We start from the raw sequence: 144,179 nt of genomic DNA, 5'->3' as shown, positions 1-144,179 counted from the left end.
TTTAAAATACAAAGTGATAAAAATAAAACAACAACATTTAAAATACAAAGTGATAAAATGATAAAAATAACACAACAACATTTAAAATACAAAGTGATAAAATGATAAAAATAACAACAACATTTAAAATACAAATTGATAAAATAACACAACAACATTTAAAATACAAAGTGATAAAAATAACACAACAACATTTAAAATAACACAACAAATTTAAAATACAAAGTGATAAAATAACACAACAACATTTAAAATACAAAGTGATAAAAATAAAACAACAACATTTAAAATACAAAGTGATAAAATGATAACACAACAACATTTAAAATACAAAGTGATAAAATGAAAAATAACACAACAACATTTAAAATACAAAGTGATAAAATGATAAAATAACACAACAACATTTAAAATACAAAGTGATAAAATAACACAACAACATTTAAAATACACAAAAATTTAAAATACAAAGTGATAAAAATAACACAACAACATTTAAAATACAAAGTGATAAAATAAAAAATAACACAACAACATTTAAAATACAAATGATAAAATGATAAAAATAACACAACAACATTTAAAATACAAAGTGATAAAAATGATAAAAACACAACAACATTTAAAATACAAAGTGATAAAAAAATAACACAACAACATTTAAAATACAAAGTGATAAAATAACACAACAACATTTAAAATACAAAGTGATAAAATAACACAACAACATTTAAAATACAAAGTGATAAAAATAACACAACAACATTTAAAATACAAAGTGATAAAAAAATAACACAACAACATTTAAAATTTAAAATAACACAACAACATTTAAAATACAAAGTGATAAAAATAACACAACAACATTTAAAATACAAAGTGATAAAAAATAACACAACAACATTTAAAATACAAAGTGATAAAAATAACACAACAACATTTAAAATACAAAGTGATAAAATGATAAAAATAACACAACAACATTTAAAATACAAAGTGATAAAAATAACACAACAACATTTAAAATACAAAGTGATAAAATAACACAACAACATTTAAAATACAAAGTGATAAAATAACACAACAACATTTAAAATACAAAGTGATAAAAATAACACAACAACATTTAAAATACAAAGTGATAAAATAACACAACAACATTTAAAATACAAAGTGATAAAAATATAACAACAACATTTAAAATTTGATAAAATGATAAAATAACACAACAACATTTAAAATACAAAATGATAAAAATAACACAACAACATTTAAAATACAAAGTGATAAAAATAACACAACAACATTTAAAATACAAAGTGATAAAAAAATAACACAACAACATTTAAAATACAAAATGATAAAATAACACAACAACATTTAAAATACAAAGTGATAAAAATATAACAACAACATTTAAAATACAAAGTGATAAAAAATAAAACAACAAATTTAAAATACAACAAATTTGATAAAATGATAAAATAACACAACAACATTTAAAATACAAAGTGATAAAAAATAACACAACAACATTTAAAATACAAAGTGATAAAAAATAACACAACAACATTTAAAATACAAAGTGATAAAATAACACAACAACATTTAAAATACAAAATTGATAAAATAACACAACAACATTTAAAATACAAAGTGATAAAAAAATAACACAACAACATTTAAAATAAAGTGATAAAAAAACAACAACATTTAAAATACAAATTTGATAAAATGATAAAATAACAACATTTAAAATACAACATTTAAAATACAAAGTGATAAAATGATAAAAAATAACACAACAACATTTAAAATACAAAGTGATAAAGTGATAAAATAAACAACAACATTTAAAATACAAAGTGATAAAAATAACACAACAACATTTAAAATACAAAGTGATAAAAATAACACAACAACATTTAAAATACAAAGTGATAAAATGATAAAAATACAACAACATTTAAAATACAATTTAAAATAAAATGATAAAAATAACACAACAACATTTAAAATACAAAGTGATAAAAAAAATAACACAACAACATTTAAAATACAAAGTGATAAAAATAACACAACAACATTTAAAATACAAAGTGATAAAATAACACAACAACATTTAAAATACAAAGTGATAAAATAACACAACAACATTTAAAATACAAAGTGATAAAAATAACACAACAACATTTAAAATACAAAGTGATAAAATGAAAAATAACACAACAACATTTAAAATACAAAGTGATAAAAAATAACACAACAACATTTAAAATACAAAGTGATAAAAATAACACAACAACATTTAAAATACAAAGTGATAAAAATAACACAACAACATTTAAAATACAAAGTGATAAAATAACACAACAACATTTAAAATACAAAGTGATAAAATGATAAAAATAACACAACAACATTTAAAATACAAAGTGATAAAATTGATAAAATAACACAACAACATTTAAAATACAAAGTGATAAAAAAATAAACAACAACATTTAAAATACAAAGTGATAAAATAAAACAACAACATTTAAAATACAAAAGTGATAAAAATAACACAACAACATTTAAAATACAAAGTGATAAAAATAACACAACAACATTTAAAATACAAAGTGATAAAAATAACACAACAACATTTAAAATACAAAGTGATAAAAATAACACAACAACATTTAAAATACAAAGTGATAAAATAACACAACAACATTTAAAATACAAAGTGATAAAAATAACACAACAACATTTAAAATACAAAAGTGATAAAAATAACACAACAACATTTAAAATACAAAGTGATAAAAAAATAACACAACAACATTTAAAATACAAAGTGATAAAAATAACACAACAACATTTAAAATACAAAGTGATAAAATGATAAAAAATAACAACATTTAAAATACATGATAAAATAACACAACAACATTTAAAATACAAAATGATAAAATAACACAACAACATTTAAAATACAAAGTGATAAAAATAACACAACAACATTTAAAATACAAAGTGATAAAATGAAAAAAATAACACAACAACATTTAAAATACAAAGTGATAAAAATAACACAACAACATTTAAAATACAAAGTGATAAAAAATAACACAACAACATTTAAAATACAAAGTGATAAAAATAACACAACAACATTTAAAATACAAAGTGATAAAAATAACACAACAACATTTAAAATACAAAGTGATAAAAATAACACAACAACATTTAAAATACAAAGTGATAAAAATAACACAACAACATTTAAAATACAAAGTGATAAAAATAACACAACAACATTTAAAATACAAAGTGATAAAAAATAACAACATTTAAAAACAACATTTAAAATACAAATTTGATAAAATGATAAAAAAAATAAACAACAACATTTAAAATACAAAGTGATAAAAATAAAACAACAACATTTAAAATACATTTAAAATAACACAAAACATTAAAATAACACAACAAATTTAAAATACAAAGTGATAAAATAACACAACAACATTTAAAATATAAAATGATAAAATAACACAACAACATTTAAAATACAAAGTGATAAAAATAAAATAACACAACAACATTTAAAATACAAAATTGATAAAATAACACAACAACATTTAAAATACAAAATGATAAAAATAACACAACAACATTTAAAATACAAAGTGATAAAAAATAACACAACAACATTTAAAATACAAAGTGATAAAATGATAAAAATAACACAACAACATTTAAAATACAAAGTGATAAAATAACACAACAAATTTAAAATGATGAAAAATAACACAACAACATTTAAAATACAAAGTGATAAAAATAACACAACAACATTTAAAATACAAAGTGATAAAATGATAAAAATAACACAACAACATTTAAAATACAAAGTGATAAAAATAACACAACAACATTTAAAATACAAAGTGATAAAAATAACACAACAACATTTAAAATACAAAGTGATAAAAATAACACAACAACATTTAAAATACAAAGTGATAAAAATAACACAACATTTAAAATAAAATGATAAAATAACACAACAACATTTAAAATACAAAGTGATAAAAATAACACAACAACATTTAAAATACAAATTGATAAAAAAATAACACAACAACATTTAAAATACAAAGTGATAAAATAACACAACAACATTTAAAATACAAAGTGATAAAATAACACAACAACATTTAAAATACAAAGTGATAAAATAACACAACAACATTTAAAATACAAATTGATAAAATAACACAACAACATTTAAAATACAAAGTGATAAAATAACACAACAACATTTAAAATACAAAGTGATAAAAAAATAACACAACAACATTTAAAATACAAATTTGTGATAAAAATAACACAACAACATTTAAAATACAAAGTGATAAAAAATAACACAACAACATTTAAAATACAAAGTGATAAAATAAAATAACACAACAACATTTAAAAACATTTAAAAAAATACAACAAATTTGATACAAAGTGATAAAAAAAATAACACAACAACATTTAAAATACAAAGTGATAAAAATAACACAACAACATTTAAAATACAAAAGTGATAAAAATAACACAACAACATTTAAAATACAAAGTGATAAAAATAACACAACAACATTTAAAATACAAAGATGATGATAAAATAACACAACAACATTTAAAATACAAAGTGATAAAATGATAAAAATAACACAACAACATTTAAAATACAAAAGTGATAAAATAACACAACAACATTTAAAATACAAAGTGATAAAAATAACACAACAACATTTAAAATACAAAGTGATAAAAATAACACAACAACATTTAAAATACAAAATAAAATGATAAAATAACACAACAACATTTAAAATACAAAGTGATAAAAATAACACAACAACATTTAAAATACAAAGTGATGATAAAAATAACACAACAACATTTAAAATACAAAGTGATAAAAAATAACACAACAACATTTAAAATACAAAGTGATAAAATGATAAAATAACACAACAACATTTAAAATACAAAGTGATAAAAAATAAAAACAACATTTAAAACATTTAAAATACAAAATAAAATGATAAAAATAACACAACAACATTTAAAATACAAAATTGATAAAAATAACACAACAACATTTAAAATACAAAGTGATAAAATGATAAAATAACACAACAACATTTAAAATACAAAGTGATAAAAATAACACAACAACATTTAAAATACAAAAGTGATAAAATGATAAAAATAACACAACAACATTTAAAATACAAAGTGATAAAAAATAACACAACAACATTTAAAATACAAAGATAAAATAACACAAAACATTTGATAAAATAACACAACAACATTTAAAATACAAAGTGATGAAAAAAATAACACAACAACATTTAAAATACAAAGTGATAAAATGAAAAATAACACAACAACATTTAAAATACAAAGTGATAAAAAATAACACAACAACATTTAAAATACAATGATAAAAATAACACAACAACATTTAAAATACAAAGTGATAAAAATAAAATAAACAACATTTAAAATACAAAGTGATAAAATAACACAACAACATTTAAAATACAAAGTGATAAAAATAACACAACAACATTTAAAATACAAAGTGATAAAATAACACAACAACAACATTTAAAATACAACATTTAAAATACAAATGATAAAATAACACAACAACATTTAAAATACAAAAGTGATAAAAATAATAACAACAACATTTAAAATACAAAGTGATAAAAATAACACAACAACATTTAAAATACAAAGTGATAAAATAACACAACAACATTTAAAATACAAAAAGTGATAAAATAACACAACAACATTTAAAATACAAAGTGATGATAAAATAACACAACAACATTTAAAATACAAAGTGATAAAATGATAAAATAACACAACAACATTTAAAATACAAGTGATTTAAAACAACAACATTTAAAATACAAAGTGATAAAATAACACAACAACATTTAAAATACAAAGTGATAAAAAATAACACAACAACATTTAAAATACAAATTGATAAAATAACACAACAACATTTAAAATACAAAGTGATAAGTGATAAAAATAACACAACAACATTTAAAATACAAAGTGATAAAATAACAACATTTAAAATACAAAGTGATAAAATAAAACAACAACATTTAAAAAAGTGATAAAAATAACACAACAACATTTAAAATACAAAGTGATAAAAAAAATAACACAACAACATTTAAAATACAAAGTGATAAAAATAAAATAACACAACAACATTTAAAATACAAAGTGATTTAAAATACAAATTGATGATAAAAATAACAACAACATTTAAAATACAAAGTGATAAAAAAATAACACAACAACATTTAAAATGATGATAAAAATAACACAACAACATTTAAAATACAAATTTAAAATAAAAGTGATAAAAATAACACAACAACATTTAAAATACAAAGTGATAAAAATAAAACAACAACATTTAAAATACAAAGTGATAAAATGATAAAAACACAACAACATTTAAAATACAAAGTGATAAAATGAAAAAAAACAACAACATTTAAAATACAAAGTGATAAAAATAACACAACAACATTTAAAATACAAAGTGATAAAAATAACACAACAACATTTAAAATACAAAGTGATAAAATAACACAACAACATTTAAAATACAAAGTGATAAAATAACACAACAACATTTAAAATACAAAGTGATAAAATGATAAAATAACAACAACAACATTTAAAATACAAAGTGATAAAAAAAATAACACAACAACATTTAAAATATAAAAGTGATAAAATAACACAACAACATTTAAAATACAAAGTGATAAAATAACACAACAACATTTAAAATAGTGAAAGTGATAAAATAAACAACAACATTTAAAATACAAATTGATAAAATGATAAAATAACACAACAACATTTAAAATACAAATGATAAAAATAACACAACAACATTTAAAATACAAAAAAAATGATAAAATAACACAACAACATTTAAAATACAAAGTGATAAAAATAACACAACAACATTTAAAATACAAAGTGATAAAATAAACAACAACATTTAAAATAAAAATGATAAAATAACACAACAACATTTAAAATACAAAGTGATAAAAATAACACAACAACATTTAAAATACAAAGTGATAAAAAATAACACAACAACATTTAAAATACAAAGTGATAAAAATAACACAACAACATTTAAAATACAAAGTGATAAAAATAACACAACAACATTTAAAATACAAAGTGATAAAATGATAAAATAACACAACAACATTTAAAATACAAAGTGATAAAAATAACACAACAACATTTAAAATACAAAGTGATAAAATAACACAACAACATTTAAAATACAAAGTGATAAAAAAATAACACAACAACATTTAAAATACAAAGTGATAAAATGAAAATAACACAACAACATTTAAAATACAAAGTGATGAAAAAATAACACAACAACATTTAAAATACAAAGTGATAAAAATAACACAACAACATTTAAAATACAAAGTGATAAAATAACACAACAACATTTAAAATACAAAGTGATAAAAATAACACAACAACATTTAAAATACAAAATTGATAAAATGATAAAATAACACAACAACATTTAAAATACAAAGTGATGATAAAATAACACAACAACATTTAAAATACAAAGTGATAAAATAACACAACAACATTTAAAATACAAAGTGATAAAATAAACAACAACATTTAAAAATTGATAAAACAACAAAATTGATAAAATAACACAACAACATTTAAAATACAAAGTGATAAAATAACACAACAACATTTAAAATACAAAGTGATAAAAATAACACAACAACATTTAAAATACAAAGTGATAAAATAACACAACAACATTTAAAATACAAAAAGTGATAAAAATAACACAACAACATTTAAAAATAAAGTGATAAAATGATAAAAATAACACAACAACATTTAAAATACAAAAGTGATAAAATGATAAAATAACACAACAACATTTAAAATACAAAGTGATAAAAATAATAACAACAACATTTAAAATACAAAGTGATAAAAATAACACAACAACATTTAAAATACAAAGTGATAAAAAATAACACAACAACATTTAAAATACAAAGTGATAAAAATAACACAACAACATTTAAAATACAAAGTGATAAAATGATAAAATAACACAACAACATTAAAATACAAAAATACAAATGATAAAATGATAAAAATAACACAACAACATTTAAAATACAAAGTGATAAAAATAACATAACAACATTTAACAACATTTAAAATAAAACAAAGTGATAAAAAATAACACAACAACATTTAAAATACAAAGTGATAAAATGATAAAATAACAACATTTAAAATACAAATGATAAAATAAAACAACAACATTTAAAATACAAAGTGATAAAATAACACAACAACATTTAAAATACAAAGTGATAAAATAACACAACAACATTTAAAATACAAAGTGATAAAATAACACAACAACATTTAAAATACAAATTGATAAAATAACACAACAACATTTAAAATAAAATGATAAAAAATAACACAACAACATTTAAAATACAAAGTGACAAAAAATAACACAACAACATTTAAAATACAAAGTGATAAAAATAACACAACAACATTTAAAATACAAAGTGATAAAAATAACACAACAACATTTAAAATACAAAGTGATAAAAATAACACAACAACATTTAAAATACAAAGTGATAAAAAACACAACAACATTTAACATTTAAAATACAACAACATTTAAAATACAAAGTGATAAAAATAACACAACAACATTTAAAATACAAATTGATAAAAATATCACAACAACATTTAAAATACAAAGTGATAAAAATAACACAACAACATTTAAAATACAAAAGTGATAAAAATAACACAACAACATTTAAAATATTTAAAATAACACAACAACATTTAAAATACAAAGTGATAAAATGATAAAACAACAACATTTAAAATACAAAGTGATAAAAATAACACAACAACATTTAAAATACAAAGTGATAAAATAACACAACAACATTTAAAATACAGTGATAAAAATAACACAACAACATTTAAAATACAAAGTGATAAAATAACACAACAACATTTAAAATACAAAGTGATAAAATAACACAACAACATTTAAAATACAAATTGATAAAAATAACACAACAACATTTAAAATACAAAGTGATAAAAAAATAACACAACAACATTTAAAATACAAAGTGATAAAAATAACACAACAACATTTAAAATACAAAGTGATAAAAAGATAAAAATAACACAACAACATTTAAAATACAAAGTGATAAAAAATAACACAACAACATTTAAAATACAAAGTGATAAAAAAAAATAACACAACAACATTTAAAATACAAAATAAAATGATAAAAATAAACAACAACATTTAAAATACAAAATGATAAAAATAAACAACAACATTTAAAATACAAAGTGATAAAAAAAATAACACAACAACATTTAAAATACAAAGTGATAAAATGAAAAATAACACAACAACATTTAAAATACAAAGTGATAAAATAACACAACAACATTTAAAATACAAAGTGATAAAATGATAAAATAACACAACAACATTTAAAATACAAAGTGATAAAATGATAAAAATAACACAACAACATTTAAAATACAAAGTGATAAAAATAACACAACAACATTTAAAATACAAAGTGATAAAAAATAACACAACAACATTTAAAATACAAAGTGATAAAAATAAAATAACACAACAACATTTAAAATACAAAGTGATAAAATGATAAAATAACACAACAACATTTAAAATACAAAGTGATAAAATGATAAAAAAAAACAACAACATTTAAAATACAAATTTGATAAAATGATAAAATAACACAACAACATTTAAAATACAAAGTGAGTGATGATAAAATAACACAACAACATTTAAAATACAAAGTGATAAAATGATATAAATAACACAACAACATTTAAAATACAAAGTGATAAAATGATAAAAATAACACAACAACATTTAAAATACAAAGTGATAAAAATAACACAACAACATTTAAAATACAAAGTGATAAAAATAACACAACAACATTTAAAATACAAAGTGATAAAAATAACACAACAACATTTAAAATACAAAGTGATAAAGTGATAAAAATAACACAACAACATTTAAAATACAAAGTGATAAAATAACACAACAACATTTAAAATACAAAGTGATAAAAAATAACACAACAACATTTAAAATAAAGTGATACACAACAACATTTAAAAAGTGATAAAAACACAACAACATTTAAAATACAAAGTGATAAAAATAACACAACAACATTTAAAATACAAAGTGATAAAAAAATAACACAACAACATTTAAAATACAAAAATGATAAAAATAACACAACAACATTTAAAATACAAAGTGATAAAATGAAAAATAACACAACAACATTTAAAATACAAAGTGATAAAAAAATAACACAACAACATTTAAAATACAAAGTGATAAAAAAATAACACAACAACATTTAAAATACAAAGTGATAAAATGAAAAATAACACAACAACATTTAAAATACAAAAGTGATAAAATAACACAACAACATTTAAAATACAAAGTGATAAAAATAACACAACAACATTTAAAATACAAAGTGATAAAATAACACAACAACATTTAAAATACAAAGTGATAAAATGATAAAAAATAACACAACAACATTTAAAATACAAAGTGATAAAATGATAAAATAACACAACAACATTTAAAATACAAAGTGATAAAAAATAAAATAACAACATTTAAAATTAAAATAACACAACAACATTTAAAATGATAAAGTGATAAAATAACACAACAACATTTAAAATACAAAAGTGATAAAAATAACACAACAACATTTAAAATACAAAGTGATAAAAAATAACACAACAACATTTAAAATACAAAGTGATAAAATAACACAACAACATTTAAAATACAAAGTGATAAAAAATAACACAACAACATTTAAAATACAAAGTGATAAAAATAACACAACAACATTTAAAATACAAAGTGATAAAAATAAAACAACAACATTTAAAATACAAAGTGATAAAAAATAAAATAACAACAACATTTAAAATACAAAGTGATAAAATGATAAAAATAACACAACAACATTTAAAATACAAAGTGATAAAAAAATAACACAACAACATTTAAAATACAAAGTGATAAAATGATAAAATAACACAACAACATTTAAAATACAAAGTGATAAAAAATAACACAACAACATTTAAAATACAAAGTGATAAAATGATAAAATAACAACATTTAAAATACAAAGTGATAAAATGATAAAAACACAACAACATTTAAAATACAAAGTGATAAAATGATAAAAATAACACAACAACATTTAAAATACAAAGTGATAAAATGAAAAATAACACAACAACATTTAAAATACAAAGTGATAAAATATAACACAACAACATTTAAAATAAAATTGATAAAATGATAAAATAACACAACAACATTTAAAATACAAAGTGATAAAAAAATAACACAACAACATTTAAAATACAAAGTGATAAAATAACACAACAACATTTAAAATACAAAGTGATAAAATGATAAAATAACACAACAACATTTAAAATACAAAGTGATAAAAAATAACACAACAACATTTAAAATACAAAGTGATAAAGTGATAAAATAAACAACAACATTTAAAATACAAAGTGATAAAAATAACACAACAACATTTAAAATACAAAGTGATAAAAATAACACAACAACATTTAAAATACAAAGTGATAAAAATAACACAACAACATTTAAAATACAAAGTGATAAAAAATAACACAACAACATTTAAAATACAAAGTGATAAAATGATAAAATAACAACAACATTTAAAATACAAAGTGATGATAAAAATAACACAACAACATTTAAAATACAAAGTGATAAAATGATAAAATAACACAACAACATTTAAAATACAAAGTGATAAAATGATAAAAATAACACAACAACATTTAAAATACAAAGTGTGATAAAAGTGATAAAAATAACACAACAACATTTAAAATACAAAGTGATAAAATGATAAAAAAAAAACAACATTTAAAATACAACATACAAACATTGATAAAATAACACAACAACATTTAAAATGATAAAATGAAAAATAACACAACAACATTTAAAATACAAAGTGATTAAAATAACACAACAACATTTAAAATACAAAGTGATAAAAATAACACAACAACATTTAAAATACAAAGTGATAAAAATAAAAAAACAACAACATTTAAAATACAAAGTGATAAAAAAATAAAACAACAACATTTAAAATACAAAGTGATAAAATGATAAAAATAACAACATTTAAAATACAAAATGATAAAAATAACACAACAACATTTAAAATACAAAGTGATAAAAATAACACAACAACATTTAAAATACAAAGTGATAAAATAAAAATAACATTTAAAAACAACATTTAAAATACAAACAACATTTAAAATACAAAGTGATAAAATAACACAACAACATTTAAAATACAAAGTGATAAAAATAACACAACAACATTTAAAATACAAAGTGATAAAATGATAAAAATAACACAACAACATTTAAAATACAAAGTGATAAAATGATAAAAATAACACAACAACATTTAAAATACAAAGTGATAAAAATAACACAACAACATTTAAAATACAAAGTGATAAAATGAAAAAAACAACAACATTTAAAATACAAAGTGATAAAATGATAAAATAACACAACAACATTTAAAATACAAATTGATAAAAAAATAATAACAACAACATTTAAAATACAAAGTGATGATAAAAATAACACAACAACATTTAAAATACAAAGTGATAAAATGATAAAATAACACAACAACATTTAAAATACAAAGTGATAAAAAAATAACACAACAACATTTAAAATACAAAGTGATAAAAAATAAAAAACAACATTTAAAATACAAAGTGATAAAATGATAAAATAACACAACAACATTTAAAATACAAAGTGATAAAATAACACAACAACATTTAAAATACAAAGTGAGTGATAAAATAACACAACAACATTTAAAATACAAAGTGATAAAATGATAAAATAAACAACAACATTTAAAATACAAAGTGATAAAATGATAAAATAACACAACAACATTTAAAATACAAAGTGATAAAATGATAAAATAACAACATTTAAAATACAAAGTGATAAAATGATAAAATAACACAACAACATTTAAAATACAAAGTGTGATAAAAATAACACAACAACATTTAAAACACAAAGTGATAAAAATAAAACAACAACATTTAAAATACAAAGTGATAAAAATAAAACAACAACATTTAAAACACAAAGTGATAAAAATAAAAATAACATTTAACAACATTTAAAATACAACATTTAAAATGATGAAAAATAACACAACAACATTTAAAATACAAAGTGATAAAATAACACAACAACATTTAAAATACAAAGTGATAAAAATAACACAACAACATTTAAAATACAAAGTGATAAAATGATAAAATAACACAACAACATTTAAAATACAAAGTGATAAAAAATAACACAACAACATTTAAAATACAAAGTGATAAAAATAACACAACAACATTTAAAATACAAAGTGATAAAAATAACACAACAACATTTAAAATACAAAGTGATAAAAATAACACAACAACATTTAAAATACAAAGTGATAAAAAAATAACACAACAACATTTAAAATACAAAGTGATAAAAAATAACACAACAACATTTAAAATAAATGACAAAATGATAAAATAACACAACAACATTTAAAATACAAAGTGATAAAAATAACACAACAACATTTAAAATACAAAGTGATAAAATAACACAACAACATTTAAAATACAAAGTGATAAAAAATAACACAACAACATTTAAAATACAAAGTGATAAAAAAAATAAAACAACAACATTTAAAATACAAAGTGATAAAATGATAAAAATAACACAACAACATTTAAAATACAAAAGATAAAATGATAAAATAAACAACAACATTTAAAATACAAAGTGATAAAAAATAACACAACAACATTTAAAATACAAAGTGATAAAATGAAAAATAACACAACAACATTTAAAATAGTGATAAAGTGATAAAATAACACAACAACATTTAAAATACAAAGTGATAAAATGATAAAAATAACACAACAACATTTAAAATACAAAGTGATAAAAATAACACAACAACATTTAAAATACAAAGTGATAAAAATAACACAACAACATTTAAAATACAAAGTGATAAAAATAACACAACAACATTTAAAATACAAAGTGATAAAATAACACAACAACATTTAAAATACAAAGTGATAAAATAACACAACAACATTTAAAACACAAAGTGATAAAAATAAAACAACAACATTTAAAATACAAAGTGATAAAATGATAAAATAACACAACAACATTTAAAATACAAAGTGATAAAATGATAAAAATAACACAACAACATTTAAAATACAAAGTGATAAAATGATAAAAATAACACAACAACATTTAAAATACAAAGTGATAAAATGATAAAATAACACAACAACATTTAAAATACAAAGTGATAAAAATAAAACAACAACATTTAAAATACAAAGTGATAAAAAAATAAAACAACAACATTTAAAATACAAAGTGATAAAATGATAAAACAACAACATTTAAAATACAAAGTGATAAAATGATAAAATAACAACATTTAAAATACAAAAGTGATAAAATGATAAAATAACATAACAACAACATTTAAAATACAAAGTGATAAAAATAACACAACAACATTTAAAATACAAAGTGATGAAAATAACACAACAACAGTTAAAATACAAAGTGATAAAAATAACACAACAACATTTAAAACACAAATTGATAAAATGAAAAAATAACACAACAACATTTAAAATACAAAGTGATAAAAATAACACAACAACATTTAAAATACAAAGTGATAAAAATAAAACAACAACAACATTGATAAAATACAAATTTGATAAAAATAATAAACAACAACATTTAAAATACAAAGTGATAAAATGATAAAAATAACACAACATTTAAAATACAAAGTGATAAAATGATAAAAATAACACAACAACATTTAAAATACAAAGTGATAAAATGATAAAAATAACACAACAACATTTAAAATACAAAGTGATAAAATGATAAAAATAACACAACAACATTTAAAATACAAAGTGATAAAAAAAAATAACACAACAACATTTAAAATACAAAGTGATAAAAATAAAACAACAACATTTAAAATACAAAGTGATAAAAATAAAACAACAACATTTAAAATACAAAGTGATAAAATGATAAAAATAACACAACAACATTTAAAATACAAAGTGATAAAATGATAAAACAACAACATTTAAAATACAAAGTGATAAAAAAATAACACAACAACATTTAAAATACAAAGTGATAAAATGATAAAATAAACAACAACATTTAAAATACAAAGTGATAAAAAATAAAACACAACAACATTTAAAATACAAAGTGATAAAAAATAACACAACAACATTTAAAATAACAAAGTGATAAAATAAAGTGATAAAAATAACACAACAACATTTAAAATACAAAAGTGATAAAAATAACACAACAACATTTAAAATACAAAGTGATAAAAATAACACAACAACATTTAAAATACAAAGTGATAAAAATAACACAACAACATTTAAAATACAAAGTGATAAAATAACACAACAACATTTAAAACAACAAATTGATAAAAATAAAACAACAACATTTAAAATACAAAGTGATAAAATGATAAAACAACAACATTTAAAATACAAAGTGATAAAATGATAAAATAACAACATTTAAAATACAAAGTGATAAAATGAAAAATAACACAACAACATTTAAAATACAAAGTGATAAAATGATAAAAATAACACAACAACATTTAAAATACAAAGTGATAAAATGATAAAATAACACAACAACATTTAAAATACAAAAGTGATAAAAATGAAAAATAACACAACAACATTTAAAATACAAAGTGATAAAATGATAAAAATAACAACAACATTTAAAATACAAAGTGATAAAATGATAAAAAAATAACACAACAACATTTAAAATATAAAAGTGATAAAATAACACAACAACATTTAAAATACAAAATGATAAAAATAAACAACAACATTTAAAATACAAAGTGATAAAATAACACAACAACATTTAAAATACAAAGTGATAAAATAACACAACAACATTTAAAATACAAAGTGATAAAAATAACATAACAACATTTAAAATACAAATTTAAAATACAAAAGTGATAAAATAACAACATTTAAAATACAAAGTGATAAAAATAACAACATTTAAAATACAAAGTGATAAAATAACATAACAACATTTAAAATACAAAGTGATAAAAAAATAAAATAACAACATTTAAAAATACAAATTTGATAAAAATAACACAACAACATTTAAAATACAAAGTGATAAAAAAAATAACACAACAACATTTAAAATACAAAGTGATAAAATGATAAAATAACACAACAACATTTAAAATACAAAGTGATAAAATAACACAACAACATTTAAAATACAAAGTGATAAATTGATAAAATAACACAACAACATTTAAAAAAGTGATAAAATGATAAAAATAACACAACAACATTTAAAATACACAAAGTGATAAAAATAACACAACAACATTTAAAATACAAAGTGATAAAAATAACACAACATTTAAAATACAAAGTGATAAAAATAACACAACATTTAAAATACAAAGTGATAAAATGATAAAAATAACACAACAACATTTAAAATACAAAGTGATAAAAATAACACAACAACATTTAAAATACAAAGTGATAAAAATAACACAACAACATTTAAAATACAAAGTGATAAAAATAACACAACAACATTTAAAATACAAAAGTGATAAAAATAACACAACAACATTTAAAATATAAAGTGATAAAAATAACAACATTTAAAATACAAAGTGATAAAATGATAAAAATAACACAACAACATTTTAAATACAAAGTGATAAAATGATAAAAATAACATTTAAAATACAAAGTGATAAAATGATAAAAAGAACAACATTTAAAATACAAAGTGATAAAAAAAATAACACAACAACATTTAAAATACAAAGTGATAAAAATAACACAACAACATTTAAAATACAAAGTGATGATAAAATAACACAACAACATTTAAAATACAAAGTGATAAAATAACACAACAACATTTAAAATACAAAGTGATAAAAATAACACAACAACATTTAAAATACAAAGTGATAAAAATAACACAACAACATTTAAAATACAAAGTGATAAAAAAAATAACACAACAACATTTAAAATACAAAGTGATAAAATAACACAACAACATTTAAAATACAAAGTGATAAAAATAACACAACAACATTTAAAATACAAAGTGATAAAAATAACACAACAACATTTAAAATACAAAGTGATAAAATGATAAAATAACACAACAACATTTAAAATACAAAGTGATAAAATGATAAAAAATAACACAACAACATTTAAAATACAAAGTGATAAAATGATAAAATAACACAACAACATTTAAAATATAAAGTGATAAAAATAACACAACAACATTTAAAATACAAAGTGATAAAATGATAAAAAAAATAACAACATTTAAAATACAAAGTGATAAAATGATAAAAATAACACAACAACATTTAAAATACAAAGTGATAAAAATAACACAACAACATTTAAAATACAAAGTGATAAAAATAACACAACAACATTTAAAATACAAAGTGATAAAATAAACAACAACATTTAAAATACAAAGTGATAAAATAACACAACAACATTTAAAATACAAAGTGATAAAATGATAAAATAACACAACAACATTTAAAATACAAAGTGATAAAAATAACACAACAACATTTAAAATACAAAGTGATAAAAATAACACAACAACATTTAAAATATAAAATTGATAAAAATAAAAATAACAACATTTAAAATACAAAGTGATAAAATGATAAAAAATAACACAACAACATTTAAAATACAAAGTGATAAAATAACACAACAACATTTAAAATAAAATGATAAAAATAAACAACAACATTTAAAATACAAAGTGATAAAATGATAAAAAACAACACAACAACATTTAAAATACAAAATTGATAAAAAATAACACAACAACATTTAAAATACAAAGTGATAAAAAAATAACACAACAACATTTAAAATACAAAGTGATAAAATAACACAACAACATTTAAAATACAAAGTGATAAAAATAACACAACAACATTTAAAATACAAAGTGATAAAAATAACACAACAACATTTAAAATACAAAGTGATAAAATAACACAACAACATTTAAAATACAAAGTGATAAAATGATAAAATAACACAACAACATTTAAAATACAAAGTGATACAAAGTGAAAAATAACACAACAACATTTAAAATACAAAGTGATAAAAATAACACAACAACATTTAAAATACAAAGATAAAATGATAAAAATAACACAACAACATTTAAAATACAAAGTGATAAAATGATAAAAATAAACAACAACATTTAAAATACAAAGTGATAAAATGATAAAATAACACAACAACATTTAAAATACAAAGTGATAAAATGATAAAAATAACACAACAACATTTAAAATACAAAGTGATAAAATGATAAAATAACACAACAACATTTAAAATACAAAGTGATAAAATGATAAAATAACACAACAACATTTAAAATACAAAGTGATAAAATGATAAAAATAACACAACAACATTTAAAATACAAAGTGATAAAATGATAAAAAAACACAACATTTAAAATACAAAGTGATAAAATGATAAAAATAACACAACAACATTTAAAATACAAAGTGATAAAATGATAAAAATAACACAACAACATTTAAAATACAAAGTGATAAAATGATAAAAATAACACAACAACATTTAAAATACAAAGTGATAAAATGATAAAAATAACACAACAACATTTAAAATACAAAGTGATAAAATGATAAAATAACAACATTTAAAATACAAAGTGATAAAATGATAAAATAACACAACAACATTTAAAATACAAAGTGATAAAATGATAAAAAAAAATAACAACATTTAAAATACAAAGTGATAAAATGATAAAAATAACAACATTTAAAATACAAAGTGATAAAATGATAAAAATAACAACATTTAAAATACAAAGTGATAAAATGATAAAAATAACAACATTTAAAATACAAAGTGATAAAAATAACACAACAACATTTAAAATACAAAGTGATAAAAATAACACAACAACATTTAAAATACAAAGTGATAAAATGATAAAAATAACACAACAACATTTAAAATACAAAGTGATAAAATGATAAAAATAACACAACAACATTTAAAATACAAAGTGATAAAATGATAAAAATAACACAACAACATTTAAAATACAAAGTGATAAAATGATAAAAATAACACAACAACATTTAAAATACAAAGTGATAAAATGATAAAAATAACACAACAACATTTAAAATACAAAGTGATAAAATGATAAAAATAACACAACAACATTTAAAATACAAAGTGATAAAATGATAAAAATAACACAACAACATTTAAAATACAAAGTGATAAAATGATAAAAATAACACAACAACATTTAAAATACAAAGTGATAAAATGAAAAATAAACAACAACATTTAAAATACAAAGTGATAAAATGATAAAAAATAACAACATTTAAAATACAAAGTGATAAAATGATAAAAAACAACATTTAAAATACAAAGTGATAAAATGATAAAAATAACAACATTTAAAATACAAAGTGATAAAATGATAAAATAACAACATTTAAAATACAAAGTGATAAAAATAACACAACAACATTTAAAATACAAAGTGATAAAAATAACACAACAACATTTAAAATACAAAGTGATAAAAATAACACAACAACATTTAAAATACAAAGTGATAAAAATAACACAACAACATTTAAAATACAAAGTGATAAAATGATAAAAATAACAACAACATTTAAAATACAAAGTGATAAAATGATAAAAATAACACAACAACATTTAAAATACAAAGTGATAAAATGATAAAAATAACACAACAACATTTAAAATACAAAGTGATAAAATGATAAAAATAACACAACAACATTTAAAATACAAAGTGATAAAATGATAAAAAAAAAACAACAACATTTAAAATACAAAGTGATAAAATGATAAAAATAACACAACAACATTTAAAATACAAAGTGATGATGATAAAATGAAAAATAACACAACAACATTTAAAATACAAAGTGATAAAATGATAAAAATAACACAACAACATTTAAAATACAAAGTGATAAAAATAAAAAATAACAACAACATTTAAAATACAAAGTGATAAAATGATAAAAACAACAACAACATTTAAAATACAAAAGTGAAAAAAAAAATAACAACATTTAAAATACAAAGTGATAAAATGATAAAATAACAACATTTAAAATACAAAGTGATAAAATGATAAAAATAACAACATTTAAAATACAAAGTGATAAAATGATAAAATAACAACATTTAAAATACAAAGTGATAAAAATAAAATAACAACATTTAAAATACAAAGTGATAAAAATAACAACAACATTTAAAATACAAAGTGATAAAATGATAAAAAAAATAACAACATTTAAAATACAAAGTGATAAAATGATAAAAAAATAACAACATTTAAAATACAAAGTGATAAAATGATAAAATAACAACATTTAAAATACAAAGTGATAAAATGATAAAAAAAATAACAACATTTAAAATACAAAAGTGATAAAATAACACAACAACATTTAAAATACAAAGTGATAAAATAACACAACAACATTTAAAATACAAAGTGATAAAAAATAACACAAAAACATTTAAAATACAAAGTGATAAAAAAATAACACAACAACATTTAAAATACAAAGTGATAAAAATAACACAACAACATTTAAAATACAAAGTGATAAAAATAACACAACAACATTTAAAATACAAAGTGATAAAATGATAAAATTAACACAACATTTAAAATACAAAGTGATAAAATGATAAAAATAACAACATTTAAAATACAAAGTGATAAAATGATAAAAATAACAACATTTAAAATACAAAGTGATAAAATGATAAAAAATAACAACATTTAAAATACAAAGTGATAAAAAAACAACAACATTTAAAATACAAAGTGATAAAATAAAAATAAAATAACAACATTTAAAATACAAAGTGATAAAATGATAAAAAAATAACAACATTTAAAATACAAAGTGATAAAATAACACAACAACATTTAAAATACAAAGTGATAAAAAAATAACACAACAACATTTAAAATACAAAGTGATAAAATAACACAAAAACATTTAAAATACAAAGTGATAAAATAAAAATAACACAAAACATTTAAAATACAAAGTGATAAAAATAACACAAAAACATTTAAAATACAAAGTGATAAAATAACACAACAACATTTAAAATACAAAAAGTGATGATAAAATAACACAACAACATTTAAAATACAAAGTGATAAAATGATAAAAATAACACAACATTTAAAATACAAAGTGATAAAATGATAAAAATAACACAACAACATTTAAAATACAAAGTGATAAAATGATAAAAATAACACAACAACATTTAAAATATATAAAATGATAAAAAATAACATTTAAAATACAAAGTGATAAAATGATAAAAATAACACAACAACATTTAAAATATAAAAGTGATAAAAAATAAAAATAACATTTAAAATACAAAGTGATAAAATGATAAAAAATAACAACATTTAAAATACAAAGTGATAAAATGATAAAAAAAATAACAACATTTAAAATACAAAGTGATAAAATGATAAAAATAACAACATTTAAAATACAAAGTGATAAAATAATAAAAATAACAACATTTAAAATACAAAGTGATAAAAATAACACAACAACATTTAAAATACAAAGTGATAAAATGATAAAAATAACACAACATTTAAAATACAAAGTGATAAAAATAACACAACAACATTTAAAATACAAAGTGATAAAAATAACACAACAACATTTAAAATACAAAGTGATAAAAATAACACAACAACATTTAAAATACAAAGTGATAAAAATAACACAACAACATTTAAAATACAGTGATAAAAATAACACAACAACATTTAAAATACAAAGTGATAAAATGATAAAAATAACAACATGTAAAATTCAAAGTGATAAAATGATAAAAATAACACAACAACATTTAAAATACAAAGTGATAAAATGATAAAAATAACACAACAACATTTAAAATACAAAGTGATAAAATGATAAAAATAACACAACAACATTTAAAATACAAAGTGATAAAATGATAAAAATAACACAACAACATTTAAAATACAAAGTGATAAAAATAACACAACAACATTTAAAATACAAAGTGATAAAATGATAAAAATAACAACATTTAAAATACAAAGTGATAAAAATAAAAATAACATTTAAAATACAAAGTGATAAAATGATAAAAATAACATTTAAAATACAAAGTGATAAAATGATAAAAATAACATTTAAAATACAAAGTGATAAAATGATAAAAAAATAACATTTAAAATACAAAGTGATAAAATGATAAAAATAACAACATTTAAAATACAAAGTGATAAAATGATAAAAATAACAACATTTAAAATACAAAGTGATAAAAAAATAACACAACAACATTTAAAATACAAAGTGATAAAAATAACACAACAACATTTAAAATACAAAGTGATAAAAATAACACAACAACATTTAAAATACAAAGTGATAAAAATAACACAACAACATTTAAAATAGAAAGTGATAAAAATAACACAACAACATTTAAAATACAAAGTGATAAAAATAACACAACAACATTTAAAATACAAAGTGATAAAAATAACACAACAACATTTAAAATACAAAGTGATAAAATGATAAAAATAACACAACAACATTTAAAATACAAAGTGATAAAATGATAAAAATAACAACATTTAAAATACAAAGTGATAAAATGATAAAAATAACAACATTTAAAATACAAAGTGATAAAATGATAAAAATAACAACATTTAAAATACAAAGTGATAAAATGATAAAATAAACAACAACATTTAAAATACAAAGTGATAAAATGATAAAAATAACAACATTTAAAATACAAAGTGATAAAAATAACACAACAACATTTAAAATACAAAGTGATAAAATGATAAAAATAACACAACAACATTTAAAATACAAAGTGATAAAATGATAAAAATAACACAACAACATTTAAAATACAAAGTGATAAAATGATAAAAATAACAACATTTAAAATACAAAGTGATAAAATGATAAAATAACAACATTTAAAATACAAAGTGATAAAAATAACAACATTTAAAATACAAAGTGATAAAAATAACAACATTTAAAATACAAAGTGATAAAAATAACAACATTTAAAATACAAAGTGATAAAAATAACAACATTTAAAATACAAAGTGATAAAAATCACACAACAACATTTAAAATATAAAGTGACAAAAATAACACAACAACATTTAAAATAAAAGTGATAAAAATAACACAACAACATTTAAAATACAAAGTGATAAAATTATAAAAATAACAACATTTAAAATACAAAGTGATAAAATGATAAAAATAACACAACAACATTTTAAATACAAAGTGATAAAAATAACACAACATTTAAAATACAAAGTGATAAAAATAACACAACAACATTTAAAATACAAAGTGATAAAAATAACACAACATTTAAAATACAAAGTGATAAAAATAACACAACATTTAAAATACAAAGTGATAAAATGATAAAAATAACACAACAACATTTAAAATACAAAGTGATAAAAATAACACAACAACATTTAAAATACAAAGTGATAAAAAATAACACAACAACATTTAAAATATAAAGTGATAAAAAAATAACAACATTTAAAATACAAAGTGATAAAATGATAAAAATAACATTTAAAATACAAAGTGATAAAATGATAAAAATAACAACATTTAAAATACAAAGTGATAAAAATAACACAACAACATTTAAAATACAAAGTGATAAAAATAACACAACAACATTTAAAATACAAAGTGATAAAAATAACAAAACAACATTTAAAATACAAAGTGATAAAAATAACACAACAACATTTAAAATACAAAGTGATAAAAATAACACAACAACATTTAAAATACAAAGTGATAAAATGATAAAAATAACAACAACATTTAAAATACAAAGTGATAAAATGATAAAAATAACACAACAACATTTAAAATACAAAGTGATAAAGTGATAAAAATAACACAACAACATTTAAAATACAAAGTGATAAAATGATAAAAATAACACAACAACATTTAAAATATAAAGTGATAAAAAAAATAACAACATTTAAAATACAAAGTGATAAAATGATAAAAATAACAACATTTAAAATACAAAGTGATAAAATGATAAAAATAACAACATTTAAAATACAAAGTGATAAAATGATAAAAATAACAACATTTAAAATACAAAGTGATAAAATGTAAAAAATAACAACATTTAAAATTCAAAGTGATAAAAATAAAAACATTTAAAATACAAAGTGATAAAATGAAAAAAATAACAACATTTAAAATACAAAGTGATAAAATGATAAAAATAACAACATTTAAAATACAAAGTGATAAAAATAACACAACAACATTTAAAATACAAAGTGATAAAAATAACACAACAACATTCAAAATACAAAGTGATAAAAATAACACAAAAACATTTAAAATACAAAGTGATAAAAATAACACAAAAACATTTAAAATACAAAGTGATAAAAATAACACAACAACATTTAAAATACAAAGTGATAAAAATAACACAACAACATTTAAAATACAAAGTGATAAAATGATAAAAATAACACAACATTTAAAATACAAAGTGATAAAATGATAAAAATAACACAACAACATTTAAAATACAAAGTGATAAAATGATAAAAATAACACAACAACATTTAAAATATAAAGTGATAAAAATAACATTTAAAATACAAAGTGATAAAATGATAAAAATAACACAACAACATTTAAAATATAAAGTGATAAAAATAACATTTAAAATACAAAGTGATGAAATGATAAAAATAACAACATTTAAAATACAAAGTGATAAAATGATAAAAATAACAACATTTAAAATACAAAGTGATAAAATGATAAAAATAACAACATTTAAAATACAAAGTGATAAAAATAACACAACAACATTTAAAATACAAAGTGATAAAAATAACACAACAACATTTAAAATACAAAGTGATAAAAATAACACAACATTTAAAACACAAAGTGATTAAATTATAAAAATAACAACAACATTTAAAATACAAAACGATAATACTTAAAACATGCATTTATTAGGATCATGACAAAGATAAAAGCAATAAAAAAATTATAAATTTAAATAAAGGTTCATTTTCAAATAAACGAATTATGTTCCTTCTATTATTTTCTGTTTCGTATTCACTGTTCTTGTCTTCCTTCTGCGTTGGTAGTTCCTTTTCGTTTGTTGTGATGTTGAAATCTCTTCCAAGAAATGACAGTGTTGTTTTTGTCATCGAACTACCACGTTCTGTAAAGAAAAACATGCATCGAATTAATGAAAGAGAAAGTATATGTGAAAGCTATTATAAAATATATCTTCAACTGCATCATCACTAAAAAGTTAGTTTTGTACTGTTGAAATCATCTAAACTTTTCCACTTGAATGATTTAATCATATTCAGAAAAGCATCTAAACTATATTGCGTACAAATCAGCTAAATTAACTGCTGCACGAGCTACTAATAATTGTTGGTGAAAATAAATGAGTTAAAGGTTTATTATAATGGAGAAGACAAGAAAACGTTTAACGATAGGATATCTGAAGATTATTAAATTTTCTTTATTTTTGCACAGATCATTGGCCAACTTTACATCAATACTGATATATTTCTCACAATCATTTCTATTGAAGTTCCACGTTAGTTCCCCGGCTTTTCATTTCAGAACAGTTCAAAACAAGAATATGTATTGGTTCTTGTATCATAATTTATTCAACATCTACAGTAGGAAGGTATCTTATCATCCTTAGAAAAATGTTTACCTGATAAACCAACTTTGTTATAAACCATGATAATGCGGTCTTGGTTACGAATTACCTAATTTAGTACGAATGAAGTTGAGTTATTCAACACATCGATATATAATTAAAACGCTGAAACAATGATCAGTGTAATGTATTTGAAAACTTGTAAGTTAATATTTTTCAATTCAATGACAAAAATAGTGAAAGTTCATGCTATCACCAACGAAACAGTAACATTGACGTGTTATATAAATTACTTTGGTGAAATATATATAGGTAAACTTAATGATAGTATCACCAAACTTTATGATCAGACCAAACTAAAATCATGTGAGAGTTAAAGAATATTATCATTATTGATTTTGATTGTCAGGTTGGCTAAAACACTGCTGGTTCCTAATAGATTTAATATAGGAAGAATTGTTTTTTTTACCTGTGTTGGTCAGTTTCCACATCGAGACCCGCTGTTGGGAATTATGCATCAACGTATAAGCAGTTGAAGTTTTATTTTCATTTAAATCTTGTATTTTTCCTTTTGTTGAATTGTTTTTTTGAAATATAATGTTCTGGGTGTCTGTTTTAATAACAACAAACAGACACACCAGAAGAACTCCGAAAAAGATGTTAGTTTTGGAACAAACGTTTTTCAACATGTCAAGTGTTTCTCTTTAGCTTTCGAACTATTTCAAATTGAACTCATTCTGCACAAATCCGTTACTAACGGATAATGAGAGTATTGTTGTGGGGTAGACAATATTTATTGCAATAATATGCTATGATAGTACTTTCATATCTAAACAATATCAGTAAACTGATTTTACCAATTTCAAATAAGCGAACAGCAGTAACTTTGAATTTATTTAACTTTAGAAAATAAAACGACCTATATATTAGAGATGTAACTATATATATATATATATATAAGTACACACATATGAAGGTATTTTAAGATTTAACAAACCTTTCGCATTTACTGCTTCATTAGGGTTAATATACACAACTGTATGATATTAGAATATTCATTACCTGTAATGTTCCATCTCTCGAGTCTGTGGTAACGTGCGTCTAACAATGTATAAATTACAGTTGTTGTTCTCATTTTAGAGTAAAATTTATGCGAACTTATATGGCGATACTAACATCTGATATATTGTTACGTATTATAATTTGAAATAATGGAAAATTTTAATTTAGGATTTAATTAAATGTTAATATGTATGAAATTTATGATACTTATTACTCGTAATTTCCGAATGATGGATTCGAATCCCTTTCTCAAAAAAACTTGTTCTCCCTTTCAGCCGTCGGGTCGTTATAAAGTGACGGTTTATCTTACTATTCGTTGATAAAAGAGTAGCCCAAGAGTTGACGGTGGGTGGTGATGACTATCTGCCTTTCTTTTTGTCTTACATTGCTAAATTACGGACGGCTAGTGCGAATAGCCCTCTTGTAGCTTTGCACAAAATTAAAAACAAAGAACCAACCTATCCATTTAATGAAACTAGCTGGATGGAAGTTATGTAAATTCATGATTAATAAAAAGTTATCTTAGGACATGAAAGTTATTTATATTTATAAGTTACATATATATTCTTTTAAAACCGAAAACGCCCATAGAAAAGGCAAAACACAAAATATGAAACTGTAAATTTACAATATCTTTTCATGGAAACAAGAATCTTCATGTTGAATTTGGTGAAGATCCATCAACAGAGGCGAAGTTGTGGTAAACAAACACTCGTATATCCACACCCTACGAAGTTTGTTTTTGTATTTCGCATAAAGCTACTCGAGGGCTATCTGTGCTAGCCGTCCCTAATTTAGCAGTGTAAGACTAGAGGGAAGGCAGCTAGTCATCACCACCCACCGCCAACTCTTGGGATACTCTTTTACCAAAGAATAAGGGGATTGATCGTCACATTATAACGCCTCTACAGCTGAAAGGGCGAGCATGTTTGGTGGGACGGGGATGCGAACCGCGACCCTCAGATTACGAGTCGCACGCCTTAACATACTTGGCCATGCCGGGCCGTCCCTGCGAAATATTTACATGGATATACAACAGACAATACTGTTGTATTTTCAAGACGGCCAGTGTAAGTATTAAAACTTTAATTAAAATAAAACGTTAACACACATACAGCCGTCTTGACAACACATTTTTACTTCAAGTGAGTGTCTCGTTATTATGAAACACAGTACTATTACATTTCTATAGATGTTACTAGTTCCGCATTTGAAGTGTTTAAGACGTTATATCTGCTTCTTGAGAATGGAGAAAAATAAAGCCCGCCGCGACAAGAAACGTGACTCACTACATTTTTTCAATATTGTGGTGTATTTGTATATTTCGTAATGAATAGCACAGCAGCACATATTTTAATTTTAAGAGTGTTCTTAAAACGTTCAACCATAAACACTTTATTTTATGTGTTGTAAAGAAGTTGATTTCTTGTTCCTAGAGATGACGTTAGAACACATAATTAGAAAGGTTATGTTCCAACGTCACTAAGAAGTTTACAGTATGTTCGACCTTGTTTTAAATTTTCTTGAAAGATTTTACTAGTGTCCTCCTTTCTTATTTTTGAACAGAATAATTCATGCATATAAAAAAACACATCGATACACATCAGCAAATATTCAATTGATTGTTATAGTGTAATTAGATATGGTTGGTTCATGTAAAACTGGTTCAACGCTATAATTACTGTCAATAATTAACATCATTTCCTGTAAATATCTATCATTACATACCATGTAGATTAATAACTAATTAATGCTTTTTAAATTAATGGCTTCACGAATATCATGCACTGTTTGGAATTGACGTCCATTTCTATAAACTTCCCTTGCTATCCACCCCCAAACATTTTCAATGGGGTTCAGTTCGGGCGAACACGCTGGATGGCCCAAAAGAATCACGTTATTCGCTATGAGAAAGTTATTTGTCCTGCGGGCATTGTGGATAGCAGCATTGACCTGCTGAAAGATTTAGTTATTTCCACACAAACGAGGGCCTTCAGTCAATAAGGATTCTCTCTCCAACATGCCAATGTAGCCAGCTGCATTTTGACGCCCCTGTATAACCTGAAGCTCCGTTGTTCCATGGAAGGAGAAATCACCCCAGATCATGATGGAACCTCCTCCACTGTGTCGTGTGGAAAATGTCTCCGGAGGGATATCCTTATCGTGCCAGTAACGTTAGAAGCCATCTGAACCATACAGGTTAATTTGTTCTCATCAAAGAACAAATCTTTTCTACGTCCCATGTTTGGTGCTTCTCAACAAAGTTTAACCAAGCTGTTTCGTGGTGTGGAAAGAAGCGTGGCCTTTGAAGACTTTTACGGTTTTGAAAGCCTTTTTCTTGTAGATGCCATATTGTTGTTTTTGAGCTGCATTTTGCGTCCGTAAGGGCCTTAATCTGGTTCGACGATCGGCTGGTGTCTTGTCAGACAACCCGTCGAATCCTCCTGCTCAACGCCAGCGAAATTTTCTTGAGCCGAACACTTGAAATTCTCGTTCCGTATCCTTCAGGTATTTTAAGAAATTTACAACAGCAGTTTTACTCCGCCCAATCTCACCAGCGAAGGCACGTTGAGAGAAACCTTGCTTTTGCAGCTCAACAATTCTGCCACGTTCAAACTCTGTACACGTTTTAGCCTTTGCCATGTTTTTTCCCAATGTTACAAAGAAAAGTATTTTTAATCTCAAAATTAATATCACTTCGCTCAGGTAATAGTTAAAAAAGAATCGACAATTTCCCAAACGAATATTAATAAAAAAATTTCATTAAAAGATCAGATTTTTCGTGTGCAAAAGCTTCGTGAGCATAATGTTTTTATCAAAGTGGATAAATTCTTCCAGTATACAGTACACGTTTTAAAAGTCAACATTAAATGTAAGTATTAGTTTCGTTTTACGTTTACTTACTGATAAAGAATCTTTTAGTATAAATTACAATCATTAGTAAGTGATGTTATTTGTTAGAACAGGTACGATCTTTCGATCATTGGTATTATCAATAGACAAAGTTTTTACAGTAAAAAACGTTTTAGTGTTTTTATCAACATTGAAAATCTAACAACTTATTTAAATTATAGAATTGATTTCTAGTTACTTATTCATATAAATATTAATCCGCGTGAAATTTCAAAAATATTTCGGAATAGTTAAGCAAAACCAATAGAAAGATAAATCAATATACAAATTACGGAATATTTTTTGTAAAATACTTACATAAACTAAGGAATATATGAAGAAGAACGATCAAAAATATATAGAGATATGTTTGGGTGCTTTCTAACAGTGGGATTATTTGATTTTATTAATAAAGCTTCTCCGATATTTTCTCTGTTAGTGTCAGGATCATGTTTTAGTACTGCGATATTCTGTTCAGAAAAACTGTGTTTATTTTTAGTCATATTCTCATGGACTTGGGAAGGTGTTTTTTGTTAGTTGTTGTTCTTTTAACCTGAGCTTCAAGTTACATCTTGTTTAACTTATATAAAAGGGTGAGCAACTGTTATAATGTATTTTTGTAATGTTTTATGTTTTCTTAACATGTGTTTACTTTCTATCAGGTCATCTCTTAAGTAATGTCCGATTTTAGGTTCACAGAAATGGAAAGGATTTCAAATGCTTTTAATGCTACTTAATCAATAACGTATGTTCCATTATTATTAATTCCTGCCAACAATTTACAAGCTTCTAAATATCACTTCTTTAAAATTCTTGGAGTTTGGAGGAGAAGAATGTAGAGAGGGTAGTTTTGACATCTTCATGTTATCCAAGCTTCTTTCCATTAAGATAGTTCTGCAAGCTTTGAAATAGATGATAATTAGATGGGGAAAGGTCTGAAGAATAAGGAGGATGTGGAAGTTTTTCCTAGTCTAGCTCTTCAATCTTTGCAGATGTGATCCTTGCTGTGTGGTACCGTGCATTATCCAGGTGTAACACAACATCTTTAGGATTAATCAAAGCAGGCCTCTTTTCTTTGACAGTATAAGTCTGATGTAAACGTTACATTGAGTGGCAGTCACTCAAAGTTGATCACACCAACAATGTCCTACCAAGCGCTTAACAAGACTTTCTTAGGATAGAAGTTCATTTTGGGCTATGCTTTAGCCAGTTTATCTGCACTGAGCCATTGTCTACGGCTCTAAACATTTTTATAATACATCCATTTTTCATCTCCAGTCACTAACCTGTCCAAAAAAGGTGAGTTACGTTCACGAGAGTGCAGAGAAGTACAAAAGTTTCTTCTTGTTTTGAGGTTGGCTTTTGTCGAATCATGAGGTACCCATTTTCCAAGTTTTGATACCTTTCCAAGTTGTTGCAGATAACGGTGATGTATTAAATGGATTGAATTAAGCCTCTCTACTAGTTCTTCAACTGTTATAGCACAATCTTCATCAAGTGCAGCCAGAAGCAAGACATCATAACATTCAACAGGACGACATGCACGTGGCGCATCACTTAAGCTGAAGTCACCTGATCTGAACTTCTTAAACCACCTTTGAATGTTTCATGTAGTTTTTACTGCACTATTGCCTTTTTTAAACTCATAAGGATTTATTTGATTAATGATTTGAGAAAGTGAAGTTGGGTTAGTTTCCTTTATTTCTCTGAACATTTTTATACATGCTGTATATTTTAATCATTAAAGCCTTCTACAAAGACAGAAATGATGATGCACTTTCTGTATTACATTTTCGGACATTACTTATGGGATGACCTGATATTTCAGGGGTGAAAATCAATCTAATGACTAAATAAAACAGTAAGACGTGTATAAAAATGTTCAGACAAATAAAAGAAACTAACCCAACTCCACTTTCTCAGATCATTAATCAAATAAATCCTTATAAAGATAGATATGTCTGAGGAGCACATTAGGTGTTATATTAAGGTTGTGTATGTATATATGCTAGTATTTTCAAAATTTCTGATAGTACATTAATATTTTCTGGGTGCAAGTAATTGTTTTTTAATGTTTAACTTTGTTTGTTAAGCGCCTTTTGTCTGTGTTTTTTTTTAAATGTATCACAGTTTCAATAACTACTTTAGTTAACATTAGTAAAATATTCAGTTTAGTGCATAGTTTTTCAAATTATGCACCTCGGAGCTTTTGGCTCCGCCATTGTTATCTATGGCTCCGCGAGGAAATCTTAAAATGTTAATAAGTGGGTTACCTTTCAGACGTATTTGCCTATCTAAATGAAGTGAATGCTACAATTTAAGGTACCAGGGTAACGTACTTCAGAGCTCAGAGTAAAATGAAAGCGCTTCAATCTAAGCTGAAACTTTGGGGTGAATATATACTTATTGAAGAACTTGATTGCTTTGAAATTCTCAGTGATTTTTTACTTATGAATGAAATTTGATTAAGTGAAGATGCAAACGTTTCAGTCTTGCAGCACATATCTGATTTGTGTACAACTACTGGGGAATACTTCTCTCCTCATTTAGAAAAAATTACTGTGGTTTCAAAATCCCTTTGTTGACTCTGCAAATACCAACGATTGCTCTTTGAAAGAGAAAGAACAGCTTATAGAAATTTCAATTGATTACACCCAAAAAACAAATTTTCAGCAGAAAGAAATTACATAAATTTGGATTCAAATGGCCATGAAGTACCCTGAAATTAGTAACAGAGCTTTGAAAATGTTCATATGTTTTCCAACAACATATCTTTGTGAGCAAACACTTTCACTGTATACAGTTACAAAGACCAGATTTAGAAACAGGCTAAATATTGAAGATGATTTGCGCTTACTGGTAACAACCGTAACTCCAAATATTGAACTACTTTGTGAACAAAAGCAAGCCCATCCGAGCCACTAATAAATAAATAAACACACTGTACTTTTACTGATATAAATTTTGGAAGCAGAATTTTTTAAACAAGTAGAAGTAAAAAATGTTTCTTTAAATATTGATATTTTAAATAAAGTTATATTCTGAAAGTTTGAAGTAAACTTTATCTGGTGCTAGTGACCGAGTGTTTCTATGTTTAGTGTATTTTTTCTATTAAGGCTCCAGAATGTTTTTTCTTTCTGATGTGAAGTTCCGCAGGTATAAAAAGTTTGGGAACTCATGGTTTAATGTATAATTTCTTAATCGATGTTTTATGTTCTGCACATAGTATATTCTAAATTTTTAAAGACTTTTAGAGTGTCTAGTTTCTTGTGTATTACATGATTAGAAAATCAGTTTATATAATTTCTGCTGTAAGTGTTTATTTATGAATTTAAGTGGTGAAACCTTGGGGTGTGAGGGGCGAGTCGTATGGTGCAAACGTTTGAAAAATTAATCGTATCGTTGTTTTTGTTTTTCTCTGTGAAACGTTTGTCTTTCTGTAGATTGTTTATATGGTAGATAAATTGTATTTATTCATATTGACAAGTAAAATCACAGAGAACTTCACCTGTATATGTAAACAAAATTGCAGGTTTCTATTTGGAAGTAACTTATTCATGCTATTCTATGTGATACAAAAAAAGAACAGTCGAAGTACAGAACAATCAATGTATTTCCCATGGCTAGTCTGTGTAACTGAATTATGTACGAATTTTTTAATTGCAAATAAATAAATTTGGCTAGTCGTAACAGTTCGATTTGGTGTTCTTGTTTTATGTAGATTCTCTTTTTGGAATCTTGTGAAATCCTTTCTTCGGGTACGTTGTATTACTTTGTGACAAGGGGTTTGAAGAAATAGGTTGAAAACCAAATCTAAACATAATGATGTTACTATATAAACTACATGAGTGTTGTAGAAGATGTGGTATTTTTTAATTGGGTACTTATTTTCGAAAAATAACTTGCTAAAATGCAGTTCACGTGTTTATTAAAGTTGCATTTTGGAAAGTTATATTGGTACATAATTGGGGGTAAGGTTTTGGTGTTTTCACTTGGTTTGTATGCAAAAAAAAATAATTATAGTTTAAATGTAATAGTTTTTCTCTTTTAATTATATTTTGAGTAAATTTCTGGTTATTGTATTGTATATTGCGTTAATGTTAGTGTTTGACTTGATAAACTTAAACGTATCATTCAATATACTTACCATTAAGGAATAATACAGTTTGGTTGATAAAATAACGATTGAATTTTCTTTATCTGCTCTTTCAATTACAGTATTTTCTTTGTTCCTAAAAAGTTGTAGGCCTTTTCTTTCTTCTAATGCCAAATTTTATTTTATAGGTTTCCTTTTGTTTAGTATTTTTGAAGACTATTTTACTAAATTAATCTACGAAATTTATTAATCGACGTGTCTTTGGTAGGGAAGAGAAATTGCTCATGATTCTTGTTTTTTGGAATGTTAAATATTTCTGACACAGATGAATTAGACGTGGATTCATTTTATGGTCTTTCACTTAGGAATAGTTTTTGTTGATCGAATTTGCGATTTTATTCAATTATTACGTTTCTGCAGAGGTCTTCAAGGCTGTTCTCTGAATCTAATACTGGGATGGTAAAAGGAGTTATTGCGTAGTTTACACATTTGTTTAGGGCGGAAGTGTGAGGTCCACTGAGTTGAAAGTTCACAAACTGGTACTTTAGTTTCTGGATTTTTTAAATTTTTTACTTGCAGGCGAAGATTTTTCATCTCTCTGTCTAGCCTTTATAGTTGGTGCTTTTTTGTATTGACGGAAGTTGTAATATTCAGAGGAAGTTAAACTTGTAAGTTTGCTGCGGAGATTCAATTCATTTATAGTTTGTTTTTAAACGTTTTATCTGGGGTTTTTCTTTGATATATTTTATTTTATTTTTGGTTGGACTGAAGGTTTCACTTTCAGGAAAGTTGGTGTCAGTGTTTCTCATTTGCAAGTTTTTTAGAAATATTATACTTAACATCATATTCTTTTTTAAATTTCATCAATTTTTTTGTAATAAAGTAATTTTTCTCTCCTATCTCGCCAAAACAGTTATTCTTTCGGTGAGGCTTAGGTCGGTTAATGGCTTTTTAAGATACGTTATAGGGAAATTAAGCTAAAATTTTGATTTTAAAATATCAACAATATAAATATATGCTCAGAACTCTCTTTGATGAAATAAATGATTCTTTTTAATTTTATTTCAATATACCATAATATATCAACCGTTAGGCCTTCCACGACTATTAGGTTTCTATTTAATTCCTTTTCATAACTTCTCGTTCGCTATGTCTTTGTCTGCGTACTTTTCCCACTTATTCCTCACTATTTATATTTATTACTTAATCGTCTGTGCGCTATATTCTAGACATCAATAAATTTCACGCGACAATCGATAATCTCAACATCAGTGAATTGCAAACACAACATAGACTATTATAGAGTTACGTAATTAAACTTGTTATAACATTTACTTTAAATTAATTACTTGTAAATGTCATGTTACGAACAACACTAAACAATGATAAAATTTTTACTCTCGAAATAATTTAACAACATATACACTTAACAGCCTTTTATATCATAATAATGATAATGCCATATTTTCTGAGCTTCCTGTAACAAAACTAACATGATTATTCATGCCAAACGAATTCCCAAATCCTTCCAGTTATTCTCGAAAACAGACTAATAAACGAACACGCTGCTAACAGGGCATGTCTTCAAAATTATCATCTTATCTTTAGACAACATGAAATTTAATTCTTTTACAAAAAATAAAAAAATCCACTAGGGTGTTCCAAATGGAACCCGACTTTGGAATCGTGTAGATTGTCATTTATATTCACACAATTATGCTAAAAAGCCATAATTTGCCCCTCTATGATGATTATAAGTGAGTGAAGTATTTCATAAAATATTACTATTAATTTTATTGATTGTACTTGTACTGTCTATACCATTTTTATCTTTTGTTATAAGCAAGCTAACTTATATTTTTAACTTTAAAATAAATGTGCAACCTAAAAATATAAAAGTGGGCTATCCAAACCTAGATATTCAAAGAGAAAAGAAATGTTCCTCCTATACCACCCTATAGTCTAGTTACTACAAAATAGATTGCTGACTCTAGGTTTTATCATTAAGAAGTATTTGTGGATCAGTTGTCATGTTCAAAAACTGAAGTACAAGTTAATCTAAGAGAAAATTGCCTGTCCACAAGAACGCAATTCAAATGACCTGATCTGTCAAAGCAAAGACGGTAGATGTGAATCAGCCATAGGTAATTCAAAGTTTTGTCTTGTAGAGGAGATAATAGTTTTGTGGGAGTTGGCAAGGTTTAAAATAGGTTTTATTCTGTCTGGAAAAGCAATCAGAAACAAAATGAAAACTACTTAAAAAAATATAAGGATCTTAAAAGAAGTAAGACACTCCAATAGAAACACTATACATTTTCTGAGAAAACACTTACAATTTTTGATAAAGTAGACAAATAATTCACATTGGAACCAAACATATAGTTCAAATAATAAAAAATGACAGCTGCGGATCCAGTAAAGATAAGGAAGAAGACATTCTTTCTTTACAATATTGTAGAGAGGGAAAAAGTAGTGACTTTGGAATGTGACAAACATTTGACGAGAAGATCTAAAAGAGTAAAAAGGGAATAAAAATCTTGGAGGAAAAGGTGAAATAGTGGAATCACGAGAAAACAGCAAATCTAATTTTTCAAAATGAAAAAGAAAAGCAGGAGACCAGTTTAAGTAAACAACTCCAGACAAAAGATGATGATGCTTATGCCCCGCATGAAGAAAATAAAAGTACTGGTGAAAGTGACAGTTCCAATGAAGAATATCATTCTTCAAAAAAACAAACAAGGAAAAATCTAGTAATAATTGGAATCCAGTGGAGTGGATATTAATAATGCCAGTCTTTCTCGGTCAAATGTTCGAAGAAAGAAATGGGGAATAATAGAATCTGAAGTACAGGCATCAGAGAAGATATGTAAAGTCAAATTCAGGGCGATAATATTGACCTTCACATCGCCACAAATATAGTGAGGAAATTGGAAGAGGAGAGAATTATTATATTTGGTGTTGAGAGGCTTGCAGTTAGTGCTACTACTTCATTTTTAAATCCAATTCATTTATTTCTAGGAACAATCCAAATACCTTCTTCAAAAGGTCATGAGTAAGCAGTTAGCCTTTACAGTCTTCTTGAATATTATGATATCACAGGTCAGGTCATGATAGTTTTTTGCGACACTGCTTTATCTGACACACGTCAGGACAATTGAGCGATTGCTAACTTTATAAGAATTTTGGAAAACCTTTACTGTGAGTTACACATTTCCCATGTGATGGAGGCTTTGACAGGGCAAAAGACTAAAAGCCCTAGGAAGAAAATGTAACATCCTTTAAAGCAAATTTGGCCTGAAACAAACCATGATGTAAATAAGGTGAAAAATCTTATCAAGTTCTTTTGGCACTTGATTCAAAAGAGTGAAAATGAAATTTATAGAAGAACCTGAAGAAATGTGGAGGGGAAAAGAAATGGTAGAAACATGTAATACATCGTCAGAATTGATAAGAGAAAAAACAACAACTTCGAAATGGGTTAAAACCTGAAACAGCACTAGGCTTTCCTGAGTCTGCGTATAACGAGCCAATAAACGAAGTTATTTCAAATCCGTGCTTATAATAACGACAGGGAAAGGTGAATTGTACATGTATATACTTAATTTTCAACGGTAGCCATGGGGGACGATCCCTGTATACGTGTATTGGCTACACTTCTTTGCATTTTTTGTTACAGATGAACATGTCCCCACATTTTTTATTGGCTGATTGTTTGGAATTAAGCGCGAAAATACACAATGGGCTAGTTGTGCTCTGCCTATCATGAGTATTGAAATATGGTTTCTAGCCGTGTGATCCGCAGACATACTGCTGTGCCACAGGTGGGTCCCCACATTTGTGAAACCAAAGTTACGTCGCTGTATATACGTATAGGTTCATTTTTCTCCATTAGGTAAGATTAAAACTGTGCAAAGAAGTGGGATAGAGAATAGCGTGTCTGGGCAGTGAGTCCGGGTGTTTCAAGTTCGAATTCCATATTTCCACTGATGTTTAAGACATGTATCAAAACCAACAGATATGCAACTTTTAGTTCCTCTAGTTGCCATTATATACACCCTTGTGGAAATTAATTGAAACAAGACGGAAAATTACAATTTTTTCAAGTTTTTGCGTTTTATTTCTGAGAATACAAAAATTACTCACAAATTAATACATGATAATGACCACCTTTATTTTTCAGAAGATCATTAATACTCTTTGGCATCGAGTCCACGAGTTGACTGCAATCTTTACTAATTTTTGGATCGCGGAAACACACCTCAATTAGCTTATCTTTTGTAGTACAGTCTTTTCCCTGAAGTCTTTCTTTACAAATCGCCCAAAGATTTTCAACAGGATTTAAGTCCAGAGAGTTTTCAGGCCAGTCCAGCAGCTTTTTTCGCGTTGTAGTCATAAAATCATTTACAAGTTTCGATGTGTGGCACGGAGCCAGATCTTGCTGAGAAATGCCAGATCCATCTGGAAATCTCTTTTTCCAATTCTGGAATGACTCTTCTCTGCAAAACTTCGATGTACTGTGGTCCTCGCATCATACCTTTTACGATATGTAAGCCTTCGACGCCATAGTAGCTGATAAAGCCCCAAAATATCTTCTACAAGGGATGTTTTACGAACTGATTGATGTGCGATTCTCGAAGTTTCTCACCTGGAGATCTGTAAACATGCAGATTTCTTTGACCCTGTACGAAGAAATGAGTCTCGTCACTGAATAACACCTTCCTCTATTGTTCTTGCATCCAGTTCTTGTATTTCAGACCCCATTGATACTGTTTTTTCTTCATTGAGTTGGTAACAACTTGTTTTTTGACTAGTCTCCTTGCTCTTCTAACGCAATTTCGAATGACGTAATATTCCTCAAAATTTCGTGGTATTTCCCAAAAATAGATCGACCGTACTGCGAAACACAGCTAATGACGCCGTCTGTGTTAAACATGACTATTAAAGGAAATTAGCGGGTCCAGCGAGCCTACACCGGGCGCCATGCTGGAAATATTGTAAAGTGACCATTTGTTTTAATTAATTTGCACAAGAGTGTAAACTATTAAATCACTATGTAACACGATCTTCTGTCTTCCACCATCGATAGATTTGGGATCGTAATATGTACTGTTCAAAGATTTTAACAATTTGAAGGTATTAGATCATACACGGAGTTATTACTTTGGATTGAATACGAGAATTCAAAGTTCGCGACCCATTGCCGTAAAAATAGGGTGTGGGTGCTTTATTAAAGTAATGATGAAATCTAACTATTCAGGTGGTGTTGGAAAGTTGCCTTCCTGTTACTTTATCAGCTCAACGTTAGGGACAGCTGTGTTTAGTTTCGAACAAAATTATAACATGGAGTAGCATGCACGTGTTGCTTGTCCTGCGCTCAGCATTTGAAGTAACACAACAGTTTTGCTATCACATAGCGCTATTACTGGTCTGGTGTTTCGCGTTTAGAGTAACGTAGAACATTTTTAGTGTCTCACAGGGCTTAGAGTAAGTTATACATTTTGATGATGCAACACAGATATTATAGCTCTAACCTTTTCAATAGTTAAAATGATCTTCAGGTATTTTTTGTTAAATTTTGAGACTGATTGTCCACTCTAAGGGCCAGCGATGTGCCCCAGCTGTGAACAATGCTTGTTCACAGTATAGTCAAGCCTATAAAAGGTACTTAACTTCTGCATATGACCAATACACTAATTTTCTTGTCACGAGGAATGTGTACTGTACACTGTGAAATAAGAAGTGATTTTACTTTCTAAATAACAAGAAGTTAGCACGTGGCTCATTTCATTTTGGGTTCAAATTCTAAACAGTTCAACCCAGAAGCGCCCCTGTATATAACTGAACCTGTCTAGCTCCTCTATTGTTGTCAAAAGAACTGAAGATCCAGCCTTTCATGTAAAGGAAACATCTTTTCGTTGTTGTTCAGCTGTGAATAAGTCCTTTCTTGTTGTTTTTTATTTCATAGTGAAACAAGTTTGTGTCAGTCTCTAATGTTTAGTCAAGTATATTTTAACTAAACTCTGCTTAGTAGCCTAGGGATTAGCTTCTTCTAAAGTTAGTTACTTGATGATGACGGTATTGATATTCCAAACGGCTACAAGACTTAAAAAACAAATAAATTGTAAGTGTCGTGATTTGTAAATTCCAGAATACACAAACAAGTACCAACAGATTGGAAATTAACTAATATCACTCCTATCTTCAAGGAAAGTAACAGAAGTTGTTCCAGTAATTATAGATCTATCAGTTTTCCACCAGTTGTGGGAAACGTTTTAGAAAGTTTGATAAAAAGATATTTTTCAAAGTCATTTAACAAAGATTAGAATTTTATTGGACAGTTAACTAAAGAAAAATCTTGCCTTACAGATATATGGATATGTTTTGAAACTGTTGCTGTATATGTGGATGATGGTAAATGATGTAGATTTGGTGGATCTTGATTTTCAGAAAGCATTTTACAAGTGCCACATAAATGGCTTGTAAAAAAACTTGTTACTGTAAGTGTTGGGAATAACTTAACTAATTAGATAGTAGAGCACCGGACGGAAGAAAGCAGCTAGTTGTTACAAATGAAGTTCAGTGAAATTGGATTAATGTTGCAAGTGGTGTACCCCGAGGCTCAGTTTTAGGAACTTTGTTTTTTTGTGTTTTACATTAATGACATAAATGAAGGAATGGTCAAAAAATTACTTAAGGTCTTTAGTGTTGCTAACTGTGAAGAGGATGCTGCTTTACTAAAAGATTTAGATCATCTATGAGTTGGATAAATAAATGGCAGATTGGTTTCAGTTATAATAAATGCAAGATAATGCATGTGGGTTATCGTAATTTGAATTATAAGTGTAATTTTAATGGAAATAACCTTAACAGTGTTGTAAAATAATGAAATTTTGGTATAATAGTTTATTAGTCTCTAAAGCCATTCAAGCAATGTGTTGTTGCTAGTGGTAGGGCAAATAGGATTTTAGGTTGTATCAAAAGAAATACTGATTACAAGCCTAAAGAGGATATAATTTATTTGTGTAGGGCATTGGTCAGACCACATATGGAATATTGCGTCAGTCTTGGGTTTCTTGCCTTAGAAAAGACATTGCATTGTCGGAAAGGGTTCAGAGAAGAATTAACTAAAATTATATCTGGGTTGTCATATGAGGTGAGAATAGATCATTAGAATTGTCTCTTGAAAAAAGAAATGTTAGAGGGGATCTGATTGAAGTGTTTAAGATAGTAAAAGGAATTGATATGTTGATGCACCAACATTTTTTATATTTAACAGCGAAACTTACAGGACTAGGGGACAAAAATATAGATTTATATAAGATAGAAACCGTCTTCAGCTAAAACAGTTTCGTTTTTCATATAGTGTGGGTTGCCCTGTGAATGGATTGCCTTTGGATGTTGTGGAGACAATAAATTTGAGTTAATTTAAAAGAACTGTTGATAGATACGTGAATAAGAAGGGCTGGAATTGAAATTTTCTTTCTTTATTTATTTAATAGATTTAGTTTATTTTAGAGGGTGGGACATCCGGGTTGGACCAAAAGGTTCCTTGTTGTCCTCAAACATGTTAACTAAAGAGAGGTGGGGGAAGTAAGAATAGAACTCACAAAAGAAAAAAAAAAAGTAAAAAAGAATAATAATCCACAAGAAGGGTTACAAATTATCACCCAGTTACCACTGTGAGAGATTAGAAATACAAAGGCAGTTTGACGAATTTATACGTTTTGTCACGCACTCGTGGTCTAAACGCTTCAGACAGACAAGAACAGACGTTGTTGATGCATCAACAATTTGCATACTTAACAGCGAAAATTATAGAACTAGGGGTACAAATATAGATTTAGGCTAAGCAGAAAAAATCTTTAGCTAACACTGTTTCATTTTGCATATAGTGTGGGTTGACCTAAAATGATCCTGCTGTGTTTTATCATACTATTTATGCAGGTAACAATTCATAAGTTCAGATCTAACCCCGATATCTATGCGACTCACCTTTACCAGCGACAAGTTTTACTACGGTTTACTTTTAAAATTTTGAAAGGCTAGCGCTGATAACCCTTGACTAATTTTGTACAAAGCTTCTTTGTATTATATGTGCTTCTGATAACACTCCCCGTCACACCAAATATGCTCGCCCTGTCAGCCGTGGGTACGTTATAATGTGACGGTCAATACCACTACTTGTTGGTAAAAGAATAGCCCAAGAGTTGGCGGGTGGGTGGTAATAACCAGTTGCCTTCCCTCTATTCTTACACTTCTAAATTAGGGACAGATAGCGCAGATAGCCCTCGAGTAGCTTTGCGCGAAATTCAAAACAAACAAATTCAGAATATAGAAACTGCACGTTGACACAAGGTTTGTGTTTGTGTGTGGGTGTTTTCATATAGTAAAGCCACATCGGGCTATCTGCTGAGTCCACCGAGAGGAATCGAACCCCTGATTTTAGCATTGTGAGTCCATAGAGTTACCGCTGTACTAGCGGGGGACCACAAGGTTTGTAATGATGGAAATATACACAGAGTCAGTGAGTAGATTCAGTTAGTACCTTGCGACTATATAATAAAAATATCGTTTGTTTACAGATACAATGAAAGGCTAGAAAGGCCAGAGTGGAAGTAGCGACTCAACAACACCGGCCGCCAACTCTTTGACTGTTCTCTCATGAACGAAACGTATGACTTCATCGTCACCAATTTTAATAACTCTAAAACCCTAAAGTTCGGAACACGGTATTCCTTTTCTTTTGGCAGAACTGGAATCGAGCATTGGATCCGTAGATCTGTTGTCCAGCACTTCACACTTTATGCTACGCTTGGTCCGTAAAACATAGAGGGTGGTTGATTTGTCCCCACCAAGGTGATACTAATGTACATGGTTTTTTTTTATATTAACAGACAAAAACGATCAAACATATATAGTTTATATATACACATGCAATTTACAAGAACGATTTGCATATATTAATACATTGACTTTTGTGCAGATGGGAACTGATACTCTATGAGCAATCTATTTGGCATATATGTCATATTCAGTATAAATGTAATGCCACTGGTATCGTTATGGATAGGGGAATATGTCACAACCATTTCCCAAGAAAGATATAAGCATAGAGAGATTGATAAATTATACAGAGCCGAAACCACAGCAGTCTGAAAACTAGAGGTTGCAATGCTCTACACGGAAGAAGAAACACTTGTACAATAGAATGTTAAGAACAATAAAATATCACAAAATGTCATTTGAGTTAATACGGAGCAACAGAAAGAAAATAAAGTTTCAAAATATAACTTTGTGACATAAAAGCTGCTGCGATGTCTCATCTGGTTACATCTTCTGGTTGTGAAGAATATGAAGTGGGTGAAAGATCATAAGTTTCTAGTCACACCTCCATATAAACATCAGTTTTCATGAGAATGGACATGAAAGATGAGACAATTAAAGCTATTCTATTTGTCCACAAGCCCTTCAAATGCCCTAGTGCAATGTAAGTGGATTTTTGTGTAGTCTTCCATTTGCATGAAGGCCAAGTTTGGGATAAATTTGTTAACATGTGAAATAAAAAATCAACTTCAAGCCTTTTACATAAAGTTGTTACAGTATAGGTTAATTATTGGTATTATAGTGAGCACAGTAAATGACAAAGGAAGTAATTTCAAGAGGAAAACATGACATAATATGCATCATTTTTGCAAGGTGCAAATAACCATCGTTTGCGTTCGTGAATAAGGCACTACGATTTGTTATGACACACCGTTTTACCAGAAATGTATGAGAGTGTAATAATTATTCTTGTCAAGTCCATTGCTTTGTATGTACATGTTAATTTTTTATACATATACTTCACAACATTGCATAAGAGTAAAAATATAATGTTAAGTACATTTGTTTTGGAATTATTAGATCTTCATATATATGTGTGTGTGAAAGACCATTCACTTTGTGACGTTTTCCTACATTATATTCCTGGCATGGCCAAGCGCGTAAGGCGTGTGACTCGTAATCCGAGGGTCGCGGGTTCGTGCCCGCGTCGCGCTAAACATGCTCGCCCTCCCAGCCGTGGGGGCGTATAATGTGACGGTCAATCCCACTATTCGTTGGTAAAAGAGTAGCCCAAGAGTTGGCGGTGGGTGGTGATGACTAGCTGCCTTCCCTCTAGTCTTACACTGCTAAATTAGGGACGGCTAGCACAGATAGCCCCCGAGTAGCTTTGTGCGAAATTTCCAAACAAACAAACAAATCTACATTATATACAATTTTAGTGAACTTTAACTGTATGATGATTTTCACAAACGTTTATTAGGATAAAAATAACACAACAACATTTAAAATACAAAGTGATAAAATGATAAATTGAAATTTTATTTGATGCTACGCAGAAGTACGTCATCGATATGAACTTTATAAGTTCCGGTGCTGAAATAGAACTCGTCAAAGACACGCGAACTGCTGAATTAGGGACACTCAACGCAGATAGCTCTCGTGTAGCTTTGGGCAGAATTTGAAAACACAATAAACTTGGTACAAGTACAATATCTATTTCTACAAAAAAAAATCTTGATTGCCAACAAGGATGTGATTGAGAAGCTAATAGATCACATAAACAGGCTTTTCTTGTTCTAATTGTAACTTTCGTCTGTAGTTTGTGATATAAGAGAAGAAATGTTGATTTATAAGGTTGATAATGACTGATATAATTATAAACATCTTTCTATGAAAGTATGGATGTTTTCTAAAGTTTCGTTCTTTTATTTTTTCCCCACCCGTAGGGGAGTTATAAGTCTTTAAATTAACAGCTCTAAAATTTGGAATTCGATTATCTACGGTGGAAACAGTAGAGATAAAAGGGGACTTTAATTGCTTTTTTTTATATAAATTAGTCCACCAGGTGAACATTTAAAAAATAACTTCTCCTCTTGTTTTTATAAATTAATCCACCAGGTGAACATTTAAAAAATAACTTTTCCCCTTGTTTTTATAAATTAGTTCACCAGGCGAACATTTAAAAACTAAATTCTCTAATCGTATTTTGTAAATTAGTCGTGTATGTTTAATATACAATCTGGCCAACTCTGCTCTTTTACTGAGTTAAAATTTGATTTTGGTTTTTCTGCTATCAACCTAAACAACGTCACTCCATTCTGACGTAAAACACTTATCACTGACATTCAGGTTGTTATCCTAACAAATTTCACTAGTTGTTAATAGTGGCCATTTGTATTTAGGGCAGAAATTTGTTACATGTCACTTTCTTACTTCTTTTTAACATCTATCATTGATATTTAAGTTAAACCTTTTAACATAACACCTATCATTGATATTTAAGTTAAACCTACCCAACATAAACTCTACCTATTGTTAACACCTATCATTGATATTTAAGTTAAACCTACCCAACATAAACTCTACCTATTGTTAACACTTATCATTGACCGAAACATGATAACGACCGCACGACTGAAAGGGTGAGTATGTTTGGTGCGACGGGGATTCGAACCTGCGACTCTCAGATTACGAGTCGAACGCCTTATTAAACCACCTGGCCACGTCTTAAATGAATAGGCCCGGCATGGCCAGGTGGTTAAGGCACTCGTACTCGTAATCATACAGACTTCATGAACATCATTAAGTTTTCTCCACAAACCATAGAAAACATTATACGCACACATCTAGACAAAGGCAAAATCAACAAACAAAAAAAGTAATCTCACGAATCAAAAAATCACGAAACCATATACTGCTACATACCATATATTCCCGACATCAACATAAAAATAACCAACATTTTGCAAAAACTAGTAACAAAATATGACATTCCAGTTAATACCAAATTTATTCAAAAACCAGGCACAAAACTAAGGTCTATACTATGTAAAAACTACACTGACAAACACCACACCAAAATTATTTATAAAATGCAGTGTGATAACTGCTACTTCTATATTGGAGAAACAAGTAGAAAATGGAAACCAGATTCAAAGAACACAAAAAGTCACCTTCACACGTTTTTAAACACTGCAAATCAAATAAACATAACAAAACCATAGAAAACACTCAAATACTAAATAAAGAAACAAACATAAAATTAAAAAACCTAACTTACACAACAATTCAAGCCTAAAATAAACCAATAAAAAGGAACACATTTATACTGATATTAATAAATATTATCAAACATTTAGCACGCCCTTTACATTCCTACACTCCATTACACAAGCGCTTCAAACATGTGGTCAGTTACCTCTTTCTTTCTTTGTGAACCTGACGATGACCACTACAAAGAGCTTTCTCTATCCATACCAGTAGGTTTTACATATATAAATGGTAAAAACTATTTTGAAATTTGAAGAAAAATAAACATATGAGTATCTAGAAAACTATGGGAAAATATTTACATTTTTAGTGAAATATTTGTTGTTTTTTTACTTTGTAAACAATTCTATCTTTTTAAGAGTGGTAAGATAGAAATTAAAAAAAAATGTTCTGGTGATTGTCGCGTTTGAAATTATTTAGATTTTTATCGATTACTTCAATGACCACTCCTTAACGTATTTTACACCTGAACATTGATGATAAAACTATAAAGAGTTTCAGGTTTGTATTGGTTGAAAACAAATCAACATCAGGGGATGTTGACATATTTATAGAACTGTGTATTCTTTAAGAAAAGCATTAACTCTTTACCATAACATTTATATCACGCTGTGACTGTTAAATAATATTAAAATAAATAGATAGAGCTTCCAGGATTCCAAAGGAAAATAAAGATCAAAACATAATAAATAACAGTTTTTACAGGAAAACCATCAAAGCTACTCCACACTTCTCTTCCCCCTACTTAGAATCACTCATCTTCTGTATCAATCTTCATAATGATATTCACTTTCATGGTCATTAACATCTTGTTGTAGTCCTCCAAGTAGGTCTTTCAAGTCTAATGTATGAATGGGGAAAACAAAAAATGTGGGTATGGTTCTTACTGACCATATTTTCACATTGCTTCCAGGTCCTTGACAGTGCTGGATATTAAACCAAATTTATTCAAAACCAGGCACAAAACTAAGGTCTATACTATGTAAAAACTACACTGACAAACATCACACCAAAATTATTTATAAAATGCAGTGTGATAACTGCTACTTCTATATTGAGAAACAAGTAGAAAAATGGAAACCAGATTCAAAGAACACAAAAGTCACCGTCATTTCTGTATCTTACATAGTTCGTAAGTGTGTGTGTTTTCTTATAGCAAAGCCACATCGGGCTATCGAGGGCAATCAAACCCCTGATTTCAGCATTGTAAATCCTAGACTTACCACTGTACCAGCGAGGAGCCGTTCGTAAGTATAACATAAGTTCTATTCGCCTGTCGCTACAGGAAGTGAAATTTAAATAGCGCTTTGGGGTGACACCTATTGAAAAAATCTTTCCGACTGTGCGTGTATGTCTTCTAGCAACTCCACATAGAGCCATCTGCTGTATCCACCGAGGGGAATCGAACCCCTGATTTTAACGTTGTAAATCCGTAGAGAGACATTCCGACTCTTTCTCCTATTTTTGACAAGTTCTCATCCAAGTTGATGACACCTTTAGTAAGTCTTACTGTATCAGTCTAGTCAGGGAATAACTCGTACAGTGAAGTATTACTCTTAGTGTTGAAACAATTGAAGTGGAGCCCTCAGTGGCACAGCGGTATGTCTGCAAACTTGTACTGTTAAAATCCGGGTTTCCATACCCGTGGTGGGCAGAGCACAGATATCTCCTTGTGTAGCTTTGTGCTTCATAAGAAATAATATCAAGTTTACGAGGAATTGTTTAGGGTACAACACAGCACTGTTCCTGAACACACAGATGAAAATCTCAGATAGACTGCAATGGTTAGAATTTGATTCCTGTTTACAAAAATGAAAACTGTCTGACAGAATATTTATTAATCATTTCTCTGGTATGTCAAGGTATGTTTACCCACAACTATCTGGCTATAATTTTTAAGCCTCCTGAAGTTACTTGAAACAACAACAGTGGGGAATTATCATTATTTAAACTTAAATTATTTCCCTATAAACTTACTCAGTGTAAATAAAATCTCTGTCAAATTAGATGTCAAAACACATTAGTTCATTATATACGTATGGCTAACACTAAATCACATAAAACTATCTTCCCCTACCTTATCTGTCAACAAATGGGATTAGAACCTGATTAAGGCGGAAAAATATTTTTCATTAAATATTAATTTCTTATTTAATTAATAATTTCTTTAAACATTAATAAATTCTCGGATATTTTGTTATAGTAAGTATTGGTTTAATATATTCTGTTCTTTTTTCTGTCGTCATTATTTCGGAGGTCGCTATTCGAAAAAACGATTGACTGTACTTTTGGTCACATTTGCTGATGATTTGTTTTTGAATTTCGCGCAAAGCTACACGAGGGCTATCTGCGTTAGTCGTCCCTAATTTAGTAGTGTGAGACTAGAGGGAAGGCCTACCGCCAACTCTTGGGCTACTATTTTACCAACGAACAGTGGGACAGACCACACACAATAAAGCTGAAAGGGCGAGCATGTTTGATGTGACGGCGATTCTTACCCGCGACCCTCGGATTACGAGTCGAGTGCCTTAACCACCTGGTCATGCCGGGCCATTTGCTGATGGAAAACTAGAGAAATCATGGGTAATAGGAAAATGTAAAAATCACTATTTTTGCAGTTAAAGCAGATTCATGATTTGCAGAAATATATTTGTCTTTTAAGTGCAAAATTCTACTCTTTAAATAATACTCACGAAAAAATAAATTATCTTTCCTAATTTTAAAACTTAGAGAAATTTTACTTAAAACCCTCATTAAAAAAAAAAAAAAAAAGCTACTAAATACCCTCATTTTTTAAAAAGCTGTTTGTTTTGATGATTCCAGTAAAATCCAAACTCTGATTGAGAAGATTGATTCAGATGATTCTGTGAACGCGGAAAGTTCTGTGAACGTTGACAAGAATATTTTTACAGAAAATGATGAAACTGATTTAAAATCTATAATAGAATCGCAAGATGGTAACAGTGTGAGAGATTCAGAAGATGAACAAAATGGAAAAGTTAGTGAGGAGATAAAAATTCTTATTTCATCGGAAGTGTTACGTTACATTAACGCTATCAAATTGCATCCAGAAATGAAGGGGAAAAATGAACTTCATGAAAAAACCGTAGAATCGGCGTTCTCTTTTAACTGTATCAGAATGCTCATTAAAAAAACGAAACAGTTGAAATTGGACACTCTCTTCAAATAAATTTGATAAAGATTTTGTGTATTTGTGTATATTTTGAATGTGTTTGTTGTTCTTATTCTCATAAATATACCATAAACAGTATAATAACTTTATTCACAGATGTCTCACCTCCCTTGAGTCAAGTGAGTATAACGTTCCGCTACAAAATTATATATGATTAAGGAAATACGTGTTCACCGTCTGAGCTGGAAAACCCAATTAAGCTGGAAATTTTACTCGGTCTCGTGCGATTCTGTCTTAGACAGGTTTTACTGTATATTTAATCTCTGTACATTTGTACTGTTTCCATATCTTTATAATTACGTCACTTGTTGAATTTATAAAACAAAGCTACGTGTGAGCTATCTGCTCTAGCCGCTCGTAATTTGTCAGTGCAAGACTAGAGAGAAGGCAGTTAGTCATCACTACCTACCGCCAACAGTTGGATACTCTTTTTACCAACGAATAGTGGGATTGACCGCCGCATATAACTCCAAAAGCTAAAAAAGCAATAATGTTTGGTGTAACGGGGATTCGAACCTGCGACTTTCAAATTACGAGATTGAGCACCCTAAACACCTAGCCATGCCGGGCGAATTTATAAGGAATAGGAAACCAAAATAAAATATAGAAAAGTTTTAATAAGCGGTATGCCTATTGCAATGAGGTTTAATAAACCGCTAATTTGTAAATCTAGGTCTTCCTTGCCTGCGTTTTCCTTCCAATCAGAAGTCGGCTATTATCAGTCTTTGACTGCATTAACATTATGACGAATTGTATGTGTGACTGCAATGTATCCAAGAGAAGTGAACCTAAAACTTTGCACACATAGTAAGGGGATATTATGTGTGTATGGCAGGGTATTACGTGTTAGATTTGACCCAAAAATAGCAAGTTTTTGCCCTATAGCTCTTAAGCCTAATTATTCTGCTTCATGAAGGTCTATAGAAAAGTATCAAATTTTCCCTCTTACTCAAACAATATAATACTTCCTACCAAATACACTATTTTCAACATAAACATGGGAACTTTAAGTAAATTTGCAGTAAATTAAGTTTTGGAAATAGAAACAGAAAATACTGCAGAATTTGAAGCCTGAAAAAAATTAAAATAAAATCACAGTAATAAAAAAATTGAATCTGAGAAACTGAAGTAAAACTATTTGTTTTTAAAAAGGGTTGAACTGAATTAAGATCGAGAAATGGTAAAATAAAAATCAGTTAAAGAATTGGTGCACTGTGATAGTTTTGAAATAATTAATATAAAGGAGACACTTAACTGGCATATTAAGACCTCAGTGAAGCATGAGGGGACATTAGAATCTTGTGGCATATCGTGTTTATTTTATACTTAAAAATAAAAGAAACGCTTTTCAGTTATGTTATTCATTTATTATTATTTTTTATTCAAGAGTAAGTGGTAAATACGTAGTGTATTTGCTGGGCAGCTACTGAAAGTATTTTACGAACGTATGAGTAGGTGGAGGGATATTTTATTCTAAAACACAGGATATGATACTTGACTGTATTATCCATCTGAGGTCTTAAAAGAATTGTTTGTTTTTTTTTGAATTAAGCACAAAGCTACACAATTAGTTATCTGTGGTCTGCCCACCACGGGTATCGAAAGCCGGTTGTTAGCGTTGTAAGTCCACAGATATACCGCTGAAAGAATAAAGGTGTGTATATGGCCTAAAACAAATAACGTTTTTGAAGTCAAATAACAAGTTGAATATAAAATAATGAATATACAAGGTTAAGCAACTATTGTAAATCCTCACTCGTTCTCAAATGATTCAAAATAATATTAGTTCAGTTGGCAGAATGTTAATTTTTGTATTTATTTCGTTAATGAGTGTAACTTCCATATATTTATCTCTTTAAGATATTTGGTTTACCGTAAGATCGAAACTTTAAATAGCTTTTGTTTTTCTATTTCTGAGGTTCCGTTTTTGTATTGGAAGTGTTCTGCTTGGCTGGTTTTGTGTTAGCCATACGTATATAGTGATTGTTTGTTTTCAATTTCGCGCAAAGCTACTCGAGGGTATCTGCGTTAGCCATCCCTAATTTAGCAGTGTAAGACTAGAGGGAAGACAACTAGTAATCACCACCCACCGCCAACTCTTGGGCTATTCTTTTACCAACGAATAGTGGGATTGACCATCACTTTATAACGCTCCCATGGCTGAAAGGACGAGCATGTTTAGTACGACGGGGATTCGAACCCACGATCCTCAGATTGCTAGTCGAGTATCCTAATTGCCTGGCTAAGCCGGGCCCCTAGAGAGAAAGAAGACAGGGGCATCAACAAGTACCACAAGAACTCAAAGTAGGAAGAGCGAGTAACTACGCCTATTGAGGCCTCAAATGAGTTCTCGATTATACATCCGTCCATAAGAACTGAAGGAAGCACATAACGACTCGTAAACTGCAGACAATTTAGAGCAGGAATTCCCCGAGAAAAAGAGGAACATAAGACAATTCATTTGTTTTATATATTTGTGTGTTGTCATCAAACAAAACATAATACTATACTGCTATGTAATACCTAAAATAAAAATTAAGATGAATAAAGAAAAGTAAACAGTTCATATTTTAACTAAAGCCGTGTTTAAGCAACAGATAGCAGCACAATATGTAACCGCAACAAGAACGTTTTCATTTGGCAAATAAAATATCTGTCGCTAGAATTCATGTAAAGAACAACTTAATAACAAAATTCACAGCAAATAACAAATGATTGAAGAACTGATGATTTTGTAAAAGACACACGGGCTTATTTACGTAAAATATTTTTAATTTTATAAAGTATTATAATATGTTATCATTCATTATGTTATGGATGTTTTTTCAAGACCATCAACCAGCGTCCCCTGTAAATTATTATTACTGTGCGAAGACATTTATTCTTAATGAATTAGTTTTCAAAGCTTTAAATGGCTTTTAATTTTTCTTTTTCGGGTACTTCTCTATATTCTACTTTAATAGCATGCATTAGGAAACTGTTTGGAATGCTGTCCATTGTGAACGTTTGCAGATCACCACATCTATAAACTTAACCTGGAATAAGAACAAAATCTAAGATAATGTAATGTAAACTAGTCTGAACTAACTTAACCTAAACTTAAACAATGTAAAGTGACATTTTGTACGTATTAACAAACAGGACTCAGCGTGCCAAATCAATAGGTTTATAGAAGAGTGGTACAATAACACAAACTGCCATTTTTTAAATAAATATTGATTATTGTACCAAGAGAGGATTCCTAATTACAATAATTTGAAGAACAAACATTACTACTAAGACATGTCGGCTAAAGGTCAGTTGTAAACTCTATTTGTTAACCTAAAGATGACCTAAGAAAGTCAATGTTGTTCTGTACTTTATTTTAAATAAAGTTTTAATATCCATGTCAGCCGTCTCGAGAATACAGTTAAACTTGGGCCATGATTTACACACAGCACGCATCTAGCCCCGATTTCTAGTGTTATAAGTGTTCACAATTACAGTAATTCTCACAACATGCAAGACTTTTCTTATTGTGTGACTGATTTGTCATTTGTTGGTTCTGTTAACTCAAAGTTATGATGATACGTGGACGTCTTTTAATTAGACTCTCGCCCCTAAAAATAAACGTTCCTTCCTACCTGAACCAACTTGGTTAAGACTAAATAAAATGTAGAAACAATATAATTAAATGCTGTCTACCGTGTGAAACTCATAAATACAACAAACAGAATGTATTATCATAAGAACTTTATAAAAATAGTACAAAATTATTCATATCACATTGTCACCGATTTATTTGTAGATATAAAGTTTAACTGTCATATTTTTATTTCGTAATAATGGTATTATGGGCTTTTAAATGGAAGAGATCATTGTATGTAGATTTATAAGAAATTTAAAACAGAAAATTACAGAAATCTCGAAACTAAATTTTTGTAAGATTGCAGTTTATGCAACTGATAAGCAAGACACATGTAGTGTGTCGTACAACTAGAACAACCTGCTGACACATTGTTCGTTATTAACAAAAGTCATAGTTTAGTGATTATACATCTTCTGTATCTCGGACTGTGGTCATCCAAACTGTCACATGCTTTTAGTGGATATGTTTTACTGTGGCCTTACTTTACACACACAATTTTAAGGCAATCAATTTAGAAATACACAAGATATAAAATATTTAATGTAGATTAAACTTTTTCCTGTTTTTTTTCTTTGCACTAAAAGTACGAAAATTTGGATACAAAAATTATCTAACTTTCGCGGATTTTTGTCAACTTTGATACAGTGAGATCTTTACAACCTGCAATTAACTATCAACATTTGTCTAAATACAAGCCACATATGCAAGGGTTCTCAACAAAAAGCGTTTAATTTTGAGCGGATTTTTTTGCGCACACCCACGAATAAAGTCGCGTCAGCTGTCGGTCTAAAAGTTTTCATCTGAAAGTAAAAGTGGAGAATTGGTTTTTGTCACGCAAATTAAAAACGGCTGATTTAGAGCAGCAAAACAATAAGGCGTAAAAGCAAACTAAATTAACAATTTCTAGATCAAGTTTTCAAATGAATCATACAGGTAGATGGTTATTAAGTATTTATTACAAACGTTTAAGCACAACTTCCCTAAATTTGATGAAATTATCATAACTAAATAGTATTTATGAGCACACGCTATTAGCTTTCAGCAATTAGCATAAATAATGATACTTGATACGGCTGTACCGATTATATGGATGTGATGACAAGAAACTGTTAAACTAAATTCCATGTCGTTGCTATAAAGGAAACTAGTAACACCGTTTTAGAAAGGAAAATTGCCTTTATTTAATTTTAAATAATATAGTTGGTTCAGTAAAGTAAAGACCTGTTCCATGGAATAGGGTTGTGATCCTAAAATTAATGTTGGTTACTTTCGAACGTCACTTTCTTATTTGCTGTGGTTTGTTGTCGTGAATTGACAAAACGTCATGATATCTACTAATAACATCTTGTATGTGTAACCAGCGTGTGGCCAAAAACGGATCGAGTGTGACTTAAAGAAATAGAATAAAAACTGGCTCCAAATATTAATTTATTCAAAGCGCGTTTTTTGTACAACTTGAGGCTTCACTTGCATGCAATCTTTTTTAGCCGTAATTTTTTTTCACACCCAGTGTATTTTTATTAGATATGAAAATTCAGTAAATTTCTTAACCTGTGAATGCAAGCTTAATTTTTCCGATTTCGTTATTGTAGTTAAATTTGAGTTTCATGAAACAAATATTGTACATTAATAAGTTATATAATCAAAACAACTCTCAACATTTCCGTACCTTTGTATTTCAGTGAAAGGAATACGTAGAAAAAAAAGTCGAGTAACAATAATTTATATCATTAGAGAAACATATTGAGACTGGTTGTGAAAATAAGATTTAACAAGCTAAATAAAAATGCAACTGAAGACTCATTTTGAGAAAAAAACTATGAGAACTCATAATTGTTACAAGTATTCGAAAATCCCTAGAAAACGGAGAATAACGAAATATAAACTAATTTTGTTAACCAAGGGAAGTTTGTTATTTTCTTATCCTTTTCTATAAAAACAGTGGTTTAGTATTCCACGATCTCCTTGTTTTCTATGACGTTTTTAAATAGTTTGCCTCATTATAAAATGTGCGTACATACGTGTGGAAGTAATACCTAGGTACACACGTTTAGGATCCACTTAGTGGGTGTAGAAAATTTCAGGTTTTGGTTCTTTCCTCTTGGAGCTTTGGCGATCACTCACACACAGACACACTCTTTCATTACTGTTATTACAAAAAGTGCTTTGGGCACTGTGTTACTGACAGAACTTGGAAAAAAAATGTATATTAGGGAATTTTAAGGTATAGTGCATTGGTCTGTGTGCTAATGATAAACCTTGGTAAGAAACTGTATATAAAGAAACATTAAGGTATTGTGCTGTGGGCACTATGCACTAGCACTGTCATGCAAATTCCTAAACATGCCACAATCCTTTAACAAAGCTCCCATCCTTAAATGTGATCATCATCACACCATTTTCTTCCACAAATAGCAAGGAGATATAGTTATCACCACTTGACCATAACCTAATTTTAGTTAGAATGGAGATGGTGCATAGGCCCAATGTCAACCTTGAAGAGTACTTAATGAACCCTGGATGAAACAATGGGAAAACAGTGGGACACGTGTCCCAAAGTTCACAGTCAATTAACAGAAAATCAGATTGAAGGTTCAACTAAAAAATTTAAAATTTAATATAGTCCTTCCATTTAGTTAAAAAGATTACAGAATAAATAGTTATGGAATCTTAAGAAAACAAATAGTAATAGATTACAGAGTCCAGTCATGTGAAAAAGTTAGGACACCCTATCCCCTAATAGCGAGTGTTACCCCCTTTGGTTGATATAACTACAGTGAGACGCTTCTTGTAGCCATCTACCAGTTTCTGACATCGGTCTGAAGAAAGTTTGCCCCACTCCTCAATGCAGAATTCTGTCAGCTGTGAGATGTTTGAGGGGTTTCTTGCATGTACAGCCCGTTTCAAGTCACCCCACAGCATCTCAATGGGATTAAGATCTGGGCTTTGATTCGGCCATTCCAGGACTCTCAATTTCTTACTTTTCAACCAGTCCTTGATGGATTCACTGGTATGTTTTGGGTCATTGTCGTGTTGCAGGGTCCAGTTCCACTTCAGCTTTAATTTTTGTACAGATGGTCTCACATGATCCTCAAGCACCCTCTGAAACACAGTAGAATTCATGGTGGATTCTACTATTGTGAGCTATCCAAGTTCTGCTGCAGCAAAGCAGCCTCAAACCATGACACTTCCACCTCCATGCTTCACAGTTGGTATCACTCTCACTTCAACAGTCAGAAGCACACCAAACTAAATGTATGAGGTTTAAATAGGGCAAGCCTCATTCAAAATGCTGAGTAACGATCTTCTAATTATGTGCACCTATGTGCGAGTTGGCCCATTTTAAGTGGGAATAGATGTGGGGGTGTCCTAACTTTTTCCTCAGTTAGAATATGCATTTTTGTAGAATTACATTTACAGAAGATCTTGAAAAGTCTTTTCTTCAGTTTTGTTTAGTCATATTCCTATAATCTCTCAGTATTGTTAAAATTGAGATTAAATATCTATATATCCAAAAATGTTACAAAAATACACAGGCTTTCATAGGATGTCCTAACTTTTTCACATGACTGTAAATGGTAATGGAATCTGAAGAGAATAAATAGTTGTGAAATGCTAAGAGAATAAAAGCAACGTTCACATACATCTTATGAAAATGGCTCAATACAAGAACTAACAAAGAAATTAATAGCTTTTGTTCAAACAAGTGTTCATAGGAATTACTACACATGGATGATCTGTCACCCTTCTATTGTTGGAGGACTATAATCTTATAGTTTTATTGCATTACAAAAAAATACTTTGTGAAACAGTTTGAAACATAAGTGAACTTTCTAGGTATTATGCACCTTCTATAAATACAGTATCCGCTACTCATATATTTATTTATATGAATTTGCAGTTTTGCATATTAACACCTTCTTTAAGAAACAAAAATCTATGTTGAAGCCTTTAATTAGTATTTTTTAATAAAACTAAACTGTTTATCTTGAAAAAAGCTGCACATACTTTTGATATGTTTATGATTAATTGTATACGATAGAAATTACTTTACTACAATAAAATTATAAGCAAGCAATAATTTTTCAAATTGTTAACCTAAAGGTTCGTTTAATGTATGAAATAAGTTAAAATCAATTACGTTTTCATCTTTATAAAATTAAGGTTTTATTTTCTCATTCAAGCAATTAATAAGGTTGATAAAGCTTAATGTAAACACAGCAAATTTTTACAAGCAACAGCCTCGTTATCAAAAGCAGAAAATTTATTGTTTTCCACCATTTCTACAGGAGCTAAAAATCGACAATTAAAGCTAGTACTTTCGAATTTTTAAATTACTTCATCCAGAACAAATGTTAACAAGAAAAACTTGTAGGGCTAATGTCAGTGTTTCAACAACGCCGAGTAGATGGTATGGATGGTATTTCATTTAGTATGGATAATGCAAATACCATTCCTAATATCACGTTTCAATTGATTTTGAAGGATTGGTGTTAGTAATCTATACATTTACTTCCTTTGTTGAAAAGTTGTTTATTTGTTACAAGTACAACCTTCATGTGTCTATTGAAACACCATCCAATAACAGATACACAGTAAATATTACAGTTCGTACTTAACTGTATTTAGAACTTTGCTCTTTAATACAGGAACACATATTTATGTGAAACCTAACTTCGACGGTTAATCAGATTTTTACAAAAATGCCTACAAGCTTTTATTAATACTTAGAACAACGGATGCTCCGTTTGAAACTGCATCACCAAAGTAAATTGGTTGACATGACTTTCTTTCCAATTGCATGATAATTCAAAAATGAAACTTCAGACATTAAAACGTTTTCAAAACCTGTGACTCATTCGTTACATTTGTTAGAAAAGGGTATACGGTATATGCTGTAATGTTCCAATGATCTTTTTAAAATACTATTGGGATGAACAACCCACTTCTCCCCCACATAGACAGTGCTACTATCTGCCTGGTAAAATCTGAAGATGACCTAGGAAGGTCGAAACATTGTCCTCTCCTTATCAATAAAAGTGTTAATACCCATACCGGGCAATCTGAAATACATTTTTATTTCAAGTGGATTTCTTGTCATCAAGAATTACAACAAAAGAGTTTTAAATGTCACTTATAATAAACTTAGTTTCAAGGAAATTTGTGAGTTCATATCGCAAATAAATCTTCAGAATTTGATGTCGCACATTTTGACTTTATTACTTGGAATGAGTTAAGGAATATTTCCATCACTCACAAATTTCTGTCAAGTGATTTTTGTGAGAAATTCACACAACAGATTATTTTAGTTAATTGTCTTACATTAAAATGCAACCTAACCCCCACAATTCATGAATAATTTTTGGGTATATCATATTTCCTGTACTTCTTTAATGCTCCTCTACAACAAACATGTACTGTGTAGAAGCTTTTTCAAAAAGTTACCAAATATCCTGAGGTTTAAGCCTAAATATTTCTTAAACACCATGCCTAATGATTCACATCCTATTAAATAAAATATACATCACAATTAAGAATATTTTATCACAATTCCCAAATCCTAAAATTTAGTTTTTTCATCACACGGTCATATCCATACAATTATTGCAACAAACTTTGTTGTTTGAGACAGTAGTAATTAAAGTTTGTATATTTACAGAACTACCTACAGAAAGAACCAATGTTACTGCTGCTACTTTTAACAAATAATCCTAGAACGTAGAGAAACCAAAAGTCATGACAAAACACGATGGGGCCTCCTATATACATACAAAGTATCCAGTTATTTCTAATAAAAACGTGAATTACCGTAGTGCTAAAGTTACGTACTTTTCAATGTAGCAAAATACATTTGGATTTCTTCTCCTCAAACAAATCTTGAACGATTCATCTTTCTATAAATTCCATATTACATATCTAACATTTATCAATACCAGAATGTTTCACCCTGACTTGAAGGTCCTGGTACGTTTTCACTTACTTCACATTTTACACAGAACTTTATCATTCTTGTTTCTAATTGAAACCATTGATCTGAATGTGGTTTAACCAAGTTTCAACGAATTACAATTAGTTTCACAACAGTACAAACCTAAATGTTAATATATGCACCATCAGGAATATAATTTTAATTTTAGAATAATTAATTTATGTGAACAAAGCATGATGTACAAACCTATCAGTTAAGAATGTTCTTTTATAATACTTTTGATGGTAAAATTCTAAATCGTTCTTGTTAGATTTACCTTTACCACATAAAATATATAACAAGTGACGTATAGACGTATCGTTAGACCCCGTACGCCCTTTACACATTTTACTTTTTATGAGAATATGAGCATCTTACTGGATAGAGAAATTTTCAGCCTTTGGAATATTATATATATACATATATGACCTGTTTTAAGGAGTTAGAAAACTACTACTCAACAATTAAACAAAACAAAAAGAAAGAAGTGCATGAAAAACAGAAAGTCCAAATCAATGATAAATTACATTTACTTCCCTCATTGTAGCCTAGCAATTTAAGTTGGTTTTGTTAATCTGATTTAGATTTGCTGTTTTAAATGTAATCCTGACTGTCTGAATATTTGTTTTCTAACTACACACACAACTGTTTACCACGTATTTCCAATAGTTCTGATTATAACAAAAAACAAGTAAATGCAAAGGCTCCATCAAGAAACTTAGGACATACACCTTTATTCGACAAGTCAACTTACATACTGGGTTCAAAGCTACATTAATAACACTAATATCAATGTGTAAATCACAAAAGGAACATGATAAAAAGCATATGTTTCATCAAAACTGCCTTATACTAAAAATGGTCCTTACGTGTGGCAGAAAGCTTTCTTAAGAAAAAAATTCATAATTCTTAATTACTACAAGAAAAACACAGCAAAACAAACACAAAAACTGGCAAAATCTCAAATGTTCCTGTACTTATCATCTTTCATGATAACCATTAAAATTACCACTCCATTCTAGACTGTGTACTAAAGTACTACGTTATAACCTACAAAACTGACCACTTGCTTGGAGTGAAACTAATGATGAAAAACTTAATGTAGCCAGTTCTAAGGTTCTTGTCCTGCTTGGTTCCATCTTAATCTACACTATTAATATTACCATACTGTGTAGCATGAGACAGATTAGGGTAAGAAAGTCAGATTCATTTCTAAAGTCATTAGTTTATCGTTAAATAACAGTTACTTAGTAAGCAGTTTGCATTCAGAGATCAGACTAACTAGGGCTATTGGCCAAAACCTTATCAAATTTACATAGATTTCAAGGAAGGATGAATGATCCTTTACCTTCATTATAAAATATTTAATAACCAGGCACAGATGCAGCAACTAAGAGGTAAACAAATGGAAAAATAAATTTAAAAAATGAACATGAATTTGATGTAAGGTATTTGGTAGACAGAATAACTTTTACTGATCTGTTACTGAATTTTGTTATTTTTAAGAGTTTAAGGTATCATCAACTCACTGAAGAAATACAAAATACCTATGTTTTTGCTTTAAAAAAGTAAAAGTACCAGAAAGTCCAAAACTTCAAACTAATTGTTCAGAACAGTGGTTCTACTTTTCACAAGGTTCTGATAAAGAGGAAAATCAGTTATCTGGACATACTAGCTAACTGGGCTCTACTTGGATTAGAATCTCTTACTTCGTTTCCATGGTCCCAAAAATGTGAAAGTAGCCCTTGTGAGTGTTTTGAAAAAAAAGGAATTTCAATTTATCAGTATATCATCATTTTAGTCCCCCCTACCCAGACTGGAAATTACAAACTCATGGATGTACAGGTTATGTGCATGTCTAATGTAGCAGTAATATTAGCAAGGGAAAGGTAAAAAGTCACGATAAATATTTCTATCTTACCATGCAGTTCAGCTGACAATAGCTACTACAAGTACACACTGGGAGAAGGCTCCAGAAAAATACACATCATACAATTCTAAGACTGAACCAGCTGAGGGAACTGGGGGGGCTTGAACGTCTCTCCTGGTCTTAACTCCAGCAGTAAGAAATGCACCACCTTGTGCTCCCCCTGTTTGCAGGGGCTCAATGCAAGCTAGAGGGAGGTGAAAAAAAGAGAATCACACAGCAACAAAGCCTTTGTGTTACCCCCCAGAGACGAGGCAGTTTCTAAAGAAAAGCTTATAACAATGAATTTTGGGACTCCAACACTTGTATTTAGTATTTCAGGGTGGCAAAAAACAAGTGTAATGTGTGTGCACTCTTTAACATCCCTGGTGATGTGCGTGGTTAGCCCGCTGTGCTCTAACATTATGTGCCATTTTTACAGACAAACACAGAATGTATATATTCTGACTAGAGCAGGAGAAATCTTCCTGCAAATCAAATTACAAAATACACAAAAAAGATGTTTTTGTAGATTGTAGAAAACAACAACAACAAACAAATACATCTTTCAATAAAAAACTTATGTGTAATGAAACAAAAGTTTACTGATAAAGAAGTTGCATGTCTACCAAAGTTACACAAGCTAACCTGAGAGTTAGATCCAAGGCCCATTAGTCACATCACGAGTTCCCTACAAAAACATTAGTCCATGCTTCACATAAAAGAAACAAGGAATAAAGTACAACGAAAGAGAAAAATAGAAACAAAGTTTTTTGACAAATTCTGCAATTCATGATGAATTTGTGTTGCAGTCACTAGATCCAGAACAGTGCTGGGACCAAGCTCTTTGTTTGTGGGGGTAGGAAATATCTAGTTCCAAATTTTTAAGAAACTATCCCAGGATCCAGTGGCTACTGCCATTCCATCTTCTGTCACACCCAAACAACTGACTCTGTTGTCATGTCCAGCTAGAACACCTAAACAAAGCAAAACAAACAAACTGGTCATTATTCATTTCCATAGAAACAAATAAAACAATTTCTCCTTAAACACTGAACAATTTACTATTTAAAGATGTATAATGTGTGGTAAAACTCCAAATAATAATCCACATTTTTAAAAAAATAATTGAACTTGGGATTCTTTAAATATATCTTCTCTACATGTAAAGAATACATGCCAATTACTGAGTACACCCTTTCTGTATTTTACTCAACTGTCATGGTGAAGCCTATTGTATTTTTATATTTCACTCAACTCTAGTGTACATTCTAATATACTCTATTTATAACACCTTTTCTTATCTTAATAACAGTGTACATCTCACTGTACCCTGCTAAGAACATCCTCTCTGTAACTTTGTCATGGTGCATATCCTACCATACCTTACTGAGAATACCCTTTCTATATCTTAACTCAATTCTGATGCATATTCTAATTTACTATAATATTTCACACCAACACTATATGTACGGTTCTTTTGAAATCTTCACTTTTAAAGAACACCTAGTCTGTCTTTCAAAAGTCAAATTGTTTAAACCATGATCTAAATTTTGTACTTACATTTCTAAAAAGAACATTAATGGGTCAATTTATGAGAAAACATTAGCTTTTTGATGAACTGTTACATTGGTAAAAGAAAATAAAGTCGCCATAGTTACAGGTTTCTAATAATGGAACATAAAACTAGCTTGATAATTTTGAGAGTGGACCCCTTTCTTAAAACATTTTTGTAATTCATGGTTTCAATACATTGCCTAAAAAAACCTAATAAAGTATTAATCTTCTAGTTAGTTTTCTTTTTTTTTAACCTAATATTTCTATATGATTGAAAACGTATAAAATTAAGCATAAAAGCAACAAATCTTTATTAGTCTATAATTTTCCTTTATTAAGTGCTTAGGTTAAATAAAAATGAGAACACACTATCTATGTAATTCTGCTAAACTATGCATTTATTTGAATGCTTATTTTTACAACAAACAGTTTTGTGTACCTGCTCGTTCTGCTTTCATTGCATCCCACACATTGCAGTTGAAGTCATCATAACCTGCCATCAGAAGTCGGCCACTCTTTGAAAAGGCCACAGAGGTGATGCCACAGATGATGTTGTCGTGAGAATACATGGCTAACTCTTGATCTGCACGTATATCAAACAGTCGGCAAGTAGCATCATCAGATCCTGTGGCAAAAGCAAAGCCATTGGGGAAGAACTACAAAAACATTTTGAAAAAGATAAAAAATTAGTCATAAAGATAAGGAAAAGAGAAAATACAGATTAAATACCATATTTAACCAAATAATTAAAAGACTAGAAAAGATAAAATGAAATTTCCTTTTATTTTTAATCAAAGTTATGTTTTGAAAACTACAAGCTACTTTAAAACAGATCACAGAATCAAAACAATGATATGAAAGGGTGAGACAATGTGTACCAAATATCAACAATTGCAAAATTTATTTTATTTAAACTGTACAATCTTTCTCTGAACCATGGTATCAAGATACATTTAAGCTGTAATCTCCAGATACCCAAATTCTTTTTTCCTATCCTGTGCCATGTAAACCACTTCTACCTAAAGATAAAAAAACTTTTTCAAACCTTATATATTTTACATGTAATAGTTTCTTACATGTTCAAGCTGTCTTCAAACTTTTTCTAAATACTGGTTCTGTGTTATCAAGTTTGAATGCATGAATTTAACCTGATTAATAATAACTATAAAAGATAATATTTGAACCTAATAAATTTACAAGTGTAAAACACTGCTAGAATTTGAACCTAAAGATATATACTTTTAACTATAAATTTTAAGGAAGCTCACAGTCCTCCTGTAATTTTGTTAAGGTTTTAACCATAAAATTACAAAAAGAAACTTTATTATAACAAAAATAACTTTCCTTATTAATAATAGATCCTAACTTTTAATTTTGACCAAGTGCATGTGTCATGAACTTTCATAGAGTTACTTTCAAAATTAAATTAAACAACTTTATTATTAATGTACACTTATAAACTTAATATCAAAACACAGCTTATGATTACACCCTTAAAATTATACAAGCTTTAATTTTAAAAGAAGTTATTTACATAAATTTTCTATTACCACTTATTTGTTCCAAATTGTTCACTTCAGATGTTCTTTCCACCCCTATGAATTTCCATGTTTTAGCTTATTTTGTAGCCAAATAAATTATTAATTTTACAGAATTTTGTTTTATATTCATGGCAATATTTCATATTACAAATTGCACAAGTGAATTAAATAATAACTTCTCACACCATACTATCATTACTAAGTAGGCCTAGTTTTTGAGGTCAACACTTACTGTATGAATAAAGTTAGAAAAAATACTTCACTAGTACTACAACTTCATTTCTTTTTATAAAACAAATAAAATGTAAAAATTCAAAATTCATTTGGTTATATAAACAAAATACCCATGCACACAAAGCCGTCCCACATAATAAATATCCCTGTACTCTGACAGGGTCTAAGTGCAACCAAATAAAAATAAAACTACAAAAACATCTATCACCTTTGGGTGTTAAAATAAAGTTTCAAATTCACTATTACAACATGTCTTAATTTTAGAAAGGAGTAGCTAAGTTTTACTGCACATCATTATTAAGTTGTGGTTACAATGCCAGTCAAATGAACCAAGCTAGTATAAATGTTTGAGTAGAGGAAATAACAGATATAGTTTTAATCAAAAGAACTTCATATACCGATTTAAAAGATTTTAGAGGCTAAAGATATGAAAGATAAACTTTAAGATGACAAAGTGTTTTATACTTAATATGTAAATCAACTTATACTCAGGCTGACTCACTGAAAGATTCAAAAATTCAAGTTTTTAATAAAAAAACATTCAAATTTAACATTTTTGTACATGTTAAATATTACATAAATGCACTTACTATAGCAAATTAAGTTATAGCATTTATAGTTTCATGGTTATAATGTTGATCAAAGTGACAAAATTAATACACAAAGTTAAACAAACATGCATTACTTCACTAAACAGCAACAATAAAAATAAGAACTTACAGTGACTGCATTGATATCAGATTCGTGACCTGGGAAAGTCTGCTTGCACATTCCATCACGAATGTCCCAGAGCTATACGAGCAACAAAATTAATTAACCAACAAAATTTAATTAAATTAATTAAAATTAATTAATTCTATACCACAATAGGTATAGAAAGAAATATTACAAATACTTAAGTTTAATAGTGTTCTATTCATAGTTTATAAATGTCGTTTTTCAGAAAGTTATTCATTACAAATACATTACCAAATATCAATTCTAAATCAAATAAAAAATACACAAGGTTTGTTTTTATAAAACCACTGCAATTCTCACACACATAAAATGGGTTTCACACAAACTGTGTTCAAATGGACAATGAAATTGTAACACAAAACAAACTACTGTTGTCCTCTCTGTAGTCTACATGTGTAGAACAAACTGTTCAGTGTTTAACTGTAATACAGGCTTACACATATGGATTACATATGCATTTTTTTTTTTCTCCAAGGGGCAGAGTGAGATCACCCCCCTCTACTTTCTCTTCAGATTTGCTGCAAAAGTTTTATTTTTAAAAGTAAAATGCACCTGTAAAAAATTTTGGAGAATACAACTAGACCCTACTTGTATATATACAGCACTTTTAGTATTCAAACACCACACTCTACATTCAAATAAAATCCCCATTCCCAAAAATAAATTCTGAAAGAAACTCAAAGCACAGACAAATAAAAATACATAAATACATGCACGAAAAAGTTGATTTCAGCACACTGATTTGAAAACTATTATTTTACTGTTTAGCAACTTTTTTTTAATGTCCAGTCACAACATTGTGGCCTCTTAACTCATGTGCTTAATCCTAGGACATAAAGAGGAAAAACATCATTAATAAGGAGTTAGAATCCAAGAATCATCTAAGGTGATAGAACTCTCCAAATTTTAGGATTTACAGGAAAGAATCCCTGGATTTTTGAGATTGTATTATTCCTTTACAGACTGGAATTCCCAATATCCCTTATTTGTTTTTTTCTGCTCAAATTGGCAATAATTAATAAAATTATACAAACATATTAAATAGTGTCTACTTTTGATTTTAAAGGTTGTATAATTCGACTTGGTATCTTCAGGATATTTTGTTAAATTACAAATATGTTGTTGTGAGATAGATGTTTGAATAAGAGTATTAAATATTTCCACCATATTTTTAACTGATCACCCATTTTATATATTTTATGAGCTTCAACTATGTTCATATTTGTTAACAAATCTCCTTTAATACTTTATTTTACCATTTACAATAACACAGGCCTGCAATGTTTACATCTTGGACAAAAATGGATATGATGTTTAGGTTCATTGTACAGGAGTTACTGTATATCATGCATGCACAGATTTTCCATGAAACATCACACGTACTTTTACACAAGTAAATCATTTTTAACAAAATCAGGTCACATACTGTTGTGCTTAACATGTTGACAACGAATGACTACAGTTTTCTCTACACCAATCGAAACGAGTCTTGTAGATTGACCTGCTAGTATACACATCATGCTGCCTGTCAAATATTTGTCATTTCTAGATAGTATTTTGGTTGTGGGTGCACTATGACATTATTATTATTTTTTCAATATTATTTATTCATTACTATGGCAATACAAGGTTGTGTAAATGACCCAAACGTATTCTATTTGTGGTTGTAAAGAAACACGTATTTTGGAAATAAGCTTGCAAATGAAGACAAATCATAGGCTCCACATAAAGTTTCCATCATTTGCGTCGAAACATTGAGACAATGGACTAAAGTTAAGAAAAAGTCTTTGCCTTTTGGAAACCACAAAAATGACTGCTACTTTTGCTCATGAAACACTGTGAAGCTACAACACTTGAAATGACAAGGACATTTCCTACCCAAACCTTCAATCTGCTGCAAGACCTGATGTACCTGTACCTTTCTCACCAGAGACTCCTGATACAGTTTCATATTACATCAACAGAAATAATGACATGAATTGTTTTCAACTTGAAACATCTGATGAATCACAACTTTTCACACAAGGTGAACTTAATGTTTTAGTGAGAGATTTGGGTCTTCCAAAGGAATCTTCAGAGATCTGGGGGTCCAGGCTTCAGGCCAAGAACTTAATTTCCCTAAAGACATCATCACTTTATTGGTACAGAAATCATGAGAAAGAATTTAGACTAAATTTTCTGCGAGAAGGTTCACTAGTTTATTGCAAAAATATTGCTGAATTAATATCAATGCTAAGAACTGCAGTCTATGAACCAAGTGAGTAGTGATTGTTCATGGATTCCTCCAAAACAAGTGTAAAAAATGTACTCTTTCACATTGGTAACTTATATGCATCTGTTCCTATTGTTCAAGTTTCATCAAAGAGAAACCAGGGAAAGAAGAACATCAGTGTAATGGCTGAATACTGCCAGTCATTCAACAAGATACTACACATGCAGTACATAAAAAGACCATAACATGTAGTTCTGAGATTAAAAGCTGTAGATAGGTAGATGTTTCATGTTTATTGGCACAAAGCTACTAGGCTATTTGTGCAAAACAAGATGTAGTATACTATAATGGTATATGGAAATTAAGGTAAAAATATGTAAAATTAAAACCTGCCAGGAAGACTGAAGCATTAAGTAGTGTCTTGCTGTCAGTCACCTGAAGTTGACCTTTCCAGTCCTGGGTTCAGGTCAAAAAAAAAATTAAAATGTGTAAAAGAAATCATGCTAAAACAGTATACAGTCCAACAAAAACCTTAAGTTAAAAAGACCAATATCTCTTAAAAATGTGAAAACATGAGTGAAATGGGCAGTATCACCTGACATTGGCTAATGTCAAGGGCAAATCTACCTTAAAAATATGTTTAAAATGGCATCATCATTCTTGGTTGTAATGATGGCATGATAATAAAATATGTAGGATTGTGACCTGAGTGCCACACAGACACTGGTGCATCAGTACCAGATAAAAGGAAGTGGGGAGTTAAAAAGCTGTGACCAATGCATAGCCTAGCCAAAACAACTTCTTCCTTCGATTTTTACAGAAACAAGATGGCCAAAGAGCTAAAGAAGGCTTGATTTGAAAAAGCTCATTATTTTGTTGCTTACTCCAGGTCGACTGACAACTGGTGTACAGTTGAGTTTTAATAACTAGACCATAGTCCACGTATGGAACAGGTACAGTGGTGATAGAACCAGAGCAGATGGACTTTGCTGCTCTATCAGCTAGCTCAATCCCACGAATACCAACATAACCTGGTATCCAAAAAACCTGGACAGAGATAGATGGGCCAGTTTGTTTTGGATATTGATAAATATAGGGAGATAACTAACATGGAATGATGTCAGGGCCAATAGACAGCTGAGTGAAGCAGTACAGATTGTACAATTCATATATTGCATAGTTTCAATATGATAGAGAAATGGCAAACAATTTGGCAGTGAACACAGAAACTGTAAAGAGGATTCTATGTGCTACAACTGAACTATAACAAACCACGACAGAGCCTACAGAGTCACTTGATTTTGAACCATCTGTATAAATGGAAATGGATGGATCGCTTGAAAGATGTTCAGCAAATAAAAGTGATATCTCCAATCAGGAGTATCTGTCTTCTTCAGATGACTCAAAGATAGGTTACAGTTGGGGACAGTAATTAGCCATGGCAAAAGAGGCCGATATGTGAATACTGCTATGCTATTCAAACATAAATCCAATTTTTCTGATTGGGCGTGGATATGAAGGCTAAAAGGAGCAATGGCAGATTTTCTGCCCACTGAGGATGGAAAACACAACCCCAAGTAGGATGCTGTGGTAAAGAGCAAATTTTGGAAGCATGCATGAGACAGTGGGACTCCAAGTACAAACTTTGGACTGAAGGAGTACAAAAGGCCCCAGTGCAAAGCTGAAGCCCTTGATGGTGGATAGGATCCAACTTTTCAATGCTGAGGTTTTGGCAGAACCATAAACCCATAGTCAAGTTTGAATCAGATAAGGGCACGATAAATTTAAAGCATGGAGTACTGATAAGTTTCCCAAGAGGTGGAAGAGAGGACACGGATGTTCAGTGCTCTTATACATTTGACACAAAGTTGCTTGGTATGTGAAATAAAGTTTAATTTACAATCAAATATAAGACCTAAGAACTTTGCCTCAGGGATGACAGGAAGTACATCATCATCAGTACGAAGTTCTGGATCTGGATGAATACCCTGTTGGCAGCAGAAATGTACACGAACAGTTTTAAGGAGAGAAAGTTGAAAACCATTTGCTGTGGCCCACTTAAGTATATGACCGATTGCAGTCTGTAGCTGCTGCTCAACAAATCTCATGTTTGATGACTGACATGAAATGTGATAACAAAAAAGACCATTTGCAACTGTAGGGGGTAGCTGTTCACTGATGGCATTAATCTTTGTAATGAAAAGTGTGACACTCAGAACACAGGCCTGAGGGACTCCAAGTTCCTATGGGAAAAAATGGGAAAGTGTTGAGCCCACATGGACCTGGAATTGGTGGTTCATTAAAAAATGCTTTATAAAAAGCAGCAAATTGCCATGCAATCTGTATGAGGGAAGGTCTTGCAAGATGCCATATCTCCATGATGTATCATAAGCTTTCTCTAAATAAAAAAAGAAAGAAATAAGATGTTGCTTCAAAAAGGATTCTCTGACTGATATTTCAAAGCAATTTAAGTGGTCTATTGTGAAGCGTTGTCTTTAGAACCGAGTGGTCAAAAGAAGGTTGTTTGATTCAAGGAACCAAACAAGATGAGCATTAATCATCCTCTCAAAGATCTCACCGAGACAACTCATTAAAATAATTGGACAGTAATTCAAAGGAATCTTTGGATCCTTCCCTGGTTTAACAATAGGGAGTACAATAGCTTGGTGCTAAGCACCAGGAGACATTTTCCTGCCATATCAGGTTAAAGACAGCCAAAAGAAAAGTGGTTGAAAGAAGGTTGTTTGATTCAAGGAACCAAACAAGATGAGCATTAATCATCCTCTCAAAGATCTCACTGAGACAACTCATCAAAGTAATTGGACAGTAATTCAAAGGAATCTTTGGATCCTTCCCTGGTTTAACAATAGGGAGTACAATAGCTTGGTGCTAAGCACCAGGAGACATTTTCCTGCCATATCTGGTTAAAGACAGCCAAGAGAAAGGTGGTGTAGCATCTCATAATGTATATTATCAGGTGCAGCTGATGTATTCCCAGACCAATGAAGTACAAGTTTGAGTTCCACCAGTGTAAGAAGGCGATTGTAGTCATAGGGATGATCAGTCAAAAAGGAAAGAGGCAGATGTTCAACTCATGTTTAAATAGCTGAGAAGGAAGGGGGTGAGTTTGAAGAGCTAGATACATGAAAGAAACATTCATCAAAAGTATTGGCAATGCTCTGAGCATCAGCAACTTTGTGACCTTTGGATATAAAGATAGACAGGGGGCAGAAGTAAACCATCCACTCATCTTCCAGATCTTGTCCCATATGACTTTTGAACTGGTCGTTCAAGAAATAATGGAGGTGTATTTAATCCAAGATTCTTTCTAGCTTTGACATCTAACTTGCAGAGCATGTGCATGGGCTTGCTGAAATGCAATGCAGTTTGAAAGAGTGGGATATCTACAAAATTTATCCCAAGCACGTTTCTGAGCTTCTTGTGTTATATAACAAGCAGAATTCCACCAAGTGCGTGGATGTCACAGGAAAGGTGTCGAGGTTTAGGGGACGCATTAAGCAGCCGCTTGGACACTACAATTAGTTACTGCTGCTACACAATCATCTATTGATGATTTACATAAGATGGCAGGATCACGTTCTGAGAGAGCAGTGAAAGAGGGCCAGTTGGCCTGGTCCAACTTCCACTGAGGCACACGGGTTGGGTGGCAATGACCATGGCCACTCTCTCTTAATATGCTCCCAAGAAAAGCAAGTAAAAAGTAAAGGGGAGCAGACAAAAAGATCTATAGCAGTAAATGACTGGGTGTATGAAAATAAGTGTAAGAGTCAGTAGACAGGTTGTGATTCAAGAGCATATGCTCTATAGCACGACCCCTCATATCAATACTAGAACCACCCCATAAGGGATTATGCCAATTACGATCTCCTAAATTTAAAAAGGGGGTTGATAGTTGCTCAATGAGGGCAATCAAGGTCTGATGTATTATAATTTTTTCCAGGGGTTAGGTACAGGGAGCAAACAGTGATGGTATGACCCATGGAGATAAGGATGGCTACAGTCTCCAAGAGCATATTCAATGATGAGGACTGTGTGGGCACATGCTGATCATTTTAGCAATTTAGGAGAGCTAGCATGCCCTTCCAAACCCTTCTGAATGAAAAATGCAGGCATCTGCCCTCAGGGTTTTTCAGTTAAAGAATGTATAACTAAAAATTGTGGGACAGATTTAAGTTGTGATTTTTTTATTTTATTTGAGAGGTATCCATAATAAAAAAAGAATATTTCAGTGCTCACTGACCCCACCCACCATGGAGCCCTATGAGGGGATGCACTACAGTGCCATAGAAGGACACTGCAGTGATGCCAGGGTTTCATGAACACTATACCCAAACACCAGCATCAGATACAACGTTCAAAACGTCAACACTGGTACTTAGTTGATCCTAACCCAAGTGTACCAGCCAACTGACCCTGGGGGGAAGCACTCAAAGGTCGCTTGTCTATGGGAATTTAAAGACAAAGTGGTGTGTTTGGATTGGACCCCTCAACTACCAGAATCCTCTCCTCCCCTTCATGGGTCACCACACATGGCAAACACGTGGGTGGATGTTTAGATCCTGGAGGAGGTAAACTGAAAGAACAGAACCTTCCCCTGTGAGGTCCCCTCACCATGTACAGGAATTGACACTGAGGGGATTAAAAACTGTACAATTCACACAACAAAATTAAAATGAATGAGGTCGCATATTCATTTGACATCAATGTTCTTCCCTTTTATTCAATCAGTTAGTGTTTTTGTTAATGAACATAATAAAAAATATTTTGTGGTAAATAAAATTATAATTTGATCTAAGTGACAGTCTTTTCTTTTTCTCCCCAATTTGTAAAACACCTTATGCAATAGACAAATTGAATATTATTTTTAAACTCTGTGTAGCTGAATTTTGGAAAACCCATTAATAAAACTAAAACTTCTGTGATGTTGAATTCACAGATCTGTATAACTCACTGCTTCTGATTATAAAGTATATAAACCAAGGTAAAAAACAACAAATATTCATTATGTGTCCCAATTCTATTTTAATCAGTACAAAGCTCAATATAAATAGAGATAATAGCCAGGAATTGACACACTAAAATCCTGAGATCCCATGATCCTTTCAGGATTCCAATTGCTATTGTATATATACAAAATTAGTTCAATGAATTAAGCCCAAAGACCTAACAGTACAATGTATGTGACAGATTATTCCACCTAGCTTTAAAACTGGGGTTAGGGAGAGAGTTGAATACTATAGAAATTTAAATTTAAAATTAGAAGCAGGTAATGAACAGAGATCATGTACAAAATCTAAGGTAAATTGATCAGTACATATTTGACTCAATAGTATAAATGTATATATTTATAAATACACACACACACTATTAAATTCCCTTAGTTTCATTAATTTGGTTCCTAAAACAGAAACCATTGAAGGCATGAAGATACTTACCTTCAATATAACTCCTTTCTTTACACAAATAAAAATGGAAAAATTCTATCCAAGATTGTTTGTTACAAATGTCTGAATGTATTTAAAAAAAATTAAAGTCTGTTTAAGTATTAGATTTTCAAAATCTCTTCTTCCACTGTCCAGAAGTAATGTTCACCTATATAATAGTAAGCAATTCAAAAAACATGAAACTGCAAAGACTTCTCAATAAAACTCCCTTTTTAAAAAAATTAAATCAGTAGTAAATGTGTCTTGCACCATCTACATAATCAAAAATCAATGAACTCAATTTTGTACAAATCTGTCAGAAGTTATTGCCATATTAACATTCAACAACATTTATTATTATTAGCTAAGGAAAACAGTCCATCTCTTCATAAGAATACCAACACAGAAATCATAAAATTCTGACTGATGGTATGAAATATACATTGCTTGACCCTGTGTTTATCAAAAGGCATGGTGAGGTGAATGAGGTGTTGTTATGGATAGGCACTCGGTGATTTCTCTAGTTTTAAGGTTGTCACACAATCTGGAACGTATAAAAATAACTTACTTTAGCTGAAGCATCACATGCACCAGAAACAAAAGTCCGCACATCTGGTGACAAAGAAAGAGACATCACATCACCCGTATGTCCTGTGAATGATGTACACTGCTGCCCTGTTTCTATATCCCATAAAGCACTAAAAATACCAAGAAATACAATGTTAACAAATTATGTCTTAACTATGTTCAATAATGTTTAACTATCATAACATCTACAACTCGAAATTATAGATTTCAACAATACAAATAGCTATAAAAATATTCTACAAACATGAATTCTCAATGTACAGCTACAATCATGTAGGAATTGTTGGTCATGATAATACCAATAATAAAATTTATTATTGGTAAAATTAAAGGGGAATTATTGTACATCCCTGAACATAAAGAACCACAGATACTTTGGTTACATTCTTGATGTCATATTCTGTAAAATGATGCAGAACTATTTGAAAGAACTATACAATATTAAGATTACTTCAAGAACATATCAGCATTACAAAACTTGTAATATTTGTCAACAACAAGGAAAGTTGGTACATTTCATACTGTAACAGTATTGTAACAGTCAATACTTGGAAAATAATATATGTCATTGCACTTGTTACTACTGCAGATGTTAGCAGCCAAGAAAAAAAGATACTTTTCATGGCACTGGTTACAAATGTAGTTGTCAACAGTGAGGAACTCTGGTATTATTCATGGTACTGTTCACTGTTATAACAATCAATGGTCAGGAGAGAAAATATTTCATGTCATTTGTCAGTATGTATGATATAGCTCTAAATATTATTTATTAATTTACCGAATTAGGACTTTCAATATGATAAACTCAGAACTTTACGATAGTTTGTAAAGTCTTTTTCAGTAATAACAACAGAAAATAAAGAATAGTAGTAAAGACAGAATATTGTGTACCCTTAACACACATTTATTTCAATATACAATAAAGATATTAGTCTAGTGCAGCAATCTTCAACCTTTATCATACAAGTTCTTCACAACTCACTCATCTCAGTTAGGAAAATATATAAAAATCCAAAATTCCTTATTATGGCTTTAATACAGAACCACAACTTTATTATGGATTTAATATAGAACTGTAACTAGAATGAATACAACATAAAATGTGTTGATCAAACTAAAACAGAATATATAAAATAATACAATATATAATAATAACTAATAACTTTTCCCTTGAATTTCTTGTTTTACTGATAACTCATTAACCCTGATTGTCATATCATAAAACCCTGGTTGAACCATTCACTCAGTTGAGAAACACTTGTATAGAGTACGGCCTTAGAAAATAACACAGTTAAATACCTTAATATGTAATTAATGAATTTCATAGATAGATTAAAAATATTTATACTGTTTTTACTTACTAACTAGCACAACCATAACCACAGGAACAAAAGCTCTGTTGGTCAATAATAAAAAATACAGAAAAAAACAACAAATTAATAAGAATTATGTACCACTCCTAAAATATTAAAAATTCACAAAACATTTATCACACCATGTACTGAGTGGTTTTTAGTGGGAAATAATGTAACATGTTTTAAATCATTATTTGTTTAAAAGTTTATTAATGTTTCTTTAACACTTACCAGCTGGTAATTCCAATAAAAATATGGCACCTAAAATAAAATCTTAAGTACACAGTAAAAGATTTGTATGCCCTGAACCTCTATTTGTGTTTGTCTAGTATAGACAATGGTATAAAATAATATTGGTACAGTTGCACTGTTTGAAACTGATTTGACTTCAGCAGTATTCTTCCACAACAAACTGACTACAAACAGTAAATAGTGAGTGCTTAATTTGAACTGTAAAAGAAACCATATAATTACATCTCTTGACCTTATTATTTCAAACTCACATAAAATGCACACTGCATTAAGTCACCTTCAGTTCAGTCTAAATGACATATCCAATTATGTCACTTTAGTCATAACTAACAGTAGTTCATCACCTAAACTTTCCTGGCATACCAGGTCATATCACCACCTATTTCATTAAATGTCTTTTAACCTAAGATTGTTACTTCATTTAACAAATATACCAAGTTGTATTCATTGAACTTACCTTAAGCCTTTCACAACAGGCAAGCCAAAGTAAATATCAACTTTTTAAAATTTAAAAGTTTACTTTTCAACACTTAATTAAATTACTTTATTATGATTACATACAAATAAATGTGGAATCAATATAGTCAATAAATCGTATTTCAATGCAAGTTTTAAGTTCTAAAACTTAAATGTATCCTCAGTCATCCTAGTACGAGAATTGTAACATCTGCTCTCTAGATCTTCCCTCTTCTTATTCCAATAAGCACAAAACTTAAGTTAAATTATCCATTATAATACAGACATTATTCAAGTAAGAATACTTTTTATACTCTTCATTCTTACTTGTTTTAGGACACAAACTAGAAATCCAAACTTATTTGCCAAACATGTCACACCTCTGTTTCACAAGTTCCTAAAAGTTCTTTTCAACATTTTAACCAATACAAAGTCAGAGTTTTAATCTATAAAATCATATATTATCTGTACAGAATTCTCTTCTTTGCCTCCAGAAAAAAATTGTTTCTCACAATGTTCACATCAATACGTTTAGTTGAATTTTTATAAGTTTTTATCATACAAGTTATAAAAACAGAAAAATCATGACAGTTGTAGCAAGTTACATGCTTTATGCATGTTATTATTCTGAATGTTCTTAGGTGCATTATTTAAGTAAAAATCTAATGTAGTAGAATCATTAGTATTAAAAAGTAGATACAGGCTAGTGCAATATTTCTTGTTTTTCATATATATTCTTTATTATTATAAAAATTACAAGAATGTATAAATCAGAAACCTATTAGGTTAAGTAAGGTGACAGTAAGCAAAACAAAATTCTTATGTGGCAAGATTATTAGCTAAATACAGTTCAAAGGACAATAAAACAAAATTAAGAATAAACAGATGTAAACTGTTGTGAGCTTTAAGCTGTTTGCAATAAACAAATGTAGTTTTGTTACAATCTATAATAATTTAGAAAGAAAAAAGGTATTTAGATTTATTATGTACTTTTTTATGGTGGTTGCAAGATCAGTCAATTGGCCAAATCAGTAGAGAAAATAAGAGATAAAACAAAATTTAATTAGAAACACTGGATGTTTATCTGGAAAGTTACAGCAATTTCTCAAATCAAGTCTCAATTTTCAGGAAAAATATATTCAATTTTAGCATGAAAATCACTTTGCACTTGAAACACTTAACACTAACTTCTTGTATTCATAGACCACATTTTAATAAAAATAATTTAAAGACCTAATTTTTGTATGTACAAAAGGCTTGCACTGATTACTAAAAACGTTAAATTTTGTGAAGATGCATAGAATATATTAAACATTATAGTATAGAAACTAATAGTCACTTTTGAGTCACAAGGTTGGTGTGACCCACTGACCCTGTAGTAAGAGGATTAAATGATGTATCAGTCAGTTGATGAGTTTAATCAATATAACAAGTCATGTCACTTGACATTATTTAATTGACATACCAGGTCATGTCTCCTGAGCTTGTTACTATTTGGTTATCATCTATAAATCGACAACAGGACAGATAACCAGTGTGACCAGGCAATTCTCTGCTAACTCGAACATTGCCTTCCCTAGTCTTAAGGCTGTAGATGGAACAGATATTATCCAGCCCACCACAGGCAACATAGCTGCCAGAAGCAGCATAGGCACAGGTCATAACCCAGCTTGATCTCAGTGGAATAGCATGAACCTGAAAGAAGACATTATCTTCATAACTATAACATGTTATGAGTTTAACATCAAATTTTCTTTCCCAAACAATTCATAATTATAATTAAATGTAGTAGCAGTGATGGAAAAAAGGTGGAGTTACTCAAGACCATGATTTAAAACATTTTATTATTCAAGTTGTCAAACCAAAGATGTGGGCTAAGGCAAATGTTTTCTAGAACCAATTAATAAATATAAAATCTCTGGTTATGTTGTGAGATTACAAATACCTTCAATGCCATCCTTTCTGTAAAGTTTCTCAACTGTAAAAATTCAATTGTTGCTGGATTTGTACTTATGTGTGATTCATGGGCCCTGCAACCCATAAAATCCATGGGCCCACAAATAATTTCATGCATATAACAGTTTATATAAAAGCATTTCAAAAACAGCTGGAGACTGTACGTAGCCCACTGATAATTCTAAGGTTAAAAAAATGAAAAACAGAATAAAGAAATTAAATCTAAGTTTTCATACAGAAGGTTGTCTACTCATGTTGAATGACCAAAACTGAAATTTACCAGTCTATGATAGAGAATATTCTATATATGTCACTGAATCTCATCTTAAGATGTTATACGTTCTATTAATTCAAAGCAGATAAAGCTAAAGAATGGGAAGCAGAAAAAATGCCAAAGAAGAACAACAACCACAGTGAAGTAACTAAAACAGAGTATGAAATCATTTTAATATTTACTGAAGAACATTTATTTATAAAAGAGTTCTTAATGTGCAAAGTCTGAGTTTTGAAATTAACATTATATTACAGATTTGACTAGGAAAAATTTAGTTACAATCTTGAATGTTATAGAATGAGAGCACATTGTTAATATTCATCTTAAGTGAACATTCAGCTGATGAAAGTATTTATCAAGTAATGATGTGTAAAATTTACAACTTTAATAGAATAAAAACATTTTTATATGTATGTTACAGTCTATAAGTCGACAATTATCTTTTAAATATTATTTCGAAAACAACTTTCTCAGCAGATGACACCACAATGACTCCAAATGTTAAATAATTTATATATAATATGGGAAGATAGACCAATGTAGTTAAATAAAGGAAATGGTAAATATAAAAATTAATTAAGAATAAACTAAAGAGGACAATATCATGATATCAGTTACATCATACCTTGTTTGTGGTGTGTGCATCCCACACAATTAATTTACCATCTTGTGAGGCAGACACAAGGTAGCTGAAAAGAAGCACCAACAAATTTAGAAGAAAATTTTCTATGATCTCCTGGATATTGTTTGACTGATAGTGTCCATAAATAAGTTATTTAGTATCAATATCATTGTATTAAGTTTTTGGATAAATTTCAGACAAACTGTTGCATAAAACAAGGCAGCACCCAGATACATGAATCAGAAATAATCAACATGCTTTGTATGAAAGACACTACGATGTCTATGATATGGTGTGTATTTGATTACATGATTATAACAATACAAAATCACTAAGGTAACTTTGTATAACACAGTAAAAAAAAACTCAGAATCACTATCACCAAAGTAACTTGTTGATTAAACCTGGTATTACATGATTAAATAACTCAAAATCACCATCATTAAGGTATCTTGTTTACTAAATTTGGTATTACATGGTTATAATAGCCTAGAACCACTATGAGTAAGGTATCTTGTTTACTAAAATTGGTATTACATGGTTATAACAACTCAGAACCACTATCACTAAGGTACACCCTTGTGCAAATTAATTGAAACAAATGGTCATTTTACAATATTTTCAGCATGGCGGCCGGTGTAGGCTCGCTAGACCTGCTGATTCCCTTTAATAGTCATTTTTTCACACAGATAGTGTCATTAGTTGTGTTTTGCAGTACGGTCGATCTACTTTTGGGATATATGACGAAAGTTTAAGGAATATTACGTCATTCGAAATTGCGTTAGAAGGGCAAGGAGACCAGTCAAAAAACAACTTCTTACTAACTCAATGAAGAAAAAATGGTATCAATGGGGTCTGAAATACAAGAACTGGATGCAAGAACAATGGAAGAAGGTGTTATTTAGTGATGAGACTCATTTCTTCGTACAGGATCAAAGAAGTCTGCATGTTTACAGATCTCCAGGTGAGAAACTTCAAGAATCTCACATTAATCAGTTCGTAAAACATCCCTTGAAGAAGATGTTTTGTGGCTTTTTAAGCTACTATGGTATCAGAGGCTAACATATCATAGAAGATATGATGCGAGAACCACAGTACATCGAAGTTTTGCAGAGAAGAGTCATTCCAGAATTGGAAAAGATTTCCAGATGGATCTGGCATTTCTCAGCAAGATCTGGCTCCGTGCCACACATCGCAACTTGTGAAGAATTTTATGACTACAATGCAAATGAAGGTGCTGGACTCGCCTGGGAGCTTTCCAGACTTAAATCCTATTGAAAATCATCGGGCGATTTGTAAAGAAAGACTTCAGGGAAAAGACTGTACTACAAAAAATAAGCTAATTGAGGCCATAATTGAGGTGTGATACAGCAATCCAAAATTTAGTAAAGATTGCAGTCAAATTGTGGACTCAATGCCAAAGCAGATTAATGATCTTCTGAAAAATAAAGGCGGTCATTATCATGTATTAATTTGTGAGTAATTTTTGGATTATCAAAAATAAAATGCAAAAATAATAATTTTCTGTCTTGTTTCGATTAATTTGCACAAGGGTGTAACTTATTATAACCACATAAATTGTTTATTAAACAACTCACAACCACTATCACTAAGGTAACTTATTTTAGGAACTTGTATCAAACATTTATGATGAATAATAAATGAGTTGTTTGAAAATGGTAATTACAGCCAACCTTTATCTCATACAGCAGGTAAGTAATTCAGAACACTTGGTGTGACTGATCACAAAAACCAAAGGTAATAAGTAAATTGCACTTATAATTTCAGTTGTAATCTACACCTAATACCTAATGATATGAGCAATTTACTTTGTCATGACTTAGAATGTATGTTTAGATTTTTAACACTGAATAGAAAACCTAAATCCATTGATGTAAAACATCTATTCTTCAATTCCATAATTTGAAATATTATTTACAATTTAAGAAACTTGTTTTTAAAACAGTGAATCATCAAACTAAATTATGTTGATTTAGTTAAAAAGATAAACATAACAATTTTAAGACAAATGTACAGTTATGTAAAAAATTAAGGAATACCATTTACTGATAAAAAAAAAGGCCATGGATTAAACTTTACTCCATAGAAAAGGTTTAACTTTGAATACTATCTAATGAATTTTGTACAGTTAGCTAAATGTTTAAGGCAAAATGAAAATACAAAAACAACAAAGTCAGTCTAAAAGAATAGTGTAATCATTTGAAACAAAACTGACCACACTACAGAAACAAGAAATTTAAAATAATTTTGTGAAATTAGACAAATATAAAAAATGTAAATTATGAATGCACCAATTTTAGATCAAAAGAAGAAAACATACTCACAGAAGATGAATATTATACAATAAAGATACTAGGTTTTCATCTTAGTATCAGGTATGGAGTTCCTAAAGAGCCTTGTATGATTAAACCAATTTTGTCTGACATTGGTACATACAGTCATGGTAGAACAGAACTACATTTTGAAATTGTTTTTAAGTAGTGAGATGCCATAAATAAACTGTCACTTTTGGAAAAAGTGTTTTCTTATAGCAAAGCTACATTGGGGCTATCTGCTGAGCCCACCGAGGAGAACTGAACCCCTGATTTCAGTATTGTAAATCTGTAGACTTACCACTGTACTAGCAGGGGCTATGGAAAGAGTATATGACAGAAATTTCCAATATAAAATATTCAAACACGTAAATCATTAAGATATGTTTAGATCAGGTCTTTATAATTTCCAACACAGGGACATCCCTTTTACTTAATGCCATTGAAAAACAGGGAATATGGATGAACCTTAGGAGCCAGAGCATCCAGAGAAATAACTGTAACAAGCCATAATCTAACTGTGGTATCACATCCCATAACAAGTAGAATCCATGAACACAAAAGCCAGTGGTAAAAAATACCCACATGCCTAAAGCAACAATGTGAAACAATCAAGAATGATTCTTATCTGAAAAGGTGACAAAAGTTCCTTCTATGACACACTCATTCAACTGTCAGAATGCAACATACTGGAGAATGAAACTGGTATTCCACACTGAAACATACTAATGTTACCAGAAGTAGTGCCGATGAAATTCTTGGTAAATGGGCATTTGAATGGGTATTGGAAAATCTATCATTTTTGAAAACTAGTTATATTATCAACAACATGCAAGGAACAGTGGTGCACTTTGATGAAAGTTTTAAAACAGAGCCTTCTGCAATGAAAAATATGCTGCAAAGCTACTGCAGAAGTCATGTTTCTATAGAATTCTATATTATGTATAAATATCCATGTAGAGAATTCTAATAAAATATAAAAAATAACATTTCTAAAATACAGAAATAACAAAACCTACTGGTTCAACTTACCAAATGGTTTTATGTATTAAATAACACTCTACTGTTCCAAGCATTCTCATAAACCAAACAAAATATCCCAGATTTATACATCCAATTACTACAAGGGTTTGGTATCAAGGGATGAATTATGCAATACCCCCAAATTAAAAATTTAAAGAACATAATAAAACTAATGTTATCTCAATAGACTGTTTTTTTCTTATTTCTTCTTCTGCAACTACTGGATTCTTTTATCACAGAATATATTAACTTTGAATTACTTAGAATACTTTAGAACTATATGGTTAATAATCATTAATCCAAAATGCTATTAACTTCATTATTATAGTAGAAGTCCCACTTTATGTAAAATCCATTTTGTTTAAATGTTTAATGGCTGACTTATAAAACATCGATACATACATCATCATAAAAATAAAACATAACAATGGCCAGCATGGAGAAATTAAAGATCCTTGTTAACACTATATTAGCTGAAAAGACCTAGATTTAATCTCATTTATTCCTCAACAGTTTTCAAAAGTTCTGAGATAATTATAAAGAGGTTTTATTTCATAAAATAAACTGATGTTATTCTAATTTTTATGCTGTTTTACTTCAAATTGATACTAACTGGAGAACATTTAAAGTACCAGCTTTTTATCTTGGTTATATGCATTTGTCAAATAAGGTTATTATATTTTTCACTTGGTTGGTTACAAATTAATTATTAGACTAAATAATTAAAGATACATTTTTTGTGAGGAAAAAAAAGTATACAGAATAAAACACCTGAAAAAATATACAAAGTATTGTTACAAGATGTGATTGATATATGAACAGATTTTTCACTGTTTCTAAATATTTAACAATGCATGAGCCTAGCATAGTTTTGAATTATCCAGAGTCCCACATATGGTGTGTGTGTGTGAATATCAAATGTTAGGTGTTAAGGGCTGCAAGTTAACTATTAGTTTTTGCATGTTAACTTGGTAAAGTTGAAATAAGCTTACATAAGAAATGTACTTCAATACAATATGTAAAAAAATAGGCATGACTGTCAAAGTGCAAGGTTTTAAAGGCTACTGTGATCTCTATTTTGTCAAAATACATAGCCATCAGACAGCATGATTGGACATGGTGACAAGAACTGTGATGACTTGGTAAAGCTACAATATTTTAATGTAACAATAAAATTCCTCATTCGTTGTTAAAACATAAAAACTCTTGAATATTCTAACAAAGACAGTTGACTTTTATTAAGAAATACATTCTATTATATTATTGTTGTTCTTACACAAATCAATAAAATGAGCTAACTGCACTGTCCACTGCAAAGAATTAGTCCACACACTTACAGTAGACCCCAAAAAACAAACAGCTAACAGTTGAACACCAACTTCCATTTACTTCTAGTAAAAATAAGTTCAATGACAGCAAGAAAGCTTCTAAAATAAAATTATGACAAATTATAATTTAAATAAAATAAACAGAGCATAAAACTTCTTGTATACAGACCTGGAAACTGTTAAAGCATTCTTTTCCTAAAAGTAGATTTTCAATAGGTATTACAAACCATATTACTTGTGACTATTTTAATAGTATGAATGCTCCTAAACATTAATAAAAGAATATAAAGTAAAATGAGCAGAATAGTGCTATGTTAATTTATTAATTCTGTAAACATTAGTTCATTAGTTAATGATAATGCTCCAGAAAACAAAAACAGTCCACATCATAAATTCCTACAAGTGGTTTTAATAGTATTTGCTTTTCCCAGTTCTGTAACAGTAACTAGACTTGGTATAAAATATTCAGATGTATGGTTTTCTAGCAATATTATTTTTTTAAATTGTCATGTTTAACACCTTTGTACAAAAAGGCTAAAAAAAAAGTAAGAAAACATAACAAAAACATATTTACCGTGAATCTGATCCCCAGTGCATGGCATATATTTTTGCCAAGTGGCCACGAAGCGTGCGTCGAGTCCGCATCTGAATTCTTCCTACAGGCTCCATGTTTGCTGTGGCCTGGACCAAAGTGGTATCACAAGCTGCCTTTCTTGCATCCTTCAAACAAAACGGTAACAAATCACAAAACTATTACCCCACACCTTTTGCTACAACAGCACAAAAATTACTGAAACACTACACTACATGAAAAAAGCCCCAGTAGTTGACCTGCATGTTTGTCATGAATATCCCAATAAGTAAAAAAGTTTGAAGATATTAAGAAAAATTATACCTCTTTACAGATATCCTTAGATTATGGAAGCTTTAAGATGGTGGAAAAAATAAACAGAACAAGAAATTTTCTTAGAGTAATTTCGGTTTATCAGGATTTCAGGGACAAAAACCATTAAGTTTATAGATATTTTAAAGGTTACACAGGATATCTGTACTATATTTTAATGGAAAGCCATGGTAACAATACAACAATTTTACTGTTTAAAGGATAACCACATTTGTAATGTTTCTTCCATATCCATGAAGGGTTAATTAAAAAACAATACTGTAAGAAAGTTACTTAACTTTTTAAAACATTACAAACTTCATAATTTAATAAATATATTTCTACAACATTGTTCTAAATGTGTATATTCTTAGTTGAATAATCAATTTAGGTCAAAACTTTGGCCTTGGCCAATTTAGATAATCCAACTGTTTTTAATTATTGTAAAATATAGAGAGGCCAGTAATTAATGTGAGTAAATGTAACATGGATGGCATTATGGTAAAATATAGAGAGGCCAGTAATTAGTGTGAATAACTGTAACAGGGATGGCATTATGGAAAAATAGAGAAGACCAGTAATTAGGGTGATTAAATGTAACATGGATGGTATTTTACTGTTTTATGATTCACACACAGAAGAAGAACCTGTAACCTACAAATCAAAGAACCACAAGTAGGTTTGTGCATATATAGTTTACAAAAATGTTTGGAAACTTAATGAGGTCCTAAATATATGGATAAATAATTCTTGGGTTAAACAAAGCAGTAAAATGTGACAAGTCTATAACAATTGGGCCCTCACTGAAATCAAGTACTTATGCATAAAACCAAACATGGTTTTGAAGCCATATACAAATTGTATTGTTATTACTTTTAGCAAATCTTCATCCCAACATGAAAGAAATGCTGGCTTACAGATACACTTACACCATCCCCATGAAGTGACTTGACTTCATCCTTACTGTTATAAAGCTGAGGTTAAAAGAGGATACACAAAATATTACTAGATGAACTTCCTGTATATGACACTGTAATACTAAGTAGAAATACAACAGAAACTGAAACACTAACAGCTGTACTATTGGTATTTCCAACTTAAAACTTTTCACTGTTACCACAAACACACAGGCATGTGCAATTGTATGTTTCTGGAGAATTTTCAAATGCAATTTATTATGTTAACAAAAACTATGAAGTTTCACATACTATTACAAAAATAAACGTTTGTGTCTAATTAAAACTTATACACAACATGAGTGAGTATACTTTTGTGTGGTAAGTAGCAGCATTTTAAAATAAACTGAAAATAAAACTGGCAAATGGACAAATGTTACTATAAAGCAACATACTGTATTTAATATAAAATCAATATTGAGCTTTTTTGATTTTTTTTTTTTTTTTACAAGTGTAGGTCACAAGTGGATTAATATCTATAACTTATTATTTTCAGTACTTACAATAATACGAAAAACAATCAGTGATGTCGAAAAACCCACTTGTAGAGAAATATGTAAAAAGACTTTGGGTTGAGAAAATATTTTATGTAGAGGAGGCGAACAACACTTTACTGTTTAGTTACATACTATTGTTAGATGAAATATTTTAACACTCCTATGAAAAGAGTTTCTAGTCCTGATTTCTCCAAGCCCATTCCCCTGGCTGTGGTTTCGTTGGATAGTAGATAGGGACAGTGGGAATCTCGTTAATCCATTCATTAATGGATTTAAATGGCAATTTCATTTAAATACATAATTATTAGCCTAATATTAATAACCTTTCAAGTTGCTCTGGGGCCTAATAGGCCTCACTTTTCGTAGGAGTGTTAAAAACTCACTAGAACAGTTTCTTTTTTATATCTTGTCATCTATAAGTTGATAAATGGTTAGAATCCTTCAATCTTTTCAAATGATTGGTTTCTTCTGAAAAACAGATGACCATTTCAAAACATGTTGGGTCATCTTGTGAATTTTTATAACTATGTTGTAGTTTTCAATGATGCTCCAAATGACTTTTACACTATGATAAATTTTCAAGTTGCTTCATTACTTACTTATCTAAACATCTTTACCCTCCACTTCTTGACAGATTTATTACTTCCAGCAGTTTCTGTGATGGGTGAGTTAAGTTTTATGAGACTATATATTAATTACTAAACCAACCCTCATTAAGGCTATAAATCAAAGTACCACTTCAGTGCCTTCAACAACAACAGTGTTTTGGTACCCTAGATAAGAGTGACATTTAGTGGATCTTCCCCAAACTTATAATTACTATCACTACAGGGGCAGAGGGAATTCTCCATTTAACTGGGTGAGGTAAACTGTTTTTCACACAGTTTGAAATCTTTTTTTTTTTTTTTTTTACACTGGACCATAAGCAGAAAAATTTGTGTTCTCTATTTTATGTGCTACTCTAGATAAATATTTCAGCCCACTGTCTACAATGATCTCTAATCTACAAAGGTCATTCATGATTAGCTTAGGCCTAATTCATTTAATTCTTCCCTCATAATTCTCATATAATGAAAGCTTATTCAAGAGGTACTTGCTGACCACTGGGCAGTCTCATGTTTTCCTAAACACAGTCACTAACAGTGGAATATTGATTTAAGTAAATGGAGATATGTTGAATACCCTATAGTTATTCACTTTCTATGAAAACATATCAGAAGTACAAGCAATAAACTTTGGGTATAAGCAGCTACAACTATGGCCAGCTGCAGAAAGGAGTGGGGTTTCTTGTTGCTACAGGAAACCATTTTCCCCTCCAGCAAATCAATCTTGTGACATCACCATTCTGTCGTTAGAAGAGCCAATACGTTGCTATGGTAATAGTTCGGATTTTGGACGCTTCACACAACATGATCTAGTTTTAGAATCTAGTCTTTACGTCGCCTAAATCGTCACTTTATTTAATAAGAGTGCTGTGCTAAAAAATGTTTAATGTTATGATGATCATGGTTTAACACGATTTAAGACTGTAGTAGTAATAGATCTTTAGGTAAACTTGTCCACCACCTAGTAATAAATTCGGTCTCAAATAGCTCGTCTCACTGCACCTTCCTCACCCCTCGTAATGATCAACAACTGAAGAAAGTTACGACATTACGATGAACTAATACTACTGTTTTGAGAGTTTAGATAACTCATAACATGAGTAAAATATTTCAGCACGAAACTACACAATCTGTGGTCTTCTCACCAACGGTTCCTAAATGTGAATTTTAGTGTTATAAATTGTCTGGTTTATCACCGAGCCATTGTGAGCTGGTTGACTAATGTGAAGTCTATACAAGAAAGGAGAAACTGTAACGTGTCTTTTTCTGTATACTCGTAATTAGAAACTGTCCACGTACACGGGTCAAAAATTAGGACAGTGTCGCGTGTCAACATTAAAGATATACTCTCGTTCAATGAATAAATTAAATTTTGTAACACAAGAGCGTGTACAACCATGCCACTTCTCAAGACATGAAAACTGACATTTATTTTAGATGTAAAGTAAATAGCTTGTTTTAGAAAGGAAGTGTCACAAATTTAAATGGGAAACTATCACTTGGTTCAGCTGAAATCTCCACAGACATGTAAAAAAATCGAATAATCATGTATAAATACTTCATGTTTGGAATAAGTATTACTTTATATTCATCTCATGGTTATATCTGTTTCATTATGAAAGTAATTTATACATTACACTAAAGAAGGTCATGTTTCTCACACAACCGTCACGAGTAGACACTAAAACGACGTCACATAAGGGACACGAACGTTACGATATGTACTGTCGCGACGTCAGTAGAACGTGCGCATACCATAAACCACGACAAGAATCAATGCACTACGTGGGTTAGAACACAGCATAACATACAAACTTCAAAAGTAAATATGTTTGTTACTCTTAATTTTGGTTTTATTCACTCTTGAAACAGAACATGTTTTTGGAATCTTACATCTTGCTATTATCATTTCTAATGCAATGTCGTTATTTAAGTTGAGGTTTGATGTATCTTATCAGTCGCTGGATAACGCGTGGAATGTCGAAATGTTGCATGACAAGACAGTCGTGTTGCAGTTCCGGCTTTTACTCATACATCCAAGGAACCGTTGAGTTCTTAAATACAGATGGCTCAGGATACATTATAATACCAAGTACAAAGAAGAGACACAAGACATTTCGTCTTGAAATGTAGAACAAATAAATATCCTCTGTTGCTTCCATTTTTTCATTTTTGTTGAAATAAGATTGTGGGCACTATAACAACAATGTCATAGACGTACACACAATATGGTGCACCAATAGTTCGTAGATGCACAAACAATTTGGCGTATAAATAGTTTCAAAAATTGTTTACAGGTGCGATGAAATTAAATCGGAATTACAAGTTTGTTCGTTTGTTTCGAATTTCGCGCAAAGCTACACGAGGGCTATCTGCGCTTGCCGTCCCTAATTTAGCAGTGTAAGACTAGAGGGAAAGCAGCTATAGGGTTACAGTCGTACCTTTTTACTTCAAATTTCACCACTATGAAATGTGTTGAACGCAGGAGTTAGTTGATTAATCGGCCACGATTCCAATTAAAAAAACACAATGGGCGCCGGCAATTTTAACCATTACAGATGAGCGTCTAGAGCCAACAGAATCAAATTTAAAAACAAACAGTGAAATGCAATTTAATCACTAATATGGTAACGTGGTAAAAATATTCCTCAAATAATTTCAACTATGCTGGATAGTTCTGCAAACTATTGGAACATCCATCCGTTCAATTCAAACAGTGTTCTGTTTGTGAATATTACACATATTCAAGCCCTTGTTAAAATTCACTAATATTACATATAAATTGCACTATCTATTATAATACTTTTCAATCATCTCTCAACTAACCGTGAAAAACTAGCTCATATAAGTGTCTAAAAACAAACCGCGCGAAATGGGTAAATAATTATACGCTCTGCTTTGGAGAGGTGGGAAGCAAGAACATGACAGAATACCCCTCAGATGTCAAAGGCCAGCACTATTAAATTACTAATAATGAGGTCAATCGACCAAACTGTTAGATGACACATCCTTAAAACAAACTCAAGCAAAATGGACATTGTATTTATATTATTCAGACCTAATCAATACAACAAAAACAACTGTAAAGGAGAAACGTAATTAAAACAACTTAAAGCTTATCTGTATTTTATTAAATATGATAACAACAAAGTGCATGAAAAAGTCAAAACGTGACATCTAACCACCGTAAAACCAAAATACAATAAAAATTATATTACCACACATATTAAACTAAATGAACTCAACTCTTAGAGAGGGTCAATTGCAACACATTAACGCATATTCCGCACCGTTGTCATGGTAACAGACAACTACTTTAACCTTCTGGCAAAACGAGGGTTATACATTGATTGCGTCGTTTATTCTTCTCGAGCCTTCCATAACATTCAGTCTGATTCAATTTACAGTTGGCGAAACACATGATCTCAACACCTCCAAAACATACACCACTAAGTATTATGTACAAATACATTATTTAACCAAGACTACGGAACAGAAACCGTACTAAGTGTAAAATCAACAGTGTATTACATAAAAAAAGCGTGTGTTTGATTTTAGAAACTATGAATATCTACCTTTATTGTGGTTAACAGAAAATTTAAGTATCCATTTTACATGTCAATTCAGATTGTCCACCCCTTAAAAACGATAGTGCAGTAACTGAAATATAACTTCTGGTAACTTAAATCACACAAATTAATAAAAATATTGTAGTTTAACAAAAAGTGTACTAAATCACTTTTAAAATCGCTCGAGTTTTACAAAATCACTGTATACTTGATTCTTTCGACCATCTGAACACAAAATAAACATTATTTCCAGATGGAAAAGTCATTCGATTAAGCTTGACTTAAAAATCCGACACTTAAATTCCGATGTTGCATATCACATGCTTTCAAAAAAAATGTTGAAGGTATCAAAGAAAACAAAGTTTTCAACTGAACGCCTATCATAACAGTGATCCACGTCCAAACTGCAATCTAATTCCACCAACGACTTATCAACAATACGGTGATTTGAAAGATGTTTTAATTTGTGTTTACATAATAAAAAGCAAAATATTACAATATTATCAATGAACAAGACAGTCCATTTTTTTAATATACATATATAAATGCAGAAAAAATGTTCCTATCTCAGTTTATTATAATTTTTTTCACCTTGGTACGTGAACAAAGGTTACTTGTATATTACATAAAAGTGAGAACTTATTTTTAAACTAAAGATGATGTTTAACATCTTCACAACACAGAATTTGCTTCTCTCAGGCACTGGATTTTTGAAAGAATTTTATATCATTTAAACTTAAATATCGGAATAACTTGACACTACTCAACAAAATGCATATATCACACCATGACAAATGTTTCTTTGTAATGTGTTTATTTGTCAATGGGCCTAAATATTGCGATAAAACACAAGGAAACTCTTGATGTTTTCCATCAAAGTCGTCCGTTTCCCAAATTTACAAATTAAGATAAATGTGAAAAAAACAACTGTAGTTTAACTGATTCTATTCACAAAGATTTATTACAATTGTAACTTTTGTAGAGCGTCATCTGAAAACACAAAAATACAAAGTAATAAAACTGGAAATATAGGTCAATTTGATGTTTCAAATAGAATTCATTTTTATTGGCCTTTAACGGTTCCACATATCGGTTGCTAAATCATCTTTTAATTTTTATTTAAATGGAAGTAGCAACCAAACGAACGAGACGATGCTACAATGTGTGTTCACTTTTAAATAACACTAAATTAATCGCACCACTAACATTATGAAAATTATCATAATATTGAAAATACGCTAAGGTTCGAGTACACTTTGGTCTGAAAACTTGTGCTTTGTTTCGAAATGTCCTTCAAAGCTATATAAAGGGCTATCTATCCCTAACTATAATCTGAAATACTAGACAGAATAAAGGTTAATAGTCAAAGCTACAAACGCCAACTCTTGGTGTACTGTAATCTAACAGCGAGAGTCAAAAAATGGGAGCTCATTTTTGCAGCAATGGGACAGAAACCAAGAATTGAAGTACACAGTTTAGCATAATAACGTACTGAATAACTTTGTGTAACGACCACTAGAGCTTTGATTTAACATAGCATACTGCTCTTGGAAATGAAAGTACAACAAATATTGACTCGGATTGCAGAAACCCCCACATGCTTCTTCTGCAGAACACGTATTTTCATCAATGACCATAATAAACTATAGATGTTTTAAATCCCTTGACAGAAACCTTTGAAAAAACAAAACGTAAGCGCAAACAAATGTCACTAATTTTTTCATAATAATGAAAGTTAGTGTTAAAGTGTAAGCTATAGATATAGAAAGTTAGTGTTAAAGTAAATCTTAGAAACTTATAGTAACGCGAAAAGATGCGAGGAGGGTGATGGTTCTTCCAGCTCTAAGCCTAAGTATATTTAGTATGTGTTGTTTTAATATACGATTAATAATGCTGATGGATCCAATCACGTACAAAAAGTTTTTTTATGGTGAAATTTAATTGAATGGACGACGTCTGTTGTTGTACAGAACGACATTTTGAATGTTTTTCACCGTCCATCTTAGACCTGGAGACGAAACATCGTCCTCTACACTTATATTTCTACAACAGCAGACGTCCATTCGATTCAATTTTATTACGAAAACAATGCCTAAATCTATAAAAGAAAAGTTTAGTTTTTGAAGTTCTGAAAATAAAGGTGAAATGAAGATATAGTTGATCTTTGTCACGCATATAATAGTGACTGCGTTTCTGAGACATTCAAAGATTGGTAGTGCAGTACTTTGTCGTTTCTGATAAAAACGTGTAAAATACCAATAAAAATAACAGCTGATTCTGACGTAATTAGTAGAAAGATCTTAGCCGCTGACGTCACACCTCACCGTTTTCATTTGCTTTATTTAGGTTTCACTAATGTCCAATGAATTCGGTTTCCACATCTTCAAACTGCTCTATTAATATCCCACTTCAGTGATGTCGAGAAAACCCACTTGTAGAGAAATATATATGCAAAAACGGCTCGTTTGGGTTGAGAAAATATTTTACGTAGAAGAGCGAACAACGTTTGGACCTTCGGTCATCGTCAGGTTCACAAAGAAAAAGAGGTAACTGACCGGAAGCTGACCACATGTTTGGAAGGGGATGTGTAACGAAGTGTCGGAATGTAGAGGGCGGTGTTAGATGTTTGAATATATAACTACATTCCGACACTTAGTTTAAAACCCCTTCCAAACATGTGGTCAGCTTCCGGTCAGTTACCTCTTTTTTTTCTTTGTGAACCTGACGATGACCGAAGGTCCAAACGTTGTTCGCTCTTCTACGTAAAATATTTTCAACCCAAACGAGCCGTTTTTGCATATATAATATCCCACTTGTTTGCTGTTTCGATGCAGACACTCTCAAGGTCGTTAGTCCTTGCTAACCCCGAGAAGACCCTTAGCTCATGCGTACGATAATAGACGAGATCAAATTTTACAATGAACAACAAAGTGTACTTAAAAGACGTCGCCGCTTTCCAATATTGTTTAGAGAAAGACCAAGTATAATGACGTCAGTATAATGTGCGTGTGCCATAAATCATGAGCAAATTTATACACTAGTAGGCTATAACACAGAAAGTGATATGAACTTCAAACTTGGGAAATAGAAATACTTGTTACTCTTAAATTTGGTTTCAAATCACTCTTGAAACGTGCAGAAGTACATAGTTTTACTCCCTCTTGAAACGTGCGGAAGTACATCTATTTTTCAAATTCATGCATAACGATCCAATTAAAATGTGAGCTTCGAAACTATTTACTTTTATAATTTAAGAAGTTTGTGGGATTTCATCCATAATTAATAGCCACTGTTAGCTAGAGTGTGCATTGGTATAAAGAACAAAAGTTGATAATTTAAAAATAAAACAAGTATAAATTTGAAGTAAAAACATTGATATCGAAAGAATTATTCTAATTGCTGTTAATCGAGAGAAATAAGTAAGCTTACGCAACTAGACATCTATATTAACCAACATCTGGTTGATATCAAGAGCTTATTAACAGTGAGTTCTGAACATTCCCCATCTTCAAGTTCAGCGTAACATTTCCATATGAACATAGTTCTCATATCCCCTAACAAACAATCTCTTGAATCATGGAGGTTTCATAAAATCAGGGCCAAAGCTAAATTTTAAGTTATTTTGTATAATTTATTAACTTTAATATGTTAATAAAAATGAACCAAATTCTTACCGTATTCTCAAGAGCCCTTGTCGAGAACCAAAACATAATAAAAGTACTGAATTTTGATAACATACATTCCGATTGATTCGGTCACTCAGTTTAATCTAAACAAATCGTCGAACACTTCTATGGCTTTGAAACATTAGTGGTGAGAAACTCACCAGATTAAAATGATTTTATTAATAAAATCAAAAAGTAACAATGAAACTTGTAACCTCATGAAGGCCTACTCCACGAAACGTTGTCTTTTATTAATAACATTATTCTAATTTAGCGAATTTTTAACCGCCACTTTATATTTCATTTCCTAACCGAATCAATAACTTATTAGAAAAAATAATATTGATCATCCTACACTTAGAACAAACCGGTCACTCAGTGTTTATTTACACTTCTATGACACTGAAAAACAAGCCTCACATTTAAATCAACTGGAAATTTCTGGTCCTGAAACCTAAAACGTCTATTGGAAAATTGATTTTTTCGATTTGTCAATTTTTTACATCTAAATACACAGTTCTATTTGTTTTCAAATTACTTACAACACAATAAAACTAGTAAAATTGTGATTTATCAAGTCATTACTATTTTAAAGTGAGTACTGGCAAATCCTATTTGTCAAGCACCATATGACGTAGTTAGAGAAACTAATTATCGCTACTTGCACGCTATGCACGTGGCAGTTCCCACTACCGACTGTGCTGACTAAATTTTCAATTTGTTCGCGAAGTTATACGAAAAATACTAGTAGACTATCAATAACTTTCAACACTGAAGCTGTTAGTCAACACCAAACACGGTCATTTCCTGGGTTACTTTTATCAACGAAAAGTGAGATTGATTATCACTTATAATTATAAAGTCCCTAAAGTTCAAAGGAGCGAAATTGCTTGACAACGATTTTTGATCTTACGACATTTAGGTTACAAAATGAGTTTTCTAACAACTAGGCTTTCCTAAATTCCAAATACGTCCGAACAAAACATAGTAAGCTCTCGTAGTGAAGAGAAGTCCAGGAAGAGACCTAAAACAGATACGTTCTGAAGCAAAGAAAACAACCCTGAAAATATTCTATAACACTGGTCACTGACCCAAGAGAAATGTCCTGAAAGTAGCCTAAATCATTTACGCTGTATAACACCAACATAATAAAAGTTTTATTACAAAAATATTCGATCAACATTGACTTCATTTTAGCCATTCTGTACCCATATCATGCCTCGATTGACCCCGAGTGCCAGGTCGTCACTGCGACCAAAACTTTCATCATGACGCCTAGTATTTTCTCCCATATTATTCGTGCTGTGATAAATATAACTCGAATCTAGAAGATTTATAGACTCTTCAATGTCCGGAACTATTTTTGCGTTCTATGAGTCCTAAATTTTAATGGTGAATTCAGAGTTCATGTTTGCTCAGGAATGGAGTACTGTGGTTGCACGTTGCTAATTTCGCGCCATTTTGTTTTTCTTCCTTCTCCCAGTTTAACCAACTATTGCATGTGTTTACACTCATACGGGACCAAAAGCAGTTAGTTCAGGCAATGCTATCAAGTGATTGTCGGTATCATGTGATCATTAGCATGTACTTGTTGCGATGAAAATAAATATACAGTTGTGCTCTATTATCCGAAAAATTGAGGCAACAGCGTCTCACCAGTTCGTTCATTTTTTAATCTAAATGAAATCGTTCAATATAGCTAAGTTCCTTGTTAAAAGTTCCTTTTAAAATATAATCCTTTAACTGTCGTTTAATCACATTGTTATGAAATAGTGTAAAAATCGTTACAATCATAAAGCCAAGTGTCGATCAGTCAGTCAGTAGATCACGCTCGATTTCTCCGAATTTAAGTAACACGAGTCAGTTCTATTTTTGATTGTCCGTTCCAGTTTTAGTTGAATTTAATCACTAACGTAGGCGTATACAGCTTCTAAACTTCAGCATTTTTTTCTGCTATAGACATGGAAATGCATTCGTACCACATCAACGCCTCTGAAAAATAAGTGAAAATTAGCGCAAACCTATACTTGGAAATTTAGAAAAAAAAAAAAAACTTCGTTAAAACACATCTCAGGCACCAGTTAACTGTAGGAAAGGACAATGTGTAAATGGGCGACCACCCAAAACAACCTGAACATGCATCTGTGGTTAAATGACACCCGCCATGCAAAACAACAAATGAAGGTTAGTGACATCTTTAAGAAATCTTAGTGTATTTTGTGCGATTTTGTTTATCATGTTTTTAACCACTTATCAAATAAAGTTATCAAAGCTACAAATATTTTGTATTCCTGGTTTAACAGCTAAAAACAGTAAAGGCAAGACTGAGTTTTTAACCGCAGACTTACGATTTGAACATACACCAGCTTGTGAAAACTTCTGAGCTTTTGCAAGGAAAATATAGTTTGAGTGACAATTTTTCCAAAACGTAAATTACTGTCTAGGGTTGTAATAGTATAATCATTTTGAGAATATCTGGGAAAACTAAAAACCCGCAAATTATCGAGGCACTAGTGTAGCCTTCATTTCACGATACAAATAATATTGAAGCTAGGTTAGGCATGCCTGGGCTCCCGAGTTTTTGGCTCTCATAGAACTGAAAATATGTACTTGTCGAGGCTTGACCTACACAGTAAGAATATTTTTCAATATTTGTAATGTTAGTTCTGCCATAGGTATTATATGTTAAGAAGGTCTTTATATATACTTACAATATTGCAAGTTCTATATGAATATTACTAAACAAAAACACAACATACACACGAAACTAAATTACCAAAATTACCCACGGGCGACTGAAATACTGGACAGTGTTTCTATTTATGTTGCCTCATTAACAGTTAGTTTTGTTGTATTAAAATTTAATTTACTTATCACACACAATAACAAAACAACCTTAATTAGCTAGGCTAATGACATGACAAGAGGAATCTAAGGCTAATAAAGTTGAATAGCTCATATCTGATAAAAGTGACTTATTTTGAGAGGGAACATGTCTGGACAGAAGACCAACTATTCTTCAGGTATGATACTTGAACATGACTGGGCAGAATACCAACTTTTCTTCGGGTGTGATACTTAAACAAGACAGACAAACATTCTTTCCACACACATTCCTCTAATTCACTTTATTATGATAATAAATTCTTGTTAACATTATTATACTAGTATAATGTGCTTCCATACTCACCTAATGCTTACTGATCACTCACGATTTGACATATTTCTAAATTCAAACGTATAATACAATAAGTGGGTCCTCTCAGCCACTAATCTCATGGCAGAATGTAATATTAACCCTCTAATTTTGACAAGATGAGCCTCATATGCCACAAAATGTAGTTTTATTATACTTCATAATACATCAGTTTGAATGTTTATAAAATGTACCACCAGTGCAATGAAAAAGCATGACTATATTTTATATTATAAAAGAGGCAGATCTAATGTTTATATACCAAATTAAGTCAACTTTTGAAACTTGTTAGTGATTTTACTATAAAGTGTCTATGCTCAAAAATCAAACTTGGAACCAATTGGTAAACTATGAAAACAAGTTTAAAATTCAGGGACATATTTTTAAAGGCTGATCCTAAATAAAGATTTTTCATACTCTGTTTACATTCTAATCAAGATTTGAGTTCCTTGAAACATTTGAAATCTGAATTGAGACTTAATTTACACTAGTTTCAAAGCTATATGCAAGTAAAGCCTATTGATTCCATCAATTCACACAGACCGAGTGTAGCTGGAAATAATTTATAAATGTTTTGAAAAACTTACCTCAAATCAACATATCAAACTTGAAAAATCTTTACCCATTAAAAACAACACACTCGTGTGGCACATGCTTAATAAATCAAACTTGAAAAACCATTATTCAATAAAAATGACACTTATGCCTTGAAAACAAATCAAACTTTGAAAAGTTTTGTTCACTATACACACAAATTTAACCAGGAACATACAATATCTACATACAGACACAGGTAGATAATATTCTCCATACACACAAACATCACAATGACAAATAACATGTTCATACAAGCTGTGTATTGTTTCTGGTTGAATTACAAGCTTTCCTTGATTGAAGCTAGCATTAGAAACTGTTCATGAAGTTACAAAAGGTTTTTCTAGTAAAGCTGCAAGCTGTTTAAGGTTCCAATAAACAACATTCATAATTTTAGACAAAACTATGTTTTAATAAAGTTACAAGCTTTTAATTATTTATCTTAAATTTCAAACTTTCTAATAACAGAACTTCAAAGTTATTACAGTTTTGATAAAACTATAAATTTCATACTTTTGATATTAAAATTCATATTTTCCTATAGTCACAAGTTGTTTTAAAATATCTGAAACAACCACAATTTAATTTAGTTTTCACATTTTTTCATAAAGCTAAAATCTTTTTGTATGGTTTTTGATAAACCTGAAAGGTTTTCATAGCTTGATCATGTTTCTGAAAAACTGTGAACTTCAAGATTTCAGCTAAAATTACAAAATGTTCATGGCTTCTAACAAAATTACATTTTTAGAATTTCTTTTTATGTAGCTATTCACAACTTATGATATTCTAATCACCAGTGGTGAAAAAAACCTCTTCACAGTTTCCATTAAGTTTTTCATGATGTCATTTGCTTTTAATTATTTCAGAAAAGTCACTGTTTGAAATATCTGTTATATTGTAGCATCTCTAGAATAGCATATTACATGTTACTGAGTTTATATTTTGTTCAAGTGGTCTTTAGCCTGATAGAACAATAACATCTATGAACCACTTCAATCTTACAGAGGATATTGATTAAGTTCTAGAAAAGACCTTTTTTCTGATACTGATAAAGCCACCACAACAATCATCCTGTCCTTAAGAGAGCTATACATAAACAATTACATCAAATATTTAACTAGAAAATTCAAAATCTTACAAATCAGTAGTTGAGCTAAATGGAAAACAAACATAATATGAAACAAATGTTCTTTAAAGCTTTCACAATAGCTTTCTAAATTGACTGGGTTCTGATATGAACACTTGTCTTTTTTTTTACAACCAATTTTTGAAGATACTGTAAGTATCAATGCTTGGCTTGTTGTTATAGCTTTAAAAACTGTAGAACTAGGAATGAACTTTTTCAGGTAATCAAAAGAAATATGATATAAAGCAACAACTTGGAGAAGTAGGAATGATTTTACTTGCAAAATTAATATACCAAAAACACTAAGAGAAAAACAAATAAATTGGTTATGTATATGAATATGATTAATATAAACTTAAAATCATCTTAAACCATGGAAGATTTCAATATGTTGATAAAATTACATTTCCCATGATGTTAACTAAGTATTCTTCACTTGATACAAATTTACACTAAGTAAAATGTACCAATAAAATAAGTATTTTGATTGATAGATATATCATTCTTTCCTGGAAAACTTACTATAATCTTCAATATACAAAATAATTTTTAAAATAACAAGATTTAAATCTTTAAGTTAAAATAATGTTATTACTGAGAACAGTGATTTACTATGATTTAATAATATGGATTTATAAACTTAATATAATACTGTAAGAAAAAGTTCAATTTTAAAAATATAATAAATTCAGCTAGGTATTATGGACAAGTCTGCAACACTGAAGAAGAGTTAAGAGGAAACTGGTTGAGTATTCTGGAGATTAAAAAGGTTGTTTCTACACACACACACAACTGGCAAAAGTACTCAGTTTCACATGGGTTATTAGCTTGATATATTTTGACATGTATACATTTATCGTGAAAGTAACAATATGAATCTAATTTCAAACTTAAATCACTTTTGAATGAAGGCTTATTTTCTGTTTGATCATTAACGTTTCTAATAAAATACAAACATCTTTAATCAACAGATATTCTGAAAGTATAAAGAACTTTCCACCTTTGTTGTTTATACATTTCATTTTATACTTTCAGTAGGCACCCTACCAACAATAACAGGCCATAATTTTGTTGCTAAGCAACATGGAAAAGCCAATGTTGGAACCCACTGTTACCAAAATGCATTAGCTTTTGTATATATTAGAAGGGATGCTTGATGAGAAATGAAGTTTCGAAGCATACAGTTTCAAACGACGAAGGTGCAAAGAAGGTTATACTATGTATAACTTCTGAACTGGGGAGGTGTGAAAAGCCCCAGTGCAGAGCCGAAGTCCTTGATGATGAATGGGGTCCAGCATCTTTAAGGCCAAGGGTCTGGCAGAGACATAGACCAGTGATCTATAATCGAGTACAAGTAGTACAACTTCACCGATACAGAGTGCAGGATCAGGGTGAATACCCTGTTGGCAGCAAAAGTGCATGCAAGTGGTTTTAGAGAGAGAGAAATTAAAGCCGTTTGCTGTGGTCCACTTCACCACATGATTGAGGGCAGTTTGTAGCTGCCACTCAATATATCTCATGTTCAACGACTAACATGAGATGTGAAAGTCGTCGACATAGAGCCCGTTTGTAACAGCGAGGGAGTTGTTCATTGATGGAATTAATCTTTATACTGAAAAGTGTGACACTCAAAACACAGCCCTAAGGGATTCCAAGTTTCTATAGAAAAGAATGGGAAAGTGTTGAACCCACATGAACTTGGAATCTCCTGTCGATTAAAATATTTAAAAAATGGGCAAATGGCCATGTAACCCATATATATGGAGGTCTTACAAAATGCCATACCTCCATGTTCTGTCACAAACTTTCTCAATGTCAAAGAATATTGATATAAGATGTTGTCATTTGAGAAAGGCTTCTTTGATTGACGTTTCAAGTCGAATCAAGTGGTGTAAGGTGGAGTGCTATCGTTAGAACCCACACTGGGTGGGCAAGAGGAGATTGTTTGATTCGAGGAACCAAAAAAGACAGGCATTAACAATCCTCTCTAAGATCTTACAGAGACAGCTCGTCAAAGCAATTGGATGGTAGTTTGTAGGAATCTTGGGATCTTTCCCAGGCTTAGAGAAAGGTAGGACAATAGCCTGGGACCAGGCATCAGGAAAAACATTCTCCTGCCAGATCCGGTTAAAAACAAGTAGAAGAATATCAAGAATATCAATATATTTCTCCCCCGGACATGACCAAATACCAAATATTCTCAAAAAAAGTTCCACTCTCCTACTACAACACCTCACAAACATCATGAACATTTCACTAGCAACCGGGTATTACCCTGACACGTGGAAAAAAGCCATCATAACAACAATCCCCAAGAAACAAACTAATAGAACAAATCCAGATAATTTCCGCCCCATCAGTCTGTTAAGCTGCCTTGGCAAACTGATGGAGAGAATTATCTCCAACAGTCTCCTCCATTTTTGCGAATCAAACAACATCCTTCCAGAATCTCAAAATGCCTCCAGAAAAAATAGACAAACAACAGATCACCTCACATGACTCACCGAATCAATCTACAAAGCTTACAACAACAATCAAGTAACCATCGGGGTATTCCTAGATGTCAAAAAAGCATTCGACAGTGTTTGGCACAACGCCATCATATACAAACTAAATCACCTACAAATAAATCCTACGATAGTCAAATGGATTTCAAATTTTTTAACCAATAGAACAGCACAAGTAAAAGTCAATAAAACCAAATCCAAATTATTTAATATAACGGCAGGAGTGCCCCAAGGATCAGTCCTCTCTCCACTTCTATACATAATTTTCGTCAGTGACATACCTTTTCCAAATCTAACATACACACACAATTCACACACACGCAGACGACATCACAATCTGGAGCACCTCCAGAAACCCAGTAATGGCCATGTCTCGCGTACAAGAATCACTAAACAACGTCTCAACATGGAGCAACAAGTGGAAGGTCGTGTTAAATCCGACAAAAACACAAGCAATCACCTTCTATAGAAAACTAAAGAAGCAAAGAAAAAATCTAGAAAAAATAAAACTATCACTTGGAAACACAACCATTAACATGAGCAAAAACATCACATTCCTTGGCGTCACTTTCAACACAAAACTAACATGGAAAAAACACATAAACAATATACACTCATCAATCAGAAAAGGATTTCATATCTAAAGACTATAACTGGTAAACAATCGAAATGCGCACCGAACACCATTATACAAATATACAAGGCTTACATCCGTCCACTAATAGAGTATGGATGTCAAGTAACATACAATATGTCAAACAACACACTCCAAAAAATCCAAGTGCAACAAAACAAAATATTAAAATCCGCATTCAGTTTACCATCTTTTATGCCAACAAATTATCTACACCAAATTAGTAATTTACCAACTATAAGAGATAGAATAACAGAACTTTCAAATATTATCTAAAAGCAGAAAATAGAAATAAACTAACGGCATCACTACACAAATTATCAAGTGCACCAACAAAATACATATCACCTTACAACATATTTCAAGAATCACAATCCACTCAACAAAGAATCTAAATAAATAAAATCTATGTTATTAACATGAATTCCTTTTTTTCAAGTACAGAGCACACGACAGGCAAAACTTTCGGCGCCTGTCGTGTGAAAGTGGGTTTCCTCGGGGCACTCCTGTTTCCCCCCACATCAAAATCTTCAGGCATTGGATTTCTAGATCCCAGCCTAGGCAACCTTTTTGCCAGACCCAGAATCGGGCCATTTGATTTGATCTGAATGAATTACATTCATGTTCACATCTGCCCAACTTTTTCTTTTCGGGACAGGTCCCGGCCTTTCTTTCCACTGCTGCCTTTGCCTCCACCCAAAAGAACATTTAGTGAGACATTCTCCACCCAAAAAGTCAAGAATAATAACGATAATTAATTTATTAAAATAATAATAAAAAAAACACCACTTAATCTTAATAACAATCCACGAAAGGGGACGAAGAGGAACTACAAAGTTCCTGAACACCCCAGTTGGAGAGAGAACTCTTCTGATTTCTCTCTCTCTAAACTGAACCCCTGCCACGTTAGTTTAGTTTAGTTTCAAGAGAAGCAGGAGATAGATAGAGCAGCATGTCAGTGTACATCATCTGGTCAAACTGATGTACTGCCAGATGAACAAAGGGCCAGTTTCAATTCCACCAATGTAAAGAGACAATTATATTAAGAGACAATCAGCTTGAAAGGAAAGAGGTGATTGCTCTGCCAGAGTCTTGGTGGCTAAGAAGGTGGAAGAAGAAGCAGATATTCTAGATACCCAGCAAAAGCTTTCACCTAGAGTATCAGCAATGCTTTGAGTATTAGCCACTTCATGGTCATCAAAGTGCAAAATTGAGAGGGGGACAGAGTTATATTCCTCACTGACCTTTTGAATCTTGTCCCATATGACTTTGAAACTGGTGGTAAAAGATATGCCAGTTGTGAACTTAATCCAAGATTCCTTCTGGCTTTGGCGTCTTATCCACTGAGCATGTGCACAGGCCCGCTGGAAAGTGATGCGGTTTGAAAGTGTGGGATATCTTGAAAGTATCCCAGGCCCGTTTTTGAGCCTTATATGCCATGTGGCAGGTAGGATTCCACCAAAGATGAGAATATAGTGGAAAACGTGTTGAGGTTTTAGGAATATATTGAGCAGCTGCTTGTATAATACAGTCAGTTACTGCTGCCACACAGTCGTCTACTGATGGCTGACAGACGATGGCAGGATCAAGTTCTGCAAGAGCAGTGAAAGTGGGCCAGTCTCTCTCAAAATTATCACTGCCTCATGGATTATTGTCAACCCTCCATGAAAAATGGGAGAATAATGAAGGGGAGCAGACTGAGAGATCAATAGCAGTAAAGGACTGACTAGGTGCATGGAAATAAGTAGAAGAACCAGTATTGAAAAAAGAAAGGTTGTAATCAGAGAGCATATGCTCTACAGATCAATCCCTCCTATCAATAACAGCACTTCCCCAGAGGGGATGACGTCCATTAAAGATCCCCAGGATTAAAAAGATTGATCATATGTCTCTCCAGGTGACAGGTGGAGTGGAGAAACAGTGATGGTACGATCCACGAAAACACAGATGGATACGGCCGCCAAGGGTGTGTTGAGTGGCAAAGACAGGGTGGGCACATGCTGATCAACCAACAGTGCCATCCCTCCATGCACTTGTCCATCACACAGCCTGTCATTTCTGTACAAAGAAAACTGCCAAAAGGTGACTGTATCAGCAGATTTCAGAAATGTTTCCTGTAAGGAAAGACATACAGGATAGTAGGAAGCAATCAGTGTTTTAATGTCATCCAGATTAGAACAGAAACCATTGACAGTTCCATTGTATCAAGGTGGCCATTTTTAAATGACATGTAGGTGAATTGGCAGGAGAACCCTTCTGCTTACGACCACGTCTATCAAACTCCATAGTTCCTGCCCTGGGTCGACTGGTCAAGTCTTTGTTGTTGGAATCCACACTGAGGGGTCAGGTTTCTAGATTCTTTCCTCTTAGATCCACAGAAATGTCCTTTTATTATTGTAAATACAGGGTGTTCAGAAAGTCCTGTGCACTTATATATTTATTAACAGACATGTTTCAATATAGAATATAGGAGGTAAATATGAATGACAATTATAAACAATGTTGAAAGTGACCCCCGTTGGCATCAATACAGGCCTGGATCCTTCTTATTTTGTATCTAAACACAGCTATCAGTTGCTGGCTTGAAATAGACTGAATGAAATATGATTACAAAACTGCACAGTGACTTTCCGAACACCCTGTATATAGTTTGTAATAAGGTTGAGAGAAAAAACTGTACATCATAGATAAATCAAATATCTTGGGCTCCTGTGCAGTAATTTAAGGCAATGAAAATGAAAATTGGTACACATATAAATCTTGCTGCACCAAAAACATACAAAAAGTTCAATTTTCCCATTCTGAAAACAGGTCAGAAAACATAATGCTGGTGTTTTGGGTCAATTACTTGGTTGCATGTTGACCAATTTGCATGGGATCTAGTAAAAAGATACTTTTCTACAAGTACCACACATTGACAAACAAAAATGGTGGATTTGCTCATCTTTAGTAATTTAGTAATTACATAAGAGATGTGTATTTGGTAAAAATACCCTTTGTAGGTCTCAAGCAGTGATAGTGAATTGGCCACGATTGGACTGTGTGTCAGACATATACATGTCCACAAATGTTGGCCTCTAATTTTAACGATTTCAGTCCAAGTCACCATTGAATTCAACATGACTACTGCACAGCACACCCAAAAATTTCTAATAATGACATGCATCAGTATAAGATGATTAGGTATATACCTAATTATGCTTTTGCAGCTGTGTTTATTTGACAGAAAATTTTCAGGGAAAATCAGGGAACAAATGTAAACTTGAGAATCTTACTCTGGAAAGAATTCCATCTAAAACTACATATAAATTTAAATATTGATACAAGCTTGATTCCCAATAAAATACAATGCTGTTCTCTCCAACAAGTAATAACTGTTGGAAAAAGGTTGTGTGTCAACTACAATAACAGACCAAAAGATATTTCTTTGTTTTATTTTTACAGTTAAAAACAACAGTTGTATTTAACCATCTTCCTGTGGCTAATAATTACAATATATTTTCAATGTGTAGACACTGTGTTAAAAAAAGCATCTATACAAACACGTTATAAAAGTTTTTCTTTCATGGAAAATAAGTGTATGAAATGTAATATAAGGTATGGTGTCATATGTGACTGTTATTTTGACAATTAAAAAAATCCTTCATGGTACTTTGTTAAACATCCACTTTCTCTTGACTATAACAAAATGCATTATCTAAATAATCTGAAACCTCTGAATTTATGTGGGTTATAGGTATTCTTTGAAATAACATTGATACAGATTCTCCAATTCTTACAACTAATATTTTTAATCCACAATGAAGTACAAAAAAGTTTAACATTTAAAAAAGTTCATAATTTGAGCTCCTCCCCAACTCCTTTTTATTTCCACAACAAATCACATGAATAACTTCAAAAATAATTATCCTAAAAGCAGCTTATACTGACCTCTTGTACTATAGAATAAAAAGGAAATTAGAAGCTAGAGATATGGGTTAATTTTCAGTCATTATTTCACAGTTCATCTTAATTTTTTTCACCCACCCTAGATTATTAAAAAAGACTAAAGACAATAGAAATCTTTTCTTAGTCTTTACAAGAGATTTATCAGTTAAGCCAAATATTTCATGCAAATAAAAATGTTTACTTACTCGAATAGTGTTCTTCAAGGTTTCTGCCTCCTGTCTCAGACTATCTAATTCATTCATCTTTCTTTATAAATTAAGGTGATAAACACCTGTAACAATGGAGAGAATACACTGAAATAAAATCAATTTTCAGTTCAAGCTTATCTCTACTACTAACTATAAGATAATGAAACTACAAAAATAATCAAAATAATTAGTTCTGTATCAAATTACTAAAACATAATTGATTAATAAATTAACCATTCATTTCACACATGCTATTTTGAAACTACAATGCTACCAAATGGTACCATCACAACTGCACAAATCTCACAAATAATCCACCTAACAGTCACAATTTCCAAGGAAATTTGACATTCTTTTTTACAGTTGACTCACTTCTTGCATATTTTTCTCATATTTTTCAAATTATGTAACGTCATGATTTAAATTATATAGTTATGAATGTTTTACCACTAGCTATAGCAATGATAAGTATGGCTAACTTCCCAGAAAGAGTAGAAAAAGGTTTTGTTTATATACAACTTTCGATAGTTTGCCACAAGATTGGAGGCTTTAAATGTTTAAAAAAATATTCATAGTATTAAACTAATATAAAGTACTAGCTCCCAATTGGTTTAAAACTGCTATTCATGGAATGTAGAGCACAACTGGAAAATGAGTTGAAAAAGTAAACCCGTACTATTAGATTTCTGAAAATTATTTAATAATAATACACAATTTGTAATAATTTGGGTTAAATAACTAAATGTAGTAATTTTGCAAAATGGTCAAAGCTTAGCAGTGAAAATTTTACAACCTTAAAATAGATTTAATATGTGCAACAATACTTTAGGCTCAAGTGTATTTCAACTGACTGGTAATTAATAAATTAGGATAAACATTGTTTTACTAAATAATTACAATCTAAAAACTAGTTTATTGTTTCTTGGTATTTTAAGAATTAACAAGTTCATTTTCTACATTCTATAAAATTAAAATTCTTTTTACATAATAAAGTTTAGGTAGTAAAAAATAATATAACTGGATTTCAAATGTTAGTCTTAATAGTAACTGTAAATAATAGGCTACTGGTATTTGGTAGTGAGTATTTTCAGGCTATAACTATACATACAATGGATAAGTCGACTACAGAAAATGTTTACTGCTAGTTAGGTGTAATGGGTGCAACGAGTGGGTTTTATCTGGGAACTCAATACTAGCACGTACTTTAGAGAAAGCTTGTAACAAAGATATCCAATTTGTACATAGAGTTTGTAGGCTATCATATGTAAAGTAGAAACAATACATAAGATAAGTGTAAACTGTGAGAAATGGTAGCAAGATTTCAGGAGAAGCTTAAGTATTTACATATAAGTGATACATCACAATGACGTTCAGGAACTTATATAACTATTAGAATAACAAGCATTGAATTAGTTATAATAAACCTGTTCTGCTGAGCAACAGATTTCAGCTCTTGGCTTCTGTAGATAAAGAAAACAAGAAGAGAAGAGAAGGATGTAGATGATGAGATTATAACTATACGTGATTCATCGGCAAGGCATGTGGATAGAATATTCTATAGGTGGTTCATCGGCAAGGCATGTGGATAGAATATTCTATAGGTGGTTCATCGGCAAGGCATGTGGATAGAATATTCTATAGGTGATTCATCGGCAAGGCATGTGGATAGAATATTCTATAGGTGATTCATCGGCAAGGGTGGATGCATGTGGATAGAATATTCTATAGGTGATTCATCGGCAAGGCATGTGGATAGAATATTCTATAGGTGATTCATCGGCAAGGCATGTGGATAGAATATTCTATAGGTGATTCATCGGCAAGGCATGTGGATAGAATATTCTATAGGCGATTCATATTTCATCGGCAAGGCATGTGGATAGAATATTCTATAGGTGATTCATCGGCAAGGCATGTGGATAGAATATTCTATAGGCGATTCATCGGCAAGGCATGTGGATAGAATATTCTATAGGCGATTCATCGGCAAGGCATGTGGATAGAATATTCTATAGGTGATTCATCGGCAAGGCATGTGGATAGAATATTCTATAGGTGATTCATCGGCAAGGCATGTGGATAGAATATTCTGATTCATCGGCAAGGCATCGGCAAGGCATGTGGATAGAATATTCTATAGGTGATTCATGTGGATAGAGGTGATTCATCGGCAAGGCATGTGGATAGAATATTCTATAGGTTCATCGGCAAGGCATGTGGATAGAATATTCTATAGGTGATTCATCGGCAAGGCATGTGGATAGAATATTCTATAGGTGATTCATCGGCAAGGCATGTGGATAGAATATTCTATAGGTGATTCATCGGCAAGGCATGTGGATAGAATATTCTATAGGTGATTCATCGGCAAGGCATGTGGATAGAATATTCTATAGGTGATTCATCGGCAAGGCATGTGGATAGAATATTCTATAGGTGATTCATCGGCAAGGCATGTGGATAGAATATTCTATAGGTGATTCATCGGCAAGGCATCGGCAAGGCATGTGGATAGAATATTCTATCGGCAAGGCATGGATAGAATATTCTATAGGTGATTCATCGGCAAGGTATGTGGATAGAATATTCTATAGGTGATTCATCGGCAAGGTATGTGGATAGAATATTCTATAGGTGATTCATCGGCAAGGTATGTGGATATAATATTCTATAGGTGATTCATCGGCAAGGTATGTGGATAAAATATTCTATAGGTGATTCATCGGCAAGGTATGTGGATAAAATATTCTATACGTGATTCATCGGCAAGGTATGTGGATAGAATATTCTATAATTCTATAGGTGATTCATCGGCAAGGTATGTGGATAGAATATTCTATACGTGATTCACCGGCAAGGTATGTGGATAGAATATTCTATACGTGATTCATCGGCAAGGCACGTGGATAGAATATTCTATGTGATTCTTTGACGAGGCATGCTCAAAGAATAGTCTGAGGAGTAAATAGGGAGAAAAGAATATATCTTCTGCTCTTTCAATTATATCCCTCACCTGTGCCCCTGGGTATCACAACCTGACAGAGCAGAAGATATAATAAAATGGGGCTAGCAGAGATGCTGTTTTAGTGGTGCATGTAGTGGATAAAGATGTAGAGAAAGGTCAGTCAGAGGAGCTAATTAATAAGTACAAAGGGTTGATTAAAACATTTAAAGAAAAAATTAATTACTTGTGTTATGGATATTGCCATGAATTAACCATGGGAATAAAACTATAAGTAGGTCACTAGATGCTAAATGCTACCTTAGGTTAGTATGTAAGGATAGGCAGATTGGTTGGACTTGTAAGGACAGTTCAGTGGCAAAAAAGGAGCTTTTTGGAATGGATGGTTTACATTTAAATAAGGTATAGACTATCTTGTTCTCTAAAGTTACTAACTCAGCTGCAAGAGTTCTAAACTAGAACTAGGCAGTACTGAGGGCTAGAGAAAAACAATGTAAAAGTAGTAAGAGGCAGAGAAAAGTTTAGCATAGGAAATAAATATAAAGTGGTTGTAAGGATAGGCTTAATTCTTACTATTTTAATGCTTGAAGTATAAGAAATAATTAGATGACTTTAGAGATCAAGTAGGAATAGGGAATTTTAATGTAATGAGAATAACTGGAATACAGTTAAATGAAGATGATCTTAATGACAGAAGTTTCTTTGAAATATAGGATTGCAAGCTATTTAATAGAGATACAATATAAAAGAGGGGAGGTGGCTCTATATGTAAAGTATGAGTACATCCTGTTGAAGTTGAGGATATCAATAGTAATAACAAGAAGACTAAATCCATTTGGGTTTCTATAAAAAGAAAAGGCTTTTAGTGGAAAATGGTTACAAATCACTAGATGAAACAGACAAAATTAGTGAGAAATTTTACACTGAGATTAAGATTTCAGCTGTTAATGAAGTCATAACTATGGGTGATTTTAATTTCAGGCAATACTGACTGGTAAATGCTGGAGTCAAACCATGAGGGATAAAGCCTTTTGGAAGCTGTTCAGGATGGCTTTTTTTACCAACTAGTAAAGAAACATACTAGAAACAGTGCTAATTTATATTTACTGTTAACTTCAAATACAAAAATGATTAAAATAATGTAAATTGGAGAATATTTGAATGCAAGTGATTATTGCTTCATTAGGTTCAACATTTTGCTGCATTTTTAGATAAGAAATAATGATATTTTGGTTACAACTTTCTTAAAAGCAAATTGGAAAAGGATGCAACAATAATTATCTATTATGTATTTCACAGCTAAATTATTTGGCGATAGCAATCAGATGTGAAAAATGTTTAAGTATTCAAGGTAAATATATTCCTTACAGAAAGAAAAGAAGAACTGTACATTAGAAACTAGGTTGGCTCACAGAGTTTAAGATATAAATTAAAATAAAGCATTATAAATTTAATAAATGTAAACTGACTGGTATGACATGACTAGAAGATTACAAAAAATCAAGAAAGTTTGTGAAACAAGAAACTGGGACAACAAAAAGAATGTACAAGAAAAGGTTGGCTGAAAATGTAAAAATTAAAGTAAGGATTTCAATAAATGCATTAAGGGTGAACAAAATTTAAAAATGGAAGTAGAAACATTAAGGAATGATAAAGGAAGGCTAGTATCTTATGATTATGAGGTTGCTGGGATATTACGTTTTACTAAAGAAGATTTAAGCATTACAGTGGTACCTCGGTTCTTGAACAACTCCTTTCTCGAAAAATTCGCTTTTCGAACATATTGTTTGAGAAAAAAATGTCTCGGTTGTCAAACATAAACTTGGTTCCTGAACCAAGCTGTCATGGTTGAACCCCCAAAATAACCCGACTGATGACCCCTAATGACCATTTTCAGCCCACGCAAGGCTTGCCCAAAACATTTTAACCGCACCTGTTACTCAGTCCAAACCCCCGCTAAAATCAGCTGTAAACATTCTCATTTTTCTTTTTTCATTTTCTAAATATTCTGATTGAATAAGCCACCATGGGGTCAAAGAAGGATAATGAAAGCAGCAAACCAAAAAGAAAAATTGTTAGAGCCACAATAGAGGTGAAAAAAGATCTCATAGCGAAGTATGAGAGTGGTGTTTGTGTGTCTGACCTTGCTGCACAGTTTGGTATGGTGAAGTCTACAGTCTGCACCATACTGAAAAATAAAGAGGTCATCAAAGGAGCTGATGTTGCAAAAGGAGTGACAGTGCTTACAAAACAAAGATCACAAACAATGGAAGAGGTTGAAAAACTGTTGTTGATTTGGGTAAACAAAAAACAATTAGCTGGTGATAGCACTTCTGAGACCATTTGTGAGAAAGCAAAGCAGTTGCATGCTGACCTCCTGAAAAACACCCAGAATTCTGTAAAAATCACTTTAATATCCTCCATTGCTGAGGATCATAGACAAAGCCTGGAGGGAAGTGTCTTTGAGGACCATGAACTCAGCCCGAAAAGAAATTGTGGCCAGACTCAGTAGCAAATAGAGACTTTGAAGGCTTTGAGGCTGATAATGTTGTCAAGGATATTGTTTCACTAGGCAAGTGTATAGGCTCGAATGTGAGTAGTGATGATGTGGTGGAGTTGGTGGAAGACCACAACACTGAGCTCACCACAGAATAACTCCAAGACCTTCAGAAGGAGCAGCAACAGAAGGCAACTGAGAAAGTGTCTTCAGATGAGGAAGCGGGAAGGGAGGATGTTCCAAGTTCACTAATCAAGGAAATGTGTGGAAAATGGGGAGAGTTACAAAGTTTTGTGGAAAAATGTCACCCTGACAAAGCTGTAGCAAACTGCAGCATAAACCTTTTCAATGAAAATGCCATGTCTTACTTCAGAAACATTTTAAAATGCATGCAGAAACAAACCTCATTAGACAAGTATTTTGTGAGAAATAGGTCCAGTGAGTCTCAAGCAAGTTGTAGCAGTGCAAAGAGACAGAAAAGAGAAAGAACCCCAGAAGAAGAGTTACCTGTCATTTTTATGGAAGGTGACTCCCCTTCCAAACAATAATAACCCTCCTACTCTCCACGTTCCTCACCACTTTTCACTTATGCCATCAGCTCTCCTTAGCACAGGTAAAGTGCAGTTAAGTTTTCATGGATTAAATTTGAGAACTGAGGTACCACTGTATTTCATGACCTGAACAACTGATAAATGGAAACAAGATAAAACAAAATGATTGCCTTAATTCTGAACTGGTTAAGAAAAATTTGGAAGTTCAAAAACAATAAGGCTCCTGGGCCAGATATTTCCCCAAAAGTTTTGACAGAGATTAAACCTTGGATATGTGAGCCACTCACTACTTTTTGTCAGTCCATGAATAGTGGACAGGTACCAAAGGATTGGAAGTTAGCTGATGTACCTACTCTTTTCAATAGAAGTGATAAAAATTGTTCTATTAATTATAGACCAATTTGTCTTACACACCAGTGTGTGAAAAGTTTTCAAAAAGTCAATTAAAAGATGCTTTGCAAAAACAAATTTTAAAATCTAGGAAAAAAATCTAGTCTTACAAATCTTTTGACATTCTTTGAAAAGGTTACTGCTTATGCACATGTGAGTAAGGATGAAGATTCATCTAGATTTTCAGAAAGTATTTGACAAAGTGCCACATAAAAGGCTTGTAAAGAAACTTTAGTTTTGAAAATAAGTTAACTAACTATATAGAAGAGGGGCTTCATGGAAGAAAAAAGAGGGTTCTTTACTTAAAGTTCAATCAAGCTGGATTAATGCCACAAGTGGGGTGCATCAGGACCAGCCATGTTTCTTTATGAATGAAAAGAAGGAATAGTATGTACATCACTTTGTTGATGGTATAAACATCTTGGGTGTTCCTGGCTGTGAAGAGGATGTTGTCAACTTACAAAAGGATTTAGACTGTTTGAGAATTGGGCAAACAAATGGCAGAGGGGTTTTAATTATAATAAATGCATGTTAAGGCACATGGATTATCATAATTTGAATTGTAAGTATAATTTGGATAGAAATAACCTTAACTGTGTCATGAAAAAAAATTTTTGTGTAACAGCTGATTAGTCTCTAGAGCCACCCAAGTAGTGAGTGCACTGTTGCTAGTAGTAGGCCAAACAGGAGTTTAGGCTACATATGCAGAAACACTGAATACAAGTTTAAAGAGGTTATTTCATTATATAGATCACTGGTTAGGCTACATTTGGAGTATTATACTCAGTCTTGTAGTTCTTACCTGAAGGAAGACATTGAATTGTTGGAAAGGGTTCAAGAAAAGTTAACTAGAATGGTGCTTGGGATGGAGGGGTTGTCATACAAAGAGAGGCTGAAAACTCTCAAATTGTTTTCTATTGAAAAAACAAAAAGTTTGGGAAGATACAAGTCAGGTATTTAAGATTGTAAAAGGAATTGGCAGTGTGGATGCATCATCTTCTACATATTTAACAGTGATAACAGTAGGACTATTGGACACAAATATAGACTTTGGCAAGGTAGGAGTAAACTTCAGATAAGACACTTTTATTTTTCTAATGGGCTGGTTGGCCTTTGGAATGGATTCCTTCCAGAAAAAAAAGAATATGAATAAGGACTGACATTAATGTTTTTTTATTTAGTTTTGAAGATGGAACAGCCAAGATGGACAAACAGGTCCCATGTTGTTCCAAAATAGTTATGGTGTTAAATTAAATCGACAACAGTGGTTCCTAAATGTTTTAAAAACACTATTTGTAGTATCAAACTAAATATACTACAGTAGTCCCCAACCTTTCTTATTTCACAGACAAAAAAATATTTAAAACCTTACAGAGTATGCTGACCTGCATTTAATTAAGTTTATAACCTATAGATACGAACAATAGGATGTGGATGGTGATATAGTGTTGTAAAAAAACAAAACAAAAAACTTTAAACATTTAGTTTTAATAATTACATATTTATTGGGGAAAAGTTAACATTTTAAAGTAACATTACATTATTATTTTAACTACATGTTTATGTGCATCAGTTGGAACCAACACTTTGGAGAAGAACTACGCATAACTCACGATTGTACAGTTTTGTCACACGCGGATTCCAAACTAAAGCTTTGACTTTCATTGAAACATCACTGTTAGATTGAATAATAAATTAAAAACATAATACACTTGTACAGTCACACTTTAGACTACCACAGTATTATTTCAGTGCTATCTTACTTTTGATTTTTATATTCAGATTTATTATTGAATAATGACCTAACCTATATGTTTAAACTGTTATAACTGTTTGTATCTGATACCACACTTTTGTGACAAAAACTGAATGAACCAATTTCCATGAAATTCAGTAAAACCTTCTGTGTGTTCTCTAAAATAGAAGTTTAATGGATAAATCAATTTAAGGAATGGTTCAAGTTTTCCAGGTATTTAAATTTAACTAAGTAAACTTTAAGCCTAAAGTTATTTTAACACAAATCAACACATTGGTCTATTTGTACTCAGTATGCAACAAATATCAGCATTGCAAGTTTACAAAGTTAATGTTGACCCATAGAAAGTTGGATGAAAGTCAATTTAATGTGAGAGATTGCAAGGGTTTCTTGGCTGATGGCTTACCCACTAAACTAAAACAACACAAACACAATACTCCATCATCTTTGTGAAATCAACAAAATAATTCTGTGAAAGGTGCAGGCAGATCTGCTAGTTTTTCAATAAACACAGCTTTGGAAACAAATTCATACCTATTAGCAGAGTGACTTAAATAATAGGATGTAAATATATGTTAAGAGAATGCCAAAAATCAATGTAAAATAAAGTATTATTATGTTACTTCTAGTGTGAACACCTTTAACAAGCTGGCAAAGCATGATATTTATTCTTGTTGTAACACATTAGGCCTATTAGATGCATACAGAAAATATGTACAATCACTATTAAAATGTATTTTGCAGGAATATAAGTATACTACTTTTAAAAATTTACTTTCAAATAACAAAAAATAGTTACAATTTTCGAAGTAACTGTTATATTAAACAGATTACTGGTGTACCTACCCTGTTTATTGTATTAAATATAAGAATGACACTCTCTCTCAGCGGCACGTTACTTACTTCTGCTGAGGTCCCCACCACAATCACAATTTTGAAGTCAAATGCAAAGCAAATCCGCATTCATTCATTGACCTTTATTCGTTTACAAAATTTCGATAAGAGGCTATGAGAGAGAGAAAAAGGGTAGCATAAACAAATAATTTTAAGCTATAGCAGCATCGTGCCATCAAATCACCGAATTTTGTGCAAGTCCGTATTATACGCTGTAAGGTCGAAATTCAACTTAACTCTTACGCAAAACGGCAGATGGCAATTCTGCTCGTACACACGAACGGTAAGCCTCCAATCAAACTTCCCACTCACTGTAGTGGTATCACCCAGATCAATACGATAGGTTACAACCACCTGGAATAACAAATCGAACACCTCCGTCGTGGCGGTTCTGTAACACGACAGTAACCTTTCATAAACACTGTGGTTACAATCTAACTGTGGAAAATAAGTTATATAAATGTAATACAACATTTAACAATAGAAAAACATTAATGTTCTGCAACTTGTTATAACAAACTAGAAGCGTGACCACAGTTTCCTTAAAAAATGTATACAATCCTACTCTCTCTCTTTTCTGGTTCCGTATTTCGATATGTAAAAAAATAATGAATTTATGAAAAAACAAAAACCTTAAGTCTAATTTTTTGAAAACAAACCAAGAACCTGTTTTAAACCAGGCCTTCCTTACGGACGAAATTTTTTTAATTCCCAGGCAGGAATAAATGAGCCCATATGAGTAACCATTGTGGAGAGCGCGATAAGCCTAGGTCTTATTCCACCCATCCCTCCTCAGATATTAAAATTTCAGACGTAAATATGTACGTAATATCATGTACAATTTGCTTAATATATCTTTATGAATGTGATACCTTAGTCACGTTATGACAGTGATGTACGAAATCTACCACCAACAAAATTAAATATTGTACTTTTTAATGTATCAAACGTGAAAAACAATCTACTTACAGACATCGAACCACCCCGAAAAACAAAAAAGTAGGGTAAAATACATTCGCCGATTTTACCTTAATGTCATTGTACACAATAAGTATTACATTTAAACCCTAATCTTTTCACGTACTTTATTTTATGGTGTACAACATATTTTTAGGCTAGGCCGATTTGATTTTTCATACACATTCTAATTCTGCCCATTAAAAAGCTTTAATAAAGCTAGAATAAATTTTAGTATTCCACGTTTATATTTCTAGGTTTTTCTTTGTCCAATTATAATAAAATGTTTCAGAAATGTTAAGATTTCATTGTACATCATTTCCTACAGAAAACATGCAGACGTCAAACTTACCTTTTTCAAGGCAAATTATTTTTTTCCTCCAATAGCAAATTCAGGACTGCTACTAGCAATATCATCTTTCTCTAAATTCAACTGTAACTGTGTTGTAATTATTTAATATATTTGGTGATCATAAATGTATATACAATTTGTTAAACTGTCACATTTTCTAATTTAACTCATTTTAAATATATAAATGTACCATACACTTCCACTTTTTGTGCTACTATAACTATCATAGTTTAGTTTCACTTAAATTTATTCTCAATTCTGTGTATGTGCAGGTTTCACACAACACCATGAGTAAGTCGTTGACTGTGCAAAGAGATTATTAATAGCATCCTTCAACATTCATAAAGAGGTGACAACCTCAACCTTGTTTTAATGATAATGAACAATCACTTAGATAGTACTGGTCACTCTGGGTAAATGTGACATCTCAAGAACTAACAAACATTGGACTTAAATCGTCTCCAACAGGATACCAAAGAATAAGCAGTTAAAAAAAATCCAGTAAAAACAATAGTCTGTTGTATATTAAAGCTACAACACACATACACTGTGCTTGTTTTTAGTGTTCTAACAAAGAATGAACATTTTATTTTGCATCCAGTCTTGTTATTCCATCTAACATGGCAACTCAAGAAGTTTAGAATTACTTCATAATTGCTACCTCAAAGACACCTCCTATTATTAAGCAGGCCTATCCCTTTTCCATTCTTTTTGGATATACTACACAAGTTTTTACCTAAGTCATTATTGAAAAACACAACTAAAATACTTGATTTATACTGAAAATGATGTACCCAGACAATGAGCTTTTAAATTAATGTCTACAATGTCGTAACCCCCACCTATACTAAATATCTTATTATGAAAAGTTATAAAGCTAAAAAAAACTAGCTTTGGAAGGAAATAAGTCCAATGGATTGGTTAATAATAAAAAAATTAAGAGCAGAAACATGTCTACAGTTTGCATTATTTATATTTTATTATCTCCAGTGGTCAACTACTTAGGTACAATATTTCTAACCATGCTACCAGTAAAACTGCACTAATGTGAGTACAATCAGTTGGTCCTTGTACTAAAAGCCCTGGTAACCCATTGAAAAAATCATTCTCTAATACTCAACCTGGGTGTGCCATACAGCTAATAACATAAGGTTTGTAAAACCTCTAGTATTGAAAATCTTGCAAGACAAATTACTTAAATTCATATGTTTCAGTTTTAAACTATAATAAATGAAATGTGTTGGGACTGAAGCAGCCAGCAAGGCAAACAGCAAATCTTGGTACATAGCAGTATGTACCTGCACATAAGTATCAGTTAGGGAAAACAAGGATATAGTACTGAAATACTGTTCTTCAATTTTAAGAGTGGCAATTTAATAACAATGTGAAATTTGTATAAAGTAACAAACTCAGTAAATTAACCATAATTATATAGTGTATGATAAAGCAAATAGTTGTAACATCTTAATGAAATTTTACTTTAAAATGATAGGCAAATCTAAATATTAAGAGAGAAACAATGCACAAACTTTACATAAATTTTTATCAAAATTAACAGTGTCAAGTTTAACATCCAACTCTTGTTAGGCCTAACCACTAAGTATCAAACTTCACAGAGGCAGGTGGTTAGAAGTACCTAATACAGACTTCACACGACTTGAGGAATGTTTGGAACATTAGAACCGGATTTAGTGATTATTTTTCTATCTAATAAGGGAAAGGAGTGGTTGAATCACCTTTGGTGAGCCAGAAGTGTTCTTGAAGTGCTATAATGTCTAATTTAATGCACCAGATATTTTCAACAGTCCCTATTGGCAAGACTTCCATTTCTATATTATAAATTTTTTGCTTGTTAGTTATTTGTTCTGTTACTGTTACCTCAGGGTTGATTTTACAGTGAAAAAGTTATTAACTGAGACATAAATAGGAACAATTTCCCTTAGTATTATTCTAAGGTACATTTTAATTAAAATTAAGCAAACAAACCTCTTAACATATTATTGTGTTTAATTTCACTCTAAGTTTCAACATGTTCTAGATAGTTTGCAGACAATCTTGAAAAAATTAGCTCAAATTTTGGTATACTTTTAACACTGCATATTTTAGGAAAATTTAATTTTTTTAAAGGTAAAATATGTTTGTTTTTTGAATTTCTGCAAAGCTACACGAGTGCTATCTGCACTGACCATCCCTAATTTAGAAGGGAAAGATTAGAGGGAAAGCAGTTAGTCATCATCACCCACCTCCAACTTTTGGGTTACATTTTCACCAATGAATAGTGGGATTGACCATAACATTATAATGCCACCACAGCTGAAAAGGCAAACATGTTTGGTACAACTAGGATTCGAACCTGCAACCCTCAGATTACAAACTGAACACCTTAACCCACCTGGCCAAGGTAAAAGAGCACAACAGTTATCATGATGGAAGAAAAAAACTGTTGTGGAGAAGGATTTAGGTGCAACGATAAAAATATATTTGAAATTGTTGAAAAGTGTAAATACAGTTCTAGTACCTATTCAGAGAGTACAAACATCTATTTTTATAAAGCCTTGATTAGGTCCCATTTGAAGTGTTGCATTTACTTTGTCCTTTTACAGTAGAAAAGACATTGGTTTGCTTTAAAATGTTCAAAAACAAGATACTAAAATAATTCCTGGTTTGAAACATTTAAAAATGCCTTAGAGATTTGAAATATTTTATTTGGAATATGGAATAATTAAAACATCTGATTTATATGTTTGATATCTTTAGGAGCTTAGACCCAATGAACAGATAAAGATGGAAATAATATCCTGAATATCAAAATAAGTATAAGCTTTAGTATTCTGTTGAAGGTGCACCTATAAACCATTAACAAAAATACATATATATAAATGAAGTATTGAACCTTTCCTAAATGGGTCTTGTGGCTTGTTTAAATTTGTCCCTAACTCCATCAACTTTTCTCCAGTGCCACAAGAACAGTCAATTCATTAATGTGTAGGTGTGGTTAACTAATGTAAACTTGGTTTAATTGGCTATAGTTTTAGCTATACCAATGGATATGATTGTGATATGCAAAATTTGTATCAAGCACATAAAATAAAATTTAGTGATTGAAATCAACACAAACTTAAGGAATAGTAGTACACAAATTTATCATGCTGTCAGAAACTGACATAAAACTGTAGCACTGGCCGAGTCTACTATTCCCGAATTTCAGAAAATTGTAAAAAATTTCACCTCAGAACAATATTTTAGTTGCATTTAAATGTGTGTTCTAGTTAACGAAAGAGAATACTGTAATTACCAAATATGAATGTCTGACAAGGGAACTCGGTTGTCCCTCATTTTAAGGCCTAACATGTGGAAAAAAATACATACTGTCCTGATAAGTCTACATGTGAAATACTTGAATCAGCTGCTAGTGTTATTGCAAAGAACTTTATAATAAACAGCAGATCCCTTCATGATCATTTTATGTGATCAAAACATGAAGATTAGAATTAAGAAGTTGGTATAAACAGTAAGATTTTGAACCTAGAGTCATTCAAGCCTTCAACGAACGTTTTGGACAATTTAGAGGTTCACAAGACAAAGCTAGTCGTGAAGACCTTTCCAGATGCTATGAATTCAAAGCAGTTTTTTTCCTTTAAAGTAATGGAGCTTGGTACTGATAAAACCAAAGGACAAGTGAAGATGTCATTGGGTGCATGCACAGGACAAAACACAATGGTAGTGATCTACCACTGTATTGCACATCCCACAACATTAGTAACATTCCAAGCAGCAGATAAAATTCTTTACCCAGTTGAATACCAAAGCATACTGACTGATATACTCTTTTTTTCAAAGCATCATCAAATCATACCACAAGATTCACAGTTATTTCAAATTTGTTCACTGAATAAACACTGAAACATTAAAGAGTTCCATGAAATAAGGTAGCTGTCAGTCTATCTTGCTGTGAAAACTGTACAAGTGATAAAGACTTTTATGTTATTTTTTCACATATTTGAGGAAACACTATGTAACAAAATTTTTTACTTTTTCTTGTTCCTGGGCAGAAAGCATTATTTCACAATTGCTTATGTCTAAAGTAAATGGAAAAGACTTATGTTTCTCTGCAAACTTTGTTTTTGTGACCTGGGTAATGAAATTTTCAAACTTACCCATTTTCAGGACATTCCAGGTAGATTCAGTGTTAAGTAGCTGATTGAGAATTTTCAAGAACTTTCCATAGTAATATATATAGGTACTCGCCAATCATCACTTCAGTTTAGTTCTAGCTAAGTGAACACAGAGACTGATCTGATTTTATTAGAGATGGCATCAAGAAACTGCAAGAATTCTGCTATGTATGTGGCCAATTTATCAAGACAAGAGCAAAAAAGTACTCAGTGACATCCTCTAACATTTGAAACCTACAAGGCATACTTGGGCATGCCTGTTGGGGATCAAGACAAACCTCAGACACCTCATTTTACCTGCAAGTACTGCAAAAAAAAACAACTCCAGAAGGTAAGACGAACAATTTTTATTTGCTTGAATAGTAAGATTTTATATTACACAAATTTTAGACCTTTTAAAATTTAAATTACTTTTATTTTTTTTAAATTTCCAAAAGTATAGAAAAAATATCACAAAATATTTTGCAAGAACCTCTTACACATTAGTTGTGGATGAAATAAATTTATTTTTCATAATAACAATTTTATTTTGCTCTTTTGCAGGATGGTCCAAGAATTTGGAGTGAACCCATTGACCACTCAAGCAATTGACCATTCCAAATGTCAGGCTGGCAAGAATGCATCTGCTGTCATGTATCCGGACCTTCCATCATCCATCGCCCCAATGCCACACTGCCCTGAGCTCCCTGTACCCACTCTGCCAGAGAGAAAGCAGCCATCTTCAAAAGAGAGCAGCAAATCAGAAGAGGAGGTAGATGTTGAAGATACAGATTACAATTTTAGAGGTGAAGCTGGTGAGAGAAAGCCATACTACCCCAATTAAAAAGACCTCAATGGCTTGATTAGAGATCTTAGTCTAACAAAGTTGAAAGCCGAGCTTTTGACGTCTACGCTAAAGGAATGGGATTTGTTAGATAAAAGTGTGCAAGTCGCAAGTCAGGGGAAGCGTCATTGACATTTTTCAAGCTTCTTCACTTGTCAAGATAGGTTCTGCTTCTGCCACAATGTATCCAGTCTGTGCGAGGCAACTGGAATTGCCTTCAACCTGAACGAGTGGCACCTCTTCACTGATTGCTCATCCAGAAGCCTCAAAGCTGTGCTGCTCCCTAATGGGAACAAGTATCTGTCTCTTCCCCTGGCTCTTTTGGTGCACCTCAAAGAGGAATACAACAGCATCAAGACCTTGCAAGAAGCCTTGAAGTATGATAAGTATGGCTATAAGGTTATTGAGACTTCAAAATGGTGGCATTCCTGATGGGTCTGCAAGATGGCTTTACCAAGCTTCCCTGTTATCTTGGCCTTTGGTACAGCAGGAACACCACAACATACTACAACAGGAAGTACTGGCTGAAACGGACCAAGTTCTCTGTGGGGAGGCACAATGTAAAGTGTGAGCCACTAATGGACCTCCAGAAGGTGTTGTTCCCACCACTGCATATAAAACTATGTCTTATAAAACAATCTGTTATAGCTCTTGATAAGAAGTCTGCAACCTTCAAATACCAGAGACTTTTTCCCTAAGCTGTCTGAGGCAAAGATCAAAGCTGTTGTCTTCACTGGACCACAAACAAAGATCCTGGAGTGCACAGAATTCTCCAAGAAACTCAGTAGGAAAGAAAAAAACTTGGGGCAAGTTTGTCGCAGTGGTTCAGGACTTCTTGGGCAATCACAAGGCTGAAAATTATGTGGAACAGGTTGAGGTTCTGGTGAAGAACTACAGCAAAATGGGCTGCAGGATGTCCCTGAAAGTCCATATCCTTGACGCTCATCTTGATAAATTCAAGGAGAATATGGGAGCATACTCAGAGGAGCAAGGCTAGCATTTCCACCAAGATATACTGGACTTTGAACACCGCTACCAAGGAGCATATAACGAAAACATGATGGGAGACTATATTTGAGGGCTGATAAGTGAAAGTGATTTACATTACAGTTGCAAATCTCAAAAAAGTACTCACTTCTAAACATTTTTGTTCCTTTTGTATAACTTTAGTATAAATAAATATAAATCTTGATTCATATGTTGTTTTATTCAGACCTTAAGGAAATGAAAATGTGCAAATTTGCCCATTTTTACATAGAAAATAGGTTAATTTCTAAATTTCATTATCCAGGTCACAAAAGCAAAGTTTGAAGAGAATAGTGGCCATTTTCTGTACTTTTACAACACAAGCAATTAAGAAATAACACTATCCAGGAACAAAATTTGTGTTACATAATGTAATTATCTGGTGATATGATGATCTGCAGGTAAAGGACTTTTGTATCTTTGTGCTATATTTTGAATATAAAAATATATGAAAAAAATAGCCTAGGTTCCTGTTAGTTTTGTAACAGAATTGTTTGTCATTAGCACTAATGGAAGCTGATATGTTACAATAATTTAATTTTAAAATTCCAGAAAAATAAAATTGTGGACAATGGGTTTAAAATTTCTGTTGACTAATAAGTCTTTTTGATACTTACAGGGAAACAGCTGAAGTAATGAATGAATTAGGGTTAAAAACTAAAACATTTCCTATCTAAATGCCTTTAGAACATTCCTCAAACCATGCCTGGAAAACTATATACAGCAATGTTTACCACAAGCTTTTAGTAAACATTACAAATGTGTTGTCCACAAAAATATTATTACTGTTAATTGAGTATTCTACTAAGAACTGTTTTTTGATTTACTAAACAAGTCTAAGTCAAACATGACTCTTATGGTGATAATGCAAATACTTTTTTTCATTTTTTAATAGTTTCATATTTTTTCTCTCATTTTTCTCTGACTAAAGCAAAATAATCTGTAGAGAAAGATGAAAAACATGTACTAAATTAATAAATAGGTTTTCTTCAGTTTGACAACAAACTGCAACATCAAATTACAGCTTCAGCTTTTCACAACTTCATTTTACTACCATACTCATTTTTATACCATCTTAACAACTGCAACAGACAATATAACAGGAAGCTGTAGCATAGAGCATTTAGGATGAAGGAAACAGAAGAAACATGTATATGTTGTTTGGTGTACCTTGTGTTGTTGGGGTACAAAAAGAAATATTTTTTCTTATTTAACCTAATGTTTTTTTTTTTATTTTAGTTACTTCTGTTTAAAAAATATACAGAAAAAAATAAGACCTTACCTAAGCTTTAGGTCAACCTATAGTCAAGTTCCTGCTTTCTTAAGCCTTTTTTGTGACCATCTTGGTTATACAATAAATAATTCAGGTAACTTTCAAACATACATTATGGAAAATTAAAAACACATGGCTGAATATAATTTAATTAGCTTTCTGAATAATCAATAAATACCTAGAAAATATCCTTCCTTCTCACATCATTGTTTTTGTCTCAACATACTTAACTCTAATGAAAAATTTATCAACTTTTATGGTTCAAACAAAACAGGTAAATCTCATGGTATGCAACTTGCTCTTTCTGTTAGTTATAAACAATACACTAGCAAATATCAAGGAAAATAACTGACATTTTCTTGTAAGTCAGGATGTAATAACAACAAAAAATGATGTGGATTTCACTTTTTCGTTCATACCATAGTAAACCAAGAATGGAAGCTGCAAGTTATTTTAACTGTGAAATGTCTATACTGTGTAATTTGTGTGTCAGACAAGTAAGTTCATGGAAGAGTTGAAAGAAAACCTAAAATAGACAATCTGGGACAAAACAGTATCAGATTACAGAGCAGGGAAGAATAATTTATTGAAAAAGTTAAATATTTCCTTTCAAAATTATAAACTTAAATCTTACATATTAAAATTAGAATTATAAAATACATTTTAACACTAAGTTTACTAATATACATTAAATTAACTTTTGAATACAACTACGTAAAAAGGTTGCAACATATACACTTTAGCCCCTACCATACACACAGTATTAACTGCTGCAATCAGATGCAAAATATGTTTGACCACCTTTTACCTACCAGTTTGAACCAATTACATACGGTTAGGACTTATTTCCTTTGCTACTTTTAATTTATTAAAAGTTTCACTTTATTTTCCATCCAAGGATTTAATTAACTAATGTCTTTTTAATTTTATACAGATAATTTGACAGTCATTAAATCAGTGGTTCCCAACCAGGGGTGCAAGATAGCGTTCCAGGGGGTTCAAGATAACATTTGTTTTGGCTACCTTTACCTTTATTCTTAAATAAATAATTACTGTCAGGGGTGCAAGATTATATTAAAATTTTTTAGGGGTGCGGGGCATAAAAAAGGTTGGGAACCACTACATTAGATGATGAACATGTATATAAAAAAAACAGTCACTTTACACTATTAGAATGTTTCATGTAAAATATTACTTAGGCTTATGCTACATACACTTGAAGTTGAAATTCAGATATAAATTGGTGAAACAATAAGAATTTGTTACAAGACTCAACACAGTATCTAACCTACATAAAAGTCAGCCTGTGTCAAACATCACACTTAATTTCTCTAAACAGGTATTGTAAAAACGTTTTTGATTTTTCCAGATGAAACAGTTTCATTCCTGTTTAGTTTCTACCATTCAGATTTTAGTGAAATGGGACTTTGTACGTAACTTAGTGAGTGTTGGTATAATAAACCTAAAATCATGACCCTAAAGCCATGTATATAAAATTTATCATAAAATTAAAGCTAAATTATGCTATTTCCTGTTGTAACTTACATCATCAAGCCTTTTTATTTCAACTTTAACCATCAGAGACTCATAAATCAAAAAAATATTTTTTTCAGTTTCGTTCTCTATATACATTTCATTTTATACTTTTAACATACAGACTAACAACATCAGTTTATACTTAAGTTGCAAAGCAATATGACACAAAAACCATTCTTGGATGGTAGTGTTTCCAGAGAGCAGTTTAAATCTGATTTTTACAAAATATTACTGGCAATCATCATTCTATGAATACGCCACAAATTTCACAAATAATTCTGACTGGTTCACAAAAAATATGCTGACGTTTAACTTTCTCGACTGCACTTTTCTGTTTCTTTGTTGATCAAGCTCGATTTGGCAAATTTCATTTTGGTACGAAACGTTAGATGGTGGTGGCAATACTTGCCCCGTCAGTTTTGACGGGCTATACGCTACTATAGATTATAATGCGTCTTACCGATTTTACTTTGACATACTAAAATACACACAACATTTTAAAACGCTGCATTGTTTTAACAATGTATTTTATAATGCAAAATAATATGATTTATATTTTTAACCTTACCTAATAATCTTCAATTCCACGAACCCTAAAATTAAAAAGTTAACACTAAATTGTACGACGTTCACGGTGACTGTATTGCCCACTTACGGGAACCAACAAACCGTCTCTAACGGCTCACGTATCGCGATGGTTCTTCAGAGACGTTCAGCATGGAAAATGTCACTAAATTATTCAGATATAGAAGTCACGAAAACAGTGGCTATGAAAATACCTCCTAACTTTGTGATTTTTCTCAAACATGCGAAATAAATAAATAACATATATCTAGTTTCACACACTCAATTCATCCTCTGAATCATAACATCCATAATCAGGGTGCGGCTCTCTTGCACAAAAGTTTGAAAACCCCGTAGTCCATAAATAAAATAAATTCACGCATGGGCAAATAATTATTAGCCATAAAAGCGGGAATTATACATCATTTAAAATAAATTTTCAATTAACCTTTTTTCCATTTTTTTTATATGTTATTCTTGATGTTTCGACGCAAATTACAAAATTAATATCTGCAATCTCTCTACCGCGACAATTTCAATACTGGATTTTAGCCTTATAAATAATTAAACTTTAATTATTACCTTGTGGCACAGTTGGCTTATAGTTGAACTCCCGTGTTAGTCAATTATACACCTTTGCGCTAAACAACTAAAATAGAATTTAAATATAACTTCCTATTCCGATAATCAAACTTGTCTTTAATTTCGTTACAAATAACACTGACACAGAACACTCAAAAACAGTTCGACATAAAAATATAATACCGTATTCTGTGAAGATAAGTTAATAAAATCATAGCAGTAGAGGTACAACCACCTATTTTACTGGTTGGTTCAACTCCTTCAACCACAGGCCTCCTTCCAAGCCTATTGAAAGCTTCTTGAAAAGGCTAACAACAGTAGTTAACCACCTCATGAAACTTAGCTAAAGAGACTTAATGGGCCAGGTGGTTATGGCAATCGACTCGTAATCTGAGGGTCGCAGGTTCGAATTTAAATAAGCCTTAACACCTACAACAAAAACGTTGCATATATTAGAAGGAACACTAGGATACAGACCACAGTATGGGACACAAAATGTGTTCCATTACACAAAGAATAATAATATGTACATATTTTTGTGAATATGGGATCGTAACGTCGTATTGGTAAAGTATAAATGAGTATAAAGTATAAATCCAACAGTCCCCAACGGGTCAGTGGCAAATTCATAGAGTAACAACGTTAAAATTTGGCGTTCGAATCCCACGGTAAACACAATTCCAGATAGCTGATTTCGATATTTGCGGGAGGTATACAGCAGCCGTGTTCTAATGTTAGACTGGACGACTATGACGTATCAAACGATTATAAGGTAATTATATTTTCTAAAATTGAATTGAAAGTGCCATTTTTTCTATTAATTGTTGATCATAACTGTTGATGTAAAATATTCATTTTAAATTACCAGAAACAAAATGAAATATATTTTGATGAATGAATTTTTATGTTTAAAACTAAGTTAATAAAATTTGATGAATAACTTTGTAAAATGAAATTAACTTTTGATGTCCTGAAATAATAATAAGATAACAAGTAATTTAGATAATTTCCCTGAAAGGGGGTCGGCCACCTGTTTTAAATCACATCACTATACAGTTGTGTGTTGTCTGTCAGTCAGACACTAAAATGACATCACATAAGTACACAAACGTTCCAATTTATCTGTCGTGACGTCTGTAAGAGGTGCGCAACCACGAGTATATTATGTATCTTTATACTTCATAACAAACTAATCTACTAGATGTACTTCCGCAGGATCTCTGAAAGAGTTCTGCTTCAAGAGTAAATCAAAGTAATATGAAGAGTAACAAATAGTTTTATTTCTTGCTTTAGAGGTTCATATGTCATGCTGTGTTGTAACCTACAGAGTGCACAGTTGTTCTCGTGGTTCATGGCATGCGCACCTCTTACAAACGTCACGACAGATAAATTGGAACGTTCGTGTACTTATGTGATGTCATTTTAGTGTCTGATGACTGACTGACAGACAACAGACAACTGTTTAGTGATGTGATTTGATACGTCATAGTCGTCCAGTCTAACATTAGAACACGGCTGCTGCCGCAAATATCGAAATCAACTATCTGGAATTGTGTTTACCGTGGGATTCGAACGCCAAATTGTAACGTTGTTACTCTATGAATTTGCCACTGAACCGTTGGAGGACTGTTGGAACTCATTTATACTTCACCAATACGACGTTACGATACCATATTCACAAAAATATGTACATATTGTTATTCTTTGTGTAATGGAGCACATTTTTATCCCATATTGTGGTCTGTACCCTGGTGTTCCTTCTAATATATGCAGCGTTTTTGTTGTAGGTGTTAAAGCTTGTTTAAATAATTCAATTTTTTTTATCAGTAACTTGATCTTGCTGTTTTAATGTAGTACTTCCATTCTGATTTATTTGCGCAGGTTTCCTTTGAAATGTCTTCTCAAAATAAACTTCAAATGAGCTAAATAAACATTTTTCAAAATATTTTCAACTAATTGTTCATAATCATTTAAAAAAGAAATATTAATGGAAGAGTTTACACTGTATCTTTACGGTTCTCATACAAACCAGTATATCACTAATGAGTTATCAAAATTCTAGTATAACAGCCTTACTCAATGTTTATAGTTTTTTGTTTTTTTTTTTTTGTTAAGCAGAGAGCTAACCATGGGTGTCTAAACCATGTTTTTAGCGTTTAGCATTCAGACTGATATCTGAGTCACTGGGAGGTTAATTTTTAGTTCAACGAAATATTTGATCTTGAAATTTATTTGTAATCTGTTCAGTCTATATGTTTGGAATCAATTATCTAGCTTGGAATACCGTTTATACATCAGTTTGTTACTGATTTTAGAATACTTAACCCGTCTTCAAAGTACTTAGGTATAGAAAAATTGTTGCATAATCTAAAAACAACAATATGTCTTTCGTGATATATTATAATTTATACCGAGAGTCTAATAATGTATAATTTATAAAATCTGTAAATTATAGTAAAAACGATCTTACATTTCGTCTGTTTCATGACTAGCAGTTACCATTTCGAAATTATAACTTTAATTATCATAAGTGCTACCATCTAGTGGCCAACATTTATATACAAAAAAGAGAACTACAGAGACGATCGAACTATTTTAATAAAGTTAATTGAGAGTAAAAATCTCTACAGAAGTGTCGATAAAAATAATTTTGACATAAATTTACTTTTGATTCATTTATTTCTTTTTTTCCTCACTATATATAAAAGTAATATTTTAGTTATTGGATTATTCAAATAACTTTTGAAAAACTTAAACTTCGCAAACTATTCTTTGAATATTATTGAAATTTCAAAAAAATAAATAAATTCAACTAGTATACACGGAATAACAACAATGCATCACATAAATTCAACTAGTTTACAAGGAATAACAACAATACGTCACATAAGATTAACTAGTTTATAAGGGATAAGATTAATGCATCACATACGTTCAATTAGGTCATAAGAAATAATAAAAATGCATCACATAAGTTCAAGTAGCGTACGAGGAATAACAACATTGCATCACATAAGTTCAACTGGTGTACACGGAATAACAACAATGTATCACATAAGTTCAACTAGTTTATAAGAAATAAGATTAATGCATCACATACGTTCAAGTGGTTTACAAGGAATAACAACAATGCATCACATAAATTCAACTAGCATACAAGGGATAACAACATTGCATCACGGAAGTTCAACTAGTTCATAAAGAATAACAAAAATCTGTCACATAAGTTCAACTAGTAAAAATGAATAACAATAATGCAACAGATAAGTTTAAGTACTTTACAAGGAATAAGAACAATGCGTCTCTTACGTTAAACTAGTATATAAAGGACATTAACAATGCATAAGTAGCATAAACTGGTGTTTAAGCGACAAAAGCAACAATCTGGGGAAGTCATACTGGTTTTCCCGAAAGAACAACGATACAGTCTAATAAACGAAGGTAATCAGAATATATACTCATGGTACGTCCATAACGGAGTCACTTAACTTATGAGTTTTTTTCTCTATGGCACAGTTGTTCCTACTAACTGTTGCTGGGATATAACATCTATGTTGTAGTTCATTCACCTAGGCCTGGCATGGCCAAGCGCGTAAGGCGTGCGACTCGTAATCCGAGGGTCGCGGGTTCGTGCCCGCGTCACGCTAAACATGCTCGCCCTCCCAGCCGTGGGGGTGTATAATGTTACGATCAATCCCACTATTCGTTGGTAAAAGAGTAGCCCAAGAGTTGGCGGTGATGACTAACTGCCTTCCCTAATTTAGCAGTATAAGACTAGAGGAACGGCAGCTAGTCATCACCATCCACTGCCAACTCTTGGGCTACTCTTTTACCAGCGAATAGTGGGTTTGACCATTACATTATAACGCCTTCACGGCTGAAAGGGTGAGCATGTTTGGTGTGACAGGGATTCGAACCCGCGACCCCCAGATTACGAATCGAGTGCCTTAACCATCTAACCATACCGGGCCCTGCTGTAGTTAATCAGACTAATTGTTGGTGAATTATAAAATCTGTATTGTGGTTCATCCAACTAATTGTTGCTAGGATAAAACATTTATATTGTAGTTCATTCAACTAATTGTTGTTGGAATATCACATCTATACTGTAATTCACCTAATTAGTTGTTGCTGAGATATAACATTTTTAAACACTTTAACTTCAAACATTTCATGAGCCATCGTATTTTTATGTATTATATCTTCAAACATTCTTTACGATTTATGATATTTCTGAAGCTTAACAACAGTCTTATGTTTATTTGGATAACATATTTTAGATTTTATTTTGTAGTATACATTGGATAAACTATTTTATTCTACGTAATTTCGTTCTTTGCCTCAACAATTGAACATTTGCGTGTATCAAAAACAAACACTCAAAGCAATAAATAGAGATTCAATCAAGTGTAAATGAACAATGGACTTTTTATTATTCAACAAATTCATTTATTTATTCAAAAATAAATGTTAAATATAAGATATTCATTCTTTAAAAAACTTACGAGAGCCTGCTAATTAATGTTTAGAATAAAATAGATTTTGATGTGAACATGTTTTGTTTGTTTTTTGAAGTGCGCGCAAAACTACTTGAGGGCTATCTATAGCCGTCTCTAAATTAGCAGTGTAAGACTAGAGGGAAGGCTAGTCTTTTACCAACGAATAGTGGGATTGACCGTCACATTATAACGCATCCACAGCTAAAAAGGGGAGTATGTTTGGTACGACGGGGATGCGAATCCGCGACCCTCAGATTAATCCACCTGGCCATGCCGAACATGTTAATAACTAGGATTAAAATAAAATAGATTTTGATGTACAGGTGAACATGCTAGTAACTATGATTAAAATAAAATAGATTTTGGTGTGGAGGTGAACATGCTTGTAACTGTGATTCAAATAAAATAGATTTTGGTGTGCAGGTGAACATGCTTGTAACTGTGATTCAAATGAAATAGATTTTGGTGTGGAGGTGAACATGCTTGTAACTGTGATTCAACGTGTTAACGAACGTGTTAATAACTAGGATTAAAATAAAATAGATTTTGATGTACAGGTGAACATGCTTGTAGCTATGATTAAAATAAAATAGATTTTGGTGTGGAGGTGAACATGCTTGTAACTGTGATTCAAATAAAATAGATTTTGGTGTGCAGGTGAACATGCTTGTAACTGTGATTCAAATGAAATAGATTTTGGTGTGGAGGTGAACATGCTTGTAACTGTGATTCAAATAAAATAGATTTTGGTGTGCAGGTGAACATGCTTGTAACTGTGATTAAAATAAAATAGATTTTGGTGTGCAGGTGAACATGCTTGTAGCTATGATTAAAATAAAATAGATTTTGGTGTGCAGGTGAAAATGCTTGTAACTGTGATTCAAATAAAATAGTTTTGATGTGCTGGTGAACAATCAACTCGATTCGCATTTTTCATTTTGATCTCATTGTTCGAGTAATAGTGATAAGTATCGAAAAATTTCAGTTTCTTAATCACGAGGGTTGCTCCTGCACGCCCTGTATTTTGTTGGCATAGTTACGGCTCTGTACTACTATGTGTAGTTAACAAAGTAATTTATTTAGAGTACGTTATTTTCCAGGAAATAAATTTAAACTTTCCATACGCTGAAAAATCGATTTTATTTTGGTTGCTTAACAAGAATATAATTTTGTCTTACGAACAGATGAGTTTTTATTTTTGAGTATAGGAAATTTTCTACTTTTCTATATACGTCACTTAGCTGATACTGATTTTCCTTCTTTTTAAGCTATTTGTTACACCAGTAAACTAATAACAATGTCGAAAACAGAAACCAAAATCTTAAAATATCATTCGCAATTCAAGTTGAGGCATAAATATTCCGATAAAAGAACACACTGGGAAATAATTCCCTGTAGCTCTTGTATTAATATACCCTGAAGATAAGGAAAGTTAATTGACAGAATTTTCTATGGCACTTGTAGAAATATACTCGGGCCCGGCATGGCCAAGCGTGTTAAGGCGTTCGACTCGTAATTCGAGGGTTGTGTGTTGGAATCCCGGTCGCACCAAACATGCTCGCCCTTTTAGCCGTGGAGGCGTTATAATGTAACGGCCAATCCCACTATTCGTTGGTAAAAGAGTAGCCCAAGAATTGGCGGTGGGTGGTGATGACTAGCTGCCTTCCTTCTAGTCTTACACTGCTAAATTAGGGACGGCTAGCGCAGACAACCATCGAGTAGCTTTGCACGAAATTCAAAACAAACAAGAAATATATCCTTAAAAGGGGAAATTCACTGATAGAATTCTCTATGGTTGTTGTAGAAATACATCCTGAAGATGAAGGGAAATTATCTGCTCTGCAGGGAATTATCATTTGATGGTTGGATTTCATCTTATACAGAAAAATAAAAGCTTGTTACTATCACCAATATCACTATAAAGTAATAACTAATCGCTTAATGTAATTCCTATAGACAATGAAGGTGTTCCTATTGAATTAGCATCACATTGGCTAACAAGGATCGAAGGTTTGTATTTTCCTCTCTATACTTAGTTGTATCTATTTCTGTTTATCATTTATCTGTAGTTATTTCCATTATCAGTTTAGCTATGTTTATCTATCTATATATTTATGTTTTCCTTACTTCTATCTATCTATTCATATATCTATCAACATCAAAAAATGACCTTTCTTTCCTTTGTAGAATTACTGGCAATTTTGCAAAAACGGGCTATAACTCGCTTTATAATTACTCATTTGTATGACATTAAACATATGGACGAAGTTCTTCAGGTCGTACAGCTATGTTATAACTCATTAACTAAAGGTTAAACATATGGATGAAGTTATTTAGGTCGCTTATTTTGTTTGTTGAAATTAATCACAGAGCTAGACAGTAGATTATCTGTGCTCTGCCCATCACGAGTATCGAAACCTGGATTTTAACGTTGTAAGTCCACAGACATACCAATGTGCCATTGGGGGGGGCTCTTTAGGTAGTATTATCAAGTTATTCCTCATTGATTAAAGGTTGAACATGGAAAATTAAACTGGTATTTCAGCTATTCGATACGGAGACGTTCTGGTCAAGCTACTAGATGCTTTAGTGTCTATGAATGTATTTACGATTGGACTGCTCAAACGAATGTTTGGAAATCATGGTTCTCGTACACAAGATGGAATGTAAATAGCAAGCAGGGAGGAGTGGTGTGTTTTGGACGTGACAGCCTTACGACGGAGCGTTTCACAGAGGAAGCTATGCTGCAGAAAAGTTCTCAAGATGCACTGTCTTCAGATAAGAGTATGTCTAGAAATGGCAACATAGACAGTAACGGCATGCTGACGTTACAAAATCGTTTTAATGTAAGGTATTCAAACTCCATGATATACTGTGGTGCTGAGATCGCTATTATATTTTTAATATTTACTATCAGTTAACACTTGTTATTATCCAATTTAAGAAACTGGCCGAGCATGTGCCAAACTGTGGCCCGAGGTTTAGTGGATCGTGCCATTTACACGAAATCGCGATCCACGCTTTGGATTAGTGAGTACTTTATAAGATTGACAGTTAAATCATTTTGTAATAGGTGCTGTGGACTAGCTGCGTTGCTTCTTATCTGTCAGTTAAGATTAGGTGTGACTAGGGTATTGTGTAGAACGAAGTATAAAAATTGTTTATAAACATAAAAACAGTGAAATTGTTTGTCACGTTGACTCAAGTGGATCAATAAGCTAATGCTAGACTTCATTTTTTAAAATTTTCTAGTTTCACGTTTGAACTTTTCAAAGCTCATTTATTTCATCTTGACGTACATCTTATTGTCTTTATTTTTCACTTGTCACCTTTCTTTGTTCCAGAAAATAAATTCATTGGAAGATATAATAAAATGAATATACCTTCTTCCTGGAGCTACAATTTACAAGAGCCTGAACTGAAGGTCTGATGTTAAATGGTGTTATCCAACAAAACTGTGATCAGCGACATCTTCAGCCCATCGAATCAATTAGAAATTTGATGTAGACGCCTCAGGCTGTAACGTGCATTACCTCGTTTATCCAACTTCACGTTACTAACTAATTTTCGTGACAAGAGCGAGTGTTACTGTGTTGAACTTGACACTAACTGGTGTTTGCCGACTCCAAGATCAAACGACACTACTAGTCCTAATTTTTCATCAGATGCGATTTTTTCTCATTTATTCAAGGAAAATGTATCGGTAGGTGTAATGTTATGCTTTATGGATAAGCTTTCCAACATTGTATGAAAGCAGATTAACATGTGTAATTTTATTAAACCTTAAACTGGATTTCTACGGTACACACTAGAAAGTAGATAACTTATTAGGGCATGGTTAATTTTTTTAACGACTCGCGAGACATACTGAGCAGTTACTGAGTGAGTAATTAAATACGTTTTAAGAACAAGAAAAAAAAACACTGAAATAGTTGTGCACATAGTACATGCTTGTCTAACTGAAAATTAACAAACAGCGCTGATGTAATCACGTTTTATAACACGATGCTTTACAGAAAACCAGACATCTGAGATTTAATAAAGCTAAGAGTAAAGACACTCATTACCAGATTACTAGAGTAGAGAATAAGTCGCAAATAAAGCACCACTCGAGGCTCCCGTTATTCCATATGTTATCTATAAAACCTTTATTAATGTTTATATAATATGTAGTTCACCGTGACGTAAAACTGTCTGTACAAAACCTACCTGGTGCCTCGTCGAAACGAAGTTCTTTGATGAATCCTATGAAATCATTAGTTTGGTTCAGTTATTATTGCTACTTCAGTTGCAAACTCTCTTTGCTAACCTGAAGATGACCTAAGGCGATGGAAAAGTTGTTATGTACGTTATTTTGATTGAAGTTTTAATATCCATACCAGCAGTTTTTAAAATACAATATTGTACCTTGTGTTAATGTTACTGTAACGTTATAGTAACTACTGAGGTTGCTTGGGCATGAGGCAACAAAGAATCTGTCTGAATTGTTGCGGGTAATTAAATACGTCCGCAGAAATGTTTTCAGGGGTGGGGAGAAATGTGAAATTGTAATTTGAGTGAAATTTCATAAACATATGGTGAATCAAAAAAGAAAGAATCATGTTTCTCATTTTACAAAAACGGGAGTGCCCCCATGCGAGTGATATGGATTAAAGAATGTGTACTGCTCTGTTGAAAGTAAATACAAAATATTAATATACTGTACAACGTATTCGATTTTCTTCCATGTTTTCTATAATAATGTCACGTACGAATAATTAACTGACCAGTTAAATGTTACAACTTGCTCTTCGTCATTAATATATTTTATCACCAGCGTGTTTCCATAACTAGCTCTAACACTGTAGGTTCCAACACATTAAATGTTTACGAATTTATTTTGAGACGGTATTTCACAAGAGGTCGCTATAGTTGTATTGTTCTAGAACCATTACATACTGTCAGAAGGTCCTGAGGAAGTGTTTCTAAACAACTCTGGAGACAGACATGGATCTCTTCTCTCGAAACAAAATCAGACAAATCTAAGAAAAACTGTGATAGAATTGATATAACTTAACGAAAGTTGTAAAGAGGTATGCCTGTCCATCCTGGGAGTACAAACAACAATATTATAAATTCCTATTAGTACATGCCGTCGATTTTCATCATTGTCATATTAAGTATAGCGACCTTTATTCAAATACAACCATTTTTATCGTATGTACTAGACAGTTACTGATTTTCTGCTGTAAATGTTGACTCTGAGAGCCGCAATCTTTCTTTTCGCTCTCTCTCTTTTTTTTTTTTTTTTTTTTTTCCCGCCTGTAGTGTGAAAGAGACAACAGATTATTCTGGTGGAAGAGAATAAAACAAGATGTTCACACCTGTCAAAAGAGATGAAAACGAAAAATATTCTTTCCTAGAATATAAATAGTTTGGGACCGTGGGTGTATTATAGAAATTAACGGTCAAATTCCATTAACTGGTAGTTGGTGTTCACTTCTGCTTTCTTCTGGTCTGATATTTAAAAATTTTGAACAGAATGAGTAGCTTTCTGCTAAATCTAACAGATAAACAATTATGGTATTTGCACATATGTCAAATCTATCAGATATAAGCTTTAAAAATTGTAAACACTTTGATATGATCTCAATTACGTTTTTAACTTTGTATAAAAGTGAAATATTGATTTCAATTATCTATTAAATTTTGAAACACAATGCTTCCTTAGCGCCCTCTATGCTAAGGTATTGATTATGTAATTTTAGTATCTTATACAGTTGTTTTGGTGTAATATTCATATTTTCATGGGCCTTTTTTTCTCTAATATAAGTTACTTAAATATATACTTTTACCGATAAAGATCAACTGATGAAAGCACTAGGGTGCGTAATAAGCAAATAGAAGTATACTTTAAATGAAAAATAAAATATAATATTTAGATATAAAAATATCATGAATAAGAACAAAAAAGTGTGATGGAAGTTAGCCCGAAAATCAACTGACAATACCAGTTTCTTTTCATAAGAGATTAGAAATCCCATTTAAAGAAAAATATAAGAAAGTTAGATTCCAAGAAAGATATAATATTCTTTTGAATCACAACCATACATCACGTACAAAGGTAACGAGTCTAACAGATGATGGATTCTAATGGCGTTATCTCTCATTAACTTTTTTTCCAAAGTTTCTTGAGATTCAGTGAAAGGTTATGATATTTTCTATAAAAGCAGTTAGGTTGTTAACAATTACTATAGAAAATTTAGGATAAAATATAGTGTCTCAATGAGACGTTGTCAAAATCTTTTCTGTTCAGTATTAGAAAACACAAAGTTTCGTTGCACGTTAATTATGAAAACGTTTATTATACATTTTAACGTTACTTGTACAACCAGTGAACATTTATTGTACTTTTTAACGTTACTTGTACAACTAGTGAACATTTATTGTACTTTTTAACGTTACTTGTACAACTAGTGAACATTTATTAGACATTTTAAAGTTACTTGTATAACCAGTGCACATTTATTAGACATTTTAACGTTACTTGTACAACCAGTGAACATTTATTATACATTTTAATACGACCTATACAACCAGATAACGTTTATCACACATTTTAATAGGAATTGTACAGCCAGATAATGTTTATTACACATTTTAATACGACCTGTACAGCCGGATAACGTTTAACACTATTTGTAAAACAGGATGTAACGTTCGCTGTTTTTATTTGCTGCTTACTTTAATTAAACTGTGAGATTAGAGCAACTGTTGTCTTTGGTCTACATTTACATCAATTTTGTACAGTCAGAAACACTGTTACTACTTGTCAGGACTTCCCTGAAGATGGCAGCACAATAACACCCAAAATGTAGAATAAAACTGTTTAGTAATAAAGAAGATAATTACTGATTAATAATTAAACGTAGGTGTTCGAAAAAGCCCATGACAAAACATTTTATTAAATATTCTAAAATTTTTATTACTATAAAATTAACTTTGTCAATGTTTATATTAAACTGATTTTTTTCTTATTTCACGACAAACTCTTTTTGTGGGTGTTTTTATTACAAATATTTATTACAGATTTATTTATTTATTACAGATTTTCTTATAAAAGAACCAGTATTTACCAACATAAAAATTATACATTTTCTGAAATGAAATTTCTTAATGAGTTTATTAATAAAAAATATTTTAATTATATTTATTAGAAGTTATGAGCCAAACCATGGCGCTCAATAAACGCAACCTGGTAGCAGGATTTTGTATTCTCAATACACTGACCGTGGGGTGAACTGTATAGATATAATAATCTTATCAGAAACACTTATAACATTGACGTGAGTTTTACAGTAACTGGCAGCTACACTTATAACATTGACGTGAGTTTTACAGTAACTGGCAGCTACACTTATAACATTGACGTGAGTTTCACAGTAACTGGTAGCTACACTTATAACATTGATGTAAGTTTTAGAGTAACTAACAGCTACACTTATAACATTGATATGAGTTTTACACTAATTGGCAGCTATACTTATAACATTGATGTGAGTTTTACAGTAACTGGCAACTGCACTTATAACATTGATATGAATTTTAAAATAAATAATCATTCATTAGTTTATCAAGTAACGTTTTTTGTTGTTGTCGAACCATGGAGATAATGGTGGGTAAAAATATTAATAGCCTAGCTAACTAAAATATTTCTTGTCAATACAATAAAGTTTTCCTGACAATTGTGTTGTCATCTTTTTTATTCACATGCTTAATACCTTTTGGCCATATCTTTATTTCACAACTAAGGTTATTTCGTTTAGATACCAAGACTTTTTGTCAACACACACCAACGAACCACAACAATAAAAAAGTGACATTCGATAGTAACCAACATTAGCTTTAGAATCACAACCCTATTATTGAGAACAGATCTATACTTTACAGAATCAACTTTAAAATACATGGTGGTAGTTTTCCTCTCTAACACAGTGCCAGTATCTCCCTTTCCAGTAACGCTACAGAATTTAGGTTAACGGCTTCTTGTCATCTCCCCTAAGTAATTGTTACAGCCGTGTCAAGCATCCTTATTTATGTTAATTGCTTAAAGCTAATATTACGTGACACTAAATATTCTCTAATTGGGATAATGTCATAAATTTATTAAATTTGTGCTGAGTAGTTGGCAATGAATAATCAATAATAATCATCCACCCATATGATTCTTTTGAAAACTTAAACTAAAACCTGATAATCTAGTTTGTATCTGCAAGTCCTTTCACCCTATACTCCTGCCGTCTTGATCGCAAATAATGATAAGAATTTCCAAGATGAGGCTATTCCTTGTAATTCTATAAACTTAAGGTTCATAAAGAGACGTGTATCTAAACAGTGGGAAGCAAAGTGTAATATGTTATAACAGGTCAGTGGCAAAAGTCATCTGTATGTCCTTGGCAATAGTAGTAACACAGTCAGGAAGAACCTTTACTGAGAAAAGCGACACAGGCTGTATGCACACAAGCTGCTTCCACCACATATCAGTGCAACTGTCGCATATGTTAAACATGAAACGTGTAGTTCTACTGTTTAATATAAAACACACCATTCAAAATGACTGAGAAAGTGCATATACATTTTATTTTTCAATCGAGCTGTTAAAATGGGTGTTGGAAAACTGTTTTCCTCCTACATTAAATAGATGGAAGAGTGACTCGCTTTTGACATGAAACCTTATGCTGAGGACCTGCTGTCAATTTACATGACCGGATATGGATACACGGACCGTAACATGGCGAACCTCCAAAATCATTTTGATATGACTCGGTCAAACCTCTATTGATACTATACGTATATATAGATATTTACACTAACAATAACAACGGAAATTATGCTGAAGACTTGTAACTAGTGGAAGTTGTCTGGATGAGTAAAAAAAAACACTTACCCAAACTTATTTTATTTAAAGAATTTCACTTTTAACTAAACAAAAACGTGTTAATGACAGGTGTAGGTATTAGTGAATAAATCACGCGCTAGGAATAAACTGAAAGTAATATAATTTGTAAAAAAAAAAAATTGTTGAAAGAAAATATTTCATCCTATTTTATGGAATGTTTCATCATAAATTCACCGAATAATCGGTAACGTAAATCAAGTAGTTTCAAGAGTGATGAAGTGGACGAAAAACTATAAAAGTTTGTTTTTGTTTTCTTTATTCTGAACACAGGTGGCTGACACTGGACAAGTGATTATGTGAACTTTGTGAATTGCACACTGGAGAAATATATCAGATCATTAACTGTTCTTTGATTGTTTGTATTAAATAACAGTTTAAAAACACTGTCTTTAATTACAGAGTTCTGCACAAGACAATGATGAAGTATGCACTGTAAGTTAATATTTTAATATACAATCATCATTAATCGCTTAGCACGTGGTATTTCTATTCTCAGAAAGTCTTTATCCTTAACCAACCATCAACCAGTAATCACAAAGAGCTCTGTTCGAGACAGCCATGACGTAATAATGACATTCACGAACTAATAACTCTTATTTTATTCTTATATTTATTTAATACAATATGTAGAAGCATAGATGATTACCCAAGAAACTGGATTAATTTTAGTAGCTCATATTTTGTTGTAAGTTACTATACATTAGTTATTCTAGACAGCCTTTCAAGCTTATTATTGTCGCAATGCAGTTAATATTTTTTATGTTCCACCAACAACCAGTAGGTGTACTTCCTACATTGGTCTTAAAGTTTCTCCATAATTATTAAAATCAAATATTTTTCACGTGTTTTGTTTTCACATTGTTAAATCCGTGGTTAAACTTCAGACAATATAAAATTATTATCTTTGTTTCTTGATAATACACCACTTTAACATTAAAGTTTCCAACTGAGCTTTTCAGAGGTTAAATAAACTGGTACAAAATTAGCTCTTTAGGGAAAAGCATTTTATTTATTCAGAGATTTCTGCAACTAGTTCAGGTAATTATATTTATTTTTAAGGGACACATATTTAGTTACTTTTTAATATCACTGATTAATAAACTTTGCTAAAAATTTCAGAAAACAAACAAATTCCAGTGCCTTCGAAAACCGTCTATCTTTTCAAGATAAATATAAAGTGATAATTATTGATCACTTAAGCCCAGCGTTCCAGGAGAGTTAACTTTGGGAGATTGGGCAATCATAGATAGAGAGAGACATTGGTGTCTGGTTTAGTTTGACTAAACTTCAAGGCCAAGTCAACTGAAACTTCCGGCTTACGTAGCATTAATGTTTCTACCTATAAATTATATATTACTCACTAATTCATTGTAATCCCAATAATATCCGACAAACATTGATGAGCTAAGGAGAATTATGTTAGTCCTAAATGCATATATTAAGCTAACAATGCTAAACAATCTTTATAATAAAAATATAATAATAAACAATAAAAATACAAAGAACTAATAGTGGATAAATCGGGTAGTATAACTAATACTGATATTAAAGTTATAAGTTATAGTTAGTACTGTTACTTTGATCTAAAAAATGTGGAGTTCAATTATTATTGTTACATCGTATTAAGTTATAGTTAGTATTGTTACTTCGTTCTAAATAATGGGGAGTATAATTATATATATATAATTATTATTGTTACATCGTTATAAGTTATTGCTGGTATTGTTACTTTGTTCTAAATACTGTGGTAATAATTTTTATTGTTACATCATTATAAGTTATAGTTAGTATTGTTACTTTGTTTTAAGTAATGTAGGTATAATTATTATTATTACATCGTTATAAGTTATTGCTGGTATTGTTACTTTATTCTAAATAATGTGGTGTATAATTATTATTGTTACCACGTTTCAATGTAAGTTTGAGAGATATATTTCACACCGGCCAAAATCTAGATTATTAAGTCTTTAATATATTGGAAAGTGACAGCATATGAGCTAGATGTTGTTAACTGTCTTAAGAATTTATGAAAATACATGGATTTTGAAACAGTTAACTTGAAGAAAAATTGTTTGCATAGAAATATTAGTTAATTGTTTGTATATTTGTTCATTACGAAGAGCATAGTTTGTTTAAAGATAAACACAGTGATGTACACTGAGCTATTTGTGCTCTGTCCTGCACGGATATCGAAACCAAGTTTCTAGAGTTGCAAGTTCGCAAACATACCACTGTGCCACCAGAGATAGATTTAGTGACAGTATTAATTAAATTAGTAGTATACTTACACTTATTAGGCGTTTTATGTAACTTCAGTTGCATTCTCTGTTTTTGGAAAGACAAATTCAGACAAATTAACATTTGTAACTGGTTCTTACGTTATATTTTCCATTCACAAAACCAAGGTGGTTAAAGTTGTTACCAGTGTTACTAATATTATCACCAAATGTCTTTAACGTTTACTTTGAGTTTTGTTTTAAATTGTTAGTTGAATATTCTTTCGTAAAAACTGTTGAAGTTATTTCATAACTTCTAAACTACCCTTAATAATACAATTATGAAAAGAATCACTTATTTCTAATACGGCTACAAAGGGTTAAGGTCTTCAATATACACGTTTCTAATAAAATTAATAACTGTTCTTTCACATGGTTTACAAGACATTTTGTTTTCTGCGCAAGAGTTTTGTATTATGTGAATGAAGGAGTAACAAAGAATTGATATAGACGCACCACACTATGAGTTCGATACTAACAAGGCTGTTTCGACACTTGTAACGTGCAGGCCACAAGTAGCACATTATTCAGTTTTGTGCTTAACTACAAACAATAGATTATTGCTGAAATTGTAATTCAATTGCTCTTTACCTGAGGGCGTTACCGAAAGTCACCAAAATTACGAACTTTGTAGGAAAGAAAATGATCTATACCATGTTTGTTGGGAAGCACTATCGTTCTTTTAATGTTATTTGTATTTAGAATTACAATATATTTTCTTGGTTGATTTCTTGCATCGGTTTGTGTGTCTATTTGTTTTGGACTTCACGGACAGTTACACGAGGGTTATCGAACCCACAACCCTCAGATTACGAGTCGAGTTCCCTAACCACCTGGCAATGCCGGTTCTTTCGGTCTGTATGTAAGCAAGCTCTCTGTTTAGTATTGAATTACGACAAGATAGTTATTAGTTATACTGAACATTGTTCACTTTGTTATTTTGCTGAAAAGGTAATATGTATACTTCTCAACATTCCTTAAAGATCGTCAGAAGTGTTGCTATGGCTCTGCTTTTCACATATTGAACAGACGACCACGTCACGCTCACCTGGAGTGTTCAATTATCCTTGTTCTGTTTGTAGATCTTAAAGTTGCACGTTCCTTCGTGTGTTTGTTTTTGTTCACTGTTACCACAAAAATGCTCAATTGGCTATCTGTACTGTGTTCCCCAAGAGTATCGAAACCCGTTTATAGCATTATAAGCGTTCTCCTTCACGTGAGTTAATACGTTTTTCTTATTGAACCTGGTGTAACAATGATTACAGCGAAAACAAGTGAACCAACAAATAAATTTTATAATTTCAATAAAAAATGCAATATTTAAATAAAAACTGCTGTAAAGATTAATTAATTTCAAAAATGCATCTCAATTATAATTCACGATATGCTGTACTGATTTCTTGTTTTCAAAGACTATTTATCAATCCATAGAAAAGTGATATCTAGAAACTTCATACTTTAACGGTGTGATGCAATTTCAAACAGTAACGAAGTATTTGGTCAATAAAATGTATATGAAGCTATTTTTGTCAATAATTCTTTCATATTATCAAATTCCTAATGAAACACTTCATAAATACTTCATTTGTTTCTAGCACGAGGAGATCATATTTTAGTTTCTTTTCTTTAAACACTTTTTTTATAAAGCTTTTGAAGTCAAAATAGAAGCCAGTAAATATTAGTTGTAGTATACTTCACATTGGAAGTAAACGTTAATGAATGAACGTTTGTGGTTGTCGTTTAATAAACTTGGTAACATATTCTGCGTTTCTAAGGATTGTGATAGTGCTGTTATTTATCTAACTACGGCGGTTTCAGAGGTTGCGATCAATCGTTCAACTATTATTGTCATGATAAAAAAGAAAATATTAACTACAGATGGCGCTAATCTAGAACCAATAGTCAGTCCAACAGCCTGATCGTATAGTTCACTATTTAGCAGAAAACGCAATTCTTAGTTTCAAAATTCACCAATTTGAAAAATACTGATTTGAAAATGCTCATATCCTCCGTTGTATCATGTATAGGCACTTCTACTTACAAGTTAGCAGCTGATGTGTCATATTCGACCAATCGTATAGTGTATAAATATTTCTACTCACAAGATAACAAACAGCTAATGTGTACAATACGACCAATCGTATCGTGTATATGAACTCCTACTCACAAGTTAGCAGCTAATGTGTTCAATAAGACCAATCGAATCGTGTATAAGTACTTTTACTTATAAGTTAGCAGTTAATGTGTCCAAAACGACCAATCGTATAGTGCATAGATACTTCTACACCCAAGTTAGCTGCTAATGTGTCCAGTACAACCAATCGTGTCGTGTATAAGTACTCCTACTCATGAGTTAGCAATTAATACGTCAAATTATAGCTACTTGACTGGTATTGTATACTGCGTTATTATTCATTATACAGCTACTTGGCTGGTATTGTTCACTCATTTAGTATTCATTATATAACTACGTGGCTGGTATTGTTTACTGACTTAGTATTCATTATATAGCTACTTTACTGATATTGTTCACTGACTTATTATTCATTATATAGCTGTTTCACTGATATTATTTTCTGCATTAGTATTCATTATATAGCTATTTGAGTGGTATTTTTTA

General features: G+C 30.4%; 1 protein-coding gene across 6 annotated transcripts; it reads right to left on the bottom strand.

Moving 5' to 3' along the window:
* Positions 1 to 60,035: 60,035 nt before the first annotated feature.
* On the bottom strand, positions 60,036 to 125,640 carry LOC143230650 (guanine nucleotide-binding protein G(I)/G(S)/G(T) subunit beta-1). 6 transcript variants are annotated; one of them, XM_076464531.1, is made up of 10 exons: positions 125,269 to 125,612; positions 114,796 to 114,996; positions 105,506 to 105,591; positions 83,715 to 83,860; positions 78,460 to 78,523; positions 77,070 to 77,299; positions 73,522 to 73,651; positions 65,280 to 65,351; positions 63,224 to 63,440; positions 60,036 to 62,204 (listed from the first exon to the last, which is right to left on the bottom strand). In XM_076464531.1, the coding sequence occupies exons 3-10, from the start codon at positions 105,560 to 105,562 to the stop codon at positions 62,098 to 62,100; spliced, it is 1,023 nt and encodes a 340-aa protein (XP_076320646.1). In that variant the 5' UTR covers positions 105,563 to 105,591; positions 114,796 to 114,996; positions 125,269 to 125,612; the 3' UTR covers positions 60,036 to 62,097. The 6 variants fall into 6 exon arrangements, with proteins under 6 accessions (XP_076320646.1, XP_076320647.1, XP_076320643.1 ...); XM_076464532.1 differs by having other exon boundaries at positions 105,506 to 105,613; positions 114,796 to 114,949; XM_076464528.1 differs by having other exon boundaries at positions 114,796 to 114,949.
* Positions 125,641 to 144,179: the final 18,539 nt, after the last annotated feature.

The sequence above is a fragment of the Tachypleus tridentatus genome, chromosome 10 (assembly GCF_004210375.1).
Source record: "Tachypleus tridentatus isolate NWPU-2018 chromosome 10, ASM421037v1, whole genome shotgun sequence".
NCBI classification, from domain to species: Eukaryota; Metazoa; Arthropoda; class Merostomata; order Xiphosura; family Limulidae; genus Tachypleus; species Tachypleus tridentatus.
Note: the sequence above shows the minus strand (reverse complement) of the source record. Positions and strands in the feature narration are given on the sequence as shown.

What these genes read in the sequence shown, in the direction of transcription:
- LOC143230650 (XM_076464527.1), bottom strand. Translation starts at nt 105,562, where the DNA reads ATGAATGAATTAGATAGTCTGAGACAGGAGGCAGAAACCTTGAAGAAC. An exon ending in ATGCACACACCACAAACAAG is followed by an intron (nt 77,300 to 78,459) that starts GTATGATGTAAC and finishes GTCTTCTTTCAG; the next exon opens with GTTCATGCTATTCCACTGAG. An exon ending in AGCTCAGGAGACATGACCTG is followed by an intron (nt 73,652 to 77,069) that starts GTATGTCAATTA and finishes TGGTATTTTTAG; the next exon opens with TGCTTTATGGGATATAGAAA.